Source organism: Acomys russatus, chromosome 27 (genome assembly GCF_903995435.1).
Source record: "Acomys russatus chromosome 27, mAcoRus1.1, whole genome shotgun sequence".
NCBI classification, from domain to species: domain Eukaryota; kingdom Metazoa; phylum Chordata; class Mammalia; order Rodentia; family Muridae; genus Acomys; species Acomys russatus.
In genome coordinates, this window is record NC_067163.1 from 5,576,702 (window position 1) to 5,718,123 (window position 141,422).

A 141,422-nucleotide genomic window follows, 5' to 3' on the forward strand; every position below is an offset into this window, starting at 1 on the left:
GCAGACACTGCATGAAGGGTTAGGAAAGAAGGTCCAGCACTCAGTCCCAGGTGGAACCCCAGGGACTTTCCCAGACTCCCCTTGGGCTGAGCTCTGGAGTGGGTCTCTGACTCTCTCCCACCAGTCTCTGTCTTCAATGGATGGGGCTCTTCCGCTCACAGACCCATGGCTCCTATGAGAACCAGCAGAAGAGGGAGGCGAACAGCTTTGAATAAGGTCCTTCCTGTCCCTGCCTGGGCACCTCTGTGGCCTCCACCCCGTATCTCATGCCCTCCCTTGTAAAACTTGTCCTCTCACGTAAGTCTCAGGAGACATTGAAGAGAGCCCCTCAACACTCTGTGAGGACATACACAATAAAGACTGACGTGGGGCGATGGAGGGAAAGTCAGAAACAAAGGCATGACCCTCCCTCTAGCCGTAGGGCAACGCAGGGCTTGAAAATGGGACAGCAGATAGGTCTTGACCCCTTCAACAATGTCACGTAAATGAGACTTGCATATGTTTTATTACTGATTATTTCATAAGCAGCATATGTCTTCAGAGTCCATCTCTGTTGGAGTGCTGTCTGTTTAAGGCTGGGTAACATTCCGTTGTATGTGAATACTACATTTTGTGTAGCTCCTGTACGCATTACACGGAGAAAATCATTGGGAGCATTTTACACCGAGGAGACCTTTAAAAGCCAAACCTAGTTGATTCTGTCATCGCAACTCAACGTTTGGTCCCTTGTCATCAACCTCACTGTCGAGCACTCTCGTTTTCATACTGAACATGTTTCTCCTCAAGCTGTCTGATGTCTTGCCACAGCCAGCGATCCCTCATTTACATAACATTCCTGAAAATGGCAGGTTTTGGAGAATGGGCCATGCTATTTGGAAAGTAGGACTGAGAATACATGTGCGCTTGTTTTCTACTGTGACCCTGATTATGTGTTCTTCCCACAGGGTCAGCCAGGAGCAGTGGGTACCCAGGGGTACAATGGGCCCCCTGGGTTGCAAGGATTCCCTGGACTACAGGGCCGTAAAGGAGACAAGGGTGAACGGGGAGCTCCTGGGCCGACTGGACCAAAAGGAGATGTGGTATGGTCCTGGCTGGGGTCCTGTTCTGTGGGTGGGCTCTGGGGGTCCTGGCTGGGGTCCTGTTCTGTGGGTGGGCACTGGGGGTCCTGGCTGGGGTCCTGTTCTGTGGGTAGGCACTGGGGGTCCTGGCTGGGGTCTTGTTCTGTGGGTGGGCACTGGGGGTCCTGGCTGGGGTCCTCTGCTGTAGATAGGCAGTGGGCCTTTCTGCTTTTGTTAATTGTTCTGCTTCTTCACAGGGAGCAAGAGGCGTCTCTGGATTCCCAGGAGCAGATGGAATTCCTGTAAGTGTTTGGGAAGATGAGAAGGTTAAACATCGCGTGTGTTCCAAGCAATGCATTTATAACTTAAAGAAACCTTTGAAACGAGACAGCGTCTCTGTTCACAGCATCAAACTGGGGCTGTGGGGGGTGGGGAGGGGGGTTGTTCTCCGCACTGGATTTTCTACTCCTGGATTCCTGACAAACAATGGATAAAGTGTTTGCTTCCTGAAGGCTTTTAGAGACCGGCCTTCAGAACTGAGTCTACTTTGCTAAAAACCGGACCTTGTTAGCAGTCAGGACGACAGCGTGATTTCACGGATGGTCTGTAAAGACTGGGTCCTGAGAGTTCGCTTGGCACGTGGGTCAATCTGAATATTAAGTGGGCCAGCAAGTACCAGGCTAGAAGGAGGCCGCAGTGGCTGCTGCAGCTGCCCGGCTTCTTTGTAATAAATACACAGGAACAAAGTCAAAAGCAGAGTTACAGGCGGGGTGTGCCTTGGAAGGATAAGGCAGGAGGATTGCCACGAGTTCGAGGCCAGCCTATGCTATAGAATAGGTCACCCCCCCCACCACACCCAGATAGAGAGGGAGGCAGGGGAAGCCTGGTTCATTCATGAGAAAAATCTCAAATTGCAATAAAACTGTTTTTATAAGCTAGTTTACTTCTTGTGACAAAACCCAAACAAAAACAGCCTGACTCGAAGAATTCACCCACCCAGCAGACTCCCAGGGCAGGCTCTTCTGGCCAGACCCCGAGCTCAGGGGTAAGTGTGTTTATCACATGGCCTGTCATGCCCCCTTCGTCTGCTGCTGTGGCTAGAAACATGGGCCTTGTGAACCTCACCTGCATTCACAGATGTCTACGCCCCAGCAGCATGTGTCTTCTCTCTTACTGTACACACGGGGAGCGACATGGTCCAGCCTCACTAGCCGGGCTGGTACCGGGAACAGGACCCAGGGAAGGAAAGGGAGGTCGGCTCTGTGCCTTCAGACCCACAGCCCCATGATCTTGAAGGAAGTGGAGCAGGAGCAAGGCAGCCATGTTTAGCAGAACACGAGCCTACATGGCCAGGTCCTCAGTGTCACCCATAGAGGGCGCCCCAGGAGACTTGGAGTTGCACCATACTGCAGCCAGGAAGAAGGAGGCAACTTAGGATCTTGGGAAATGAGCAGAGTGGAGAATCCACACATTTCCAGAGATAAACAAGTCATAAAAAATGTTTTCCCTCAAACAGCCTGACTCTAAAGTGCCCATTTTTAAACTACTTCTTGGAACTCTTTGGACTGCCCAGAAGTTCTGTCCTGATGGTCTGGTCTGGTAATCCAAGTTAATTACGATGGAGGGACATTATGGGGTGGACTGGAAACTGATGTGTCTCGTTTCTGTTCATTTATCATCAGCATGTTTACTTCTTAGCAGAAATCTTTCAGGGAAATGCCACAGGGCACAGCAGCCCTTGGGTGGGAGCTGTAGAAAGCTAATTCCTTGAGGCGTATCTGAAAGGCCAGGTCCAGAGGCCCCTCTTGTCCTTACTTAGGCCACCAGAGAGCTATGCGGAGAGGAGAAGAAGGGACACCCCAAAAGGGAGTCCTGACTCAAGCATAGGTCAAGGCCACCTAATGCAAAGAGACACACAAAGAAAGAAAATTTATTTTAGTGTTTTTCAATGTCATTGTATGTGTATGATTTTTTTCTCCCAGTTTTCTCAATTTCTCAAATTAAAAAAAAATAAATAAATAAAAAGTATCCAAACGGACTCAGAAACCACTTTGGAATATATGTTTGGTTCATTGCCAAGAAACGTCACTTAAAGAACTTGCACAATTAGAAAACATATACTTAAAAACCTACTGTTTGATATCAAAGCAGACTGTGTTCTATCACAGCACAAACCGTAGGTTACTGTCTCTGTCCCACGTCTGACAGCTCAGTGCAATCCCGGTCATTCCACAAGTGCTTGGCCATGTTGCCGTCCCGGTTCATATCTCTGAGTGCCCTAGGGTTTTAATATTCATGCCTAAATCTAAACATTTGCATTGCAAGGCATGGTGGGGCATACCTATAATCCCAGCATTTTGGAGACTGAGGTAGGAGGACCTCAAGTTGGCATCCAGCCTGGGCTGCATAGTGAGGCCTTGTCTCAGACAATAGAACAATTAAAATAGTCATACCACCAAAGAGAGCTGATCCCAGCCCTCGGGCGTCACCACCACCTTCACTTGAGACTTGTCCTCTCTGGCTAGCCGTCCACAGTTCAGCAAAGCTGGTAAAGCCATCTGACAGCTGCTTCTAATGGCTCGTACAGGCTTTCAGGATTTCTTTCCTCTTGCCACTGCCTGCTGAGAGGGCCCTGAGCAAAGCAAAGGAAGCCAAGTTCCTTCAAGCCCATGAGAAGTGGTACCGGCCTCTGCAGCCTTGCACCCGCTTAAGGCTCATCTACACGTTTGCTTTTTTAATCTCATTCCTTCCTTTGGCCATTTTTTCAAGTTATCCTTTCCTTGGCTTTGTGCTGGGGATGTGGCTTTTGAAGACACTCGCCACTGTTATACGCATCAATTACCTGAAAACTTGACTGTTCACCCACTGTTCTGCTTCCCAGGGGCACCCAGGGCAAGGCGGTCCCCGAGGAAGACCCGGCTACGATGGCTGCAATGGGACCAGGGGAGACGCAGGTCCACAGGGGCCTTCTGGCTCTGAAGGCTTTCCTGGCCTCCCTGTGAGTATAAGCACAGTGTGGTGTGGCCTTCGCTCCGCTTCCTTGTCATCAAAGTTGATGGAACATGCTTTTCCCACCCACTTTTTTTTTCCTGACTGTCCCAGGTTCAAGTGAGTTCATTGTCCCTATCCACGAGTAACTGTTAGATAGAAGATACGTGGTTCGGTGTAAATTCTTGCCCACTGTCTTCTAGGATCGCACCATCTCCACCCATATTCTAAGTAAAATAACAGGGACTTCTGTAATAATAGAACTGAAACCAGGAAGCCTGAATCTTGTCCAGACAGTCTGCTAAGCCCTGTGGACTTGGATTATAGGGTTCCTGGGGACCTGGAAGGTGCTCGGGCTCTTCGGCATCTACAAAGAGGCAGATGTGCAGTAGAAGTGCGTTTCCGATGCAGGAGCCTTCCTGTAACTGTCCATTTTGTGACCTCATTCTTGGGATCCTTACAGAGAACCCTAAAATGCTCCTTCAGAACCGTATCTGCAAACTTGGGTTATGCTGACGTTCCTTCGCTAAGCCCTTGTACTTTGAAAGCATTGGGGTGGGAAGGAGACGTGAGTAAGCGTCCCCAACTTCACCCAGCAGTGAGCGGGTGTCTCTGGCTGGTGGGGTCCACCTCCACCTTGCAGCCGCTGCTCCCTGTGTCTCTTCTTCATGTGGTTAAGTGCTTCAGTGATGTGAGTAACTTGTCTGTCTAGCTAGCTTGAGTCTTACCACCAAGAGACACATGTCATTGAAAAACACTGCTTACATGTAGATATCCAAAGGAAACACGCACTTAGAGTTGGCATAATTCGAGCCGCTTTCCTGTATTAAACGGTTATTAGACTCTAGCTGCTAACGGTATCGAGTGCTAGCACTCCAGTACCGTTATGAAGAAAAGATAACAGGCCTATGCCAGGGGAGGAGTGCGGAGGATTTGTCTGGGGTTCTTGAAATAGTTTAAATCCTTTAAAGTGTGTCCATCTTAGCTCTAAGGGTAGGAAATGAAATGCCTCATATGTACAGTTGGACCTTAAGGAAGTTGATATTGGAGGTGCCTACCTAACCCACGGGGGAGGGACACTGGGCATTGCAGACAAGAGCCAACAGTCACCAATGGCCATGCTGGAAGATAACAGGCTCTTCTGTGTTTTTCTTTCTCTGGTGCATCTGCTGACTTAGGGGCCCCAAGGACCCAAGGGGCAGAAAGGCGAACCTTACGCACTGTCTAAAGAAGACCGAGACAAGTACAGGGTATGTTTGCTGTGGGCGGGAGACAGGATGCAGGGGTCCCGTGAAAAGGCTTAGGAAAGCCAGTTAGAAATTAACTCTGCATGTGAGGAGGGATGCAGGGAAGGAATTCACAGTTCATGGGGTAACAAGGATATGGCTAACTTGGGGTCACATTCCTGTGAGGGATGTACTCAGTCTCCCCGTGTTCTCAACGCAGCAGACCAAATACCTCAGTGTCATGGCTTGTGCACTTTGTGCCTATTTCCAGCTCTGCCATAGAACCCAAAGATGCTGAGAATCAGCAGCTCAGAGCTGCTCAGTCGGGCAAAGGCTTGCCTCACAAGTGTAAGGCCTGAATTAAAGTCCCAAAGTCCATGTAAAAAGCAGGACATAGTGTCTTACACTCAATCCCAGCACTGAGGAGGTAGTGACAGGCAGACTCCTGGGTTCAGTTGCTGTCCAGGCTAGCTTACTTAGGGAGCTCCAAAACAATGAGAGAATGTGTCTCAAAAAACAGTTTGCATGTCTCCTGAGAAATGACATTTGATATTGACCTCTGGCCTCACATGCATGCACATGCACCTGCATGAACTCATGCACCCATATGCACACACACACACACACACACACACACTCACACACATTCACACACACAATCAATTCTTAATTAACCCCTTGTTTCCTCTCAACCAGGGTGAGCCTGGCGAGCCTGGACTCGTTGGATACCAGGTGAGTGACATTTTCGTTAGGGACTATTCCATGCAAAACTTTAGAAACATCTGGAGTAGACATACCAGCTGCCTGTCTTCAAATCATGCTTGCTTTGTCCTTCCACAGGGGCCTCCTGGCCGTCCAGGGCCAATAGGACAGATGGGTCCCGTGGGAGCTCCTGGAAGACCGGTAAGTCCCTGAGGCGGTGTCAGGTCACTTCTGAGTGACACTGGGCCTGGCTAAGGCTTTTCCCACCATGTATAAGCTTCTCCGGGTTTCATATTAACTATGTGGCAAGGGGCCCATCATCCTGAGGTGAACCATCATCCTGAGGTGAAGCCAACCAAATGTCCCACTCAGGTCTATAAGAAGAAAACAGATTTTTTTTTTCTGGGACAGGCCATGTGTGACAGGTACATCCACCTGGGTCATGGCAACTCTAGAAAGGCAGATGCTGGATGTCATTTATAGAACACCCCACTGAGTAGAGGCTGCCAGCTGTGCCTCCCTTCAATGCAAAGACACAGAATAGTGTGACAGGACTGAGGCAGGGTAATGGGAGACTTGCAAGAGAAGAGAAAGAGGAGGCTAATGCTTCCCCAGCCCTGCCTGCTCTTACCACCACACTGAGCCCGGAGTACACGTCGGCTGCCATGAGAAGGTTTCTGCCTCATTAGGAGCACTTTGTAGCAGCGAGACAAATAGGCCTTAGGTGACATACAAGAGAGTTTGGCTCCAGGTGAGTGACCTTCTCCCAGAAACTCATTCTCAGGGTTCAGGCCGCTCTTGCTTGGGTCTGCACAGCATGCTCACAGCCTGGGAGGGGGCACATGTAGTTTCCCCGCAGACCATAATAATCAGTTGTAGGTATGATTCTCATCTTTGCAAAACCCTTGGGTGATGTTATGCCGCAACGCTGTGGCAGAGTCACCTGAGACAGGGCGACAGAGGGACGGGGACACCCCCTGCTCTCCCTGCAAGTGGCTGGCTCACTTACATAGCAACCACTGTGTGGCTTAGCGGTCTTCTCTGATTAGAGTTCCCAGGGACTGGGCAGGTAGCTCAGTCAGTGACACGCTCGCTGTGTAAGCATAAAGACCTGAGTCCCATCCATAACCAGCCCTGTGTCAAGAGGCCGAGTATGGTGTCACTCTCCTGTAATCACAGAGCTGGGTGGGAGGATTCCTGGAGCTCACTGACTAACAATATAGCTGAGTTAGCAAGCGATAGGTTTAGTGTGAGACCCTGTCTCAAGCAATGAGGAGGTGGAGTATGATCCAGTGACTGAGGCAGGCCACTGGCCTTCACACCTGTACACACACACACACACACACACACACACACACACACACACACAAAGTACACTGAATAAATAAAATAATAAGTATAGTGCAGAGACTCTTAGGATGCACATATCCAGGTACTTAGTGTATGGAACTAGCCTACAAATCTGCTCCATCCGTGAGCATTTGGGAATCTCACGGGAGAGCAGAGAAGTCTGGCTACCATCACAGGGCCTGGGATCTTACAAAGGACTCGGGTAAAGTCACAAGCCCAGAGCACACAAGCAAACCAGAAACAGCTGTGGGTAGATAGCCTTACATTCCAAGGACAGCGTCCCTGCCTTCGTCCTCGCTTTTCATCCTGCTGAGACAGATGTGGGAAGCTCCGACTGTGCTATTCCAAGTGGACAGTCAGTGGTTTTCCCAGGGCCTCCACGCAGATGTCATCTGGGTCCTGGGAGGGGGGAAAACAGCTTATACATACATGTCTTTGTATTTCTGCAGGGACCACGAGGGCCCCCTGGACCCAAAGGACAACCAGTAAGTTGGTGCGGACGTGGGTGAGAGAGGGCTCTCTGATGCCTCTGTCTGTGCTTAGAGAACAGCTTGGCTGACAATTTCTCCTGGTGTACCTCATGCTGAGGACTGTTGTGCAGTTTAAGGCTAGGTGCTTAGGACTAGAGCCTGTGGCGTGTCTGAACACCTGGCCCAGGCCTCATGTGAGGGTGCCGGGTGGTGCCCGTTTGTATTGTCACAGCATCTCTGTGGCTGTGTGCAGATCACACCGGTGAGCCATGGTGAAAGGCATGCATTGGAGCAATCGCCTACATATCTACAGGTGCAGTTGTCCAGGGTAGCCAAGGGGACACTATGTTTGTTTAAGGGGAGTAGGTGGCTTTCATCCTACCTGGATATAGTGAGAGTCAGTCAGAGCCTAAGGTCAGCACCAGGGGCTTACCCAGTGCTGCTGAGTCAGACTGGAGCCCAGAGCCGTACCGCGTCCACGGCAGGGTACCTGTAATATTGGGGGGAGGCACAACCAAGTGTGTAGGATATTAGAACTGTGGAGAACAGAACCAGGCTCTGTCATAACCTGAGAAGGTTGGACAGATGTCCAGACTCAGTAATGCTGATGAGAAAAATATCTGATCAGAGACACTTGGGCTCCAGCAGGAAGCCTAGAAGGTCCATCCGCGGCTGCATATGTCTTCTTGTGTTCCCACGCCTGCTCCATGTGCAGTCCCATTTCTGTGACCCCTGGTAACCTTGGCTGCCACCCACCCCCATACCCCTCAGGCTCCCATCCCCTCCAACAGAGCCTCCAGCTGGAGCTGGAACTTGAGGAGGCTCCTGAGTATCCCGCCACACTCACCCCCTCAGACAGCCCTGAGCAGGGTGGGAAGGGCCTAGAGCCAAGGACAGCGGAAGCCAGCAGAGCTGCGAGGCCACGGAAGCAGTGGCCTGGCCCAGGCTCTGGCCTTAGATCTCCCCTGGCTGCTGCAAATACAAACAGCCCCCTCACTCTGGGCCAAGTCACTTCCTGGCAACTTTGACAAGCATCTATGAGTAGAGAGCACGGTAGGGACGCGCTTAGCCACCATGCTTTGATATCAGCTCCCAGCCAGGTGGTGAAGCAGGAAAAGCAGAATTTAATTAAAGGCTTTACTTTTTATTTTCAAAAGATATCTAAGCAATGGAGTAGGCAGACGGTAGACTGCAGAGAGAGGCTTGGAGGGGTCCTGTGTGACTCCTGCTCACTGTAGCAATAGAGAGACCCTGGGAAAGAGGCACAGCTGCTTGGGGGCAAAGGGAGAGAGCGCTGTGTGAAAGCGCGTGTGAATTTGTGGAGTGGCTTCTTGCATCGCTGGTCTCAGGCGAGGGGGGCAGGGGGCTGACTCCAGGCCAGCTGCTCCTCAGAGGGACTGTAAGATAAACACTGGCTGAGACACAAGCCTGCCTTTGCCTCAGAAAACAATCTGAACAGCCACGTGAATATGAAATGTGATCTGGGTTAAGTCCCCTAAAATCATTACAAAGGAAGAGATGTTTATATGAGGTCAGGGTGGTTTTTATCAAAAATGAGATGACTTGTGATCTCCAGATATGGAGTCTGGGCCATCATCTGGCCTGTGCCCAAAGTTAGAGGGCCCAGGACTTGAGGGAGCACCAGCCTTCTTCAGATGGGTCTGAGGGGAGCTGAGTGCTAACAGCTGACAGGAACGCTCTGGGCTCCACTACTCATTCCTCAGGCCTGCCTTAGGCAAAGGACCAGGCAGAGCATTTGGCTCCTAAAGTTCAGGGAGGGTCTAGCTTGGTCTCTTTTCTTCTAAAAACGACATACAAACTCACAGACGTCTCCTCTGTTTCCAGGGAAACCGAGGACTTGGTTTTTATGGAGAAACGGGTGAAAAGGTAAAGATGACACAGTCTATTGACTATTCACTACCAGGGTGACCTGGTGCTGTCCAGGTGCCGTGCAAACCCCCAGTGTGCATAAGATGGTGGTCAACTGCCAGGTCACCCGCACAGTTGTCAATCAAGGAGATATGAATGTGATCTGTCTAGGTGGACATAGATTCTGACACCCGCTGGGGAGTGGCCGTGTCCCCTAAGAATGCCTTCTAATGTGTGGGGTCCAGAGATGATTAAAGGGACTCAGCTTAAGACTAACCTGGAACAGATCACGTGACTGCCCTGGCTGAGTTCAGTCATGAAAGAAGGCTGTGTGACTTCTGGTACCTCCAACTGCTATCCTTCCATGACCCCAGAGGATGGAAGAGAACAGTGCCTACACCTGCAGCCGACCCCACCCTCACACACACACCTGCAGCCCACCCTACCCTCACACACACCTGCAGCCCACCCCACCCTCACACACACTGTGAGCTGTCTGCTCGCTGAGCAGCAGATCCATGCCTCAGGCTCTACTATGTGAGTGATGTAACCTTGTGGGCAGTCTGCTTCTGACTGAATACCCTAAGTGGAAATCAGAATTCCCAAAACATTAAGAGGAGAAATTAAAGATCAAAACACGTAAAAAGGTAGAGCCCCGACAGTGAACTATCCCACAGTAAGTAGGTAAAAATAAAAGGAGGGAGGGCCTGGTGAGGAAACACTGGTGGGAGGGGATGGTCACATGGAGGGCCATGGAGATGAAGGTACGCTTGGCAACCCACAAAAAGGCATTACTCGGACCCTAATGAACACAGTGAAGCCCTCATGGCTACTGTAGCCTCAAACAGTCTTTGAGAGTGTTGACGAGTGCCCAGAACACACACAGGCCTTCAGAAGCCAGCCCGGCTCTCGGTCTGCTACATGGTAGCTGAGCTCAAGCTGGCACTGTCATTTGAATGTAGAAATAGCAAAAGAAACATCCATCAGGCCCTTCGGCACTCATCAGTGTCTGAAGGAGAAAGGGCGTGAACAAGGCATGAGCTTGCTGGCCATTGCTGCCCACATAGGACAGTGTCTGCTGCTGCAGACACAAACACAGTGAAAGTCTCCTCAAGATATTTAGTCTAGCCTTTGCTCTTCAGCACACATAATACCTTTTGCTTGTGGTGACGCCAGCCACCTCTCACTTCAGGCCTAATGACTTCCTTGTGTGGGCATCTGCCAAAGGCTATAGCCCACAGAAGCAGGCGCAGTGTAGAATTACTAGTGATCTCTGTGACCTTCGACATATAAATGCTATAAACAATTGCTAACAGAAGTTTGGTTCACATGATTTTAGATTATGATTATTTTTGGTGGGGTTATTTTATTGTCACAACGCAAAGCAAAAACAAAATAGTGCATGTGGTAAGGGTGTGCTGTCACTCAAGTCCTGTGCCCTTCATCTGGTTCAAAACCGTAATCGCTTTTGTTGAACAATCTGCAGGGTGACGTAGGAGAGCCAGGACCCAATGGGATCCCATCCGAAATCACACTTGCTGGGCCTACGCCATCAACGTACAACCCGGATCTGTACAAGGTAAAGGAGTGGCCATTCCCAGTCCACCTAGGGAAGGGGAGAGTGAGAAGCATTTTATGCAAACAGGTGCAACCCAAACGGAGGGAAAACCACCTCCGCCCCACCCCTATCAGATTTGTACCAGCTGCTGGAGGGACTGTATGGTCCCAGTCAGCCTGCAGGAGGCAGTTGTGAGCTGCAGGAGCCTGAGTGTTGACAGCAAAGATGGGCCAAGGTCCTGCCAGTCCAAAAAAACAAAAAAATTGAGTGAAGAATTTCTGCTCTGTGTTTAAAGCTACTTTGGCTTGAGATGTTAGGTATTCCAGCTGCCTCTTCCCAAGCGGACCTTATGTGTCTGAGTGTGGCTGTGTGGGTCTTCTAGGGTGTGTTCTCACACTGTGGGACAGATATGTGGGAGCCCAGACATGCCTGCGCCCTGGTGCTGGTGCAGATAGCACTCAGTCGGAAGAGGGAAGGCCTCCTGGACACAACACCGGCTACATAAGAACTCATTTACCTCGTGAAGATTCCCTTTTCCACGGCTGGGTTTTGAAGCTGCCACATTTGGGAGTTAACCGATAGCCAGGAACCCATCAGGATTGCTTGAGATTTTATCCGATCCCTTTTAGCCTTGCGTCCTAAGCTGGGATGGGTGCTTGCACGCTGCCGATCTCAGAGGTGTGAACATGTCTTGTTCTGTGTGTTCTTCACAGGGCGAAAAGGGAAGCAAAGGAGAGCAAGGGGTCCCAGTAAGTCCAGCGACGACCTCCTCCCTCCTCTAGCTGCTCTGTCCTCGGGGCTCCTGTTGGAGTGGTGGGCTGTGCTCTTGGGTTCTCGTGCACGTCTCTGTGCGAGGAGGAATCATGGATGCATGATGTGTTTTCTTTAACAATATGGATATTCAGCATTGTCTATCCCTTCCTGGTTCTTCCTCACAGTCATGCATGCTGTGGTGGCGTATGGCATCCTGGGTAAAGAGGATCAGCACACAGCCCTGTGCTGTCTCTTCCCTCAAACTATCTGTTCTGGCATCTTATCACTGAGAGGCCTGGGAGGCTGCAGAGTGGCCCGCTGGTGGGGTCAGCTCCAGAAAGCCCTCACATCCTGGTTTCTCTCTCCTAGGGCATATCCATGAAAGGCGAGGAAGGCATCATGGGATTCCCAGGGATACGGGTGAGCCAGTCCTGTGTGTATTTGTGTGTGTGTGTGTGTGTGTGTGTGTGTGTGTGTGTGTGTGTGTGTGTGTGTGTGTGTGTGTGTGTGTGCATACGTGCCCCATGCTCTTTATAGCCACAGTTGTCTGCCCAGTTGGCTCTTTGCTTTTTAAACAGATTTTCTTTTTCATTAGATCAGTCTTTAGGTTCATAGAAACACTGAGCAAAAAGTAGAGATTTCCCATGGCCCTCTGGTCCCCACCCTGGACACAGCCAGCTGGCTGGGCACATGACAGCAGGGACATCCCTCAGGTGCATTTGCTACCATGTTCACCCCATGCTGAAGTTTTTAAAACACCGTAGCTGCCCTGGAGCTTCCTTCTGGTATGAGGCTTGACTAATCTTTGTAACAAACTGGAGAGAGTAATCTAAAATGTAGATTCATTTCTGGTCACCCAAAGAGTCCAATAAAGATGCCCCTCATTGGGGGGGCGTGGCGGGGCGGGAGGCCTGTCTCTAAGAGGAAGGTGTCACCTTCAGAGCCATGAGCCTCAACAGCCACCTTGGCACCTGGGGTTGAGTTTGGCCACCTGTACCTTCTTCCAAACCTTGACAGCAGAAGGCTGCACCATGGTCATTGGCACTGTCACTCAGCCCTCTGGGAAACTTTGTCACCTGTCCCAAACTGCTTATTGACTGTGTTTTCTGTTCACCACAGGGTTTTCCTGGCCTTGATGGAGAAAAAGGAGTCTTAGGACAGAAGGTAAGTATGACACACAGGATATGGACTGTGCAGGCATGAAACCTCATGTATATAACCAGTGGCATCTCAGAAAACCGTATTCGTCCCCAAAGCCCACTTGGGATGTCCCCTGAATTTACAGGCTCATAACTTACGTTTGCAACTCTCAGAGCCCCACAGGAGCATCGGCCCCTGTCTCAGCTTTGCACAGAACTCACCCGTCATTAGGTTACCTAGGACCTAATGATGTCACCTCCATCATTAGGTCCCCAGTCCCAAACTTCACATCCCTCTGTGTCATTGTCACTCATAGGTTGTCAGCAGTGTGACTGAGATCCCACCTCTATTTCCTAGGTACCCACATACACTTTAATACTTGTTTGTGTTTAATGATAGCCTGGTTGCTTTTCCCCTGTGCTCTGACACAGTTTTGACTGTTTAAAAGAAAAAGAAATTGTGTGTGAGAAATTTATTACAGGTCCAGATGAGATTTAGCACCAACTACACACATCAGGAGCAGAAAGTGCACACAGAAATGCCTTTATGTAATTAATGATTTATTTTTTTAAAGATTTATTTATTATGTATACAATGTTCTGCCTGCACGCACACCTGCCCACCAGAAGAGCGCATGAGATCTCATTATAGATGGTTGTGAGCCACCATGTGGTTGCTGGGAATTGAACTCAGGACCTCTGGAAGAGCAGACAGTGCTCTTAACCTCTGAGCCATCTCTCCAGCCCCATAATTAATGATTTATTTATTCACAACTTTCATTGTGTGCACAAATTCCAGCCCCACCTCATCTCCCACAGTGGGGTCTGATTTTAGATTTGTGCCAGCCTCCAGGGTCATGTGACCTGCCGTAACTTGACAACAAAGGAATTATAGGTGCATTTGTGCCATGCTGTTCCACGTTTCACCCAGCAGGCTACATGTAGGGTCATCCCAGCTCAGCACATATGTACCCAAACATGCTTGGAAGCTACAGAGTTAAAGGGCACATAACAACATGTTTGCTTGCCCCCGGTGTGAGCAACAGAGTGCACACACAGGGTACCCACCACTGGGGTCCCCCCATGCTGTCCTGACAGGCACACAGAGGGCAGCCTCCGAATGCCAGGTTCCCCTGAATCCTACTCACATTGCCACAGCAGGTAGCGCAGAGGCTGAACTAAGACAGGAGGGCTATATGCCTGTTCTGGTGTAGCAGGTAGTCTTGTCTCCTGGTGTCATGGCCAACTTCTATGGCTGCAGCTAGAGGCCAAGTTCTGGCACTGACCATGTGCCGTGGAGACTGGTATCACAGGTGTTCATTTCCTCTCCTTGCTGACCCTAAACTCAGGCTGGAGACCGCACACTCACTACAGCCAACTTTCTGTGACATGAGTTCTTGGCTAAGAGTGTTCCCAAAGGTAACACAGCAGAGGCAGTAGCTGTTCCCCTCTTCACAGTCAAGTCCAGAATGCCACTGCCTTAAGGATGGCAAAGAGCAGATACCGTAGAGGCAACTACAGCAGGCAATGCACCCGAAACCCAGCCAAGTCGGTCAGCACATTGCTCAGGTGGCCAGGTGACATGCCGCCAGCCACTCTTCCCCGAACACAAAGGAACTATCACATCCAAAACTACAGCTCAACACAGCTTCCCCTGGAACTAGAGGTCCATGAAGACTAGAATCCTAGACTAGGGCCCAGCAAGCCCCAGCCCCTGGCCGCCTGGCTGCTGCAGCCTAGGGATGCCCATCCAGCTTTCTCTCTGTAACTGGAGAAGAAACAGATATCTGTGCTTAAGTGGGTCAGAGGAAGAAATAGTTTACCCAACTGAAAAAATAGAGAAATAGGCAGACATACACAAATGACCCATCGTACTGAGTGTCAGTGCAAACCACACTGTCCAGCCGTCCAGCTGCAGCCTCCCCACGAGCTTTCCAGATGTGCCGAAGAGGTGGCCTTCGGAGCCAGAAACCCAGAGGCAGCTCCAAGGAGCCCGCTGTGCAGGGCGACCCATTAAGGCGGTGTGCCAAAGAGGGAGGAAGCTCAGAGAAGGCACCCTGGGGAAGCCCTGCCCCCGCCGCCACTTCCCTGCAGGAACAAAGAACCTACTTCACACATGTGTGTGCATGGACACAGAGACAGGGCAGGCGACACCCATGGACACACAGACATGGGTGCCTAGCAAAGTAACTGGGCCAGTCAAGGAATGGAGAGATGTCCTGTGCATTTGGTTTATATTACGTTTTTCTGAAAAATTAGCAACTGTTTCCCCTCATTTGGGGAAACCCATGTTCAGGCTCCAGAAACCACATCTACCAGGAATGCTTTTCCAGCTGTGCAGGAGATAAGAGCAGGCAGCAAGGCTGTGCCCACGGGCTAGGCATTCAATGGCGTCATGACACTGCGCCCTCCTGCCCACAGCCCTCTCAGGCGGATCCTGGGAGACGGCTTTCCTCCAAAGGCCCTGAGTTGTGTTGCACTAACCCCTGTTCTTTGTGCCCCTGGGCTGAGGAAAAACCTAGAAATACAGAAAGACATGGAAACACATCCAGACACATAAGACAGCATTCTTGTGATGGGCATTTGAGGAGGCATTCCCCGAGAGCCCCGCTGTAAAATCTTCCTGACAGTGCGCTCACTCTGCCAGCTACTGACCCCTGCTAGTGAGGCTTGGGGGCTTAGGGCTCTTTCTGGAGTGACATGAAGTGACTGGTCAGCTCCACCTAGTGTGAGAGGCTTAGAGTCAGCCACAGCCCTGCAGAAGAAAATAAACAAATTCAGACAATCTTAGCCTACCAAACGGCATGTGAGCTCCTGGGTTTGACTCTGCAAGGTGACTAGACAGGACCTGGGTTCTGTTCCCAGCACACACTTGGTCATTCATAACCCTCTGTAACTCTAGCCCAGAATCTGACCCCCTCCTATGACACCCAGAGGCACCAACTGCTCACATGGTACACGTACATACATGCAGGCAGAATACTCATCTGAATAAAGTAAAGTAAACCTGAAAAGAACTTAAAGCACAAAGGAAAAGCTGTCAGGAGCTAAACGTGGCCTGACAGACATTGCAGGCAAATGTCACATTTGGACTCTGGCTCCTGCTTCAGGCAAAGCGTCTTTAAACGCATTTGTGCATCTGAAATGAGGGAGTTTGGATGCACACTGGATAGGTGGCGTGGTTGAGGGGATTCTTGGTGTCTGCATTGGCTGTGCTGGTAGAAGTGGCATGGGGTTGGTTCTGGGGCTCCCCTGGAGCTGGAGATAACAGCTCGTACCTGTCTTTCAGGGAAGCAGAGGCCTGGATGGTTTCCAAGGCCCCAGCGGACCCCGAGGACCCAAGGTGACTCATCTCTTTCTGCTCCTCACCTAAACAGCATGGGCCGAGGAGATGGGCAGCAGTTTATGAATGTGTCCCCCCCCTAGAGTGGGGGTGCTGTGTGCTGCTCAGCCCCCTCAGCATGCAAGGGGCAGCAGGGGACTGGCTTTGTAGCAGCAAGATGGAGAGGTGCCTCCAGTTCCTGGTACAGAATGGAGCATGTGTGGTTAATCCTAAGGGTTGGGAGGGAAGAGACCAGGTGAGGTGTGATCCAGGGTAGCTACGAGGGGGACCCAGCCCTGTGGGTGGCCTTCCTGCTAGAGGACATGTCTGGAGAGGGCAGGGAAATGTGCTGGTGTATGTGGAGTCTACTGAGCAGATGGTGTCAGGCGTCCCTGCACCTCCGTGCTGCCTCCCCGCTCACCAGATGGCTCAGATGTCAGCGCCCTGAGGGTCTGAGACTCATTGCAGAGTCTCCCAGCCACTTCTGGTCCCTACCCGTGGCCAGGGCTTCATGAGGAGACTCTCCCATGTCTGTGTGGCAGCGGGCAGGGATGCAGGGACTCCCTGCAGTCACATGGCAGAGATGTTGCTATGAGGATATCCCTAGTTGGATAGTGAGAACAATCCTGCCCACCCCTGGGCACTGTGAAAATTACGAGAACTCCCAAGGCTAGGCTCACAATGTTTTCTTTCCCCCCAGGGAGAGCGTGGGGAACAAGGCCCCCCAGGACCCCCTGCCTACTCGCCCCATCCATCCCTAGCAAAAGGTTGGTACAAAAGCTTCAGTGATCCATGTGGCCTCACATGGACCCGCACTCCCCTTCTGTTGGGGACAAAGTCATAAACTGTCGAGACAGATTTCCCAAGTGAGCCAAAATGAAGGTGTTCAGACACAGCCCAGCTTCCCTGGTGGTTTCAAAGGGGTAACTAGAAACGCTCACATGGTTCCGGCTGACAACACTCGCCACCATACAGGGGTGACCCTATCTGTGTGAGTGAGGGACATTTCTTCGTTTCTAGGAGACACCAAAGGTTATAGTTTTTAACTCCCAGAATGCCACTCAAACCACTCTCCTCTCCGCTGAAACCTCTGTGTGTCCTTTTGGTATCTTCTGTGCCTCTGTAAGTGTCTTAGATTGATCAGAATCATACCCTGCTAGGCTGTGAATTAGGGCCCCTGTATTTTCAGCATCTGAACACTTCCTGCCTCTCTCTGTGTACAGTGTACTTTCTGTGATGTTGGATGCCTGCAGTGGCCTGTAAGTGGCCTCATTGCTGTGGTGGGGGCTTGTCCCTAGGCAGTGATTTGATTGTAACTGCAGGGACCTGTCTTGGCTACAGGTGCCAGGGGTGAGCCAGGATTCCCAGGTGCTCAAGGGGAGCCAGGAAGCCGAGGTGAGCCAGGAGACCCTGGACCCATAGGACCCCCAGGCCCGTCCATCGGAGATAAAGGTAACAGAGGCTCATACCATCAGAAGGTACCTGGTCTCAGGTGTGGGCACGGACCAGGTGGGTTCGCTGGCCCACGTGGCTTTCCTGTGGCTCCATCCCTCCTTCTCATGAAGTAGACTCAGCTCTGAGATGAAGGAGGCATGCTGCAGTAACCACCAGCTAGGTTAGAACGTGACACTGATGGTGACTAACATGGTGCCTGGATGGGAGAACTGGGGGGCGCTGTCCAGTGTTGTCAGCAAATGGCCACAATCCCAGGCCATTATGGAAGCTGACGGGTAGACAAGTTGTGAAGAAGCATAGCAAGGCTCTCAGCCAGCCCCTGACACCTGTTCCTGACGGCGGTCCCCTGTGACCCGAAAGCTGACACAACCTTTAACTATCAGAACACTCACCTGCTGTGAATGCTCTTGGGTTTCAGATACAAAGAGAGGCCTTCCAGGTGAGATGGGGCACAAAGGCTTCCCAGGAGAACCGGGCGTCCCTGCACTCTATCCTGGTCCACCAGGTGCTGATGGAAAACCAGGGTCCCGAGGAGTCACTGGGCCTGCAGGCCCACCTGGACCTGATGGTAAGTGGCTGGAGTTCACCTAGAACCTAACTAAGCTGGGTGTCATCCGGGACTTTGTGTTAAATGGTTCTGAATTGACCCAGCAAGCCGGTGAATGAGGGTATGGTGGCAGTTGGGGTCCACACAGGATCAGCTGCTGCCTCTCAGCCTGCGGAGGAGCCACAGTTGCACACAGGGAGCTGCGGCTGCAGGGACTTCAGCAGGGCATCCAGGATGCTGTGTGTGGAAGGAGATGAGAGCTGAAGTCGCTGTGCCCGGTCTCCGCAGGGATGCCCTTCCTTAACTTCACAGCTCCTCTCTTCTCCTTCAACAATTTGGTTCAGAAATGTGGGGTTGAGTTTCTCTGTCGATGCAAAGCCAAAGTCGTGGGAGAGAACAGGTGATGACAAGAAAAGCGATAGCTACAAAAAGCAGTGGTGGCCACTGGCCAAGGGATTCAGGAGACCCAGAGAGTCCGTGCATACAGTAGGATGAAGGTTCGGATATCTCCTTGGCCCGTGCTGTCCTTATGTCAAGGACACTATCCACTGAGGAGTGACACATGCACCCTAGCTCTGAGCTGGCATTCTTGTCAGCTTTAGCATTCCGTTACACTTTAGATGTTGGAAAGCTCCTTGTGAGAACATTTCGGCTCCTGGAGAGACTGGCTTATGGGGCCCTGGAAGGGAATATGAGGCCATTCTCTCTTTCTGGGTGACACTGACCAAATGTAGGCACTTCTTTCCAAAATGATTTTAACTCCCTGACATCTCCTCCAGCAATCTCTCCTCGAGTCATCCAGTGTTGGATTTTTAGTTAAACTTCAAGTTCAGAGGCTGTTTTAATTGCTTTGGGGAAGTCCTTCCCTTCATCACTAACTCTACAAGGAGAATTGTTGGCAGTATTTCCTTCATATAAATAAAGACTTCTATAAAATAGATACATAGAAAGCTAGTCACTTTTGATTCTATTCATATTCTACAGGAACATTTTAACTTAATATGAGTCTGTTTGCCAAGTTTTCTTTCATCTGGAAGATAGCACATTTGTTTGAAAAATTTTAGGTGTTGATATTTCCTTGGATGATGTGTTGGAGCAAAGCTATCGTTAATGTTTTCTACTATACTCAAATTAGAATTTATGATGTGAGTTATATTTGTTGATATTGACAGGAAAATAGTTATTGATGACATCTATGCCATGATGAATTTCTATGTGCCTGTCTTTTCTGTGTGTAGCATCTGTAGTTTTCCTTACATGTGTCAAAGACATAAAAGCATGCCACAAGTGAGGACATCATCCCTGTCACTCCATCCTGTCATGAGCATATTCTGTCTTCATGGGCGAATTTTGCTCACTGAGTTTCACTGACATAAGCTAACAGAAGCAAACATAGCTAGACAGCACTGAGGAGGAGTGTCAGCTGATAAGGGAATGTATACTGAAGATGAACTAGTGGGAGAAAGTTTATCAACTAAAACTTTGAGGGCATCCAACTTGAGCCCTTCTTTGACTTGTTTCCTCTGTGAGACACGCTGTTACCAAATCATCTGCTTTTATAGCAAACTCTTATGGGAAAAGTAGCCAGCCACAGTTTAGTAATCCACCTTGTAACTTAGTACAGAAACCAGGGGGTCCCACCGAGCTTCTCCTTTCTCAGAATTGGAACGTTGGAGGCTTTCCTCCGGAGCTCTGTGCCGCAGCTGCTGGAAGCCGACTGCTTAGTCATTCACGGTAGAGTAAGAGCACCCCGAGATGCCAGCTGTCTTTCAGGATGGAAGGCTCTGCTGGCGCCGTTTCTAATTCTGCCGACTGAGTCAGCTATTGGCTTCTTCGCAGAAGCCATGTTGAGATCTCCCACATCCCAAAGACCTTATTTAAAATTATGAATGAAAAAAAAAGAAAAAAGAAAAGAAAAAAATTATGAATGAACTAAATAGAGGAAAAGACTCTAGGGGAGAGACAGAGGTCACATCCGCGTGGCTCAGCTGTGGCTTGGTGAAGCTCTTACTGTCTCCCAGGAAGTACATCCCTCTTTGTCCTCGGTGACAGGTCTCTAGTTTTAAATGGCAATGTTCCTAAAGTTCCAGTGACAGATCCCTCCACTTATTCACAGAGGTACACGGGCAGTGCCTGTGCGGCTTCCCCCACCTCCATGATGCCTGTCCACTGTTCTTATCTTCCTGGCCACTTTGTAGGATGTCTCAGTAGCCCTTCATCTCCTCTCTCTCTCTCTCTCTCTCTCTCTCTCTCTCTCTCTCTCTCTCTCTCTCTCTCTCTCTCTCTCCCTCCCTCCCTTCCTCTCTCCCTCCGTCTCTCCTCTCTCTCTTCATAGATCCTTAAATTCCTCTGGTCCCTTCTGTCTCCATTGTGCCTACACAAATAGATAAGCTCTCCAATGGGAGCGCAGCCCCTGCAGACATAGCCGGTCCTCCTCTGTGCCTTGAGCTGCAAGCATGAAACGTCCCACTGGAAACAGCCAGCACCGAGTCTCAGGAATCCCTAGCCTCATAATGCCCAGCGTGGAGCTGCAGATCTCCACTCTCTCACTCTCCTCCCTGGACAACACATTTCCTGGTGTCCTTGCTCCTCCATAGCCCCCTAGGTTCTTGAGCCAGGACCCAGAAGTCTCTGGGCATCCCAGTCTCCACACTGGGCCCACAGTGCATGGCGCAGCCTCTCTCCTTAAACCCTTCCATGACTCCTTTTGCCCTTAGGAATAAAAGCCCAAGAGGGTCCCCTCCCCTCCTCCACGTCAACACCCTCCATGTACCCTTTGCACACCCCCTACTTATGGCTCTCTACTGTTAAGGGGCCATTTGGTCACTCTGTCCTATTTGTGGATGCTCCTCGGCTCCCTGCCTGCCCAGTTCCCTCTGAGACCTGCTGTTCACGTCACTTCTTCAGAAAGCCCTCGGTGGGCGTCACCAGTTCTGAAAACCTGCCACTCCCCGATGCCCTCTCACCGTGCTGGCTGTAGTCTGAAAATTCATGTTTGTTTTCTGAGTGGGTTGGTCTTGTCTCTGCATCTCTCCTGTCAGAGGCAGGCTTGCTTCCCAGTGCCTACACAGCTCCTGGCTTGCTGCCTGGTGTAGCTCAGGCACCGGCTCGGCTCGTGGTGAATGGATGGACAAGCGAGTGAGCCTGTGTTAGAGGTGCAGCCAGATCAGATTACACAGAACAGTGCTCAGCGGCCTCTTCTACAAACCTCTGCCTCCCTAGGAGCGCAAAAGCCTTTGCAGTTACTGCTCCCTTTATCTTTTCTCCTTCCTGCATAGCCACTAGCATCTAGCTAGTTTAGAGGCGTTTGCTGGGGCTCTGGGCACCACTGGATTTAGTGTGACGAGGCTTGTGGCTCACACCTGTGATCACAACACTTGGGCAGCTGAGACAGGAGGGTCACTGGGCTCCAGAGTGAGACAGTGAGGATCAGAGGCATCCATGGCTCCTAGCCATGCTCCCCGGGATAAGTAGCCTGATGTCCGCCACCAGATGGCGGTCTTCACAAAGGCCTCTCAAAATAGTGTGGCCTTCATGGAGTCTCATCTGGTCACCTGGTGTGTGTGTGTGTGTGTGTGTGTGTGTGTGTGTGTGTGTGTGTGTTTATTTGTGGACTGCAGTGAATACTACTCTTATTCTTGATGAGGAAAGAGACCTAGAAGAGAAAGGTTGGGGTCAAGGTCATTCACTGAGGTCAACCTTGCCTTGTACCAATTAATCTGGATGATTCCCATTAGTTACCATGACCACACACTTGCTTGTTTACATATGTGTTCATATGTGCAGAGATAAGTGAAAGGAGAAGTGAGAAGGTCTGAGTGCAGGTGTGCATCTGCCCCACAGCTGTGCATCCACTCCACAGGTGTGCATCCACCCACAGCTGTGCATCCACCCACAGCTGTGCATGCACTCCAAAAGGAGACAGTAGAGAGCTGAGTTATCCTAATTCTTCTGCCTGCCCCTTGGAGGGTGTGTGGTCATCTTGAAATTCCAGCTACGTAGATGAAAAGCCAAATTCTTCTTTTAGATTGAGTGTTTCTCAGAAGGAAAGACATTGGTCTCGATACACTGATGGAAAAGCTAAATTTGCAGGTTCTAGGGTCTGCTCCACCCTGAGGGCCATGGCCGCGTGGCTGTCTATGCCACTGTCTTTGGAGGTGCTCGTGCTGGAGATGCAAGGAGCTGGGATAGACTTGGCTGGGAGGCTGTACTGGACCTGAATCTGTCTTTCTCACAAGTTTTTTTGTCCCATGTGTTTTCTCTTAGGCTTCCTGTTTGGCCTGAAAGGATCAGAAGGAAGAGTGGGTTACCCCGGGCCTTCGGGTTTCCCAGGGAATCGAGGGCAGAAAGGATGGAAAGGTGAGGAATGCTGGGGTGGAAAGATCAGGATGGCGACCACAATCTAGCCCCACGTCACCTTACCTTTCAGGCTGACCCCACCCCCACCCTTCATTCACTTTTTGAAAGAAAAGGATAGGCATTCCGACCTGAAATCTGAAATGCTCCAAAATCTGAAAGTTTTTTGAGAACCAGTATGACATAGCAGGTGGGAGATTCCATGGATGACGTCATCTGCTGGGTCACAGTCAAAACAGCCACCCCAAAACTGGATAAAGTTAACTTCGGGCTGTGTACAGGTCACACAGAACACGCCTTACATTTGGAGGAGAGTCTCCCCAAAAGACACCTCAACACATATATGCACTTCTTAGTGCAAGACATTCTGAAGCCAGGCGTGCCAGTGCACGCCTCTAATCCCAACCTGAGTGGTCTTCTCCCTATGCCAAGCCCAGCCTAACCCTGCCCCGCTCTCCCATTCACACAGGTGAAGCTGGAGATTGCCAATGTGGCCAGTTCATCACGGGTCTCCCAGGGCTGCCAGGACCCAAGGGTTTTCCTGGCTTCAATGGGGAGCTGGGAAAGAAAGGGGACCAAGGAGACCCAGGAGTGCATGGGATCCCTGGATTCCCAGGATTCAAGGTAAGAGAACTGCGCCTCCTGCTGGCCAGTATTACCTCATAGCGGACGGGTGTCTGAGTCTGGCTAGACATTTACACACCGACATATGGGCTTTGTTTTTTTTTGTTGTTTTTTTATTTTAATTTTTTGGATTTATTTATTATTATTATACAGTGTTCTGCCTCCATGTACACCTGAAGGTCAGAAGAGGGCATCAGATCATATTATAGATGGTTGTGAGCCACCATGTGGTTGCTGGGAATTGAACTCAGGACCTTAGGAAGAGCAGGCGGCACTCCGAACCTCTAAGCCATCTCTCCACCCCCACCCACCTTTTTTTTTCCATGAGCTCTTTAAAACTTTCACCTGTTGGACTGAAATAGTCCAAGCCACTATGGAAGGCAGCCATTTATTCTCAAAGTTAGACATGATGTTGGCACAGGACCCTAGGTTCCACTTACAGGTTAGAGTAAGGAACTGCAGCCCTATGGCTTCTCAAGTGTCTACACAGATGTCCTCTGTCTGGTAGGCAGGAGAGGAAAATGTGCATGCCCACCCTAAGGACTGCCATGCCATGAGGGCGGAGCACTGGCCACACTACTGTGTGGGTACATACAGATATGGCAGCCTCACCACATCTCCCAGGCAGTGCTCCCATTTCAGCCTCCCTTAATCCGGGATGACTAACAGGTGTATCCGCCACACTGGCTGCCCGGATGACAGGTGTATCCACCACACTGGCTGCCCGGATGACAGGTGTATCCACCACACTGGCTGTCCAGATGACAGGTGTATCCACCACACTGGCTGTCCAGATGACAGGTGTATACCACCACACTGGCTGTCCAGATGACAGGTGTATCCACCACACTGGCTGTCCAGATGACAGGTGTATCCACCACACTGGCTGTCCAGATGACAGGTGTATCCACCACACTGGCTGTCCGGATGACAGGTGTATCCACCACACTGGCTGCCCGGATGACAGGTGTATCCACCACACTGGCTGTCCGGATGACAGGTGTATCCACCACACTGGCTGTCTAGATGACAGGTGTATCCACTACACTGGCTGTCCAGATGACAGGTGTATCCACCACACTGGCTGTCCAGATGACAGGTGTATCCACCACACTGGCTGTCCAGATGACAGGTGTATGCCACCACACTGGCTGCCCAGATGACAGGTGTATCCACCACACTGGCTGTCCGGATGACAGGTGTATCCACCACACTGGCTGTCCGGATGACAGGTGTATCCACCACACTGGCTGTCCGGATGACAGGTGTATCCACCACACTGGCTGCCCGGATGACAGGTGTATCCACCACACTGGCTGTCCAGATGACAGGTGTATCCACCACACTGGCTGTCTAGATGACAGGTGTATCCACCACACTGGCTGTCCAGATGACAGGTGTATCCACCACACTGGCTGTCCAGATGACAGGTGTATCCACCACACTGGCTGTCCGGATGACAGGTGTATCCACCACACTGGCTGCCCGGATGACAGGTGTATCCACCACACTGGCTGTCCGGATGACAGGTGTATCCACCACACTGGCTGCCCGGATGACAGGTGTATCCACCACACTGGCTGTCCAGATGACAGGTGTATCCACCACAGTGGCTGTCAGATGACAGGTGTATGCCACCACACTGACTGTCCCATCATTTATCTCTTCAGCAATAGAGAAAAAAAAATCCTGAGGCACCCAACTAAAGGCAATTTCAACAATTCAACCCTACATGAAAGAGAACTTAAGCCAAGCAAGATCCTGGCCTGATCACAAATCTGAGGCTAGCCGAGGCTACATAAGCAAGACCTTGACACACACACACCAAAAAGAGAAAAAAAAAATGGCTTAAGGACAGTTGACTCTCTAAGTCTGAGCATTGTTAACATGTTCAGAAAAGGTGATGAACTGAAAGCCACACACTCTGTCCTGGAGGATGACGTCAGCTGTTCAGCTTACTCACTCCTAGACACCAAGGGATCCCATTTGGTACCTCTGAAGCCTATAGAGTGTGCCTGCTTCCCGCCTGTGTACACACACCCGCGAGCTTTTCTCTAACAGCCTCTGGCTGTGGTTGTTGTCCTGAATTTAACTATATGTCTATGAGCACAGCAACCCTGCATAAAAGGCTCTGTGTGATTGTGACTGGGTGGCTGAGTGGATTGGACGTATAGCTATAAATGGATTGTTGATTGTTGATTGGCCAAATGGCTGGTAAAAGTGCATGGAATGGCATTCTGTGACCATGGCTGGTTATCTGATTAGTTAGTTGGATGGATGGATAGATGGATGGATGGACGGACAGACGGATGGATGGATAGATAGAAGGATGGGTGGGTGGGTGGATGGGTAGACAGACAGACGGATGGATGGTTGGAGGGATGGATGGATGGTGAATTAGCTGGTTAGTCGGCTGTTTGGCTGGTTAGTTTTTAGTGTTTGTGCTATATAGCCTGGCAGAGTGCTTGAAGCACAAGAACTGGGCAGTAAACACCCACTGGGTGCCACCTGTGTGTGAACAGCTGCTCTGAGCATCAGAAGGGTTTCCCTTCTCTGCCGAGAACAAACTCAGTAAATCAAGTTCCCCTGGAATTCTGTAGCCCAAGGATGTCCACGTGCAACATTCCGTTCAATTAAACCAACACTCAGGCATCCCCAGATACACCACAGGTAATGCCTTACACATGGAAGTCCAATCCCAGACCATTTCTACCCTGTGGAGCTGCAGTGATCTCACAGCCTACGGTCTGAGATCCCCTGACGTAAGGGCTCTCTGAGGCATGACTTCCCTCGATGTTGTCAGCCTCGCTTTGCAAAAGATGCTGCTGTTCTCAGTTGGTTACATCTAGACAGAAAGTGACCACGTCTGCTTTTATAGATTTATTTTTGTTTTGTTTTATGTGTATGAGTGTTTTGTCCATGTGCAGAAAGAGAGACAGAGACAGAGAGACAGAGAAGAAAGAGGATGAGCTTGCATTGTCGCAGAGGCCAGAAGGAAGCGTCAGCTCCCCTGGAACTGAAGTTACAGATGGTTGTGAGCTGCCATGTGGGTGCTGGGAGGTAACTGATCCTGAGTCCTCAGCAAGAACAGCAAGTGTTCTTAGCCATCTCCCCATCCCCATAAATGGCCATGCCTACCCCTTGCCCAAAAGGCTCATTTCCGGTTTGGACTCTAATGACTGTAGTTGAGAGTTAAGCCACCAGCTAGGTGTGGTATCGCCCAACTTTAATCCCAGCACTAGGGAGGCAGAGGCAGGAAGATCTCTGAGAGTTTGAGGCCAGCCTGGTCTACAAAGAGTTCCAGGACCGTCAGGACTATTACACAGAGAAACCCGGTCTCAAGAAACGTATTTTTTTAAAAATCCGTGTTGGTGCTTCTCAAAGTTGCTGAATTTAAGAACCCCTGGGTCCTTTTTGAGCTGCTGGTCACATTTCAGCTGTCCTGAGCATCATTCTCACAGCTGGACTAGCCATCTGATGGACACTGGTGCTAGTGTCCACCTTCCCAGAGCCCAGATGCAGTGTTCCCGGCACTGTGGAGAGTTCTTTCAGACAGCCAGTGGACCACAAACTGTATAACTTAAAATCCTTTCAAGAGTCTGAAGGAGTAAGAGACATCCATGTGTTTCTGTCCACAGGGAGCCCAGGGCCCCACTGGAGTTCCTGGACGAAAGGGAGCGAAGGGAGATTCTAGAACAGTCACCACCAAAGGTTAGTTCTCCGCGACTCAACATTTGCCTCAGTTAACAACCTGTGGGTCCCTGTATGCATAGGTTCACACGCAGATCTCTCCCAGGTGAGCGAGGACAGCCAGGTGTGCCAGGTGTACATGGGATGAAAGGTGATGACGGCATCCCAGGACGTGACGGGCTTGATGGATTCCCTGGCCTTCCTGGCCCTCCGGTAGGCAGCTGCCCATGCTGAGGGCAGCCCAGCCCCCTCATCAGTTCCTTCATGATCTTCCTTTAAACATTTGAGGGGTCATGGCCCTGACCTTGGCCCAGGACAGGTCCACTCTGTTTTAGTCAGCGGGTGTCTTTAAAGACTAGCAAGTGGAGTAAAGTGTCAAGGCTAGGGCGGGCACTTCAAAGAGTAGAGAAATATCCGTTAGGTTCTGCTATGGAATAAGACCCCTTGTTGCCAGGAGAGGGTCTTCGCTCACTGTCCCCACGCAGGTGTTGGAGTGGTGGTCTCCCTCAGTGTTCACAAACCTTGCTACAACCTAAGCCAAGAACAAAATGTCTACCTACAGAAAGCCTACCCACCATCCACCACCTAAATCTAGGCTGTCTGCTTTGTGATTTCTGGGGGCCTTGTGAAATGGGAAGTCTTGATCTGTTAACCGTACACACAGAGAGGCTAAACTGTAGGTGCACACATGCCCTTGAGGGTCCCACAGACAGAAAGAGAGCTTGGCCCAGTGGCATTCCCATAATGCTGTCTTGCCTTTGAACACAAAGGAGAAAAGTAATATCACGGGCAGGATGGCTTCTCACCAGCTCCCGCATGCCTGCCTTCAGAAGTCCAGCTTTCACCCACAACTGTAGGCGTGCTGGGACATGCGGCATCTCATTAGCTATAGACAGCGCTGATACCGGATACCCTGCAGGGTCCTGCCTTGTGAGAGCTATCTCTTCCCACTGCCCAGGGCACGCTACTCCCTGCTGTTGTCCGTCTATTGCCCACCCACGTGTCCCCACCTGGCTGGTATCATCACCACAGGCATGCCACTGGACAGGACCCCTAGCCTGTCCTCACTTCGATCCTGTGGGCACCCCTTATTCCAGGAGCACGCGCTCCTCCTCTTCTACCTCCCTCCCTTCCTTTCTTTTAACAATGTGAACAGCAGACACTTCTAGCGGTTGGGCTAGAGGTCCTGTGCCCGTGGTCCTGAATATAAACGTGTGTCTCCCAAGCTGACCCCCCACACACACACTCACACACACACACACACACACTCATACACACACACTCACACACACACACACACACACTCACACACACACACACACACACTCACTGTGCTGAGAGGAAGTGCTGTGAACCCTAACTTCACCATCACCGCCTGGGTAGACGTTTTCCTCCCAGCAGACCTGCTTTTGACCTACAGCACAGAATATTCCAGAGAAGTCGGGGAGGGGAGACTGGGAAGATGTCTGTATGCACGGGAAGGTAACTGGGATTCTCTTACAGGGTGACGGCATCAAAGGCCCTCCAGGGGACGCAGGTGTCCCTGGCGTACCTGGAACCAAGGGCTTTCCAGGAGAGGTGGGTCCTCCGGGACAGGGCTTGCCAGGCCCAAAAGGCGAGCGTGGTTTCCCTGGAGACGCTGGACTGCCAGGACCCCCAGGCTTCCCTGGTCCTCCAGGTCTCCCAGGAACCCCAGGACAGATAGGTATGAAGGAGTCCTGCCCTTGCCCTCCTGAGTCCTGGGGCAGCTGGCATGTGTGTGTCCCCTGTTCCTCTAGCCCCGTGCATGTGTGCCCAGGGAACCAGGCAGGGACATTATGCTCCACATCTGTTCACAGCACCTGGACAGATGTGCACCACACACTCCCTGGGACCATGGTCCTCTCTGTAGGCAGCTGGAATGTCGAGCTTCTTTGGTCCAAACGAGGGCACCCACACCCAGCCTGCCCAGCACCTCATGCACAAGTGCACACTCAAACTCTTGCATGCGCATGTGCACACAGGTACACACACATCGATGACTTTCACTGGTTCTAATCGTGCCTCCTTCTTTGTTTGTGCCCCTCCAGATTGTGACACGAGTGTGAAAAGGCCTATTGGAGGCGGCCAGCAAGTGGTTGTTCAGCCAGGTATGATGCTGAAGAGCTAGACTGTGTTGCCACCCTGGGGGGGCTGCAAAACATGGGTCTCGCTGGTGAGTGCCCCATGGGAGCCTGGCCTGTGTTCTTGTGGGTGGGCAAGAATGACCCCTGGAAAAGCAGTGCTTGCGAGACCTCTTTCTCTAGTGAAGGGCCCTCGGCAGAGAGGACGGCTGAGCACTGTCACCCTGGGCCCCAGGAGCGCCTGGTGCTCTGGTGGGCATCACTGCTCTCCTGCTGTGAAGAGACACCATGGCCTCAGCAACTCTTACAAAGGAAGCATTTAATTGCAGCTGGCTCACGGTTCAGAGGCTTCATCCATGTTCATCACAATGGGAAGCATGCCAGCCCACAGGCAGACACGGTGCTAGAGAAATAGCTGAGAGGTCTAAATTCGAAATCATAGGCAGCAGGAAAAGAGAGACACTGGGCCTGACTTAAGCTTTTTAAACCCCAAAGCCCACCCCTCATGACACACTTCTTCCAACAAGGCCACACCTCCCAGTCTCTCTCAAGGAGCACCACTCCCTAGTGACCACACATTTCATTATAAGAGCCTACAGGAGCCTATAGGGGACATCCCTATTCAGACCACAGCACCAGATTTAACTTTGCATCTGCTCAAAGCAGCTTATCACTACGGCTAACTCTGAACAATTCAAATTCACAAAGAAACCAAAGAATTTCTTTAGAAATCACAAAGTGTGTCCATCTGCTAACAGATATTTTCCAATGAAGAAACCTTCCCCTTGGACCTGTGGGAACCCACATTGATTTGACTGGGTCAAGGCTATTGTCCCCCATGAGGAAATAGTATTTGCTAACTCAGTACCAATTTTTATTAGACTGACTTCATTTGCACTTTATGTTAATATTCTGGCTTCTTTACAACTTTGATTGTCATCTGAGCCAGGAGTAATCAGATCATTAAGTTGATCTGGGCGTTAAGTAGTAGCCAGTCTGCTTCTGACCACAGTGGTGCCCAGGCAGTGAGCCTCAGCACGGATGTCATTTCAGCTCACCCATCTCTCTCTCTTGCCTCTAGGTTGTGCTGGAGGGCCCACAGGATCACCTGGCCAGCCAGGACCCCCAGGCCCCACAGGTAATATTCAGCCTTCATGCCATGGCTTGAGGTTTCCCACCTGGGTTCCCTTTCACTGGCTCTGCATGCCTGGTCACCGCTGGACACAGTGGGGTTCACTGCCGGACACGGTGGGGTTCTGCCATCCCAAAACTGCCACAACTGTGAGCACTTCCCAGGGAAGCCTCCTCTCACGCACAATGTAAAGAATGTATACACAGTGCTGTGCATGGTAGTGCATGCCTTTAGTGTCCACACTCTTAGGAGGCAGAGACAAGAAGATCTACAGGAGTTCGAGGCCAGCCTGGTCTACAGAGTGAGTTCCAGGACAGCCAGGGCTACACAGAGAAACCCTGTCTCAAAAAAAAAAAAAAAAAGGAAAAAAGTGTGTGTGCGCGCACGCGCGCGTGTGTGTGTGTGTGTGTGTGTGTGTGTGTGTGTGTGTATGTGTGACACAGAGAAACCCTGTCTCAAAAAAAAACTAGGAAAAAACGTGTGTATGTGTGCGTGTGTGTATGTGTGTGTGTGACACAGAGAAACCCTGTCTCAAAAAAAACAAGGAAAAACGTGTATGTGTGTGTGTGTGTGCGCGTGCGTGCGCGCGCGCATGCACACGCGTCTAGTAAGCACTGGGCCCCTGCTGGGAACATACAGTGAGAGCCATCTTGTGGCCTCCCCCAATTTCCTTACTTCCAAACTCCACGATAGACTTCATTGGTTCACGGGGAAGCTAGGTCACATCCTGTTGGTGCTCAGAGCATCTGATGAGCCTCTGGTTTCCTTGGGTGTTGTCTAGGTGTCAAAGGCATCAGAGGAATACCAGGATCCCCAGGAGCTTCTGGAGAACAAGGACTCAAGGGCTTTCCAGGAGATCCAGGTCGTGAAGGCTTCCCAGGACCCCCAGGTGAGTCAGCACACTCCCTTACCCTCAGGAAATGGCTCGTGTATGATCAGGTCCACCCCAGCTCAGTTATCTTCCAGGATGTAAAAGCTATTCCGGTCACACTAGCTGATAACTGTTGTCCATGCTGTTGTGAAGCCAAATGCTTGACTTTTGTCATTGATGTTGCACTGGATTGTGGCAGAGATCTTACAGAAACAGGAGACGCGACACAATGAGGTTTCCCTCAGTGGATAGTGAACATTCTAGCATTGTCCTCTCCTGAGAGCATTCTGAATGTATAGACAACCCTGACACCATTGGTTACCAGTCTGGAGCTAGGTTTGCATGACCTGCACACCAGAGAAGGCGACCCACAATGGGGAGGATTTATTTAAGCTCACGGTTCACAGGCATCCATTCATCATGGTGGGGTGAGCATAGCAGGGCTTTTCACACCAAGGTGGCCAGGAAGCAGAGAAAGGGGCAGTAGAGGTAGACCCAGGGAAAGATATAGCCCCACCCCTTCATGGCCGCCTTTATAACCTCCCCATAATGCCACTATGTTACTAATCCATAAAGGGATTAACATATTGATGAAGTCAGTGCCCTGGTGACCTCATTGTTTCAGGGTCACCACAGTGCACTCTACTAGTTGCCCCAGCTTTTTTTTTTTTTTTTTTTTTAATGTGTAAGAGTATTTTTCTGCATGTAGATGTGCACACCACATGCATGCCTGGTACCTGAAGACTAGACTAGAAGATGCCCTGGAACTGGAGTTAAGGACAGTTTGTGTGCCACTATGTGGATGCTGAGAATCAAACCTAGGTCCTCTGCAGGAGCTGCCTGTGCTCCTCGCCACCAAGCGATCTCCCCCAGAATGTCCTTAGTCCAGATGGGTAGAAGGTTAAGGATAAGCACACAGTGCCTGGCATGATGGTGACCACCTGTATTCCCAGCGCTCAGAAGGCAGAGGCAGGCAGACAAAGTCCCGAGCTAGCCAGGGCTACGCAACGACACTATCCCAAAACAGAAAGACTAAGCACACAGTCTGATGGTCACTCATCCGTGCCACACAGAACACGCCTGTGACTGCCGTTCACGTTTTCCTGCTCTGTCCCTGTTGACCACCATCTCTAGGGTTGGGGTCTACTTACGTCATTCTCTTGTGCTTTGACACAGCAGAGAGTCTGAAAGCTGGCAGTGAGAGAGGGCAGTGCGCAGCCTCTCAGGGGGCAGAGCACCCTCCTAACGACCACGCCACACCCAGCCTCTTTCTCCACTCTGGTCAACACTCTCTCAGAACGTGATGACGTTGACTCGTGACTAAGGGTACCACCCTTGTTTTGTTACAGGGTTCATGGGACCTCGAGGATCCAAAGGTGCCCCAGGCCTTCCTGGCCCAGATGGACCTCCAGGCCCCGTTGGACTTCCAGGGCCAGCTGGACCCCCTGGGGACAGAGGGATTCCAGGAGAAGTCCTAGGGGCCCAACCTGGGCCCCGGGGAGATGCTGGATTACCAGGACAGCCTGGGCTAAAGGGGCTCCCAGGAGAAATAGGACCACCAGGATTCAGAGGTGAGTCACCTGACAGGCAAAGGGGTGTGTCCCAGCTGCACTGCGGTCCCCCAGGGTTAGCCCAGTGTCCTTCTCAGGGGCGTTGGTAAGAAGCCCACCAGGTACATGTGAAAGGATGTGGTCTTGTTCTGATTTCTCTCAATCCCAGCATAGCTGTGGAATGTTGAAGTTGACAACATATTAACCCTCCATAGCCAAGAGACAGTAGCCTTGAGACCCTTCACAACTCCTGACCCACTGACATCTGCTCTGGTTCCCAGCCCTCACCATGTAGCCCCGAGTTCTCCTCAGACCTGTAGTGTGAAGACTGGGAAGGACACATCCCAGAAACTGCAGGATGGGCCTCCACTTGTGACCTAGTGTGCTTGTCAGGGAGGGAGCCTGGTGCTCTGTCATAACTCTCCAGCCCACCACATTGCCTGCCTGCTTTGGCATGGCCCTTCCTACCAACTTACCCCCCACCAGCTCTTCAATCTAATGATGCAAATTTGAAAAAAATAAGCAAAAAATAGGGGAGCCAGCATTACACCTATGCTCCTCAGGGAACCTAGCTTCAAACCCTTTTCTTTTCTTTCTTTTTTTTTTTTCTTTTCTTTTCTTTCCTTTTCATCTCCTTTAATTTTCTTGAAACACCCTCACCATGTAGCCCAGGCTAGCCCTAAACTCACAATCCTTCTGCATGAACCCTCAGAGTGCTAGGGTTGCATACCCGAGCCACCATGCCCAACCTCCACTCCAGACTTCTGCTAAACCCACCACCTGTTCATTCAACCTCTCGCTGTGACAAGGCTTGATAAACCCCAGTCACTAGCAGTCGGGATGCCTGACTACAGGTCCTGTGGGAACCAGGACAAAGCCAGTCCTTCTGCGTCCACCCTCTCTCTCCTCCCACTGCCCATCTGGAGACATGGCTGTGTGTTCAATGAGGGAATACACAGACCAGGCCTTGACAGCCTGGCCTTGTGCACTCCAAAAAGAAAACAGAAAGTGTCCAAATATAAGGGGGTCAGAGACCAACTGCTAAGGGAAACATTGGAAGAAAACAGATGCCTATAGTATCTAGCCACCGGGGAGGGCGGGGCATGGCAAACACAGGAAAAGAAACTGCATGTGCGCGCGCGCGCACACACACACACACACACATGTGAGCTCACATGCTGTGTACATATCACAGCATACCGAAATGTGTTCCGTTTCCAGAAGCATGTTAATTGTCTGCACAGTAAAAACAAAGTTATGCTTAAGTTCATATGCTTTTCATGAGTAGGATTAACATCTGTAAGAAAATGCCAAATTGTCCAAAGAATAAAGCTACTAAAGAGCAAAGACTAAGAGCAGCACACCCTATCGACAATCAAAAGCACGCACCTGCAGCTCACGCCACTCCCGACCCCATCTGCACGTTTCTTGCTTTTGCCTTAGTGTGGGCAGTGATGCTGGGGGCACACTGGCACTGATTGGTAAATCAGCACAGTGCACTAAGAATGGTTGGCCAGGGCTGGAGAGATGGCTCAGTGGTTAAGAGCTCTGCCTGTTCTTCCAGAGGTCCTGAGTTCAATTCCCAGTTAACCACATGGTGGCTCACAACCATCTATAATGTGATCTGATGCCCTCTTCTGCAGATAAAGCCCTCATATACAATAAACAAACAAATTTTTTAAAAAATGTGTCCCTACCTTAAGAAAAAAGAATGCTTGGCCTTTGTTTTAGCTTGCTTCATCAGTGTCCAGGACACAACCCTCACACTCTTCCTCACAGCACTGCCTTGAGAGCAGGTGGCTGGTGGAAGAGAACTGAACACACCCCAGTGTGTCTCTACAATTGGACACTATTCACCTAGCCATCTAAATGTTTGATATATATATATATATATATATATATATATATATATTTTTTTTTTTTTTTTTTTTAAAGATTTATTTTGTATTTTCTAATTATGTTTATGTGGGTTATGTCTGTGGGAGGGTACAAGTGAGTGCAAGTACACAAAGGGGCCAGGAGAGGGCGTCAGAGCCCCTGCAGCTGGAGTTACATGGATTCTGGGAAGTGAACTTGGGTCTTCCACTGGGCTACCTGCCCAGTCCTCAAGAATACTTTTAAATGTGGCTGCATGCTAATATTGGCAAGCTGAAATAGCTAGACTAAAAAAGGTTTTACAGTGCAACATCAGGCAAGTTTCTCTTTCCTGGAATATTCACAAAGTGCAAAGGCAGAAGGAAGTGCTCAAGACACTGGCCTCCCAGTGCTTTTGTGGCCTTCTCCTCTGCACCCCCTTGTGGTGTGCAGACTTTCTGCAGTCCTGACTGACTCCCAGGGTGTGCATACTTTCTGTAGTCCTGACTGACTTCCAGAGTGTGCAGACTTTCTGCAGTCCTGACTGACTCCCAGGGTGTACAGACTTTCTGCAGTCCTGACTGACTCCCAGGGTGTGCAGACTTTCTGCAGTCCTGACTGACTCCCAGGGTGTGCAGACTTTATGCAGTCCTGACTGACTCCCAGGGTGTACAGACTTTCTGCAGTCCTGACTGACTCCCAGGGTGTGCAGACTTTCTGCAGTCCTGACTGACTCCCAGGGTGTGCAGACTTTCTGCAGTCCTGACTGACTCCCAGGGTGTGCAGACTTTATGCAGTCCTGACTGACTCCCAGGGTGTGCAGACTTTCTGCAGTCCTGACTGACTCCCAGGGTGTGCAGACTTTATGCAGTCCTGACTGACTCCCAGGGTGTACAGACTTTCTGCAGTCCTGACTGACTCCCAGGGTGTGCAGACTTTCTGCAGTCCTGACTGACTCCCAGGGTGTGCAGACTTTCTGCAGTCCTGACTGACTCCCAGGGTGTGCAGACTTTCTGCAGTCCTGACTGACTACTCCCACTGATATTTTTATAGACTGAGTCTGACCAAGTAGGTGTTGTCTGTGTCGACAAGCAGAGATGTTCTCACAGCTCTTGTCTCTGATCCCTGCAGGAAGTCAGGGGATGCCCGGGATGCCGGGTCTTAAAGGACAGCCAGGCTTCCCAGGACCTTCGGGACAGCCAGGACTGCCTGGACCCCCAGGACAGCATGGATTCCCAGGAGCTCCTGGCCGAGAGGGACCCTTGGGGCTACCAGGCTCCATCGGCCTTGGAGGTAAGACCTCAGCATCCCAGGAATGTATGGGGCCCTCACTGGTGCTAACAACCATCCTGACAGTCTTTCCCAGGGGTTTCCTCAAACTGAGTTCCAAGGAACCCCCAAAGAACTGCAAGAGGTTCTGAAAGCATGTCCTGTATTTTATCAAAAAGAAGTTAAGCAATCAGAGGGGGCCGCTCAGCCTGGCCACATGTCATGTATGTTGAGGGCCTGGCTGTCATTGTATGAGAGAAAATAAAGAATTCCACTGCAGAGGTTCAGACCCTCTGCTCTGATATGGAGAGGTGACATTCAGAGTGACAGGACAGGAACTCGGGGTGGAGATGTCAGTCAGACACTGACAGACCATGGCGGGCTGCCAGACCCAGGAGCTGTTAGCTCTCCCAGCATACTCAGCACAAAGCTGACCCAAAGCTTCTGCATCTCGGGAGCCAACAAACACTTGCTGAGTTTTGTTATGATTTTGTGAGACACAATCTAACCATGTTGCCCAGACTGGTCTCAAACCTCTGGGCTGTAGCAATTCTCCTGCCTCAGCTACTGCAGTGATAAGCCACTGCTTCTAGCTTCCTAATCGTTTGTTCTGCTCATTACAAACATTTTTTTTAAGTAGGAAGGTTTTACCTGTGCCATGGGCGAGCTCTTCCCCCCACCCCCTTCGGTTTTTTGAGACAGGGTTTCTCTGTGTAGCTCTGGCTGTCCTGGACTTGCTTTGAAGACCAGCCTGGCCTTGAACTCACAGCAATCTGCCTACCTCTGCCTCCCTGATTGTTGGGATTAAAGGCATGCACCACCACAGCCAGTTCATGGGAAAGTTCTTAACAGAAATATATGTGTGTATATATATATATATATTTTTTTTTTTTTTTAAACTCCTCAACTTAAAAAAAAACTCTAATCCCTGGTTTGCCACAGTCAGGAAATAATTTTGCAGATGTCTTCGCTATCTCCTTAAGTAATCAACTATGCACACAGACCCCTGCCCCCTTGCAAACCAGGCCTTTTCTGGTGTCCTGGTCTCAAAGGTCCCTATAAACTACTGCCTGGACCCCAGAGAAGCCCGCTTTCCTGTGTCCCTTGCTGACGCCTGGGTTTACAAGGTGACAAGTGTGGAGAAGCCTCCTGCTAACATGTTGTAAGAGCTCACCAGAGGCCTCGTTCCCACACGTGGCCTATGAGGAGAAACACGAAGGCCCCGCTCTAAAGGAGCCACGCTTTGCTTAGTAGATGGTCTCACACAGAACACGCTTGCGTTCGGCCAGGCTCAGGCAGGCAGAGGCTGGAGCTGGGAGCTTCGTATCTCAGAGACCAAGGAGCCAGGCAGCTAGGAAGATCCTGGCACAGAGAAGGAGGCAGGGGGTACTAGAGTTGGAGAGAGGACCCATAAGAGAGGGGCAGGCAGAACAGAGGCACAGTGGCCCCGGGGTTGGGCTGAGGTCTTTTTGAAGGAGAGGAGCAGTGGTCTGGGTACAGAGGTAGGGAGGGGTAGAAAGTGATGAATACCAAGCTGGAGGCCAGTAGAGATTGGAAATAGACAAATGTAATTAGGGGGCATCTAAAACCCACTAGCTCCTTGCTATGGTGGCAAGGGATGGGGGCAGGGGGAAGGGGAGACAGTAGTAGTCTGCAGGATCAGGACTGACCAGAGAATCAGGGCTTACCAAGCGTCGGCCTCTTGCTGAGTCCTGAGCTCTTGGCTAACCCTGGGCCATTGCACCTATCAAAGCCAGCAGTCCCCTGTTGCGCTCCATGCCATCACCACAGATCCCTGTTTATGGAACAAGGACCCATCTGTGGAGAGAGCCACACTCATAGTCAGCCTCAGCTCTGCCACAGCAACCTCTCTAGGAAGTCTCTCCCCACAGGCCTCACAGACTCATCATCTCAGTCAGGACAGTCTTCTGGGTTTTTTTTTCCCAAGGAAACTTATCTTCTCAAAGGCAGCCTAAGGGGGTGGGCGGCCCTACTCCCCTTTTAATTTTGCTTCTCTAACAGGTTTGCCTGGAGACAGGGGTGAGCCTGGTGACCCTGGTGTCCCGGGCCCTGTGGGCATGAAAGGCCTGTCTGGAGACAGAGGTGACGCTGGTATGTCGGGCGAGCGTGGTCATCCTGGAAGTCCCGGATTTAAAGGGATGGCAGGGATGCCTGGCAACCCTGGGCAAAAAGGTAAGTGTGGGGCCAAGCAAGGATGGCCGGGGCCACAGGACCCCAGCTGGTGCTGCTTAATGTCCCTCAGCAAGCCAATTTGTTACCTTACCTAGAATGGTAGAAACAGGTTCAGATCCCAGGGCGATGGTGTTTTGTTTTTTGGTTTGGTTTGGTTTTTGGTTTTTTGAGACAGGGTTTCTCTGTGTTAGCCTTGGCTATGTAGACCAGGCTGGCCTTGAACTCACAGAGATCCTCCTGCCTCTGCCTCCCAAGTGTGCAACCACGCCCAGCCATGATGGTGTTTTTATTGAACACCTAGTCTCTGGAGTTGAATACCTCACACACAAATAATTGCGAGTGACCTTTAATAAGTGAAAGTTACTGGAAGTACCTTAATAGCTTCCCCACAGCTGTTGGCATCCACCCATGCTGTGAACACAACTAGGTTGCTTTCATCTGTGGGACCGATTTAAACTCCTCATGGGATCTTTCTCCTGTGCCACCCTCATACTGTCTTCCACCTGCCTTCTATGGGCTCTTATCTGCAGATATCTGGGCCCTGCATCCTCTGTCTCTTAGAGAGCAGTTTTCCCAGAAATCCTTGCTCAGGGTAAGGGTCTTAGCAGGAAACTGATGTGTCCCATACACTTGGTCCCTAACTTTCTTCTCCTCTTCCTCCAAAGGCGATCGAGGGTCACCTGGAATGGACGGCTTCCAGGGCATGCTGGGGCTCAAGGGACGACCAGGCTTCCCAGGAATCAAGGGAGAGGCTGGATTCTTTGGAGTTACTGGTGCGAAGGGCCTGCCTGGTGAGCCAGGTGTTAAAGGTATGGCCTAGCTTAAGATCCAGGGGTCTTTGTGTTTGGTAAATAAGTCAGACTCGGCAGGGCGAATATCCAAATCTCACATTTTCTCTCATATGTAGAATGAAAACACACACACACGTATATATGCATAGGTGTGTGTACCCATGCATGTGCTCACTGTGAAAATGCAAAGAAGGACAGAAAGAAAAAGGGGACCAGCAGGAGGGGGAAAGGGATAAGCAGCCATGATGAAAGTGTGTCATGTGTGTGGATGAAAATGTCCTGATGAATCCTATGGTTTTGTACAGTACATGCTAATTAACAAGCAAACGAGCCGGCTGTGATGGTGCCACCTTTAACCCTGTGTGCCTCGGAGGCACAGGCAAGAGGTTCAAAAGCTTGAGGCCGCACTAGGATACAGAGTGAGACCCAGCCCAGCCCAAGGAACTTAGTGGGACCCTGCCTCAAAAATAAAAATTTCTTTAAAAAACACATAAAACAAAACAGAGCATGAACAGGGAGTGCTGCTGAAGCTCAGTGGCAGAGCATGTGGCTGGCCAACCGTCCGTTCCCAGCAAGCAGGAGGCCGTGGGCCCACCCCAAAAGCATCAAATAAATAACAACAGAAGGGTCCTCCTCGGAGAACTGTGGTTTGCCTTCTTGGCAGCCCATGCTGCTGGGAGGGCTCTCTCAGGCCTCAGCACCCAGAACCCACAAGGCTGGATGCTGAAACAGCCAATCAGATGACCACATCTCAGACCTCCTTCTGCTTCCTCCACACATCGACAGCGGGTCACACTGCTCTACATAGTGAGTTCAAGGACAGACAGAGCCACCCCGCCTCAGAGAGAGAGAGAGACAGAGAGACAGAGAGAGACAGAGAGAGAGAGAAGGAGATGTGCCTTTGGCACAAGAGGGTCAGCACTCCAAAAGGAAAGACCGTTAAACATGGAGCTACCAACAGATTCTCCTTGGAAGAGATAATTGAAAACTTCTCTGGGCAGATTTTTCTTTTTACACAAGTATTCAGAGCTGCCTTATTCAGAATAACCAGAAAGGGAAGCAACCCAAACATCCTCCCACCCACAGATAAATAAAAATGTGGCATAGACATAGGGCAGAACATGCAAGAATGAACAAGAAAGCCTGGTTCTCACTCTCTAGTCCCATGTGTGTGGACTGTCCAGCGTGAGCAAGCTCGATGTGTGTGGACTGTCCAGGGTGAGCAAGCCCGATGTGTGTGGACTGTCCAGGGTGAGCAAGCCCGATGTGTGTGGACTGTCCAGGGTGAGCAAGCCCGATGTGTGTGGACTGTCCAGGGTGAGCAAGCCCGATGTGTGTGGACTGTCCAGGGTGAGCAAGCCCGCTGATAAAGTGGATAAGGGGTTCCCCAGGCCTGGGGGACACATCTGCTGATGACCACAGGGCTTAGTCCTCTCTGTCCTCGGCTTAGATTTGGTGACATCTACACAGCTGTGTACACAGACAACCATCAAACCTCCTCTCTTTGAAACAGCAAATTGTAGTCCAGTATAATGGCACAGGCCTTTAATCCCAGCACTTGGGAAGCAGAGGCAGTTGGGTCTCTGAGAGTTCAAGGCTAACCTGGTACATATACGTACTGAGTTCTAGGACAGCCAAAGCTACATATTGAGTGAAGGAGAGATAAACCTGTTTTTGTTCTGATCTCAGGTGTGGGATGGGGAACAGTCTTGTGAGAGAACAGCTAAGGTTAATCCACTAGAAGACAAACCACCTCGTGTGGGAACTTGATTGTTGCCACTGAAAAGATCCGTGAACAGACTCTGGGAGGAGATATAAAAATGAGCCCAAAGCTAGAGGTGGGGCCTTTGGAGACTTTGGATAGTTTTGGCTGTTCATCGCTCTACTTCGAGAAGCTCCTCGGGAGAGCCGCTCGAGGGAAGGCTTCGGGGCTCCGGCTCCTGCTGAGGTTCTGGGTTCTGGTTACTCCAGGTTCCAGCAGAAGAAATCCTGCTGACTATGCCAGGAGAATTGTTCCTCGGAACTGATATCCTTACAGTTTTGTTATTCTTTAATCCTCTTTTCCTATTGTTTCAATTAGTCGGGTTATAAGGGATGTACACTCAATAAGTTCATAATAAAATATATTGGTTAAGAAAATTGAGCCTACAGTTGAGTCCCTGTCTCAAGTGAACAAATGAAAAATAGTGAGTTGTATGGTATATAAATAAATCTTACATCAGCAAAGATGCTTAAAAAAGGAAGATGGAAAAGAGAAACAAAAACAAAAAAAAAACAAAAACAAAAACAAAAACAAAGGAAACCTAGAAACAAGGCTGTTTGTGAGTTGGAGGGCAGCCTGGTCTGCATAGTGAGTGGGGACCAGCCAGAGCCACATAGCAAGACCTCGCCTCAAAACAGTGACAGTAAAAGCAACCTCATGGGTTAGGGCTGGGGCTGTAGCTCAGTCATGTGCTTGCCTACTGTATGTGACAATCAGAGCTCAATCCCATGCAGAGAAAGAAAAGACAGACAGACAGACAGACAGAAAGAAAGAAAAAAAGAAAGGAAGGAAGGAAGGAAGAAACTTCCCAAAGAACCGGGTTTGTTTGTTCATTTTAGTTTTTCATTTTGTTTTCTTGAGGGACAGACTCTTGCTCTTTCCTAGATGGTCTTGAACTTCCGGGTCCCACCTCCCACCTCAGCGGCCCGCTGGCTGGAATAGCTGGCCCTAATCCCACTGCACCTAGCTAAAAGTTACAACTTTAACTAATTTCTAGCAAATGCTTCCTCCAAGATTCTGCCTCTGTTCTAAAATAATTTTCATGCTAATCTAGATATTTCAGAACAAAACAAATTAAAATTTAAGATGCAGTTGCCTGTCAGCTCCGCTGCCTCCCTGTCCTCACCGTGGCTCCCACTGCCTCCCAGGTGTGGCTCCCCTGACCATCCATCCCCACGCTCAGCAGCCATGAGGACAAGACCAGTTTAGATCTGGTTCCCGCATCATTCCCAGGGGAGCTTGGAAAATGACAGAATTCTGTTCCCTTCCAGGAAACCGAGGGGACCGGGGACCGCCAGGACCACCTCCTCTCATCCTGCCAGGGATGAAGGACATTAAAGGAGAAAAGGGAGAGGAAGGGCCAATGGGTCTGAAAGGCTACCTAGGCTTAAAAGGTGAGACGCCAGCCCCGCCCCCACCCTGTCTGGACTCCAGGGCAGCCCTGCACTCTGCCAAGCCAGCCTTGTGCTTTAAGTCTCTTCCCACGCCTCAGCATCAACACAGCTGGACTCAGGGCTGTTCTTGATACCAGAGGTGTGCCCCCTTTTCCATTTTGTGGCCTGTAGCTCTGGACACTGGGCAACGTGCCCAGAATGCAGTTGCAGGCGCAGGGAGAATGGTCCTACCCCTCCCCAGGCATTACTGACTGCTCTTCCGATAGGTATCCAAGGAATGCCTGGGGTCCCCGGGCTGACTGGAATCCCTGGGCTGCCTGGGAGGCCCGGACAAATCAAAGGAGTCAAGGGAGACATCGGAGTCCCTGGCACGCCAGGCTTGCCAGGATTTCCCGGGGTGGCTGGTCCTCCTGGAATTACCGGGTTCCCAGGATTCATAGGAAGCCGGGTGAGTGGGGTACCTCTGCTCAGCCTGTCCTGTGAGATCCACTCCCCTCCTCTGCTCTGGGATCAAGCCATGGAGTTGCAAGCAGCTTGCCACGAAGTCCCCTGTGCTTGCCCGTGGTGGCCTGAGAACTCACCAGCTACCCCTGCCCCTGTCCTGGTGTTTCAGTGCATGAAGACCCAACGTTGCTTCCTTGCTTTTCTTCTTATAGGGTGAAAAGGGTACTCCGGGAATAGCAGGGCTTTTTGGCGAGTCTGGCCCTACTGGAGACTTTGGTGAGTGTCACTGGGACAGTGGAAGCAGGGAGGCCAGAGTTTAGCCCCTGGCTATGTGAGGTGCCATCAGGCCCTGGGGGTGCTGCCGGGCATTTGGAGGCAGACTGCATAGCCGAAAGTCAACGCTAGTTACCTCCCAGCAGCAAGGCCTGGGCTCATCTTCCTCTCTACATGTTGCAGGTGATATTGGGGATACTGTGAACTTACCAGGAAGCCCAGGCCTGAAGGGGGAACGGGGAGTCACCGGAACACCAGGTACACATGAGTGTCGTTTCTTTAGTCACCAGCAGCCCAGAGCATTGTGTTGGGGCCCCGGCTTGCCGAGTGTATTAGTATTTGCAAAAGTCATGAGAGACTACAGTTGAGTGGCTGAGGCCTTCAGAGCCAATGTGCATGGATGAGTCTGCATTGTTTACTAAATTGGAGGACAGTCTCAGCAAATCTCTGTCTGTCACCTTCCGGCAGTGACTGTAGCCAGAAGCAGTGTCCCCCCCCCCCCCCCCCCCCCCCCCGTGTGTGGGAGGTGGTAGGTGCGGCACACACGTCAGCTTGTGTCACCCGTGGAAAGCACACTCACGCCACACAGCAAATCTCTGGTTCCAGGTCTCAAGGGATTCTTTGGAGAGAAAGGAGCTGAGGGTGACATTGGACTTCCTGGGATAACAGGCATGGCTGGAGCCCAGGGTTCTCCTGGACTTAAAGGACAGACAGGTAAGATCGTATCGGCCTGCCCAGGGGCATATTCGGCCACCTACATCCAGGAGCAAGTGCTCAGCCACCTTTGCTATTTCCTCCTCTGCTGCCATCAGCAAGCTCCAGGAGAGTGGCCTGTACATGTTTCCCACTTGTCTGGCTCTGTGCAGGGGCCAGCAGTACATGGTGATGCCACGTGAGCTCTGGCAACCCTTAGGAATAGGGAATACACATGACCTGCTCCACCTGCAAGGTCCCTGACCTGCATATTTCTCCAACAGGCTTTCCAGGTCTCACAGGGCTGCAAGGGCCACAGGGAGAGCCTGGGCGGATCGGAGTGCCCGGTGATAAGGGCGATTATGGCTGGCCAGGGGTACCAGGCTTACCAGGTAAGAGATTTGCTCTCCGGGAAGAGAGACAAGGGAGCCCAGTACTCGGGGCCAAGTCGCCAGATGGCAATCGTAGGAGCCTTGCTGTCGGCTGCTATCTCTGAGCCCCAGGGGTATGGCAGGGGCAGGTGTGGCAGGGGCTGACTGGCTGCAGGGCACTCGGAGTGCAGGTTCACAGCGGTGCAGTCCACTAACCACTCTTCAGCGGAGAGGGACTCAGCTTACAGAAAAGTGGCCTGAAGCTCCCAGGGAGCTCTCTGGCCTCTCTCTGGCCACTCTACACAGTACATAAGCAGGTCAGAAGGACAGACACAAGTGTCCTCATGTTCTGTCACTGGCTGCTGTGTGCCCATGTGAAAGGTTACAAGACCCTGACACAAACCCCTGGGTTCCCATGACCACACCCAACCCCAGTGATCACCTGTGTTCTGTGTCCTTTAGAAATGCCTAACCTCACAAATCAAGAGAATGGAAGTCACACCAGGCTCTCTGCTACAAGCAAAGCTTTATTAATTTTTAATTTCATTTATTACCGTGTGTGTGCATGCTATGCCATGGCACATGTAGGGGAGATCAAAAGACACCTTGTGCCATGTAGAGACTGAACTCAGGTTGTCAGGCATAGAAGTAAACATCTCTACCCGGGAGTCTTCTCACTGGCCTAAGTACAGTTTTATGAATCAGTTAGAGCCACGACAGTCATCACCCTGACAGTGCGTCTTTGTCCCCTTCCACATCTAAGAGTCCTAAGCTGTCTGAAAAGTGTTCATGCACAGACTTGTGGGCCACATAAGAGGGACAGGGTGCCTGTCAGATGAAGGTCACTGCTGTTCACGGGCACAGAGAAAAGCGCGTTAGGATTGTCCTGGGACCACTCCCAGGCAGAGCCGTCTGCCATCCTACATGGCATGACTAATGAGAAGCCAATTTCCCACAGGTTTTCCAGGAATCCGAGGCATCGGCGGATTACACGGCCTGCCAGGCACCAAAGGCTCCCCCGGATCCCCAGGTACCCAGCGTCGCCCCAGGCCCCATCACAGTATTGGAGATGAGGGCTCTGGCCTGGGGTTGCCAGACCATCTATTGTCTTCTTTACAGTTCATAAAAATCATTCATGTTCAGGGGGGAAACTTGTAAAAATATATTTAAACAAGAAGGGGGAGACATCATCCTATAGTTGCTGCCTGACCATACTTTGTGGAGTTTTTACATTAATAGATATTCAGCTACCTGTGGGGAAATTCATGCACTCATGTTCACATTAACATCTGGGTTTCCAGTTTCAATGGGCAGATGACTGCAATCCTGGGGAACTGTAGCAGCCACCGTGAGGCTGTGGCAATCACTGTTGAGAGATATTGCTGTTTACTTTGCTTTGAACACCTGACATGTGAACAGGGAATATTTTGAATAAGGTCAAATTTCCAAAACCCAATAAAGACAGAGCAGAGCCAGAGAGCTGAACGAATCAGAACCAGGAGACTGAGATGGGTTCCTCCAGCACAGCCGGCTGCTGCCATGATCTCTCACTCACTTGAGGCATAGTTTTTCTGTCCATCGAGAGAAGGTTCTACAGTGCTCTGAGTCTCAGATTCCATGATGCTGAGGCCAGGGCTAGCAGACACGGTGGCGACTGCCCGCACGTGTCCCCTTCACACTCTGAGGACTGTCATACCACACAAGACAGGCCGCCTCCCCTGCGTGGATGGAGTTGGTGTCAACCTCGGCTGTTGTAACTTTTCCACAGGTGCTGATGTCTATGGAGACCCAGGGTTCCCAGGCCCCACTGGAGACAGGGGGGATCGTGGAGAGGCTAACACACTTCCAGGCCCCATGGGAGATCCGGGGCAGAAAGGGGAGCGGGGAACCCCCGGTAAGTAGAACCCACAGCGTGTGAATGAAGCCGCATGTCTGAGGTCACTGAGGAGAATCCGTGGGCGTGAACTCTTCGCTCATCTCTATTACTATACTCTGTGGCTCAGCTTGTTTTACCCTAGTGTTGGCTCCCTTTCCTGCCCCACTCAGTTGGTGAAGGAAAAGCTCTCCCTTCCTGCTGGCCTTTGGTACTTAGTCCCTGAGCGGGAGCGGGGTGGGGGTGGGGTTAGCTGTGCTCGTGGACTTCAGGATCCCATCTTTGTGAGTTCTGTTCTCTCATGGCAGTGTCTGAAGACTGTGCCCTACAGTGGGCTCTAGGTGCAGCTGGTGGCCTTGCAGGAGCTAGTGGGGCAGGGGGAGTTCAGCTTCCAGCCTCCTGAGCACAGTCATGTGCCTCTTTCTCCCCTGACATGATCCTTGTCCTGAGGACACCTATCTCGCCTTCCATGACACCATTCCTCTAGAAGGAACAGCACATGAGGAAAATGGAATCCATGAACGTGGGCACATAGTCCTAAATTAGCCTCTGTTTTCCTCCTCAGGGTCACGTGGTCCAGCTGGCAGCCCAGGACTTCAGGGTTTTCCGGGCATCTCTCCTCCGTCCAACATCTCTGGGTCACCTGGTGATGTAGGGGCACCAGGAATATTTGGCTTGGATGGTAAGCAGGGACTGTGATGGCATGCACAAGGGAACAATGTCACTTCACACACTGTGCAGACAAGCAAAGGGACACCACCGGTCGTCACCACCGGTCATGTATAGAACGTGGTCTTCACGACATCACAAGACGGGCTAAGCCCTGACCTGCCTGGGTGGCCTCAGAAATGTTCAAAGTTTTCCCCTTTTCCCCACCTTCTAGTGTCTGTACCTTTAGTAGCCAGCCACACTCACCGTGAACCAGCTAGGTATTAAAAAGAGACAGAGTTAGATGTGGTGGCCCATGCCTCCGAGTCCCAGCGCCTTGGGGAGGCAAGAACATTTAGAACACAAGGCAGCTCAGGCCAGCATGAGACACACAGTGAGACCCAAATAGGAAAAGCAAAAATAGGGAGGAGAAGACATGGAATAAAGACGAAGCCATTAGCAGTTACTGGAATGTCAGTATTGCCCATAGACGCTGTTTAAAACAGTCAACAGACAGCGGCAGCCTAAGTGACCGTTGGCAGAAGGTCAGCAAAATGCACTTTACACATGGTGGTGCAACCGTCATCCTATAAAAGGATAGCATTTGTGACATGCACACTATGACAGGGATGAGGTCACAGTGCTCAGTAGTGAAGTTTCCCCAGTCCCAAAGGAGAAATACACGTGGTCCCTGGAGCAGTGACACCCACAGAGGCAGAGAAGAGAATGCTTTTCTGGGTCAAGGAGGGTGAGGAGGATTGGGTTTCATAGGGACGAAGCCCGTTGAGGATGGTAAACCTCCCCCACGCTGTGGCTTACACCCTCAGGCTACCGAGGCCCTCCAGGACCACCTGGGCCAAATGCGTTTCCTGGAATCAAAGGCGATGAGGGGAGCTCCGGAACTGCAGGACTCCCTGGACAGAAAGGATGGGTTGGGGATCCAGGGCCGCAGGGCCAGCCTGGCGTGGTTGGTCTTCCAGGAGAGAAAGGTAACGGTGTCCATATAAAGGGACTAGTGCTGGGGACAGGGGATGGGGGACGGCAAAGCCTGTGCCGTGCAATGGTCCTGACTCTCTTGCCTTCATTTCAGGGCCCCATGGTGAGCAAGGATTCATGGGCAACATTGGGCCCTCTGGGACTGTGGGTGACCGAGGCCCCAAAGGACCCAAAGGAGACCAAGGATTCCCAGGTGAGTGGTGCCTGCACAGCCTGTGAGGTGACAGATAGCTCAAACCTGGCACAAGCCCCGTTCTCCAAAGAGTGGAGAAAGAAGCTGGGCAGGCAGCCGACGCTCAGAGACTTGGTGGACCTCCGTGTGGGGACCTTTCAGATGTGTCTCTGTGTGCCTTCAGGGAGAACAAGCAGGTGGGGTCAACAGGGGAAAGCGAGGTAGTTCCCGACACTCACGGCCTCTCTTTGCCTTGCAGGTGCCCCTGGATCCATGGGGTCACCAGGCATCCCAGGCGTTCCCCAGAGGATTACCATCCAGCCTGGAATCATGGGTCCCCAAGGCAGGAGAGGCCTTCCTGGTGCACAGGGAGATATAGGGCCTCAGGGCCCTCCTGGAGAGCCAGGTAGGGCTCTGGGCTTGGCCCCTGTAGCCCTCCCGGGAAAAGACCCCCTGTCCTCCTCACCTGGACACCACGTCATTAAGCACAGTAACACGTTCTTATTTGATGCTTACAGGTTTCCGTGGGGCTCCAGGCAAGGTTGGACCCCAGGGCAGAGGTGGTGTCTCTGCTATTCCAGGGTTCCGGGGAGACCAAGGGCCTATGGGACACCAGGGCCCAGTTGGCCAGGAAGGTACGTGACAGGTGGCTGGTGTGACAGAGTTCTGCTGAGGGTGGGGACACCATGGCCAGGCTGCAGGTGAGGAATGAACAGGTATCCAGCAGAGCTGGGAACAAAAGCTCCCAAGCCCAGCTGCAGCTTCAACCAGGCATGTCCTGGGTGCTGTAAAGGCCTGAGGTATTTCTTAAAATGATTTGTACATATGCAAGAGGCAATGTGCCAGAAGTAGCAGCAGTCTGCACACACAGACACATAGACAAACACACACACACACAGACAGAGAGACACAGACACACACAGACAAATACACACACACACACACACACACACACACACACAGACACACACAGACACAGACACACACATACAGAGAGAGACAGAGACACAGACACACACACACACACTCACACATACCCCAAAATGTTTGTTTTAATCAGCCCAAGCTTGGCTTGAGCAGCAGTGACAGCTAGGATAAAACAAGACACAAAGGATGTCACCAGTATCAAAGGACAGTGACCCACCAAGGAGAGGATGTGCTCAGTGACAGTGGTGGGTGACAGGGCCAGGTGGCTGCTGACTGCCAGACTAGATGCTCCCTCGGCCTCCTGGGTAGATCCAGAGGCCTCAGCAGCAGTTACCATGGCCAGCTTTCAGTCTTATGGAAGTATACTCTAACCCTGAACAACCCAGCTTGCCCTGAGCTGCTGGTCGGAGAAGTGGCCATCCTGGGAGGAAGAGGCCTCGTTGCCGGCGGGGGGTGGGGGGTGGGGGGGGTGGGGGTGGCAGCAGCACAGGCTGTTCCCTGATACCTCTTAACTCCAAGATGCCCCAGTTCTGCTATGCACGGAGCTTTCCTGTGAGCACTGTGCTTTTCTTTCTGCTCCTGATTAGTGCCATCACTATTGTCCTGTTGCCTTCCCAGACTGATTTATATCTATCTTTAATGAGGCTTTTGGTCTAGAGAGCCTGGGCCCCAAGCTTTGGGAAGAAGGAAGAGGGGGTATCCTGAATTAATTGGGGTGCTGTCCTCTGTCCAGGCGCCCTGAGGGCCCATGGCAGCTGAACAGTGGCCACTTTCTCTCGGGTCCTAGGGGAGCCAGGCCGTCCAGGGAGCCCAGGTCTACCAGGGATGCCAGGCCGCAGTGTCAGCATCGGCTACCTCCTGGTGAAACACAGCCAGACGGACCAGGAACCCATGTGTCCCGTGGGCATGAACAAGCTCTGGAGTGGGTACAGCCTGCTGTATTTTGAGGGCCAGGAAAAAGCCCACAACCAGGACCTCGGTAGGTATTGCTGTCAAGTCCCCACTTCGTTCCCAGGTTTGATGGTGGTCACTGTGAGACTGTGAGCCCTAAAGACGAACTTCTCCCAGCCACACAGCCCACCACCTCCAGGCCTAGGAGAGGCTGAGATGACCATGGAGATAGAAGTCTTTTACCATATCCACAGTCTCAGCACCCACATAGGGCCTTTTAATTTGACATAGCATCCATGTCTCACAAGTAACTTTCACCAAGCACTGCCCTCCCCATTGGAGATACCAGTCACCCCACAATTTTCTTGCTTTCGACCCAAAACTAGAACACAAAATGGAAGCAGACGGACGTGGGGGGATGGACTTAAAGTCAATTCTCCACACAGATGCTCAGAAAAAGAAGAAAAAAAATCAGGCATGTGCATATGTGTGCCTTTAAAGGGCATGAACATGACTTAAGAGAATTTTTTTTTTTTAAATATAACAAAACAAAGCACAAAACATGCAAGGTGAAAGTGGGTGGGTGACTCTGCCTGCCATCCCCCAAGAGGGCCAAAGTGCATGTGGAAGGCTGGAATGTTCTGTAAGTCAGTGTTGGCGACGCCAGAGCCATCAGCTCTTGGAAGTGTACCAACTGGACTCTAGTGATGTGGCCGTTCCTGTCTGTGGCCTCTTTCCCACAGTACATTTTACAGTGCAGTGGGGAAAAAAGGCATGCAAGGGTGGGACCCAAAAATAGCCCAGGAGCAGAGGATGAGGGCAGGCCTCAGACCCTGCTGGTTTGCCGAGGGTGGATGCTATCTGACTGGAAGCTTCGCAGCATGGAAGGCAGCTCCTGCCGAGCCGTAGAGAGCCTCTGCGTCCAGTCAGGGTCCAGCTTGGTGCCTCGTGGCAGTACAGCAGAGGCAGAGGCAGGGCCATGTTCTCCTACGCCCCTCACACAGGGCTGGCGGGCTCCTGCCTGACGCGCTTCAGCACCATGCCGTTTCTGTACTGCAACCCGGGTGACGTCTGCTACTATGCCAGCCGCAACGACAAGTCCTACTGGCTCTCCACCACGGCCCCGCTGCCCATGATGCCCGTGGCTGAGGATGAGATCAAGCCTTACATCAGCCGCTGCTCTGTATGCGAGGCCCCGGCTGTGGCCATCGCTGTCCACAGCCAAGATGTCTCTATACCCCACTGCCCAGCTGGGTGGCGGAGCCTGTGGATTGGGTATTCCTTCCTCATGGTACGTAGTACTTTTCCGAGCATGGGGCCAGGTGGAGCTCTCCCATCTATACATTAGCTGGGAACACAGGAAGGACACATGAATTTGGAAGGATCGATCAGGGCTGCAGATTGGAGCTCAGTGGGTAAAGTTTGGGCCCCCAGCACCCATATAAATGCCAGGGAGATGGGCATGCATGTAATCCCAGTGCTGGGAGACAGTAGGTCCCAGGCTCGCTCTTGCCAGCCAGACTAGCCAAAAAGTACCAGATTCAAGGAAAGATACCCTTCTCAAAAAATAAAGTGGAAACCAAATGAAAAGCACCCAGTTTCAACCTGTGGCCTCCATGGAAACACACACACACACACACACACACACACACACACAATAACCATACGAAGCAATTGCTTAAGTTGTGTGCCATACAAGGGCACCTGGGACAGAAGTGGTGGGCTATATTGTAATTCATCTTGGTCTGGGCTAACTGAGCCATGTGCCAGGCAAGGGGCTTCATTCACCCAGTAAAGCCACCACACATTTGCACAGAATGCAAAGTTTCTGTCTTAGCACCTAAGTCCACACTTTCTGCTTTGCTGCAGTTTGAGTTAACAGAAGAATGCTATCCAAAGTGCTGAGACCATTGTACTGAATCCTTCTGGAATTTAGCACACCTATACACAGCGTATGCTGGCTGGTTGGTCTCAAATGTGTCTGCCAGTGGGAACCCTCGCATATGGACTTGCTGCACTCAGAGTCCCACCTTGGCCAGTCCTGCTGTATTCACCCCATAGGTTAATTTTCTTTGTTTTGTTTTAGTTTTGGCTCTTTTGAAAGAGTCAAAAATAAAAATAAAAAATCAATTAATTAAATTAGATTTTTTTAAAAAAAGAAAGAGCCCCACTCTTCAACCCAACCTATCCTTGAATTTTTGGCAATCCTCCTCCCTCAGCTTACAAACGTGAGCTACTGCTGGGCAATGGTGGAACACACCTTTAATCCTAGCACTCAGGAGGCAGAAGCAGGTAGATCCCTGAGTTCAAGGCCAGCCTAGGCTACAGAACAAGTTCCAGGACAGTGAGGGCTACACAGAGAAACCCTGTCTCCAGAGAGAGAGAGAGAGAGAGAGAGAGAGAGAGAGAGAGAGAGAGAGAGAGAGAGCTACCAAGCCCAGCTTATTTCAGTTTTTTGGTTTTTTTTTTTTTTTTTTTTTTTTTATCTACTAGGCATTTTGAATGGATAATTGATAGCCTTTTACATCTTGTTTACCAAAATGTAGTCAGCCATATCTACAGATTGTACCTATTTCCTGGCTGCAGCTTTCACTGAACAAGCAGTGATGGGAGCTATGGTCCACACCATGCTACGCCTGCAACACCCTCCTTCAGCATCAGGACCACGCAGTGCGTGCAGCTGAGCACCTCCCCAGGGCCTGTGTTGACAGACATCCCCACTGTTGACCTAGTGAACAAACAGGGACCCTGGATGTGGCTCAGTCTGTCATACATGATGCCCTGGATTTAGGAGCCCGCATCTGTAACCCTAGCACCCAGGAAGTGGAGGCAGGAGGACCAGAGTTCGGGATCATCCTCCAAGATATAGAAAGTGTAAGGCCAGTCCGGGCAATGTGAGAGCCTGTAAAAAGTAGGATGGTGGCCCATGCTCTTCATCCAAGCCGCTTGGGACCCTAAGAGAAGCGATCATTTGAGTCCAGGACTTCAACACCAGCTAGGGCAACATAGTGAATTTCTGCCTTAAAAGCATGTGGTGGCGCACGCCTTTAATCCCAGCGCTGGGGAGGCAGAGGCAGGTGGATTGCTGTGAGTTTGAGGCCAGCCTGGTCTACAAAGCAGGTCCAGGACAGCCAAGGCTACACAGAGAAACCCTGTCTCAAAAAACAAAAAAACAAAAAGTACATAAATAACACACTTGGCAGAGGTGCCCGGGTGTTCCAGGCATGCAGTCCCTAACACGCGCCATCTTCTGCTCTCTGCACAGCACACTGCCGCCGGGGACGAGGGCGGCGGCCAGTCACTGGTGTCGCCCGGCAGCTGTCTGGAGGACTTCCGCGCAACGCCGTTCATCGAGTGCAATGGGGGCCGCGGGACCTGCCACTATTTCTCTAACAAGTACAGCTTCTGGCTGACCACCATCCCCGAGCAGAACTTCCAGAGCACACCGTCGGCCGACACGCTCAAAGCTGGCCTGATTCGCACGCACATCAGCCGCTGCCAAGTGTGCATGAAGAATCTGTGAGCCCCCCGCCATGCCCGCCAGCAGCCGGGTGGGAAGGCCACTTTGGTGCTTATTCTTTTGTATTTTGTATTTTGTATTTCCTTTGTTGTTTGAGACGATGGTGTCTCACTTTTCATCCCTGTCTAGCCTGGAACTACGTAACCCAGGCTGGCCTCCAACTTGTGGCAAACCTCCTGCCTCAGCTCCCCAAGTGTTGGGATTTACAGGCGTGTGTCACCACACCCAGCTTGGTGCTTTCTCATAACTTATTACCTCAGATGCTGCCCCCCCCCCCAAGCTGATCTTAGTATTTTCTTTAAAAACAAAACCACCAAAGCAATTGCGCACCAGCACTCACACCAGTCGTCTGTCAGCAAGTGGGCACTGGTTCCTCTGGGCTCTACCCCCCACGGCTCACAGCCCTGCCAACACCCACCTCCTCCAGCCAACATTTTGGAGCCACCCGTGAACCCCTCACCATGCAGGGCAGAGATATCGTGCCATTGGGTGTAGCCAACAATAACTGTGTCCCTATGTTTCCCCTGGCTGCAGGTGGCTCACCTTCTTTCCTCTTTTCCTGGAATAAGGCAGGCTCCTCAGGGCTGCAGAGGAGTGTGGCCAATGATTGCCGGGGCCCACTGCTGCCTGTGTCCACCCAAGGATGCTTGCAGGGTACTCTATCTAGTCCTGTTTTCTTGGCAGAGGGGATGGTAGTAATGTTTTCTACCAAATCCATAGCTGCCGCCTCCCAAGTCCCCACATGATGGCACTTGCCTTTTTAAGACCCTGACAGTGGCACATGGCTCTGGCTCTAGCCAAACCCACAGGAAAGACGAGGTCTCTCCAGCCCTCACCAGCATCTGCTGGAAGGTTCACTTAGCAAGTCACTCACAGTGATGTCCACAACCTGTGTCATCGTAAACACCTCCCTCCCCAACTGTGTTCCCTGTAACAAGCTGTTCTACAACCTCCCTGTGCAACACAACCAATAAAAGATATTCTAAGTATTTGGCTGACTCTCTTATCCCCCTATCCCATGTGTGTGTGTATGTGTGCGTGTGTGTATGTGTGTATGGGGGGACATACAGGTGTGAGTAAAGGCTAAAATACACACTAGGTACCCCTCCTCAGGTGCCACCCAGTATTTTTTTTTTTTTTTTTTTTTTTTTTACACAGGATCTCTCACAGGGCTGAAATTATGCCACGTAGGCCAGCAAGCCCCAGAGATCCACCTATCTTAGCATGTGTGTGGCACAGTGGGAACAAACTGGTGTTTTCTATGTTCCAGCAGATTTGGTCCCTATCTGTAGTGTGTCACACGTAGAGTGAGGAGGCTGGGCCCCTCTAAGTACATTTCCAAGATCACTCATTAGTCCCTAAATGGCTTCCAACACCACTCTCAGCATTTGAAAGGCACAGTCCCCAGAGCACAGCTCAGCCTCTGATGTCTCTGGAGCCTACCCAGGTTGTGTGGCCTTTGTTGGAGAAGGTGTGTCACTGGGGGCAAGCTTTGAGGTTTCAAGGACTCATGGGATTCTTGGTGCTTTCTCTCTGCAGTTGCAGATCAATATGTGAGCTCTCGGCTGTCCCTTCACACCACCATCATGGACTCTGGCCCTCTGAAACAATAAACCAAACTTCACACCACCATCATGGACTCTGGCCCTCTGAAACAATAAGCCAAACTACATGCTTTCTTTTCTAAGTTGCCTTAATAGTGGCGTTTTATCATAGCAATAGAGAAGTAGATAACACAGTGTCATTTTGAGGGGATGGAATGCAAAGCCTGGAGGCCCCACTGTGAAGCCACACAGGGACATGGAAAGAGTACGTGTCCTCCCTGGCTCCAGATGTACCTCGACAGTCCCTTGCTCCAACACCTCCTGCAGATAAACTTCTGCCAAATGCAGGAGTGACAAGAAATGTTCTGTCCCTTGCATGGCCAAAGCCCAAGAACAAGAGGTAGATGGGATGGATGGAGCAGCTTAGTGGATTAATGCCATGGTGGCATTAGCCAGCCCTCGCATTGCTGTGACTCCTACAGAGCCATCTGCTGCTCCGAGGGACAGACCCAGCCTCTCTGCATGGTGGGGCACGGTTGGTTGTCCTCTTGCCCTGTGATGGCTCAGTCCTCATTTGACACTTGGGAAGCCCCTCCCCCCCCCCCCCCCCCCCCCCCCCTTTGCCCCCCCCCCCCCCCCCCCCCCCGCCCTCCCGCATCCCCAGAGCTGTCATACCTCACTGCTTCCGGGAGGAGCTCTACCAGGGTTGAAAGGTCAGCAAATTCACTTGCCCATGTAGATTTCCAGGCCTCTATGACTCCCCACAGGGAGGAACTGATGGAGAGATGAGGTGGGAAATGAGCGTTGCTGAACTGTCCAGGGCCAGGGGAGGGGCCCTCAGGAGCCAGGAGAACCATGTGAGTCATGAGACAGAAACAGCTACGGCCACCAGAGTGCAGCATTCGACCTGCAGATGGATTGCATCCCTCCCAGCTGCACCACCTCCCCTTCAGTCCTAGGGAGAGCAGAGTGCTCAGCCCAGGGACCACACCAGGCTCATTCTAGCAACCAACACACAGTGGCCTCAAAGGCTCTTTGCAAGCTGTGGGCCTCCGGTCCTCACCCTGGAACAAACATGGTTCCAGCCAGGACTCCCTCTGAGCAGTGGGTCACACAGAGCTACTTGCAGACATGTGGGTGGCCCGAAGAGGTGCCTGTGCCCACAAACTTCCAAGACCAGCATCAAGGGTCTGTTGTGTGCTGGTGTGCCCTGCACACTCTGCCTGGAGCTGATTGTGAGGCCCAGATGAACCAGTGCAGTGAGGTGGGTGTGTGCTATGGAGCCTTGGCAGGAAGCAGATAGGAAGAGCCATCCAGACCATCCCACCTCTGGATGGAGCCCATGTAGCAAGAGGCACAAGTACTTGGAGAGGGGAACCATACACCCAGCTAAGGTCTCTGGGTCCCTGGGTCTCCAGGGCCTGTCTTCTCAGAGATCTGTGGTCATCCATCCAGTGGTGGCTCTGCACAGTTGGGGGCCACCAGGAATAAGGAACTGAAGATATGTTCCATGCTGATTTTCCTGCACCATGAAGGAGAAGCCATCTCTTGTCCTTCTGTCTCTAGAGCTCCCTCAAAAGCACCTACTTTAAGATTACATGGTGGATGTGGACATGTTTTTGTTTTGATCCCAAGTGTGGGATGGGGAACAGACTTGTGAGAGAACAGGTGATATTTATCCACTAGAAGATGAACCACCTCGTGTGAGGACTTGGTTTTTGCCAGCTGAATCACATCTTAGTACAGACTCTGAGAGGAGATACATATGAGCCCAAAGCAGGAGCCGGGGGTTTTTTAGGTCTTGGTTTTGTTTGGCTGTTCACTGCTCCACTTCAAGATGCTCCTAGAGAGAACAGCTTCGGGGCTCCGGGTTCCGGCCGCTATTCCAGGTTCTAGCAGCAAGGTTGGTTGAATTGCTGGTTTGCTGAAATCCTGCCGACTACACCAGGGGAATTGCTCCTAGGAACTGAGTCCAAAAAGGTCTACTTCTCCTGTTCCCATAAACCTCCTTTCTCTCCTATCTAGGGTCGGTGGGTTGGAAGGGAGGCGTAAGCACTAAAGACCCTCAAATAAAGTAGGTTTGGGAAAGGTTGAAGCCTACAGGTGGGCAGAGTGGGAACGCAGCCCTGTCAGTCAGCAGCTCTTCCTACACTAGGGGGAGACAGAGTTGGGAATGACAGTTTTGCTTTTTAAGAATCTGGTCCCAGGACCTGGGGAAATAGGGCCTTGAGACAGGCAACAGCCAGGATTTGACATAGCTAACCTCAGATTTCCCTGCTACCATGGCCAAGTTTGATTCCTCGAGAGCAGTGGGATGTGTCTGGACCTGTCCCTCTGCTTGGGGACACCGTGAAAAGGGACAAGTCCAACAACAGGGTTTCAAAGGTCCCTGACAGCAACCCTGGCCCCTGCGGCTACCACATTCAGACAAGGAAGAGAAGGGGTGTTTGGGGGCATCTTCTCAGAGAAACTCAAGCCCTCTGGCCCCATAAGTAGGACCCAGGGACCTGGTTCCCTACAGAGGGACCAAGGCTGATGTACTAAGTTCCCAAGAAACACTTATCAGAAAAGAGTGCCAGGTTCGGCTCAGGACATCATGTCGTTTCATTTTTCCTGAAAGGACATCTCGCCAGGGGGATAAGAGTATACAGATGGCTAAGCAGGCTTTTGGTGAATTGACTGTCCCTCACCAGGGCCACACAGGGCCAGCAAAGTTCTAGAGCAAGATGGGACTACAGTGAAGGGAGCCCACAGCTACTTTTACTCCTAGAGTAACAAATGCAGGCAGCACACCAAAGTGGAACTGGCATTCTGTCCCTGAACACCAGCCCCTGGGCATGCGGCCAGTCAAGAAACCAGCACCTTGGAAACTCAGTGCAGATACAACCCGAGTCAGGGAGTACTGTGAAGAAGGGACCCTGAGAATTCACCCGCCCATCCAGGACCTTCAACGCGAACTGAAAAAGTCATGTCATGTGACAACAGTTTCATTCTGAAGTGTCAAAGAATGACCCCGGGGTCTCTGAGTCACACACTTCCCAGACTTGCTATTGGCCAAGATACATCTCATGAACAGGAAGTATAGCCTTTGCCCCCCATTGAGATGCTTCAGATGTGTAGTCCAGCAAAGCAAGCTCACTTTCGGTTTTAACAAGCTATTGTGAAACTCAAGGTGGGGGCTCTGGTCATCACTTCAGCAGGAGGAAACGTTCACCGTGATGCTCCATCCCACGCTCCGTGGCAGATGCAGCATTGTGTCTCGTCTGCAGACTTAAGGGAAGGCCACTCAGGCCTGCAGCCACCTGGCCAACCAAGACACAGGCCTACACCAGCATCAACAAAACCCACCTACAGTTCTGACAGCAGGCTGGCCTCTCCGCCTCATGGAGGCCCAGTTCCTGCCTGCTTGCTCTCAATGAAATTTCTAAGAACACAGGCGCTATTGTCCCCCATATTTGCCTGTCAGCTTCTTGCAGGGCGGCCATCTCACGGCCCACAGGAAAACCACAAAGGGGTTTTGACTTGGAATGTGGAGGGGGAGGGGCTTCAGAGCAGAGCAGGTCAAGGCTGTGCATATAACCACAGCTACAATTCAGGCCGTCCAGGCAGCCTGGCAAAGGCTCATCCAGACACCTGGAATTTCTAAGGACTGAACCAAACTTAGAGAGACTCGAGCCAGGCGTGGTGGCGCATACCTGTAATCCCAGCACTCAGGAGGCAGAGGCAGGTGGATCACTGTGAGTTCAGGGCCAGCCTGATCTATAGAGTGAGTCCAGGACAGCCAAGGCTACACAGAGAAACCCTGTATCTTAAAACCAGGGGAGAGAGGGGGGGGAGAGAGAGAGAGAGAGAGAGAGAGAGAGAGAGAGAGAGAGAGAGAGAGAGGAGTCATTCAGACAGACCGACAGACAGACAAAGACAGAGACAGACTCACTGTCATAATTTAATAATGGCAGGTTCACGGTCCTCACCGCCTCACCCCACCCTGCCCCCAGAGCCAAGGACCCTCCTGTGGTTCAAATAAAGCCATACACTCCTGATCACAGGCTTTTCCAAAATAATTTTTAATAACGTGTAGCCCACCTGGCTTCTCCCAGTATAAAAACAGCAGTTCCTGATGTTTATATAAATTAGACATGAAGAATCGCCGTGAAAATGCATCAAGGTCTCTAACGGGAGGACTGTATTTGAATCAGCGGAGACAGGCCTCTGAGAACAGACATAGGACAGGGAGTAGGGACCGAGGGAGTCAAGACCAGTCCAAGGCAGGTCCTCAGACTGTAGGATCCACGATGGTGGTAGATATGCACAGGGCAATGGGCAAGGTGGCACCAGGCTGCCTCTACAGAGGGTCTGAGTCCCGCCTCCTGACGCCCAGAAGTTTCTGGGTACTCTGACCTGCATTAGCAGCTGGAGGTCATTTCTTCCACCTACTGCCCTCTTAAACAGTGTTCTGGGAAACTTCTGAGCCCAGTGGCTCCCACACACGCCGGATGATGTGAGGGAGACCTCCTGCCGTCAGACACAGCACCCAGATCTGGTCTGGTTGGGTGTTTTTTTGCAGCTGGCTATATCCACAATCTGCGATGGCTCCTCAGCTCTCTGCCGTGCGATCATAGGCACCACCAGGTCAAACAGGGTCTCAAATAGAAGGTCCACATTGTACCCAGTCTTGGCACTGGTCTCAAAGCACATCTGCTCAGCGGCTGGCATCTCCCCCTCATCCAGCATCTTGTACTTGAGGATCTTCTTGTAAAGGGCCATTGCATCCTCTGGCTGCACCTGCTTGGGTACCTTGGAGGAGACAGAGCTGCTCGCCTTCCCAGAGGCCTGTCCCTCCTTCTCCCCACCCTCTGTGGCCCGCTCTGCCATCAGGTCCACTTTGTTTCCCACGATGGCAAACAGGCAGTCATTGTTGGCTGTCTCTGTGAGGCCCAGGAATCTGTCCTCCAGCTCCAGCAAGCTCTGCGGGTGGTTCACATCATAGGTGAGGATGACAGCGGCCGCCCCCCGACAGTACATGGAGCCCAGGCCGTGGAATTGCTCCCGCCCTGGCAGGAAGAGAACAGAGAGAGATGATTAGTCGTCACCTCAGGGTACATCCACCACCACCACACTGTGGTCAGGGCCCCACCCTGCCCCCAAATGATTTAGGACACCGGGCAGGGAACTGAGAGACTAATGGCTGACCCAGGTGACCAACCAGGACCCCATGGCCTGCTATAGCTGAGCAGCCAGGTCACTGAGCAGGGCCCCGTGTCCAGTTTAAGTTGGCCTCCCCATGCCAGGCACCAGACCAGGCACCAGCCTGGTCTACAAAACGAGTTCAGGACAGCCAGGGCTACAGAGAAACCCTGTTTCAAAACAAAAACAAACAAACAACAAGAAAAACCAGGATGTTTACAGGACGTGAGTGCAAATCGCCACACCCATATAAAAAGCTATATGTGGGTGGAGGCGGTACACCCCTTTCATCCCAGCACTCAGGAGGCAGACGCGACAACTGCAACCACCTCAAGAGCCTCACCAGCCATTCCACCTACTGTTACATCTCGTTTCTGTATGGTTTGTGTTGTCAACTCGACCACATCTAAAATGACCTAGGAGACAGGCCACTGAACGTGCCTCATGCAGAAATATATTAACTGAGATGGGAAGGCCCACCCACTGTCATGGGGCCACCCCTGGCTGGGGTCCTGGGCTGTATAAATGGAGGGACAGGGTGAGTGGCAGCATACCTTCATCATTCCCTGCCCCCGAATGTGAGTGTGACATGGCCAACTACGTCAAGCCCCTGCTGCCTTGATGTCCCACCAAGGTGGACTGTGCCCTCGAGCTGTGAGCTGAAATAAGCCCCTCCCCCCTGAAGCTGCTCTTGTCAAGAGTGTTTTATCACAAGGGGAAAAAGGTAAGACATTTACCATGTTGATACATGGTAATTACATGCCAGTAAAAACATACACCAATTGTACCAATTTGTTGTTGTTGCAATCCCTGGGCTGGCCTGGAATTTGCTACGTAGACCAGACTGCCTTTGAACTCACAGAAACCCAGCTGTCTCTGCCTCCCAACAGGACTTCACCAAAGTCAACAGCAATTGTTTGTCTGTTTTTGTTTGTTTTTCAAGACGGTTTCTCTGTATATCCCTGGCTGTCCTGGACTCACTTTGTAGACCAAACTGGCCTCAAACTCACAAAAATCCACCTGCCTCTGCCTCCTGAGTGCTGGGATTAAAGGCGTGAGCCACCACGCCCAGCTTCAACAGTCATCTTTAAACATCCCCAGACGACTGTATTTCAGAGCAGCTGGCTGCCTTTATAGCTAATGCACTTTACACTATTATCACACTGAGGAAGGGGTGGGCTCATCCCACTGAGGAGCTGGGCAGCTCTGAGCCTTGTTTGGGTCCAGGAGTCCATGGAATACGAGATGATGGCGTCCCAGGCCAGCTCTCTACCGCTGCTATTTCCAGCCAGCTTGTGACAAACCCCACATCATCTTCAATTGTTCTGAAAGGCTGTACTCTGACAGAGCACGTATGCCCAGACAATGTGTGGCTGCTACTCTAGCTCTTGTTCCAGCTAAAACTGCCTGGCTTGATGCTTGGAGTGGCAGCATATTGTCCCACTACAGAGTCTGCAACACTGCAAAGACGGACCTTTGCCTATAAAAGGGAAATGTTCCCCCCAACACACACGAACATACATATACATACATGCACATGCCCACATGTAAATGTTCACACACCAACACACAATCACACATGCATGTATACATACAATACACCCAGACACATACACACACACACACACATACACACACACCATCTCTCAGCACAACTTCCTAGAATCATGAGGTTGCCAACAGCGAGAACGTTATTCATTTAACCACCAGGTTTCACAAGAGCATGGCCACAAGGGCACGGAGTGGGGACATTCCATCAGCCCTGAAGGAATTTTTTCGAGTCTCCGTAACATAGTTCACACAGAACAAAGAAAGGATTGCATTAACACCCACACCCCAAACAGCTTCTGTCCCTGATAAAACTGCCTGGTTTCATGCTTGGAGGGGCAGCAAATGCCTGCAACCCCAGCACTTGGAAAACTGGAATAAGCTGTTGGCAAGCTGCAGGCTAACCAGGGCTACACAGCAAGGCCCTGTCCTGAAAATAAAGTAGGATTTGCCTGTTGAAAAGTAAATAGTTAGCCAGGTGTGGTGGCGCACGCCTTTAATCCCAGCACTCGGGAGGCAGAGACAGGTGGATCACTGTGAGTCTGAGGCCAGCCTGGTCTACAAAATGCATCCAGGACAGCCAAGGCTACACAGAGAAACCCTGTCTCGAACCCCCCCCCCCAAAGTAAATAGTAATTATACAAAAATAAAGATTGCAAGCACTGAAGGGAGTAGAAGCTGTAAACAAAGAACCCCAAAAGCAGCAGAGCAGGGAACCAATGAGCAGGCTTGTCATATTATGACCAGCCACAGATGACGTCAGCACGTCAGATGGCTACACCAGCTGAAGAACTTCTGGGCTAGCCTTCGTGCTCAGATCTGTAGCTCCTCGCGTTGCTAACGGGACTCGCAGGTTCCAAGAATGTGGACAGCGTCCATAACAAGGTGACCCCAGCTGAAGGTAGCGGGGACCACGGAGGAGGTCCCAGGCACTGAGACAAGCCAGAGGCCATGATGCCAAGACGCCAGCCCTGCTGTATTGGCTTTCCCAAACTCGCTTTGTCTTTGTAACATTGCTCATTTGTGTCCCAGAACTTGTGCACAAGTCAGGCAGGCTTGAGCGGGCCCCGAGGCCCTCCACCTGGTAACACACGTGCATCCCATCTGCACACACCCTCCCACTGGCTTCCTTCGCCAAGGTACTTGTCTTTCTTGAGAACTAGGCTAACACTACGGGCAGTGTGTTTTGGCCTCCTCCCCGAACACTGGCATTGGCAACCAACATCTGACTTCCTGGGAATTCCAAAATTTATACAGAAAGTCCCTGTGGGCCTGGCAAGCCTCTCAGCCCTGAGCGAAAGTTTCCCCATTGCTGAAATGCGGTAGCACCTGTCAAGGAGTGCTTGGGAACACAGAATTAATTCATCCTTGCAAACAGCTTAGCACTGTGCCTAGCATGTGATCAGTAAGTCATGACATTGACCCGTCCCACTCACCCCTCATCGAGGGCCACACTCACAGTCCTGCTGTAGCTGTCTCTGCAGCTTGCTGGTCACATGGGCAGCTGACCTATGTGCATCTCCGTATGTCTTGAGAATGACCTTCTCCCTAATCCTGGTGCTCACCCATTGGCTGCTACACTGGGGTTTAAAAAGGCCCAGAGGCAAACCTGGGGAAAACAGAAGTCAATGGCCTGCAGTAACCCAGGTCAGCTACTACGGCTCTGAAAACAGCTAGTCACTTTCCACTATAGTCTCCAGTCTTCCCCACAGCCAAACAGCCTTTGAGTCCAAACGTCTGTGCTTTTTTTCCCCCTGTGTTCCATATCACTGAATAGGTTGGTAAGTCCAACAGAAATCAGGTACAACCTTGCCGGCCTAGTCTCAGCGAGTCGGAGGTAAAATGAGTATTGTAAAAAAAAAAAAAAAAAAAAAAAAAAAAAAAATACTGACACTCCAATCCTAGATCCACACAGATGGGGAGAGAGATGCAACATTCAGCCAGGACCAAAATCACTAGTCTGGGTCCCATTACCCAGAGTCATAGGAAATAAACACATTTTTAAAAAGTACTTCTGAAATATGAGACTCAGATGACTGCTATGAACTACTCTGTGCAAACCCAGAGAAAGAGGGAATTTTGTCCAGCGAGCTCCACCACAGGCAGCCCCACAGCCGATTGGCTGGGAGCTGGTAGACTCCCGGGTGATGGTGTGAGCAAGAAGAGCTGGGGACAAGGACTGAGGTCAGACAGAGGCAAGAGCTCAGCCTTAGAGAGCTGCATGGCTCAGCCTGGGGCAGGCTGCTATGCGCCTCTCTGTACCCACTTATTTCTTTTCACAAGATTAAGACTCCCTCGATGGTTTCAAGTTCAACCCACAAATGCTACTCGAAAGGTCATTTTAGCACCAGTTCATAAAGGCCAGCGGACTTTAAGCAACATTTACAGCCAGCTATAAACGTTCTTCAACACACAAGATCAATGAGTGACATTTCCCCTGCATCTGCTTTTAAAGTAGCTGCCAGTGGGATGGTCTGTGGAAGGCACAGCGCTCCGGGAGAGTGTGAAAACAACAACAACAACAACAACAAAAAAACAACAAATAATGATTATCTTCAGGCAACAAGGAACAGAGGGCCACATGTCTCCCTAGGTCAGTGGTCCTCAATCTGAGGGTCTCAACCCCTTTGAGGCCGAGCATCCCTTTCACAGGTGTCACCTGAGCAGCAAGCCGCAGACCCTTAGTGCCACTGACAAGCTTTATCTGAGACTCTTCCACGGCTTCTCTAAGGGAACGACATCGCCTGATGTGGTGACACACCTTCGATCCCAGCACCGAGGAGGCAAAGGTAGGTGGATCTCTGTGAGTTCAAGGCCGGCCTGGACTACATAGTGAGCTCAGGACAGCCAGGGCTGTGTAGACAGACCCTGCCTTCAAAAACAAACAACTAGTGCCATTGATGGCATCCTTTGCAACAGGTCGTGGCATGAGCCACCTCAGACAGGCCACAGGCCAGGGTTTGGTCCAACTGTGTCTGCCTGTCCTCCGACAGTGTCTCAGATGAGGCTAACCCACTGCGACCTTCTGTAACTTAGGATTCTAGCTCAGGAAGCCTTTAGGATGTTCCCAGAGCCTCAGCCAGGCAGAAATCCAGACGTCCTCCTTGGATCTCAACCTTCTGAGCTATTCCCTGAGGGAAGGGCCTAATACTACTGGAGCAATGTTTTGGCTTCTTAGCGTCTGTACCTCAGGGGAAAAAAAGGTGCATTTAACTGCCAAGGTCCCCCCCAAAAGTCTAGCGTGATCTCAGCAGCCAGGCTTTCTGGTGTGCCATCTCTAGACAACTCATCAAGGTCTGGTCCCAACACCCACACAGAGGCACAGCCTCAGAGAGCTGCCACTTCATGGCTGACTAGACCTGCACACACCTGGTCTAATGCCCCACAATGACTGTGCACCCAGAAAGAGGCCCGATGTGGGAATTTTCAGACACTAGAAGTAGCACTCTGCCCCTGGGGTAGTTTAAATAAGAATAGGCCCAAAGGTTTGTGTATCTGAATGCTTAGTCACCAGGGAGTGGAAATGTTTGAAACAATTAGAAGGATTTGAACTTGTGGCCTAGTTAGAGGAAGCCTGTCACTGGGAGGTGAGCTTCGAGGTTTAAAAAGCCCACACCAGGTCCATTTTGTAAGCAAGGCCCCAGTTGACTTCTCTCTTTATGAGAGCTGACTTGGTCATGGTGTCTCTTCACAGCAATCGGACAGTGACTAATATAGACACCACTGACCACTCCCCATTGGCAGTCCCTTCCTGACCTGCCAGTCTAGCTGGTGATGTCTGCTGACAGTCCACTGCTGGAAATCCCCTGCAGCACGCCGACCCTCTCAGCCTTCAGAGTATGAGAAGCCACAGAGACTGGCAGCTGCCCAACACTGGGTCTGCCTGCAGAGTTCAACACAGGGCCCCAGAGAGGAAAGGCAGGGCTCCCAGAATCGGCAGCCAGCCTCCAGTCTGGCACCATTTTACACAACTGAAGGGGTTTGGGTAATGGAGACTACAGCAGGGAATCTAAAGCCTGAGATTTTGCTGGTTTTTAGGTGACCTCCTCCTCCTCTTCCTCCTCCTCTTCCTCCTCTTCTTCCTCTTCCTCCTCCTCTTCCTCCTCCTCCTCTTCTTCCTCCTCCTCCTCTTCCTCCTCCTCCTCTTCTTCCTCCTCCTCTTCCTCCTCCTCCTCTTCCTCCTCCTCTTCTTCCTCCTCTTCCTCCTCCTCCTCCTCCTCTTCCTCCTCCTCCTCTTCCTCCTCCTCCTCTTCCTTCTCTTCCTCTTCCTCCTCCTTTTCCTGTCATTTAAGCATATGCCCCACGAGGAAGGAGATTTCCTACACAGTGACCCCAAAGGCACATCCCCACCCCCATCCCAGAACCCATGGAGACAACCTTACTGGGAAATAAGTTGGGGTCTAAAGGGGTTCCCAAATTATCCCAAGGGCCCTAAGTCCTTTACAAGTGTCCACAGAGGGGCTGGAGAGATGGCTCAGAGGTTAAGAACACTGCCTGCTCTTCCAAAGGTCCTGAGTTCAATTCCCAGCAACCACCTGGTGGCTCTTAACTATCTATAATGAGATCTGGTGCCCTCTTCTGTCATGCAGTGCATATGCAGGAAAAACACTGTACACATAATAAATAAGTACATCTTTAAAAACAAAACAGAACAAGTGTTCACAGAAGAGATACAGAGAGAAGGTCCTGTGACCCTAGAGGCAGAGACTGGAGTGACTCGGCCTCTCCACGGGCTGTCCTTAACCTGTGGGTCATGATTCCTTAGATAGTCAAATGACCCTTTCACAAGGGTTGTCCAAGACCATGGGGGAAACGCAGATATTTACATTATGGCTCATAACAGTAGTAAAATTATAGTTATGAAGTAGCAACGAAAATGGTTTTATGGTTGGGGGGCGGGGACACACCACAACATGAAGAACTGTATTAAAGGGTCGCAGCACTAGGAGGGCTGGGAACCGCTGCTCTAGACCTTGTTCAGACTACCAGCCTCCGTAGCTTAGAGGAAAGAAAGCCTTCAGCCTGAATCCACTTATCTGTGGTCATCTGTCACAGTCATCTCCGGAGCCAACACCTTCCAAGCCACCGGCAGCAGGAATCCCAGCTTTGTCTGTCCTGCTGTCTGTCGTTTGGCAGGCGGCTCTCAGCTGGAGCTGGAGGTTAGGAGACTGAAGTGTCAGGCAGACACAGGTGGATCCTTGGTCCCTTGTCTGAGCATATATAAATCTGAATTTCTGACAAGGCTGGTCATAAAGCCCGTAGGTCATATAAGTGGCCCTATCTGAGTACCGCTTGCCAAGCAGGCACCAGAAAACCATCAAAACCAGCCCTCTGGGCCGTCTGCACGAGAACCAGATGGACAAGTTCAGAGGCTGGGAGGCAGCACTGGCTCCCCGCCTCATCCCAACACTGTCAGCCCACAGGGCCCTCCCAGGGGGCCAGACACATTCTTAGTACCTGCCCACCTTGGAGTCTGAAAGCCCAGACCAGGATGGCCATGTGGTAATCCACTTGTCAGTCACCTAGCACTGACCTCTTGCCATTCTGGTGAGCACATAGTCCAAGATCAATGCAGCGTCTCTGGCCTGGTGTCCAAGGTCCCCCATTACCGCTTTCCAGCTGAGCCCCTACTGTCCCCCACTGACCCTTTGCAGCCTAACCCTCCACTTCCCCAGCAGCGCCTGCCCAGCCATATGTCCGTGAAAGCATGCCCATCCCCAAATGTTCTCAGTCATCCCTTGGTCCCCTCCATCTCTAGGCTCCTCTGGTCACTTAAGCCAGAATAACCAGTGCTCAGTTGCTCCTCCCTGCACACCATGGGTGACTGCGGGAAGCACCATGGTACAAATGGGTTTTAAGGGGCTGGAGAGATGGCTCAGCAGTTAATAGCACTGTCTGTTCCTCCAGAGGACCTGGGTTCACTTCCCAACACCCACATGGCAGCTCACCACTGTAACTCTAGATCCTATGGCTCTGACACCCTCATGGCAAGGCACATAAAATAAAATAATAAAATAAAACAAGTGGTTTTTAAATGGTTCCTCTTTTTTATGGATATGTATATGATATGCATACATATTATTATGTATACAGTGCTCTGCATGCATGTACACCTGCAGGCCAGAAGAGGGCATCTGATCACATTATAGGTGGTTGTCAGCCACCATGTGGTTGCTGGGAACTGAACTCAGGACCTCTGGAGGAGCAGTCAGTGCCCTTAACCTCTGAGCCATCTCTCCAGCCCCGGTTCCTCTTATTTTTAATCACTGGATGACCAGTACTATCCAACAACAAAAAGGGAACACCCCCACACACACACAGACACAGACACACAGACACACACACACACACACACACACACACACACACACACACAGCAATAGTTTCCGATAGCTACATTCAAGTTTAGAAGTATAGTCCTGGGGATGGCTCAGCCAGAAAATGCTTACTGGACAAATATGAGACCTGTGTATGGTCCCCAGAACTCAGATGTAAGAGCCAGGATGTGCTAGGAAGACAGGAAGATCCTGGAGCTTGCCGGCGGCCTAGCCAACTGACAAATTCCAGGTCAGTGAGAGTCCCTGTCTCAAAAAACAAGGAGACCCACATCCTGAGGAACAGCACCTAGGTTGACCTATGGCTTCCATATACAAGCACACATGCACATACATGCACACACATACACACAAGTGCACACAAATATGCATGTATATACACACACTAGAAAAAGTAAAGGTAATGTTTATCTTAATATTGTATTTTATTTAGCCAACACAGCTGCTTCTCCACTTTAATATACAGTCCACAGAAAGCTATTGAGGCACCATCCTTTGTCTGGACAACCAGTTCAAAGTCATGAGTATATCTTACACTGCATGACACCTCCACTGTTCAATTCATACATGACCAAGGCTATGTGTCATATAGATGGACTCAGATTCTATGCTGAGGCAGAGGCCACATACACCTGTTCCCCCTCAGTGTGGTACCCAGTTCCAAGGACCAGAGGATGCTCCATCATCACAGGAAGGAGGAAAACAGAACCAACATCCTCAGTGTGGTACCCAGCTCCCAGGACCAGAGGATGCTCCATCATCACAGGAAGGAGGAAAACAGAACCAACATCCTCAGTGTGGTACCCAGTTCCCAGTTCCCAGGACCAGAGGATGCTCCATCATCACAGGAAGGAGGAAAACAACCAACATCCTCAGTGTGGTACCCAGCTCCCAGGACCAGAGGATGCTCCATCATCACAGGAAGGAGGAAAACAGAACCAACATCCTCAGTGTGGTACCCAGCTCCCAGGACCAGAGGATACTCCATCATCACAGGCAGGAGGAAAACAGAACCAACATCTTCAGTCTTCTTGATCTGATCCTCATAGTCAGATGCCAATCAAGCCCATACCTTTTCCCTCTTCTTGATCCCAAAGCAAGCCACAGATGTCAGCGATCCCAATCTCCTGGAATCTAATTGTCCTGCCTGCCCCAGCACTTCACAGCCCAGCCCTTCCACTCAGCAGAGGCAACTAGCAAGGCTTCATGGGTAACCAGGAAGGCCCACACCATGTCCTGGGCACCATGCCCAGAGGAAGTCAAATGGGTGTCTGACCATACACTGTTCTCAGCCTAAGATGGGAAGTGGCACCTAGGACACTATGGCCTGACACAGAGTCCTGACTTTCACTTCCTTCTTGAAGGGTGAGGACAAGGCCAGAGGACACCACTCACGTTCACGTTCAAACATAGGTAAGTTTACTCCACGGTCACAAATGAGGGTTCAGCTCTGCCCCTAAAAGGCAACCCAAGCCCTCATTTCCACCATGTTGTCTGTGACCTTATCTTGGGGAGATGACTAACTAAGGTCACTGGAGGACACCCCGTGTTCAGCAGGCTGTGAGCCAGGGCCTTGAGAGAAGAGGCGACACAGGGACAGACAGCAGAAGTGCAGCAAGGTCTTGGGGACAGGATGGTGGGACTTCCCCAGAGGAGGGAGATGTTTGGTTCCTGACCTGTCATGAGGTGAGCCATGGGTACTTGGACTTCAGACATCCAACCTCCGGAACTGCAAGAGAGTAAGTTTCTGTTGTGGTAAGCCACAGAGTGTGTGAGACTCGCCAAAGCAGCCCTGGGCTACTCGGGCCCAGACTGGAGGCCGCCACCCCTTACCCTCACCAGGAAATCAGAAACCATGAACTAATAAAAAAAAATCACAGTTCCTTTTCCTCTGTGTCCCCACAATGTACAAGGGTCAGTCTGGCAAGGGGCGTGCTCCTTCCTTCAAGCCTAGCCAGCCCTCATCCCGCCTTCAGAGTCAAGGCAAGCCAATCATGAACTTCAACGGACAAGGGGAAGTTGGTAAGAGTGGATCAGATGGACTGGACTTGCGTCACAAAACTCACATATCACCTCTGCACAGAGTCAGCAAAGCCACTCACTTCCTGAGCACGAGACCCACCTGCGTACAGATTCCCAGAGATACCGGCATCTGGCTTTGTTTCTCAACCTTAAACCCAATCCAAGGCCACTAGCATAGGAACGACCTTTGCCCTTCCTCCTGACTGCATGAGCAATGAACAGCCAAGTCTACAGGCACAAGGATGGAAAGGCATAACCGCAAACAGATGTCCAGGGGAGACTCAGGACCTGTCACCCGGAGCAAGCCTCCCTGGCTGCACGGTGGGGATGGAAGCTGCCTGAGGTCTGTAAGAGGGGCAGATGACCTGCACTGAATGGTAACCCTCGGGGTGGCCACCACAGAACTTAGGACATAAGAGCATGTGAAACAGTGCCAGGCCATGGTCACAGGAGCCACTGTCCCAAGGGCCACACCACATAGAAAGCAGGGCAGGTGACAGTCAAGAGTTCAGGTCCCTGCTCCTCATACCATGTACACTGTCAACCTCAGGGTCTACTCTAGGAAATGTTGGGAAAACAGATGTCAGGGGACATTGGTGGCCTAGGGAGGGGCCCTGTCAGTAAAGTGTTTGATGAGCAGGAAGTCTGAGTTCAATGCCCTAGAACCCAGCTAAGAAGCAAGGTGCAGCTGGCTGTGCGCTCTATGACTCCAGCACTGAGAAGAGAGACAGGCAGATCTCTGGAGCTCGCTGTCCAGTCCTCCTAGCTCAACTGGCGAGACCCAGATTCAGTGAGACACTACTTCAAAACTAAGGTAGGTAACAGCTGAAGACACACGTGTACACACATGACACAATGAAAGGATGTTGGTACGTCATAGTCTAAAGGAACAATGGATCAGGCAACCCAAAAAGTCAGAGAAGCCTAAAAAATGAAGTGTGGCTAGCCGGGCGTGGTGGCACACGCCTTTAATCCCAACACTCGGGAGGCAGAGGCAGGAGGATCACTGTGAGTTTGAGGACAACCTGGTCTATAAAGTGAGTCTAGGACAGCCAAAGCTACACAGAGAGACCCTGTCTCAAAAAACAAACAAACCAAAGAGAGAGAGGAGAGAGAGAGAGGCCCCTCCCCCAGACACATGGACAGAAGTGCAGAAGAACTGTTCTCAGAGGCAAGCATAATAATGCCGTGTGTGTATGTGTGTGTGTGTGTGTGTGTGTGTGTGGTGTATGTATGTGTGTGTGTGTGGTGTATGTATGTGTGTGTGTGTGTGTGGTGTGTGTGTATGTGTGTGGTGTGTGTGTGGTGTGGTGTGTGTGTGTGTGTGTGTGTGTGTGTGTGTGTGTGTGTGTAAACAGCTAAGTTGAATCAGTCAGAAATGCCCAATTCCAGGAGCAGGGTGAGGGAGAGCAGAGAGCTCGGGGAGGCAGGTTCACAGTCAGACACACCCAGCTCATCAGTGTCGACTGAACCACCTGTCCGGTCACTTGAAGGATAAACAGCAAGAAAGCACCTGGCCCACAAGGATGACCAGCTGCACTGGTCCCATAGCTGGGGCTTGATGGGCAGGGGGGGGGGGTGTGGCTGGCCAAACACTAAGGTGGTCTGACAGTGACCAGAGCTAAACTCACAAACCTTTTCAAGCAATAATATACTGAATCTCATTAATACCAAGTAATGCAAAGCGAAGAGCCTTCTCTTAACACCCAGGAAAAATACACTTACATAACAGACTTAGCTGTGAAGACAAAAGCCCTCACAGAGCCCCACAGAGCCACCCTCCAGATCTCCTTTTCCTTCAACGGACATTGTGTGGCCTGCTGCTGACTGATTCTCAAAGGAGATTAACAAATGAAAACGCAATCTCTTGCAAAGTCTGCTTATTAAAGCAGGAAGCTAATATCAGCTTCAAACAAGTTTTAACTTGTTTCAAAGCCAAGACTGGCCCACAAGAACCACATTAAGAAGAGTCTAAAAGGGGTTTTCTTGAAGTGCGTTATTCAGAATTGCCTCTCATGGGGGCATGCACTCTGCAGACATCCCAGAACGCTAGGTCTTTGCCAAATGGAAGAACACCTTCCTTCTGCAGTTTACAAAGGCCACTGAGAAACAAACCCATCAGGGCAACGCATTCAAGCCTTTCCTGGGAAACAGGACTTAACAGAGGTTCAAGCGTTTGGTCACCTGTCCTGCAAGCGGCAGGAGCGGTGTGCTCTAACAAGACTCCTGCAAAGCACATTCACCACCGACAGCCCGGGCGACAGCAGAAGGCTGGGCATCTGACCCCAGTGCTCAGACTGGGAGGATTCGGAGTTCAAAGCCAGCCTGGGCCACAGAGCAAGAGAAAGAGAAAGGACACAAGGGGAAGTCCTTCTGTGGGTGTTAGAAAACCTAGAAAAAAGCAATCATTTTAACATACAAGAATCAAGGTTTTCTTCAGGGGAAAAAAAAAGCAACATTCTTAGATTGTTCATAATTGAGTAGTTTATAAAAAACTGACCATCATTTAAAATATAACAACATTAGGATATACAGAAGTAAATTTTTTAAAATATAAAATAAGTAACAATACATGCAGTAAACATTGAGCCCCTATTCTGATCTAGACAACGGACAGCACATTCTCCACAGCTGTGTAGAGAGTGGGGATTGACTCTGACATGAGCTCTGGTGCCCCATATTTGACCACTTCCTCTTGGCGAGGAGGCCTGGTGGCACTCAGAGGAAGAATAAACAGGCTACCAAGATGAGACCGGATAGGCTGTGACCATATGGCGGGGGAGGAGGTCCCCTCCTGTCACAGACCTAGAGGAGGGGAATAAGGTGAAAGAGGGAGGGAGGGAGGAACAGAGGAGACAAGTGAAGGGATAACAATTTAGATGTAATCTGAATAAATTAATTAAATATAAATAAATAAAACTGTCAGATTTGTTGTGATAGAGGGTAGAATGTTGCATGCCAGGGGCTGAGGTGCCAGCAAGGAGAAGGACATTTTCAGAAGACTGAAAATTTCTAGAGGTGAGGAGTGTGAGGGCTCGAGCTTGCCAGACAGTGCCTCCCCTGCTGAGCAGGCTCGAGGTCCCAGATTTATCCTCCAGCCTCAGGAGGAAAGTCTGGAGCTGGTGATGACCTGCACCAACAGCACAAACGTGTTCACGTGCACCTAACTGACTAAATCAGTAAATTTGGGCATATGAGTTCACCACAATCTTACAACTCTGTAACACATAAAACCAACGGCTGCCAACGCCATGGAGCTTGGATGCTGTGCTCGCTCTCCTCTCTGCTCTGGTGATAACTTAGTTTGCGGTCTACGGTTGTGATGAACACCAAGTCCAAAAGGCAGCAAAGTGGGGGGGGGGGTATTTCACCTCACTGCACTTAGTGCATTCTGAATGTAGGGCAGGGCAGGAACTAAAGCCAAACAGGATCCTGAAGACAGGAAGGATCCCGGAGACAGGAAGGATCCCGGAGACAGGCAGGATCCCGGAGACAGGCAGGATCCTGAAGACAGGAAGGATCCCGGAGACAGGAAGGATCCCGGAGACAGGCAGGATCCCGGAGACAGGCAGGATCCTGAAGACAGGAAGGATCCCGGAGACAGGAAGGATCCCGGAGACAGGAAGCAAAGCAAAGACCAGGAGGATTGCTGCTTACTGGCCTACCCATCATGCCTCGCTCAGCCTGCTTTTTTATGCAACTCAAGACCACCTTCATAAGGAGTCCACCCCAGGGGTCCAGTCCCAACCACATGAATCATCAATCAAGAAACGGCCCCATGGATTTGCCTACAGGCCAGTCGGATGGCATCTTCTCAACCAAGATTCCCTTCCCAGGTGATTCCAGCTTGTGTCAAGTTGACAAAAACTAGCCAGCACACTCGCTTGGCAGAGACTACTTCAGAAACACATGTCCCACTAACAAGTCAGAACTCAGCACTTCTCGTGGGCTAGTTTGAGAAGAGTGAGCCTAAAGGCTGACGACTCCACTTCTTTCCCTGTATCCTCTGTCTGTGCCTAGCGATGGGCTTTGTTCTGTGTTTATTGAACAGCACAGGAAACATTGCATTATAATATTTTACATTTACCTAAAAGTATATACATGTAAGTGAATGTGTAAAGTCATATTACATATGTATACATACATACAGATAGATAGGTGGATGGATGGATGGATAGATAGATAGATAGATGGATAGGTAGATAGATAGATAGATAAAAGGAAGTTAATCCATTTCGGCTGAGAATGCTCTCCACAGGAATCCCAAGCTAAAAAAAAAATTAAAAGGACCAGGTATGAGAAACCTCCTTTCAAATGATTGATCAGGGTAGTCCAAGTGACTCCCCAGACAATATAGACTATTAGCATACTCTTAGTTACCCCTCAGGGGTGGTGCGTGGGCCCTATTGCTGGAGACACCACACACTAAGAACACAGGACGTACATGATTCCAGCTGCATCTGTCCTGAAAGCCTCTTCCTGCTGTCCAGCTTCCATGGCCCCAGAAAATCCTACTCAGGCTGCCAACAGAGGGGAGGAATTAAACAGTCATATCCCGCTGCGACCTCTGGAAACCATGGCAACTGCCATCAGGGTCAGATACGCTTAAAGGTGTAAGAGGTTGGTTGTAACCAACGGCTGTCTAATTGGACTTAAGGCCCTCTCAACAAGAAGGGAGTCATGCCTAGTACTGGAAACTGAGGCAACTTCCCGGGGTCAGTGAGGTCATGGGCCTTAGAAAGGAACCTGCTTCCGCCACTCTGCTAGGCCAGTGTAGTTCCTTGCTGTGCTCTAAAGTTTATCCTTACACTCACAGGCAAGGGTGTAGCTACAAAACAAAATGTCTCTTTACAGCAAAGTAACAGCATCACAGCAAACCACAGCTGGGCGCAATGCAGGGATCAGTGAACCCTGGGGAGCCACTCCTGCGATTGCATCTACATCACAGTCCTGTGTCCATGGCTGAAGGAACCTCACAGAACACCAGGAAGTCTGCCTTGAAACTGTCTCCCTGAGAAATAAACAAGACCAGGACAATAGTAATATCACTGGACATGTTAACATGGAAGGGGACACTCTCAGGGTCACACCCCTACATAAAGATCTGATGGGAGAAAGAGAATTAGCCTCTCCCAGGGGTGAGCCCCTTATTGGGTGTCCGGTGCAGAGTGGTCAACGTTGAAACCACACACATACAAACAACAAAAACAGACTAGGTGGCGTGTACATGTGTGTACTTGTGCACACACATACATCACATATATGTATGTAACAAACATAATAAGAGATGCTATGCACTAGAGAGAGGGGTTAGGGAAGGGTCTGAGGAGGACATGGGGAGGGCATGGGGAGAGGAAGGGGAAACGACGGGGTTCTATTTCAGCTAAAGACATTTGTGGTTTTGGTTGGTTTGGTTTGGTTTGGTTTGGTTTGGTTTCGTTTCATTTCATTTCGTTTTTGGAGACAGGGTTTCTCTATGCAGCCTTGACTGTCCTTGACTGGCTTTGTAAACCAGGCTGGCCTCGAACTCACAGAGACCCACCTGTCTCCACCACACCCAGCTTAAAAACATGTTTTGTTTTGTTTAAAGGGAGCGTGGTATGGGAAAAGAGCGAGGGACACACTTTATAGAAATTTTTATCAGCGTTTTACAAGGGATTAAGTTATGGACTCCAACTGTCACAAATAAGAAACGGCAGAAACACTGTTATCAAATTGATCCACGTTGTCTTCAACATTTATGTCAGATACTTGTTTTGTGAAGTTGACTTAAACCCTGCTGGTTGTTTTCAGCACATGGTCACCATGGCATAGAGGCACATGCACACCTCGCTCTGGGTCAGGAGCGCACATAACTTAAGAGCTATGCTTTAGTTTAGGCCATAAACATTACAATTACATATGAGACATCCAAGACAGGTAAGGTTGGTCATTAGATTGTTCTCTTAAAGGCAGATTCAGTTCATAGGCTAGGTGGGGCGTGATGGTGCACACCGTTAGTCCTAGTATTCAGGAGGCAGAGGCAGGTGGGTCTCTGGGAGTTCCAGGCCAGCCTGGTCTACACAGCTTAGTCCCAGAACAGCCAGAGCTAGCGAGACCCTGTCTTTTATTTCTTTGTTTATTTATTTTGGTTTTTCGAGACAGGATTTCTCTGCGCTAGCCTTGGCTATCCTGGACTCACTTTGTAGACTAGGCTGGCCTCGAACTCATGGCGATCCGCCTGCCTCTGCCTCCCTGAGTGCTGGGATTAAAGGCATCTGACACCATGCCCGGCCAAGACCCTGTCTTTAAAAAAAAAAAAAAGTGTACAGGCTGACCACACAGGAGAATATCAGGTCAAGTCTTCAGTGACCTCAAAGCATATTGTTAACCTGGCTGTGAGGGCCAACAAAAATTCCATCTGAATGTAAGAGGTACTTTCATAAAAATGGTATCACTACAGCTAACCCGGGTTAATCAGATTTAAAATTAATTAGGTTTGGAATGTATTTTGTAATCTCTGTAGAAGACATGGCTTGCTAAGTAAGCCACAGGTCACCAGCTCTGATAGACAGGAATATGCCTTCAAACAGTCTGGAATTACAGGCGGTGCAGACACAGCACACGTGCAGCCTCGGCCTCCCTGCTCGGTGAGGCGCACCATACGCAAGGAACTCGTCATGTCACTTTTCTATTTATTTATTTTATTTGTGTGTGGAGTGTCAGGCATGGTTAGTGCATCCTTGCATGTGGGGCCGTTGGAGAAGGATCTCAGACATCTTCCTCCATTGAACTACCTTACTCCTTTGAAACAGGGTCTCAAAAAAAAGGAAAGGAGGGAGGGAGAGAGGAAGGAAGAAAGGAGGGAGGGATGGAGGAAGGGAGGGAGGGAAAAAGGGAGGGAGGGAAAAAGGGAGGGAGGGAGGGAGGGAGGGAGGAAGGAAATAGGGTTACCTATAAGCCCCGCCCCATCCCGACTTCTACCCCCAGCACTGGGGTTACAGGTGAGCTCACAGGCAAGCCAGGCTTTTCATGTGGGTACTGGGATCCAAATTCACTTCTTCATACTTCTCCTTACCCACAAGCCATCTCTGTAGTCCCTGCCTGATTTTGCCTGAGGGCCAGACACACACACACACACACACACACAAAAGTTACCAGAACAGCATGGACATAGCTTTCCTTTCCGCCTTCTCTCAGACCACGGCCCCACGGCTGTGGGTTTTGTGGAAGGTGTGGGACGTGTCCAGTGTCCTACTCCCCCACAGGGACATCGGGCTCCTCAACATCACTGAAATAGAGACTGCCCCTCCCCATTGTATCCTGGCCCTTTGTTAAAAATCAGCTGGTCACACAAGCGTGAGTTTATTCTGGGCTCCCAGCCATGTTCCATTAAGGCGCCCGGCTTTAGGCTGCTTTGTTCCTTTTTGAGGTAAGTTTTGAAGTGAAGTAACGTGACATTCCCAACATCCTCCTTCTTGGTCTGATAGCTTCGGCTACTCTGGACCTTTGGAGTTCCACAGAAATTGGGGGTAGGGGGATTGCTCTACCTTTGTGAAAGAAAATAGCATTGGAGTTGAACCTGGAGACCCCTTTTAGCATAGCCGCACAGCGCATGGACCCGTGAGCTCCTTTGTGTGTTTGTGTTTTCTTCAGTTTATGTCATAATACTTTAGTTTTACGCCACAGCTCTTTCACCTCCTTGATTAAATCTGCTTCCAGTATTTGTTTTATTTTTGATGCCATTCTAAAACGACTGCTCTCTTAACATCTTTTGCAGACAGTTGTTGCTGGCATACAGAAATATCAGCTTCTGTTTTTAAGTGTCAGGTCCAAGAAAAACTGTGGGCGAAGGGCTAACTGTGCATCCCCTCAGAGCCTCTCGCCCTGCCCCTTACTTACCCTCTCCAGCCCATGGACTCCACTACCCCTCCCCCAGGGTCTCACTCCCATGGAACCCTGCCACTTTGTCCATGGGTCTCTTTGCTCTCTTGGTTCTTGTGTTCAGTTCCCATCATGCATGTGTTGGCTCACAGTGGTCTGTAACGCCAATCCCAGAGGATTCAGTGTCCTCTTCTGACCTCTGTGGGCACTGCTTGTACATGCTGCGCAGACCACAAGCAGGCAAACTATCCACGCACATAATATAGTTTTAACTAAAGAAGAAGCCGATCCACAAAGTACAGATATGGAACCTTAGCCAGGCAAGTGCAGCAGCAGATTGTGCTCCTTGTGACGCAATAGCACTGTATCTCACCTCTCTGAGAATTAAATTATATAACACACCCGAGGAACTGCATGTCATGTTTGATAATTTAGTTCCACTTAGGCCAGTAGGTTTTCAAGAAAACGCCCCATGTGGAAGGATTCTAGGCTCAGGAGTTTCAGTAAAGTTCTAATGATCTGGGGCTGGCAAGATGGCTCAGTGGGGATGCAAGGCTGATGATCTGTGTGGGATCCTCAGAGGCCACGCTGGAAGGAGAGGAACAGCTCCACAGAATTGTCCTCTGATCTGCATATGCATGTTATGGCATGTATGTACCTGGCTACACACACACACACACACACACACACACACACACACACACACCCCACCCCACACACGCACACACATAACACACACACACAGGGAAAAAAACATTTTGTAAAAATTCTAAGTCTTTGATATGTGTGTAGTAAATGCACCTTTTCAAAACTAAAGGAAAAAAGCAAACACATCACACTGCTCCTAGTTGCCTGCAGCCTGTGGCTCCCATCTTTACTGGAGAAGAGAGAAAGCCTGTGAACAATGACTAGCCACAAAGCCCTCCTCTGAGTCTGTAAATCAGGATGCCCTGCCCAGCAGTTATGGGACTTTTAAGTTACAAAAGCTTCAAAACAGTCTTTACTGAGGCACAAAAGGAGCCTGCGCTGCTTGATGCCTGGGAGAGTTCTAAGTAGCTACGATAGCATTTGCCAAAAGTCACACTGTACCAAAGGGGAAAATACAACCAGAAGCCTGCCGCCGCCACCCATGCTGAAGCGCAAGGCGTGAGGTACCTCCTATCCCTGACTGCAGCCCCCCTAAAAAGTTTTACAAGGAGTGGTCCTTGAGGACAGGACCCTCAATCACAGGGTTCCAGGCAGAGAGACTCCACCAGCCACGGCTGGTTTCCTCAGCAGGGAGCCATGGCAGGTTCCAGAAGCTGAGGCAGCCAGGAGATGGGATTCCCACAATGAAGAGCACAACCCTGCTGTCATCGGAACCATAGCCCAGCTGAGACCACTTAGGACTCCTAGACACGCGTTGTTTTAAGTTGCTACTTGCTAGAGCGGCAAACCAAATAAACACCAAACCCAGAGACGCCAGGGACAGGATGGGATGCCGCTGTGACAGATGCTCCGAGGGGCCACTGTGAGAGGCCAGGAGCTGGTGAGTGTTGAAGGAGACAGCCTGGGCTGCCTAGACTGGCTGTGGAAGTGGGCAGAGCTGGGCTCACTGGGGGGGGGGGGGGAGCCAGCCGGAATCACATCAGGAAATCCGAAGATGTGTGAGCAGGGATCAGTGGAAAGCCGATGCCTCGGGCTTGGCTGGTCGAAGCCTTACAGAATGGAGAGTGTTAGAGGAAGACATGGTCTCCGGGGACCCCTGATTTGTGCCTGTTTAGCTGTGTGGGAGGCAAACTCTTCAGGTGACAGAGCTAAGGACCTTCCACGCAAATGCAGGAGGTGTGACCTGGCTCTTCCTGCTGCCTGTACTGAAGTGTAGAATAGAGAGGCAGAGGGAGGTACTATCATCAGAGAGGAAAAGTGTTGGTGTGGAGCTTTCTCGGTTGCCTACAGGGAGGCCCATTGTGCCTGGATGTGTAGGACAGGACCAAATGGCCAGAGCATCCAGTAGTAGAGAGCTCCTTTCTGCAGACCTCACCCTTTCACTCCCTCACATCTGCATCCCACTAATCCATCATCCTGCAAGTAAAAGCCATTTGCTCTATCCCAGGAGGAGCAGTACCAAGGCCGACACCATGATAGGGCACTGATACTTGGCTGAGTGTGGATGGAGGAACAGGAGCAGAGTCTGAGCTGGGGCCCTGAGTTGCAGGGGTCATGCACTGAGGGATGAGGCAGGGCGGGGGGTGGAGTGTAACTTTAAGGCTGTAGTCATAAAGGGTTAGAACACACAAGGAAACGCAGGGGCCTGTGCCGGCACATTGGTCACTTTCTCATCCTGGCAGTATTGCCTCAAAACAGATCTGAGACTGGTGGGAAACTTGTGTCTCGTGTCTTGCAACTCCCCTCTTCCGGGACCACAAAGGCCAGCAACTGAGTTGCCTGTTGTTGCTAAAATTCTTTCATCCCCCTAAGGTCCCAAGGACAGACCAAGGCAGAGTTCACTCTGGGAGAACCACCGAGGATAGTGGGCTTCCTTACAGAGCTTAAGTGAGTGTTACCTACAGGGGTGTGGGTGCTCAACCCAAAAAAAAGTTGCACCAAAAAGTCTTTACCCAGCAGAGATGGGGACTTCCCCATAGCACCAACGGAGTTGCCTCACCTACTTACTCTACCCCACTGGGAGGAGGCCATGTACAAGTAAAGCAGTTTCATACAATAGGTGGCGGGTACCTGCTGAATACTCAAATAAGGGTCCTGTGCCCTCCCACCCCTGTGTGAGGGCATGTGAACCAGCTGGGATAACCGTTTGCAAGCAGGTACAGCTGAAAGGCCCCAAACGGCAGGTGTGTAGCCTGTTCCGCCCCCTCGCTGCTGTGCATAGGTCTGGGCAGGAAGCAGAACTCAGCAAACGAATGAATGATGCTTGCTGATTGCGTTCTATCTGCTAACAGCAGGTAACCTCGTCCCAGTTTTGTGTCCCCGTCACCACAAAGGGTGAGCGCCTCTTTCTCTACCAGAGCGTTTTAGAAAGGAGTGTGAGTGACCAGATCATAATGTGGGCTGGGAGGCGCCTGGACCCAGACAGACACGGTCTGTACCCTGCTTGCCGGCCACTGGGCCACTGCTGAGGAATCTTCATCAAGAGATAAAGATGCCTCACGAGCCAACACGCCCTCCTTCCACCAAAGCCACACTCCACGCACCTGCCTTGCAAGCTCCAGGTGCTGAGCGTTTAGCTTTGGCCTTCGGCCCTTGTCAAGAATCAAACACAAACCGGCCAGGTGTTATGGTTCTGACTACTGCATGCCCCAAAGCCTTCACAGGTATGTACCTGCCACCACCCCGCCTGCCTGTCACCAAAAACAGCACCGAGCTGTCTGTCGGTCATAGCAAGCTAGTCTTGCTCTGCCTCAGTTATGGGAACTATGCAAAAAGTCAACTGGGGAAGGCACAGGGATTTTTAAACCAGGCACGAGGAAGATAGGGGTAACCCTTTAAACTAGGTATTCCACCGGATGGTGGTGGCGCATGCCTTTAGTCCCAGCACTCAGGAGGCAGAGGCAGTCGGAACTCTGTGAGTTTGAGTCCAGGACAGACATGGCTACACACAGAGAAACCCTGTCTTAAACAAAACAAAACAAAAATAATAATAAACTAGATGTTCCACACAGAATCCTCCCCTCTCTCTGCTCCTTCCAGGTGACTGGCAGCCCAGAGGTCATCGGCAAAGCAGGCACCAAGTTGGTGACAGGAGCCACTGTTGACTCTGTACCTTGGTCCCTTGAGTGTGTGTACACAGACATCAGGAATGTGCTGAAAGTGCCCGGCCACCCTGAACTGCTCCAGTCATCTGACCTCACACTTAGGGTTCCAGGAACACAAAGGCAGCCAAGGAAGCCGGGAAATGAGTGGAGTCGCTACCACCCCCACCCAGGGAACCAGCAGGCTCTCAGGATATCACATCAGCAGTGTTACAAAATCCTCTGGCAACCAAGGTTCCGGATGCATCACGTCCTTGGCCTTGATGAAGAAACTGGCTCCACCCATCAAAGTGAAACTGCTACTTCATGCCTTAGAAAGGGGGGGGGTGTACAGGAACCGTGTGCGGTGGTCACACATCTGTCTATCCCAGAAACATTGAGAGATGTGTGGAGAGCCAACCAATTCTGCTCCCTCTTCCCCCATATAAACCAAGGACAGCAGACAAGCCTGTGAAACCAAGCAAAGAGGAGGAGCTCTTCCAAGGCTGGGAATGGAGTCCAGAGTCTGACTGGCCTTGATTTTCCGTGACTGCATTCGTGGGTGCTCAATGGGAGGCAGGCAAACAGCCTGAGAAAACTTAGAAACCTTCCCTGCAACCTGGAGTGAGGGCTAGAGTCAGAGGAAAGATGGGAAAAGAATCAGTGCATCCCCCACAATGGCTAAGTAAGGAACAAGAGAGAGAGAGAGAGAAGGTGCCTAACTCAGTAGGTGTTACTGTACCCAACGGATTGACACGCCCAAAACAAGGACTCAGGGACTAGGAGCAAGACTTTTGACTACATTACTCTTCCAACAACATAAAAAGCTAGAACGTGTGTAATAATATAATGTATATGTAAAAAAATAAGTAAATGTTTTAAAAAGTTAGAACTTGGAGTTCAGACATTGGAGACCCCACTCCGTGAAACTATACTCTACTATTTCTGGGTTTTTTTGTTTTGTTTTGTTTTTGTTTGTTTGTTTGCTTCATTTAGAGGATCTTATTCTTTACCATCGAAAAGGAAGAAAACACACACCAGTGCTAATCTTCAAGGTCCAAGATGAAACTGTACTACTGAGAAATCACGAACAGCGCACACACTAAAAATAATTCACTACCTATCTTAAAACTGCCAGTACAGGAAGCTATTCCACCCACATGACTTGCGCACGAGCCAAAACCCAGCAGTGGGTAAATAACCGTGAGTCAGTCACAGAGGCCAGGCGATCCCAACTCTACTTTCCAGTCAGCCTGCCTCCAGCGGGGCTCAGTTTCCTCCTTTGTAAAGGGGACAGTGATAGCATCTCTGCCCAACTCCCAAGGTTGCCCACCAAAGGAAGGTGCCCTGAGCACATAAGAAGCGGAGTCGCACGGACCAGAGAGCTCTCTCCCAGGGTAACATGGATCTTTGCGAAGACAAGACGCACGAGTGGGCTGAACTAGAGATTTTTCTCAATCAGCAAGGCAAGGCAAGTGCGGACAGAGGGGCAACGAATGCCACAGCCTCAGGTGGGGACCCTGCGGCTACCGAGAGGCGACTCCTCAGCCCCGCGAAGACCGAAGACAACCCGCCCCTGCGGCGCCGCCCTCACCTGCGGTGTCCCATATGGAGATGTTGAAGGAACGCCACTGCTTCAGGTAGAAGGCGCCGCCCACGGTGCTGACCGTGTCCGGGAAGCGACGCTCCATGTAACGCTGCAGCAGCGACGTCTTGCCCACGTTGATGTCCCCCAACAGCACAATCTTCCCGTCTGGCTTTCGCATAGTGGCGGAGGAGGTGGCCCCTGCGCTTCAGGGTCACCCGCCTAGGACGCCAGGGAACGCGGACCCCGGGATCCCAGGGACCACGGACTCTGGTGACCCTAGCCTGGGGTCGAGACGCGCTGAAGTACCAAAGAGGAAGCGGGACAGGGCTCTGTACCCAAGTGTGAATTCAGCCCTGAGCCCACATGGGGTGCCCGGCCACCACGCCCACGCCCACGCCCCCCGGACCGCCCCGGCCCCGCCCCCAACCTTCTCCCAAGCCCCTTCCCCAGAGCCTCATCATCTCTGCCACGCCCCTCTCCCTCCCTATCTCCCCTCCCCTAAATTCCCCTTGCCCCGGGGCTAAACCTTAGCCTCACACCCACCTCTCCCCATTCCTCCTCCCTCAAGGTCCCACCCGCGTCCCTGCAATCCCAAACCCCGTTCCTCCTTCATTTTCCTCCCGGTCCCAGAGCCCTGGCCACTTTCTCCCCACCCCAAACTCCTTCCTCCAAGGCTCTCTCTAGCCCACCTACCCCTTTCCTGGAACCCCTCTCCTTGGCCCAGCCCACACCACGCCCCCTTCGTGCTTGGTTCCCCTCTCCGACTCTAGCAGTACTGCTTAGCCCCCACCCTTAGAAGGCCTGTGTGCTGCCAAGCTTGGAGCCTAGGACCTGGGACCAAAGGTGAAAGTTCCTTGGGACACCCGCGTTCCTCGTCAGCCGGGGCAGGCGCAGAGCCAGTGAACGTGGCGCAGCAGGCGATGTGTGTCTGGTCCCAGGCACCCTCCTCTCTGTTTCGCTTCTCCGGCTCCTGCCCAGCGCTCCTCGGTGCATCTTGGTTGCACGGCACAGATGGCCCTGGAGAGAGTTCTGGGGGCTGGGAAAGTCCCTTGGAAGACTACTGGGATGGAGGGAGGACGAAGAGGGGCTGGGGATACCAGGAGATGTCTGCTAGGTGAGTTCGCTTTTTTTACTTCTGCAAGAAACTTTCTGTGCGGCAAAGCGGAGCAGTTGCTGTTCAGAACAGGGAAAACTTGACTTTGCGTTTGCAGTGACTGCTAGCGAAGACTTCCCTCCCTCCTATCACAGAGAACCCTTGAAACACGTTAAAAAATCTTCCTCGTGTTGCTCTGTCCTACAGGGAGGCAGAGGAGTTACCCTGGGCGAGGTAGAGCCCAGCCTGTCCAGTTTCCTGAAAGGAGAGATGGCACTCCCAGGAGCCTCTCCCTCTGGGGATTTCACTGAGGCAAGAACTCAACTCCTCAAGCACGTTGCCTGCAGCGCTGTGGACCAGCGAGCGAGCGCTCTTGGGAATGCAGTGGAAGGGTACGTTCTAGGGCGTGGCCGGCTCACCAGCACGTGAGCCTGGCTCCGTCTGAGCCACAGGCTTCTGCTAGTCGCCCCGCCTCTCCCCTGCCCTCCTAGTGGAATTTACTTCCAACTTATTAAGGGCTTGTTGCATGAAAGCTAGAAGGCCAGACTGCGGCAGTAACCAAACGAACTGTCCCTGAAGCTGAGGGATAGATATGGACAGGTTCTGTGGAAATGCCTCACCCAAGGCTGGGAAGTGACAAGAAGGTTTCAAGTGTCCCCACTCCCACCTGCTGTCCCACCCCTTTGACAGGTGGGCAGCCTGAGGACCTTCTGGTGCCCAGGGTTTTCTAACTTTACCAGTGAGATGTTCTGAATTTATGATATATTAGTTGGGGGGGGGGACGGTTACTTCCTAATGAAGATGTTGTTTGTAGTTAAACAGAAAACAACAACAAAAAACTAAAACATTTAAAAATAAAATACAAAAGCTCACTCTTATAATCTCTTCACTTGAGAGGCAGAAGCAGGTGGATCTCTGTGAGTTCGAGGCCAGCCTGGTTTACAGAGTGAACTCCAGGGCTCTGTTACACAGAGAAACCCTGTCTCAGGAGGTGAGGGAAGCTGCGTTAAACCTTACTAAGATTTATATAATTTTCCCCCCACCAAGTTCCTGTGTTGGACACTCAGTCCCTAGGTGGCAGATCCGAGTGGCAGGGGATAGTAGGCAGGAAGGAAGGACCCCCTGAAGCCACTGCCTTCCCAGGCACGCATCACCTTCCCCTGAGGCAAATGGCAAGATGGGGTCTTAGCAGTGCCCTGGTTCTCAAAGGATGCAGATTTCAAGCACTACCTATGGCTAAGTCAACAAGCCTCTCTGGCCTTTCAGTGGGAGATAAAGAGCCACAGGGTTAAAGTTCAGCTGATGAGGAGGGCTCTAAGCTGTGACAAAACTAAAGGGTAGAGGCACCTAGAAACTATAATTAACCCTAGCCCTCCCGCACCCAAATCTAACAGAGCTGCCTGGTAAACCCACAACAACAGGCGATTGTTACTCCCTTTATCTCAGCCTATCTTGGGGTGTAGGCCACACACTGCTCTGTGCTTAAACCAGACAGTGCTAAGGTTAAACTTGCCACTTGGTTGTCTTGAAAGGGCAGAGTGCTGCCTTCAAACCCAAGACCCTTTGCTGTCTCATCTAATAAATCTCTATCCAAAATGTGCCTTTCTCTCTCCTTCCTTCCGTCTCCTCCCTCTGACACCTTGGGGCTAACCTCAGAACAATCCCTCTTTCCCTCTGACTCCAACGACTGTCCCCACTCTCCCCTCTGTCTGTCCTCACTCTCCCCTCTGTCTGTCCCCACTCTCTCCCCTCTGTCTGTCCCCACTCTCCCCTCTGTCTGTCCCCACTCTCCCCTCTGTCTGTCCTCACTCTCCCCTCTGTCTGTCCTCACTCTCCCCTCTGTCTGTCCCCACTCTCTCCCCTTGTCTGTCCCCACTCCCTCCCTCTGTGTGTCCCCACTCTCCCCTCTGTGTCCCCACTCTCCCCTCTGTCTGTCCCCACTCTCTCCCCTCTGTGTCTGCTTTTAAAATTCTTTTATCACTGAATCCAAGAATGCAGAGAAGGAACTCTGCCCTATAACACATCATTGGGAAGTAACCGGATCTTGGATAAACTGGGAACTGAAGTTTCAAGAAAGAAAGGAAGGAAGGAAAAAAAAAGAAAGGAAAAAAGAAAGAGAGGGAGGGAGAGAGAGAAAGAAAGAAAGAAAGAAAGAAAGAAAGAAAGAAAGAAAGAAAGAAAGAAAGACACTCTGGTCACAGATTCCCCAAGGACAAATACTGAGCCTCTCCCTCAGGGAGAGTTAAAATGTTGCAGAGCGGAGAAGATTATCTCAGACTTCTGTCCCTATGAAAGCCACTCCTGTGTCTGAGCTAACAGCCTTGTGACTTTCAAAACTTTTAAAATGTATCCTCAGGATGCTGCCAATCCCCAAGCTTCCCCATCTTCCACCAATCCCCAAGCCAAGAGCATCATCAGATAGCGACCCCGCCCCCCTGTGCTCCCCACCAATGTGTCTTCCTGGATGTCTAACTTCCTTTGCAACTAGTAAAATCTCTTAGAACTATTTCCATAGTGAAAATATGTCTTTCCAGGGACCCTGTGTCTGGGTTCCGGAGCCACCATCACTCACATTTGGCACAAGAGTGAATTGTCTTGTTCCCTCTGTGGTGAGAGCTCTGCTTTTGCTTCTGAGGCTCTAAACTAATCACAGTGTGTGCTGGGGATTGGGGGTGGGGGGAGGGAATGGATCCCCTGATGGACCCACTACAGTGGCACCATTGGGAGGCAGGGCCTAGCTGTAGGAAGCAGATCTCTAGGTAACTAAAAAGATACACTTGGTCTGGTCCCTTTCCCCTCCCAGGAGGTTAGTACCTCTGTCCTGCTGTGCTCTCTCACCCCGGTAGTCCACCCTGCACAGACCACAGCCAAAGACCAAGAGACATGGACCAGCCCCTCTGAGGCTGAGCCAAGCTATGGGTCATGTGTTCGCTAATTTCTCATCCCTGTGACAGAATACCTGCACAAATAACTAAAAAGGAAATCTGTTTTGGCTTCTGGTCTCAGTCCACTGGCACAGGGCTCAGTTGCTTTTACCCCATGGCAAGGCAGAAACATCATGGAGGAAAGGCTTTGGGGGAGACAGCAGCTTACCTCATGATGCAGCTAGGAGTAACAGAAGGGTGCCATGGCTGAAATACACCCTTCAAACCCACCCCAGTGGCCTGAAGGTCCCACCACCCAAAGTCCCATCACTTCCCTTTAGTCTGCTTGAATTTTGATGTTTTGTTTTGTTTTGTTTTGTTTTCGAGACAGGGTTTCTCTGTGTAGCCTTGGCTGTCCTGGACTCCCTTTGTAGGCCAGGCTGGCCTCGAACTCACAGCCATCCACCTACTTCTGCCTCTCAAGCACTGTGATTAAAGGCGTGCACCACAATGCCTAGCCTGTTTGAATTTTGAATCCATTGGTAGCTGGAACCTTTGACGAGGTCAGACCCCAGTGATCTAACTGGTGGAATCACCCTCCCAGCTTCACAGGCTAGAGGTGTGCTTTCCCAGTCACCTGACCACCAAGAGGAACTGTCAGAGTGCATCACAGACCCACACAGAGACTTCTATGGCTCTCACACTCCACATGCTGTGCATTCAACCTGCTTTCCTCAGACTCCATCGTTCTGATTTACCCAGAATGCTGTGCTGGAGAAATCAGTGCACACAGAGACTGCACACTGGTTTCCTTCACTTACAAGAGAACTTTCACATCTTTTATTTTTGCTAATGCTGTACAACAGTCATCCAGTAAAACTTTTTCTTAACTCCATGTGGTATCTATGTATTTGGATGTGCACTGAAAACTGTGGCCTGTGAATAGAGAGCGGCCCAGTAGCAGTCATCCCAGGGGAAATGAACACTGGTGTTTGGATTTGGTGTGCGTGTGCGTGTGTGTGTGTGTGTGTGTGTGTGTGTGTGTGTGTGTGTGTGTGTGTGTGTAAGCACATGTGTGTGTGTTTAATGAGCAAGGCTGTTTTGACTGCATGTATGTCAGTGAATTATGTTCATGCCTGGTGCCAGAAGGAGTCAGATCCCAGGAACTGGAGTTGCAGATGGCTGTGAGCCACAGTGTGGGTGCTGGGATTTGAACCTGGGTCTTCTGCAAGAACAGCTGGAGCACTTAACACTGAGCCATCTCTCCCAGCCTCATGCTGTTTGGATTTGTTACGGTCAGCTACATTTAGTTTTAGGACATAAAACTAAGAACAAAATACACACTGTGGGTCTTTACTGATCCCCGCCCTGTAGTCAGAGCAGGACCAGGCAGGCACCCGAGCTGAACCGTCATCCGTGGTGTAAAGCCAGCGGAGGGCTGCGGGCTCCCTACAAGGAATGACATTTCTCTGCCCAGGGAAGAGCTGTGGTCAGAATTTCCAAAGGAAATGGGGCAGAGTTTTGCATCTCATCTTGTGATTTAGCTTTCACTCCCAAGGCTTAGAGACACAGACACTTTAGGTTATATAGAGGAACAAGCGCATTTTTATGTCCCAAATTTAGACTGTGACCTGAGCAGCCAGGGGCCAGGAAGAGCCTAGGGCACCTCTCTGTCCACTGTAACCCAGACTCCACCTCTGAAGAAAGCCACCATGACACTGAAACTCCGGTTGAGGCTTCCTCCTTGGTGTTGGAAATTCCTCTGTGGGGTAGCTCTGAAGCATTTCTGTGCACCGGAACACGGATGTACTCGCCAGGCCTCGGGTCCTCAAGCATGCTCAGCGTGCTCTGCCTCGGAGCTGCACCCCAGCCTGACCACCATTTTGTGCATTAGTGGACAGAGCCAGGAAGCCTCTGTCAAGGCTCTAGCACAGCTGTGACATCCAGGGAGAGTGTGCAGTCTGCTTCCAGCCTTGAGTGAGTCAGTTATGGACCCTACTGCTATCTAGACCCTGGAAAGAACAATCTATACTTCTAACTGCTGAGGTAAATATCAGCATGAGCCTCATATGATTTAGGAGCCATAAATAACCAGCTTGCTTCTCAGAAATCACTGACTGCTGCACCAAGTCCTGAGTTTAACGATTGGATGGCCAGTGTAGTCAAGTTATGGCTAACGCTGTGTGTGTGTGTGTATTGTGTAAGTGTGCATGTGCATGTGTGTATAGGGTGTGTTCATACGTGTCTGAGTGTGTATGCGTGTGCATGTATGTGTGTTTTGTGCATATGTGCATGAGTGTGTGTATATGTGTGTGCATATGCGTATGTATGTGCACGTGTGTGAGTGTGTGTATGAGTGTGTCTCTTGTGTAAGTGTATGTCAGTGGGTGTATGTGTGTTCATGTGTGTCCGAGTGTGTGTATGTGTGTGCACGTATGCCTAAAGTGTGTGTGAGAGTATGTGTGTATGCATGTATGAGTGTGTGTGCACATGTGTGTATTTTATAAGTGTGCATGTGTGTTCATGTGTGTCTGAGTGTGTGTATGTGTGTGAGTGTGTATATGAGTGTGTATGTGTCTGAGTGTGTGTCTGAATGTATGTGTTTGTGAGTGTGTGTATGAGTGTGTGGTGTGTGTGTGAGTGTGTATGTGTGTGAGTGTGTGTGTGTATATGTGTGTGTGTATGTGTGTGTGTGTATGAGTGCCATAGCAAACAAATGGAAGTCAGAGGACAACTTGTGGGAGTCGTCACTCTCCTCCTGAGGACATGGTGGCCAATGCCGTCACCCGCTGAGCCTCTCACCAACACCTACTTTTTATTTTGACAGCTCTACTGCTGTGTAGTTAAGAGGCATAACGTACACTTAATAGTGTACAGCTAGATACATTTGACACACACTCGCAGTGGCAGCACAGCTTGAATGAGCACATCAGTTGTCCCAAGTGGCTGTTTAAACCCCAGTCACGTCTTGTACTGCCCCCAGCCTCAACCAACCATGAAACTCCATCATTACAGACTAACGTGAATTTCCGGATTTTTATGGGTGTGGGATGGTACAACGTTCTTATGCCTTAGTCTGGCTCCTCCAGTGGGGCAGGAGTTCCCCGTTAACGTAAGTTGAATTGCTATGGCTTTTTCTCTTCACTTCAGTGTGGACCCCACTGTCTTGATCCACTTCCTGTTGGACACTCCGCTGTGGTCCTCTGACTCTGGCCATGCTTGTCCCCCAGCAGCAGCTCCTGAGAGTGCTAAATTCTCATCCTGCCACAATTTGGGGTGCTTATTCTAGTCACCCAGGTGATGTGTCAGGGTTTCTTCCTCAGGTTTTGGTTTTCATTGTCACAGTGAAGCTCCTAAGCACCTTTTTACGTGTGTTTGCTCTTTGTGTATCTCTGATGAGGTGATGCTCCAAGTCTTTCCATAGATAGTGGTATTTGTAAAACACCCCATGCCCCAGATGCATATGTTATTAATGTGTAGCCATGTGTGAAAGCCACCACACATTAGCCCAAATAAGTGTAGTCAGAAATACAGTAGCTTCCATGCTGGGCTCTTGCGCCCCCTACTGGTGATAGTGCCTCCTGCAGCAAGGATGTGAGTGTGGAGGTGACATGGCCTCCTGTGCCCAGCCTTCATGGGAGCCCTCCTACAGTATGGTGACTGGTTTGTTCTCCCCCCTGGGACCCAGTGGAGACCCCAAAGGTCAGCCAGGCAACTCTGATGCCCCGGGGCATTGATCCACCTAAGCAACCCCTCCTGGAGATGGCTTTGGAGCTATGTGCAGGACCCTTTGGCTGAGTTACAGCCTCCTAGGCAGGAATTCACAATGATGGTCCCACTGTGTGCATCTGGCCAGGTATGACGTTGGCACATGGAAACTAGACCTGTGGGTGGAGGAAAGGAAAGACATAAGTAATGGCTTCGCACCCCCCTGCATCCCCTGCGTCCCCTGCGTCCCCTGCATCCCCTGAGGTGAGAAGCTAGATCTGCAGCTTGGCTGCCAACTGGGGACTGATTTGTGTCCCGCCAAAAGTCATTCAAATCCTACCTCAGAACCTCTCTGATTGTCACTTTGTGTGTAAATAGGGTCATTTCACACATGGTCCGGTAAGACCCTGCAGAAGTAGACCACACGACATGGCCCCAAGATCCGAGTGGTGTACAAGAGGAACATGAACCCTGGGTCAGTGTAAAGAGAAATGCAGGGACTTCAGGGACTGAGACTGGAGAAACCGTGAGAACACCTCGCCACCAGGGGCTGCAGGAAGGATGATGCCCTCTGTGGAATTCTGAGGCAGACACCTTAACTCTGGAGCGCAGTTTCTAGTCATGTGGCTGTCCAGCCTGAGGAGAGCAGGCCAGGTTCAGGTTTGTGGACTTCGCTCTGGTCCCTGGTGACTGGCCTGCTTCCCAGGAATCTATGCTTTGCCCCCCCCCCCCCCGAGTGACATGCCAGCCTGTAGGGTTTTGTTGTGGTGGTTGTTGTTTTAAGTCTTTAAAAACACACAATAAATGCAGTTTCTTCCTTTCCTGGTATACTAGTGGCTTTTCTATTGTCGTGGCAAAGCACATGACCAAGGTAGCTTATAAGAGGCAGCAGTTACTCTGGGGCTTGTTATAGCAAGGCTGCTCTCACCCGAAACAGACCAGGATAAGCTCTTTATGAATTTGAAGTTTTTACTGAGCCACAGAGATCTGGCTGGGGGGTACACACTCCTGTGACTGCAAGTCTAAAGAGGTGGCCTCAAATGGAGTGAACGTGGGGTTTACAAAGATAAAAAACTCAAGTTTGGTACACCCCCTTGTTGTAGCTGCAATGACTGTTAGCCAGCAGCATAGCAGGACATGAGCCAGGCGTGGTGGCGCACACCTTTAATCCCAGCACTTAGGAGGCAGAGGCAGGCGGATCGCTGTGAGTTCAAGGCCAGCCTGGTCTACAAAGCAAGTCCAGGACAGCCAAGATAACAAGAGAAACCCTTTCTCTGAAAACAAAAGCAAACAAACAAAACCCCAAAAAGAACAGGGCATGGTTGTGTCACCATGGTGCTTCTGTTTGACCGGAAAGGCGAGCACAAAGCTTTGCCATTACAGAAGTGGAACAACAGGTGAGTTAGGGTTCCCAGGAAGTATGCGGCATGCTGCGGGGTCAGGATGACCTTAGTTTTACCTGGGGTTGGGTCAGGGTTTGGTAAATGTGTTTTTCTCACTTCAGTTCAGAAGGTTCCAGAAGGTTGAAGTCCACGGTCATCAGGGTGGAAAGCACGCAGCAGACATGGCGCTGGAGCAGTAGCTGGGCGCACACACCCTGATGCAGGAACAGGAAGCAGAGAGAGCTAACTGGCAGTGAGTCTCCTGAAACGCTTCCTCTGACAAGGCCTTGCCTCCTAATTCTTCCCAGCTAAGTATTCAAATATGAACCTTTGGGGGGCATTCTCTTTCAAACTACCTATGAATGACTCATCAAACAAAGGTACCAACTAGGGACCAAGTGATTATGTGCCTGAGACTAGGGAGGATTTCAAACCGCCACACCTGGTAAAAAGGTATTTATCAAAAATAAGCCTCGTATTTCCTGTTTAATTTTAAACCTTTATTTTGTCCTGTAGTCTTGAGATAGGGTCTCATGTAGCCCAGGCTAGCCTTGTACTGACTCAGGCAGTCTTGAGATAGAGTCTCATGTAGCCCAGGCTAGCCTTGTACTGACTCCTGTAGTCTTGAGATAGGGTCTCATGTAACCCAGGCTAGCCTTGTACTGACTCCTATAGTCTTGAGATAGGGTCTCATGTAGGCCAGGCTAGCCTTGTACTGACTCCTATAGTCTTGAGATAGGGTCTCATGTAGCCCAGGCTAGCCTTGTACTAACTCTCTGATCTTCCTATTTCTGCTTCCTGAGCACTAGATTTTCATTTTAAAACCATTTTCATTAATGTCAGAAAATAAGACAAAGTTACTAAGAATCCTGAGTACTTAGTCTGTCCCACAGAACAGGGTGGCCTGGCCAGTAGAGTGAGAAAGGAGAGGCAAGAATCCTAACAGCTGGGTTCGTCATAATCACAGGACAAGATTATGTACCTCCAAGGGACCACAAAACTACCGTGACAATTGCAGTTCAGTCAGATGGAACAGTGTTTGGACAGCTTGCCAGCTGTGCTGGGGAAGCAATTTTGTCCTCCTCCTCCTGGGTGGAAAACAACAGAATTGATGGTAAATGACAGAAATGTCCTGTCTGAGCTCCAGTGCGGGAATGACCTGTGAAGAGCCAGCAGCCAGAGAGATGCACAGCCACTTAGCACCTGTGACTTAAAGCCTGCCCTCCATCCCAGGCTTTCTTAAGAGGTATGAGTTCCACGCCCTCTGCTTGGCCGAGTGTCAGTTCTCCTCAGCTCTCTCCAGGATGATCTGTGTGGCCAGAGGCTGTTCAGGTCTATTTCTCAATTGCTTTCTCATGGCTTGTCTAAACAGGATATAGGGACTTCACAGACAGACATTTGGTAAGTGACACCGTGACTGTGAACTCACCCTTATAGAGACTATTTACTTTTGCAAAGAAAGCCAACGTGTTCTATACACAGTGGCTGCCGCATCTCAGAAACACTTGAATGATCACAGAGGTCTTAAAACACTTCACACTGTACCTGCAAGCCGAATTCAAAGGCCTCAATGATGAGCTCACTGAATTACATGGAAGGTGCCAGGTGTGTGCGTGTGCGTGTGTGGGTGTGTGTATGCGCCTGTACACTTTTTTGTCATAACACGAGGGTGCTGTGAGAGTGTGAGGAAGGCCCTCAGGCTTTTTCTCCACCCAGTTTCCAGTTTGCCTTAGGTCATGGCTTTTGAGCCACTGCAGTGGGATGTCACTCCTTCATGACGGGAGATTCAAGTTAGAGTTTATAACTCTAGGGGAAAAAAAGGATGAGGGGAAAAAAAAGAAATTTCTCAGCAAATGCATTAATGATTTTTTAAAGATCTCATTTATAAATGAACACAATTTACTGGCCCTGAGAACCCTAGAGGACAAAGGACCTTGAGGAAGGAAGTCCTGGATAAAGGTACTGAAATGTATCTTTACTTTAATTTTTTTTTTTTTTTCGAGACAGGGTTTCTCTGTGTAGCCTTGCCCATCCTGGACTCACTTTGTAGACCAGGCTGGCCTCAAACTCACAGCGATCCACCTGCCTCTGCCTCCCGAGTGCTGGGATTAAAGGCGTGCACCACCACGCCCGGCTCTTTACTTTAAATGCTACTTTACAGGGAAAACTGTTAGCACAGTCAGCACCCCATCTCTCCCCACCCCCCATGTGAGACGTGTTGAGTCCAGTGACAGACAGAAACTAACCCACTGCCTCCAAAGCCAAGTCTTGTTCTTATCCTTGTGGGCTGCACCCACCCCACCCCACCCCACCCTATCCCACCCCACCCCCTTACCACCCACCCCTACCCCCTCCATCCTTATCACCCACCCCACCCCACCCCGCTCCCACTTTCTTTGCTAGTATTGTCTTAGACAGGGTTTCCACTGCTGTGATAAACACCATGACCAAAAGTAAGTTGGGAAGGAAGAGGTTACAGCTTATAAGTCCATCATCTGAGGCAGCTCAAGCTAGCAACCTTGAGGCAGGAGCTGAGGCAGAGGCCATGCACGGGTGCTGCTTCCTGGCTTGCTCCAAAAACAAACAAACAACAGCAACAACAACAAACAAAAACAAAACAGGACACAGTCACAATCTGAATAAAGCAAAACCAAACTCCAGTAATGTAAATAACTCAGTGTCCAGTGTCAGGGGCTCAATCACAATATTCTAGGCTCCAAAAGGGCTTAGAGAGTCACACTCTGCTATTAATGCTGGTTCAGACTAGCTCCACTCAATACCAGGCTGGCCTTGAACTCACAGTCTGCCTGCCTCTGCCTCCCAAGTATTGGGATTAAAGGTGAGTGGTTCTTATTCAAAATACCAATGGCCCCAACAGTCTTTAAGGAGCTCTCAAAACTTCCCTCTGAGGCTCACCAGCCAGCTCTCCATTGTCTGCATGGCTCTCAGCCTCATCTCCAAAGTTCTCACAAGAGCTCACGGAGCTAGGAGCACTCAGTCGCTTTCCCGAACCGGGTTCAGACACTCCCACAATCCTCTACAAAACACATGGCCAGTTCTGTCACAGCATACCCTACAACCCAGTACCAATTTCTCTCTTGGTTAGGTTTTCCAGTGCTGTGACACAACACCATTACCAAAAGAAACCTGGGGAGGAAAGAGTTTATTTCAGCTCCCAGTTCCTCATCACAGTCCGTCATTGAAGGAAGTCAGGGCAGGAGTCTAAGGAGGACAGGAAACTGGGGGAGGAGCTCATGTAGAAGCTGGGGAGGAGCACTGCTCACTGATCTTGCTTCCCATGAATTGCTCAGCCTGCTCCCACATAGTTGACTAATCAGGAAAACACACCCACAGATTGGATTACAGGGCAATCCAATGGAGGCAATTTCTCAATTGATTGATTTCTCTCTTTCCAGAAATGTCCAGGTTTGTGTATAGTTGACAAAATCCAACCAGCACAGGTATCAATTCATTGATTTAAGTTGTGTGTGAAACAACTTGCAGGAGGGTGGGGTGGAAAAATGGTTCAGTGGATCCCCCCAAACCTTTGTAAGAACAGATGAGTGTAGGGGCCTGCTTGTGATCACAGTGAGGCAGGAGGAGACAGGGAGCCACAGGAGAACAGTCTAGCCAGACTAGCTGTAGCTGTGAACTCCAAGTTCAGGGAGACACTCTGCCTCAAAATATAATGTGAAGAAGAGAGACCTAAGGGGACACCTAACTTCAACCTCAGGCCTCTGCATACATGCCCACACATGTGTGTATGTGCATACACACACACACACACACACACACAGGTGCCCCAGTACATGCAGATACAAACACATACATTACACACAAAAGTAAAAGAAGAAACAGCTTAGACTTGACTGTTATTAGGCAAATTTCTGTCCTTTTCCTGGAAAAGATCCCCCTTGCTGACCAGGCCTGTTTATATCTCCAAGCCTCCATACCTTCCTGCCCACAATAGGTGGGTAAATTTCAGGACCCAGAAATCATAAGGCCCCTGAGCAGCTATCCCCATAATCCATCACAATGCCACTGTCACAACACTTCAAATAATAGCATTTTTGTGTCTTAGTTCAGGCAGCCATCTGCCTGTCTGCCCACTCGTCCACTCCACCATCCATCTGCCCATCCATCCATGCACTCATTCACACACACACACACACCTATCCATGTCATCCAGCTAGTTATGTAAATTTATCCTTGCATTTATACACATATGCATCTACTCCCAACCCTTTGCCATCTATGTCTATATGTATGTATCCTTGCATGTATGCATCCATGCATCCACCCACCCACCATCCATGCATCCATCCACCCATCCATCCATCCATCCACCCATCCATCCATCCATCCACCCATCCATCCATCCATCCATCCATCCACCCATCCATCCATCCATCCACCCACCCATCCATCCATCCATCCACCCACCCATCCATCCACCCATCCATCCATCCATCCACCCATCCATCCATCCATCCACCCACCCACCCATCCACCCATCCATCCATCCACCCACCCACCCATCCATCCATCCATCCATCCACCCATCCATCCACCCATCCATCCATCCATCCACCCATCCATCCTTCCATCCATGCATCCATCGTTCCATCCATCCATCCACCCACCCACACATCCATCCACCCACCATCCATGCATCCATCCACCCATCCACCCACCATCCATGCATCCATCCACCCATCCACCCACCATCCATGCATCCATCCACCCATCCACCCACCATCCATGCATCCATCCACCCATCCACCCACCACCCATGCATCCATCCATGCATCCATCCACCATCTGCATATGTACCTTTCCATGTATGCGTCAATATAGTCATGCATCCATCTGCCTGAGCATTCACCCACCACCCATCTATCCGTAGTTCTGTCTGTTCATTTCTCCACCCCGTCTGTGGCATTTATTATGTCATTATTTTTCCTTGTGTTAAATACTGGGAGTGCAAAATGTGGAGTAGAAAAGTCTTTGAGGTTCAATAGGAGTTTACAAGAATCGGGTTGGTGGGGAGCTCAATGACCAGGGTATGAACCAGGCAGAGTCAAAGCTACTCTCTTCTCTCTCTCTCTCTCTCTCTCTCTCTCTCTCTCTCTCTCTCTCTCTCTCTCTCTCTCTCTCTCTCTCTCTCTCTCTCTCTCTCTCTCTCTCTCTCAATATGTATTAATTCATTATGTATAGTGTTCTGCCTGCATGACACATGGAGGCCACAAGAGGGCACAAGATCTCATTATGGATGGTTGTGAGCCACCATGTGGTTGCGGGAATTTAACTCAGGACCTTTGGAGGAAACAGCCAGTGCTCTTAACCTCTGAGCCACCTCTCCAGCCCACTCTCTTCTCTTTAGGTTTAAGCTTAAGCCCTTCCATCTGTTAGTGCATGGCAAGGGGTAAGTGTCTGGGGAGTAACAGCCGAATTAACACACTCCGTCGTGGAGGAATGAGGAGGAAAGTGTATAATATGAGCTATATTAGGGCGAGGCTGACCTCTCGTGCTTTGAGGAGAAACTCTGGAGCATGGTGAATATGCGACCTTTTGCAGGTACCCCAGAGGATGGAAGAATCATGCTCTCTACATCACATGTGCACATGAATGTCTACATCCGCTTTATGGATCCAAACTGAAAGTAACCCACATGCCCTTCAGTGAGTGCTTAAGCCAATTCTGGTATGTCCATAGCAGAATGCCTCCCGTCTACAAAGAGTCAAGCTGTGGATGCAAGTGACAATGGAACACACCAACCCCCAAAAGGTAGACTCTGTAGACAGAGTCTAATGGTGTGACGTTAACATGGGGTGATAGACTCTGGATGGCGATAAGATACTGAGGACGGTGGCTAATCATTGCTAGGGGCTTAGCTTGAGGTGAGGGTGTGTGTGTGATCCTGGTGGGGTGGAAACGCTCTATAAGTTAACAGTGACACTTCAGTGTAGATATTTGGGGAGCTGGGTGAGTTTATGGGATTTCTCTGTAATATTTCTTTTATAAAAATATTTATTTTTTATTTTGTATGCAGTGTTCTGCCTGCATGCCAGAGGGGGGCATCATAGATGGTTGTGAGCCACCGTGTGGTTGCTGGGAATTGAACTCAGGACCCTTAGAAGAGTAGTCAGTGCCCTTAACCTCTGAGCCATCTCTCTAGCCCTCTGTAACATTTCTTACCATTAATCAGCCAGAAGGCCAAAAGGAGATTGTTTTTTATGACCCTATGTGATTTTACAATTCATCTCAAATTTTTTAACAAAAAATATATTGTCAACAGGCAAGAAAACAATATATGTAAAATCCTAAGTAGTGGTAGGGGCTTTAGTCTTATAACCAGAAAGTTCTGAGTAAGCCATGACAGCTGGTCACCCCACAGGGCAGATCAGCAAACTCAGGATGACAGAGACGTGTGTCACCCCATCTTCCTTCTCTTCTCTCCTAGGTCCTGGGCTCGTGTTTAACTTAGAGAACCTTGGGTCACATCGTTATCTGCCTTCCTCAAGCCATGTACAAACTGGCGCCTATCTTTGGAATAATGTCTAGGAGGGCAGAGACTGGTTTCCTGATTCTGATGACAAGAATGAGCCTCCAACAGGCACAGCGAAGGAAGCTGTATCTCCAGGGTGCCCAGCCATGCCTGCTCCTCCTCCCCAGGGATCCCACAGCCTGGTATCTTCAGCTCTGGGAACCTGCTGTCTTCTGTAGGCGTGCGAGGTCTTAGTCATCAAGACCAGGGGCTGTGTTGGCCTTGGGTCTTCGTGAGTGTCTTACAGGTGCTCCGTGCATGTTATTAATGGCCACTCTGTGTCCACCTCACCCCATCAGGACAGCCAGGCCTGTGGCATACCAGCGAGGTGGGGTGGTGAGTGCTTGGGCAAAGAACACACACCCAGGAACAGCTTCAGAAATCTGGTTCATTTCTTGGCGGGTTGGGGGGGGTGTTTATGTCCCTGAGGAGGTGGCCAGGGTCTCTGGGGTGTATAATTGGCCAGGACAGCGATGTTGGAAGATAGGCCATCTGCACACTCAGAGGCTGAGGGTTTGGGTGGGACCTTACAAGGTCTACTTCTCTTCTGCCCAGCTATAGGCTGTCTAGCCTTTTTATTAACCAATTAACATTAAAGTTGGGAGCAAGGTTTATACATCACATGGTGTACATGAGAATGTACTCGTCTAGGCAGCAGCCCGGTCTTGGGGGCCAGTACTTAGCATTTGAATACACAGCACCAGATCAACCCCCAACACTTGTCAATGATCAAATTAAGGTGAGGTCATCACCATGAGTCTTAAGGTAGAGTGAGCCATACCACCATGAGACTGTGCCGTGCTGGTAAACGGAAAGGAATGAAAGCGTTGTGACTTCAAGGCAAGAGATGCCAGAGCTGAACAGGTACCTGAAATGTAAGGGAAGGACGGGACCTCCCTGAAGCTGTATTTTATTTCTAATGTAGGGGGCTGCATGCCTCAGGGCCTCCCAAGTGCAAGGTTCTCTACCATGACCTTGGCGACAATTTAGTGTCCCAATGCCAAATGCTGGACATTGCTTAATGTGAGGCCCAAAGGAAACGCCAGTTCCCTCAAACTCCAAAAGGCAGGCCAAATATCCAGAAGCAGGCTCAACCTGAACTATAGGAGGATTTCCCGGGGTTAGACAAAGGCCAGTGTTCCTCAGGAACTTGGGAAGCCAGCTCCCCTCTACCAAAAGCAGTCATTTCCCAGACCTCTGGCAGAAGGGACATAGGGCTGGTGACCTGTGGCACCTATCAGCGTGTCAAAGTACATGCTGGCCTCCAGGCGCCTCTGTGTTACAAGAAGCTGTTACACCGTTCAAAGTTCATGCTAAGCCTTCTTCTCTCCTCCCCTCCCCTAAACTCTCCCAGCTCACAGGTTCCCGCCCCACAGCCTCATTCTCTCTCTCTCTCTCTCTCTCTCTCTCAAGATTTGTTTATTTATTATAATGTATACAGTGCTCTGCTGCGTGTACACCTGCATGTCAGAAGAGGGCATCAGATCGCATTATATAGATGGTTGTGAGCCACCATGTGGTTGCTGGGAATTGAACTCAGGACCTTTAGAAGAGCAGCCAGTGCTCTTCACTTTTGAGCCATCTCTCCAGCCCCTCATTCTCTTTTAAACCCTGCTGTTACTTACCGTCCTGTCTTTCTTTTCTCCATCCTCTATCACCTGCTAGTCTTCCCTCTCTCACAGATAGCTCTGGCCATGTCCAGGCTGTTGGCCACGTTTAGTCTCCTGCTTTTCTTTCTCTGCTCTGGACTCTTCCAGACGCCTCTGGCTATTCTCTCTCACATCTACAATAAAACCCTTCTGCTTAGCCATACCACAGGGAGCTCAGCTTATACACTCAAGCCATCAGTTCGTGTCACTTTGCAGAAAACAACCCTGGCGGCTATTGTCATCACCCGGGCCTCATACAGGGTAGCAGTCCACTTATGAAAGGTGGGCAGCCGTGCCAGGCGTGGTGGCGCACGCCTTTCATCCCAGCACTCGGGAGGTTCGAGGCCAGCCTGGACTACAAAGAGAGTCCAGGAAAGCCAAGGCTACACAGAGAAACCCTGTCTCGAAAAGCAAAACAAACAAACGAAACAACAACAAAACCAAAAAAAGAAAAAAGAAAGAAAGGAAGGAAGGCAGGCACAGAGGCATATATATCAAAGAGCCAAGTCAGGATGCTTTCCGGTTTGGGGGCTTGAGCTGTTGTAATCACAGGATTACCTATCTTCTACTGAGATGCCAAAGACCGCGAGGAGCTGGACCAGAAGTTGGTTTGAGAGATGCAAAACTAGGGCCTGTAGCTAAAGAACATCGCCTGTTTGGCCAGCACAGGTGTTCGACCTGCCAAGTTAGCTGACCTCTTAATGAATCCTGTCCCATCACGCCCACGGACAAAACACTACAGAGTGAAAAAGAAACAGGACCCTACACCTTCGCCAAGGCTTTTTTTCAATGAGCAGCTACTACTCTCTATTTAACCTGGGGCCAGGACAGATTGGGTGTCTTGATTGTCAATCGTCCGAGCAAGTGTGATTGGTGGAGGTTGACCCCGGAGGTGGGACTGGTCCTAGGACCACGCTTCCGGGCGGCGCGAGGGGGCCGCCAGGAGCCCAGAAGAAGGACCAATGGCGGTGGCCCGGCGGCCGCGCGGGGGCAGCTGGGAAGCCGGAAGTCTCCCGGATCGTCATGGGTGTACGCTTTGTAGCGTTCCGCGCCTGCGGGCGAGGTAAGATCGATACCGGCGTCCCGCGGATGGCCGTTCGCGCGTGTGGGGCTGCGGCAGCCGTGGTGGCGCTGCTCTCCGCTGCTATCGCGCTCCACTGGCCGCCGCTGCACGCAGGTACCGGCTGGGGCCGCCTCTGCGGGACGGGTGCACCCGAGTCAGGAGCGCAGCGAGCTGGCGGACTCAACCTGGGCGCATGCACACCCAGCGCTGGGGAGCCGGTGGGGCGGGCCTGGCTCCCGTGAATTGTTAAGAGCCTGGGCTAGACGTGCGTGAGACGCGAGCCGTTCCGTGAGCAAGGTTGTGTACATAACACTTGCTTGACTTGCCAGTACTTGTGTGCCCGAGACAGGCTGCCCCTAGGCTCCCAGTCGGCAAGTTCTTGGACGAGGTGGGTGGAGTCAAGATGTGGCTGGCCCCCTTTCCTATTCCTTAACGCTTGAGGATTGTGTTCTGGGGCTTGAGACATGAACTAAGTCAAGTGACCTCCCGTATTCACAGCCCCAGTTAGACACTTTTTAAAAGTATCTTTATGTAATCCTGGCTAGCCCGGAACTCACTTTGTAGAGCAGCCAGACATATCTAAGACCTTGTCCCAACAGTTGGAGTAGGAGGTAGGTGCCTTTTCAGATAGGACAGACTATGGAGGAAGAACTCAGGGATTGAGAAAATGGGTCGTTTGGTTCTCATGTCTCTTATGATTTTGTTCCTTTCTGTGCATAGTTATTTTTCTAACATCTCCAGCACAACCTTGCACTTTCTCACAAGGCAGAGAAAGCTGTTGTCTGCCTTTATGTAGACACATAGCCTCTGAAGACGTGACTTAGCATTCCCCAGGGGTGAGCAACGGACATGCTGCAGCGGACTGTGTGCTGTAGGATTTATTAGGAAGGTTTGACCATGGGCCACAAACGTGTTGCCTGTAGCCCAGGAGTAAAATGTGCAGACATTTGGGCTTTTTTATTTTCAATATAAGTAGTTCTGAATGCCCTGGGAAGGTGGTGCCTTCAAGTCTGCAATGCCCACCACACCCGTGAGAAGGCTTCTAATCAACCCTTTATTTAGAGACGTCTTCGTGGTTACTGCCTAACATTTTCAGGCACTGATTAGTAATGTGGTTTTCCTGGTGCTTATCTGAGCTTTCGTTACTAGATTGATTTGGTAAGCTTCTACCAAAGAACAGGTGGAGTTCTGGGCTTTAGATCTTTAAAGCAGCTGTGGTCTGGTTGACTCTCACTCAGTGTAAAGATGGCTGTCATGTGTTCCTGCTTAGAATGCACATTAACTCAAAGCACTTGGGGCACAAAAGGCATGCTAGTCTTTCTCAGCCACAGTCCTCTCCAAAGCCACCAAGATGCAAACAGGCTTGACCTGTTTTTCCAGACTCTGGATTGCCTTGGCGTCAAAGTCATTCATGTAAATAGCATTACATTTTAAGTGGCCTCTTAATACTTCCGTGGATAAGTCCACTAGGAGTGGCAGTAAGCCAACTAAAACTTAACCCAGTGTGAAGTGTTAGGAAATCTAATTGACCTTCCTCGGGCCTTTTACTGACAGATCTGTCTTGATGTAAAGTGCCCGACTTTTAAGTGTATTCACATCATCCTAATGGCGTCCTGTTGTAACAGATTTATAGCCACGGAACAAAAGACAGCAGCCAATTCTTGAGTGACAGCAAAGCAGGAAAATGCGTGTTGGTCTCAGGCGTCATCTTGTATTCTTAGTAGACTTCTAGTTTGTTGCCTGTGTCTGTGGTAAACAACATAGGCAAAAGCGACTTGTGGGATATAGGTTTATTTCATCTTATATTTCCAGGTCACAGTCATCTTTAAGGGGAATAAAGACGGGAACAGAAGCAGGGACCGTGGAGGGACTCTGTTCGCTGGCTCAGCCTGCTTTCCCTGCTGCCCAGTCCCACCTGCCCGGGGGTGGCAGTGCTTACAAGCAAATCCTACATCAACCAAAATTCAAGACGGTTTACCCACAGACAGGGCCACGGGCTAATCTGATCCTTTAGTTGAGACTCTGCCTAGATGGCTCTTGGCTGTGTAAAAACTAACCATAGCTAGAGGCCTGTGTGATAGCTTTGTGACACCTTGTGGGAAGTTTGCTTAATACAAGAATGTTAGGCCACAGACAGAAGTTAAACTAAGAAAATAGTAAAGTCCCTAAAATAGCCTGGACTTATTTGGCTCTTGTCTTACAGGGTTCCATCTCTCCACAGTTGAGGTGTTGTAGTCAGCTCACTCGCAGTGTAGGAGCATTATGTGGCAGATACAGCTGCTTCAGGGGACAGGGGCAGAGTCAGACCAGGGCAGTGCTGATTGGCGGCTTGGATTTTATTTGGCATTCATACAGTTCTAGTTAAAAATGGAACATGCTGTACTTTGTGACAATTTTTTTTTCTTCCCAAATGATTTTAAAGAACATTTGAGAAAGATTTGACTCTGTTGGTTAAACAGATGAAATCATGGTTAAAAAAACAAGTTATCTTGGCTTCAGGTGGCAGCATTTTGGTAAAATGGTGCAATGGAACACAGTGAGTCCCCGTCTTGGTGAGCACAGAGTCAGAAAGCACAGCTGGGAGATAAAAGGTTGGAGAAAGGCATGTTACTTCCGGCAGAAGGACACAGCTGGGGTTATTCCGAGCAGTGACGTCTGTAGATACAGTGGAAAGATGGGGGTGGGGGGCATTCCTGTCCCTGTAGAAAGTGCTGTGGGTTCTGGCACATCCTAGGTTAAGGTGTGCTTTTCTGAGCTTGCTCAGTTTTAGGTTATTTAAGAAGGAAAGATGCTAGACATGTTTCTGGGCTGCTTAGCTCAAGGTGAGAGTCCTGTTGAGAGGATGTGGTGGCAGACGCACACCCTTCTTGCTGTGCTCAGTTTGGGGTCATAACCATGGTGGACATAAGATTTTTATGCATTATTTACTTTAGTTGTCTAAAAGAATGGTCTTAATGACTCGGTGACCCCCAGCTGCCTCTGGAAGTTTCTCCCAGTATTAGCTGAAACAGACGGAACAACTCTAAAGATACAACATGGAGGAGTTTGCCTCAAAGGTGGCAGCTTCCCTTAGCATCTGGAGCCTGCTTCCTCATCAGTAAGTGGAGGATAATTAGCTGCTAACGAGCCCTGTGACCCTAAGGATTCAGCCTGGCACAGCTCTTTCTCAACCACAGAGATTGGGACAAGGTGCTTTTTCCCTGAGTGATATGAGGGGCTTGCAGGAGAGAGGGGTCTCGTCCCAGGTGTGGTCAGGTTTAGATGGTTCAGATGGGTGTTCAGAGGCTTAGGGGGAGGGCAGGTGTTGGCTCAGATGCCACTGCTCCTGGGGCAGGCACAAGCTAGCGTCCCAGCTCTCCCACTGCAGGCACACTGGGTCCTATGCAAGTGATGTAATTATGCTGTGTTTTCATTAAGTGTGTCCCAGGGAGCCAGGAGAGGCTTGTGCTGTCGGACCTCTGTGGTGAAGACAAGGCAGGCCAGCTGAGTGGGTGTTATGTAGGGTGCTGAGGAGAGGCAAGAATGAGCAGCTGGGTCTGGGTGGGAGGGGACACCAGGGACAGAAGGTGGCTGGCGATGGCAGGCTCCCGGGATAGCGACCAGAGCGAGCCTCCCTCTACCAGAGGCTGCCTGTGGTCCAGGTCTCGTTTTCACCTGGGTGGAAGGGGCTGGGTTGGTGGTAATCGGTGCTGTCCTCACACGGGGCTGTATGTGCACTTGTGAGGTCAGTGAGGTCACACCCTTGTGCTTGCACAGAGCACAGAGGCCTGGATCGGATCTCCAGCCGCCGTGGAGCATCAGGCGTGTGGCATGTGCCTGTGACCCCAGTGCTGGGCCTTATTGGCCGGTTGAGCAGAGTCAGCAAGGCCCAGTGAGAATCTGACTCAGAAAGTCAGGTGAGCTGGGTGAACGCTCAGCCAGTGAAGTCACTGCTGTTTAGGCAAGAGGACAGTAGTGTTGGGAGGCACACACAGGAGGAGCCTGGGACTTCCTATGCATCTAGGTAGCCAACGTGCAGCTCTGGGCTCAGTGAAAAACCCTGGCTCAACACATAAAGTAGGGAGTGACCAAGGAAAACAGTGAGCATTGACATTGACCTCTGGCCTCCATAAACATACAAGTTCACATGTGCACACTCATTACCCCCTTTACACACACACGCACACGCACACACGCACACACGGTGGACAGCTCCTGAGAACAGTTCCAGGGTTGTCCTTTGGCCTTCATGTGCATGCACACACCCTGCTCCACCCTATCCACACCCCCAAGGAAAATAATAGAACATTTTATAGAGTAAAAGTAAGGAAATCAGGCTGGAACAGAGTGCTCCATTAGGAAAATCCTTAATTATGATCCTAGGAAGTGGGTGCATTGGCTTCTGTGGAGTTACAGCTGAGCTGTTGTAAATAATCAGACAAAGCACATGTCTGCCGGAAGCTGCTGCTGCTGCTTTTTTTTTTTTCCAGGAAGCGTCTTAAAAGCCAATTAAGATGGAGTTAATTAGACACAATTCAACATGGTGCAGTGAGCCACAGTGCCACCTTGAGCCTGATTTAAGATGTGCTGTGTTTCGAGCGGCCCTGGGTTATTTAATTACTATTTAACTGCTAACCCTGTTGGCGATAATAGGATGGATCCACCAGCCTTTTGACCGACAGTGAAGGCTGCGGGCGGTGTGCGGTGTGCAGCGAGCCCTCACAGGCTTAAAACGCTGGAGTTGAAATGAAAGAACAAGAGTGTGTTAAGTGATGATCTGTAATTTTAGGTTGATAAAACTCTGGAAGGTGTGTGTGTGTGTGTGTGTGTGTGTGTGTGTGTGTGTGTGTGTGTGTGTGTTTTAGGTTGATAAAACTCTGGAAGGTGTGTGTGTGTGTGTGTGTGTGTGTGTGTGTGTGTGTGTGTGTGTGTGTGTCTGTGTCTGTGTGTCTCCCCCCCAGGGTCTGATACATTACAGAATTACAGAAAGGGTGGTGTACAGAGTGCTGCTGTTTACACTGTCCTTTCTGACCCTCGCTCACCCTAAGAAGTAAGTGAACCCTCTGATGAAATGGAGAGTTCCCACGGTCAGTTTTGGGAAGCCTTTTGAATGGCGGGTGCTGAGTCTCTAGTGACGCCCTTTTCCTGTTTTGCAGCTCTACAAAGAGCGTTCTCCCTGCACGCGGCACACTCGACGAAGGACATGGAGAACCTTCTTCAGTTGGTGAGAAACATTGTGCCTGCTCTGACGTCGGAGAAACACAAAGGGCAGGATGGGAGAATAGGCGTGGTCGGGGGCTGCCAAGAGTGAGTGTCCCTCCTGCCTGCCTGGCTACATCTGCCATCCTTCTGTGCGCCTGCTTCTCCCATCAGTCTGTCCGTCCATCTGTCTGTCCGTCCATCCATCCATCCATCCGTCTGTCATGTGCAGTGATCATTTCCAAATACAGACTGGATGCAAAATCCTTGTCACAGGTCAGACCCAGCTCCCTGGCTTGCTGGTGAGTGCTGGTGTTGACATCACGCTCTGGGTCCTCTCACCTTCCAGTGTCCATATGCTGTGCGGAGGGATGGCCTGCACCCAGCTAGCTCACTCTTGTACTTGGGACAGAGCCCTGTCACACAAGCCAGTGTTGGGAAACAGTCACAGGTGTCATGTGAAGGGTTTCTGGTTCTGAGTGTCTCTGTGCGTGCTGAGCTTATGGTTTGGGCCTCCATATCACCTGTTGATAATTCACATCTATTCACATACTGTTCTTACCTAATCTAGAGATGGCAAATGTGTGTTTGCTTCCCTGAGGTTTTGATACCAGTGTTTCCATTTTAGGTACACCGGAGCACCATATTTTGCAGGAATCTCAGCTCTGAAAGTGGTAAGTTTACCTCGGAGTCTTCCATTAGGGTTTTTCTGATTTAAATTTGGGTTATTTAGGGACCTGAGGAGTTGGTTCTGCATGTAAGAGCAGACCTGAGGGCCTGAGGTCACATCCCAGCACACACAAAAACAGCACAGCCACACATGCCTATAGCTCAGCGTTGCTGAGAGCAGAGACAGAGAGATCCCCAGAGTTTACTGGCCCCCAGCCTAGCTCCAGGTTCCGCGAGGGACCCTGACATAGCAGGACACCTGATGCTTCCTCTGGCCTCAGGGTATAGACACCCAAACGTGTGCATATACTGCACATGTGCATAACACAGTCACGCACACGCAGGAGTTGAGTTGTTTATATATAATGTGACTAAATATATAATATATAAAATATAATATATAATATGACTAAAGCAAACGTCTTATGATAGAAAGTGACATCATAGGGAAATGGTGTGACAAGACCCACCAAAATTGCCTTCACTTGAGATAATGCCTACAGTCCTTCCACAAGCTTTTATAGCTACTCTGGCCCTGTCTGAAGTGCTAGGCAACCTGTATTACAGTGGGGTTATTTTTGATGTTAGAGGTTTGATTTGTTTGTTTATTTGTTTTGGTATTTTGAGACAGTGTCTCTATGTAGGCCTAGCTGGTCACAAACTCACAGAAATCCTGCCTCTACCTGCCAGTGCTGAGATTCAGGCATTTGCCACCGTGCCTGGCGATTGTGTTTGTTAATCTCCTCTGCATTTGCCTTTTAAAGCAGAATATGACTGCTTTGGGCACTAGATGTGCACTCAGCTGAGGTTCGGCTTGTCCCTTACCTCACAGCAGCACCTGTGTGCTGTGTTGTACACAGCTGAGCAGTTAGTATAAAGTGGCTTATGCTGGGCAGGCTGAACCTGACCAGGCTGAGCTGGTGCCGTGGCTCTGTCCCTGAGCCTGGCAGGGGATAGCAGTCGGGTTGTGACTCCAAGTATTCCCTTCCCCAAAGCCACTAGCTATCACTTCCATCCGTGTTTGGGCTTGGGGGCACAAACACTAACAGTGGTGTGAGAGCTGCAGAGCTGCCTGTGGTCCTGTTGAGCGTGGCCTCCTCTAAGTGCGCCTCTCCCTTCCCAGGGTGCAGATCTGACCCACGTGTTCTGTGCCAGGGAGGCCGCGGCAGTGATCAAGTCCTACAGCCCTGAGCTGATCGTCCACCCAGTCCTGTGAGTCCGCGTGGGGGGCTTTCCCTGCTGATCGTCCACCCAGTCCTGTGAGTCTGCGTGGGGCCTTTCCCCGAGCTGATCATCCACCCAGGCCTGTGAGTCTGCGTGCGGCCTTCCCCGCAGCAGCGCTTTCGCTCTCGTGTGTCTGCTGTGCTCTGAGTGCTACACGGAGTCAGAAGACTAAAGTGAAACCAGGCCTTGTCACACACCTGTCACCCAGCTACTTAGGACTCAGGCCAGACACTTTCCAGTTGGAGGCCAGTTTGGACAACTAGCAACCCTAGCTCAAAAGAAACTTATAAAAAGTTTAGTCTGGCCAGGCGGTGGTGGTACGTGCCTGTAGTCCCAGCACTCAGGAGGCAGAGGCAGGCAAATCTCTGTGAGTTCAAGGACAGCCTGGGCTACACAGAGAAACACTGTCTTTGAAAACAAAGGTTTAGAATGTAGCTTGTGAAGCGGAGGTTTGCTCCCCCGCACCGCAAGACACAAAGGAAATCGCAGTGACTCCATTGTTCTGCATGAACAGGGCAGTGAGGGGACCTGGGCAGGGGGAGGGCAGTGGGGAGACCTGGGTACTGGGAGGGCAGCGGGGAGACCTGGATGGGGGAGGGCAGCGAGGGGACCTGGGCAGGGGGAGGGCAGCGGGGAGACCTGGGCAGGGGGCCACAGATGCTAGCTCTCTGGAGGACTCAGTCCTTGTGTCATGTGGGGCCTGTGTGGCAGGTTGTCTGAAGCGCATACTCACAAACACTTGGGCTCTGTGGGACTCGTGGGCAGCTCTGAGCTGAGCACTGCCTGTTCTGAGGCTTGAGTGGTGTCAGGGCTCAGTGTCACCCTGGGCACTGAAGCCCACCTGAGGGAGCTCAGGATCCTGGTCTTTTTTGTCTCACTTTTAATAAAGTGGGGTTGAAGAAGGGGCTCAGCAGTTCAGAGCACTGGCTGCTCTTGCAGAGGACCTGGGTTCTGTTCCCAGCACCCTCATGGCCGCTCACAGCCACCTCTAACTCCAGCCTCTGGGGTTTTGATGCCCTTCTCTGACCTCTGCAGGTACAAGGTGCGCATGTAGTGCACAGACATACACGCAGGAAAAAAGTATAATAAAGTAAAGCTAAAACAAGGGCTGGAGAGATGGCTCAGAGGCTAAGAGCACTGACTGTTCTTCCAAAGGTCCTGAGTTCAATTCCCAGCAACTACATGGTGGCTCACAACCATCTGTCATGAGGCCTAATGCCCTCTTCAGGTGTGTGGATGTAAATGCAGGCAGAGCACTGTATAAGTAAATAAACACATCTTTTTAAAAAACCTAAAACAAAAATCAGTCCACAGAGAAGTCTGAGGAGATGTAGGTGAGGTGCAGGTGGGGCCCAGATGGCATCATGGGACAGGGAAGGATGGGGTTGTGGGTCAGCTGCTCAGAGCTGACAGTTTGCACTTGACTGTCAGGGTGCTGAGCCGGCCCTAACTTGTGTGTTCTGGGATGCGAGTGTGCAGGATGCTCACATGAGCGGGGGCTAGGGAGGGGGTCCATGGGAACTCCTGTACTAGTGTACAAGTTCACTACAAACCTAAATGACTTTCAAAGTAAAGTGGGTTAGAGCTGAGATGTGGACTGGTGTGGGCACTTTCTAGCGTGTTCAGGGTCGTGGCTCCCGTGTCCAGCACCACACATAAAGTGGATTAAACTTAACAAATGGAAGCGTAAGAAAGCCATTGTGCCTATTTTCTTTTTCAGTGACAGTTCCAACGCTATTGAGGAGGTGGACAAATGGCTCCCTAGGCTGCATGTCCTTGTCGTGGGACCTGGCCTAGGCAGAGATGCCTTTCTTCTCAGCAATGTCAGGGTAAGTGGGCCGTTGGTCACGCTCTCCCTCTGAGAAACTACATGGGGCCTAAGTGTGTCTTCAGTTCTTGAGGCTCAGCTGCCTGCTGTTGTTGCTCCTTGGAAGTGGATGAGTAGGTTGTGGGGCAGAGAGGAAGTGAGGCCACCAGGAGTGGTGAGGGGCTTCCAGGCAGAGCAGAGGGTGCGTGAGGCCTCCTGCCTGCTTCCAGGGAGCAGCACCCTGAGGTGTGGCCGGACTTGGCAGCAGGTCTGCGTCCCTTCTGGTGTGACCCTGCTTACCAGGGTCCTGGTGGCGGTTTCCTCCTGTGCACCTGTGAGTTCTGGAAGTTTCATGAGAGGAATTGAATTGCCTGCTGTAGTGTGACTAGGCAGCATGTTACCGGCCCTATAGTTCATAGTGCAGGAGCAGCCGTTCCCTCCTTCCTGAGTTGCACGGCATCCAGTGGAAGTCAGTGCCCTAAATGACGGTGTGTCTGCGCCTGTCTCTGTGTGCTATATGTTCCCCAGTCATAGAGCCCAGCTCTTGATTTTCAGAAGAGGCTGGGCTTCGGGGGGTGCCCTGTAGATCAGAGGTCCTCAGCTTCCTTATGCTGCAGCCCTTTAATACAGTGAGTCCCTCAGGACCGCCATATTTATAATAAGCCGCTCGTTCACAAGCTGGCTTTGAACCCAAGTTCTCTGGAATGCTGTTGGCTGTCGACACCATGTTTCTTCGGCTACTTGTTCTGGTCCTAGCGATGCTTTCCCTGGCTGGGTGTGTCTTTCTCTCACTTTTAAACTATCTCTAATAGCTATATCAGAACTGCGCACACTGTTAGGCTGTGTCTGTCTGGGGGATGTCGTGTGTTGACACGCACACCTTCACAGGGCTCTGCTCCTGGGGCAGTGACTCCTCTTTACAAGACAGCCACGGCTCACCCTGTGGCAAACCTTCCCAGTGTTCAACGTTAGCTGTGGGCTGCTACTCTGCTTTATTAGGGAAAACTAGAAGAGACCCCGGTGTCACATTGCCAAATACCATGAAATTAGAAATGGACCTAAGATCTGAAGGGTTAACAGTAAAGGCAGAGCCACAGCAGGCAGGCAGAGCGTTGATGGGGAAAGAAGTGGGCTTCTCTGAGGTCCGGTACCTGACCCTGCGGAGAGGCTTTTGCAGCCACACTCGGAACGCTTGGCCAGTATACACAAAATGTATGTTTCCTACCCTGGCGCATTCCTTGGTGTGCTGACACAGTTTATGTCAACTTGACAGAAGCTCTAGAGTCATCAGAGAGGAAGGAGCCTGAATTGCGAAGACGGGCTGTGGGCGGGCCTGTGGAGCATTTTCCTAATTAGTGATTGATGTGGGAGGCCCCGCCCATTGTGGGTGCGGCCATCCCTGGGCAGGGGGCTTGGGCTGAGCAAGGCATCATGAGCAAGCCAGTAAGTAGCTCCCTCCATGGCCTCTGCATCAGCTCCTGCCGCCAGGTTCCTGCCCTGCCTGAGCTCCTGCCCTGACTTCCTTCAGTGATGGCCTGTGACGTGGAAGTGTGAGCCAGATGAACCCTCTCCTCCCCAAGTTGTTTTGGTCACAGTGTTTCCTCGTAGCAACGGTCACTCTGACTAGGACATTGGGAAACAGGCTAAGAGCATCAGGCTCCAGTGGTTCACTTTGTCTCCTCATGATTTGTACTTGCTTGTCCATCGCTTTTTTCTTTTAAAAATGTATTTGTGTACATATGCTGCATGTGTGGATGTGCATGTCACAGCTTGTGGGTGGAGGTCAGAGGTCAGCGTCCACCCTTTGGGTTAGGTTAGGCCTCAGGCACCTTTGCTTTGAGGCATTTTAGTAGCACATCTGATTACCACATGTAATTTTGTCATGACGAGTTGGTTAATAAATAATTAACAACTGTGTGTTGACAACGTATGTATCAGTACATTTTAAATGGGAAAGCTTTGAAGCTTTCAGTGTAGGGTCAAGGTATAGGTCTGTCAGGGGAAACGGTCCACTGTTACTATGATCTCGCTATTTAAAAGCATGTAAATCAAATGGTAAGAAAAACAGGTAATGTGAGCTAGATGTTGGCACGGTGGACGGTCCGCGTGGCTAGTCTAGGAGCCAAACGCTGTCTTGTAACACTCCATACGGTGTAGTTTGCCTTCTGGTGACCTGTGACCTGTGGAAGCAGTGCCTGCCCCTCTGCCGCCTCTAACGGGGTGCATTGTTCTGTGGGAGGATCCGCTGCAGGCTTTAGAGCAGGCAGGGAAAATGTTCCGTGTGAGGGAAGAATGAAACTCGGCTCCACTGATTTTATAGTAACTGGTGCTGGCCAAGACTTATTAGAGTCTGGCCCGGATCATCACTGCAGCCATTTGTGAGCACAGTGCAGTTCTGAAACAGTCAATTAACTCAGTCCCACGTGCACCATGGCTTAAGGCATGCTTACATCGAGAGCCTTACAGAGTACACCTGCTTCTTTCACCCCTGTGGGCCTTGTGGACTCAGAGGTGTAGTGCCCAAGAGTCTAGGGAGAGTGGCTGAGTGCACATAATATATGCAGGATTGGCCTGGCCCTAAGCTAACATTAGAAGTCACATAAGTGACATCACTCATAAGGATGGGGTTTTAAAGCAGATTTAGGGGAGAAAGACTCCCCTACCAGTAAAGCATAAATTCTGGGAGATAGGAGCAGAGCCCGGCTCTGGATCGCCAGGCTGTAAGCCCCATCATTCCTGGCATCTCATGAGGAACAGCTACGCACCTCAGTCACTGGAGGGGCAGGTAGGCGTGTGTTTGCTTTCCCGGCTTCTCCGCTTACCTGGGCACACATGGCCTTTTGCCCTCTAGTTCAGCTTGTCTGCTTTTCTTTCAGGGCATTTTGGAAGCCACCAGGGCCAGGGACATCCCTGTCGTCATCGATGCGGTGAGTGTGGCCTCTCGTCTTCCCACTCGGTCAGCGCAGGGTCCCTGAGGCCCATCGGTGAAGGTGCACCCTTATTCTGCACAGGACGGCCTATGGCTGATTGCTCAGCAGCCGGCCATCATCCGAGGGTACCGGAAGGCCGTTCTCACCCCCAACCATGTGGAGTTCGGCAGACTCTGGGAAGCCGTGGTGAGTTCATGGGCCTCGGGGAGGAAAGGGCATCGGCCTCTTGCCCCGACCTGGGGTGAAACGGGCTCCAGGGTGTGCCCAGCTCAAGCATGGCCTGTCTCTGCAGGGTGACTGACTTGTGAATCCCAGATGTTTGCTCTGGGATCCACCATGCCTTAGTTCCTGTGTGAATTTTAGTGGATGAATGGTGGTAAGCTTGAGCTATGAGGGCCTGCTGTGCTCACCAGCCAAGTCACTGTGTCATGCAGTGCTAGTCTGCTCCAGGGGTGCAAGAATAAAATCACTGTTAATTAAAACGGAGCCATGAGTCCTGACAGCAAGTGTCCTTTAAGCCTGCGCTCTCTGTGAGGGAGGGGCGTGCACATCATCCTCATCCAGATCTGTGTTGCTCCCACAAACCTGGGTTAGCCACCAGGTCAAGAGGAGGACGAGCTCTAGAGCAAGTGCTGGTGTCAGTGTCCCTCAAGAGGGCACGGTACCAGTGATGTCCAGCCCACTCTCTGACCCCTCAGCCTCTAACCAGTGTCCCTGATCTCTATGGATGTGGGCATCTGAGACTCTTGATGAACAGGATGGGCAATCCCCTTGCCACCTGTGAGCCCTGTGTGTCCCAGAGGACTTGATCTTCTGTGCTTGTTGTCCTGTGTTGTAGCTCAGTGGTCCTATGGATACTAAAAACCACAGTGGATCCGTACTGAAGCTCAGCCAGGCCCTGGGGAACATCACAGTGGTCCAGAAAGGAGAACATGATGTGATCTCCGATGGTCAGCAGGGTGAGTGGGGGCTTTGCATGTCCTCAGGCCAAGCTGGCGTGAACCTGGAAGCCTCTCGTCCATTCACATAGGTTGATTCACATTGAACTTGCCAGCCACAGCTTTAAAGTCCTGCGTTCACTCCTAAAGGTTTGCATGGGGCTGTGGTGACATGAAGTGTTTTAGGCTTACCAAGTGCCGTAGGCCTTGCCCTTTTGCTGACTTGAGACCATTTCCAGACACACACACACCTTGAGTCACAGTCCTCAGGAAGCAGAGGCCGGCGGGCCTCGTGTGTGAGGTGAGCCTGTTCTACATGAGTTCCAGGACAGCCAGAGGCACATAGTGGGATCCTGTCTCAGAAAGCCAAAGACAGAGACCAGGTTTAAAGCAGAGATCACACGTAGTCCTAGGTTACAATCCTAGCCTGCCACCTCTCACCAAGACACCCACACGTAATAACAGAGTCACTGAGTCTTTTGTTGCACTTTCACTCATTACAGCTGGAAAGTGAAGGAAACCTCAGCGCTGACATTAGTTGGAAATGTCAGATGCCTCCCCCAGGAGCAAAGCGCTGCTCAGCCAGAGCAGAGTGGAGGGGCAGTGTGTGGGTGTGCTAGTAAGGCTGCCAGTCTGCACTGAGTGGCCAGGCCACCATACTGTTCAAAACAAGTAGCTAAGCTGCTAGTGAGACGTGGAGTTGACAGGGACCTGAGTTTAGAGTCATTAGAACCCTAAGGATTGTGCGTGTGAACCCACACACATTCACCCACAGCCTGGACAGGAAGTGCACAGCGTGGTCTGGGCCCAGACCCTGGCCATGAGGCTCTGCTGATCCCAGCATGCTCAGACGCAGCACCAGGTTCTCAAGTCACTTCCCAAAGAAACACCTTTCCATGTGCTCGGGTGGATAGTGGGCAGCGGGAGGGAGTGTCCACGTGGGGTGCTGTGTAGTGCTGCGGAGGGACATGGGAGGCGGTGTGGTGATGGTCTTCAGGCTGGGCTCAGGACCTCAGGCTGAGGACATGCCCTGCGCTGACTGCTCTTCCCAGGTGCTCACCCTCCATGGGCTGGGTGTGCGGTGAGGTCCTCCTTGGAACAAGCAGGGAGGGGTAGCTCACGGTGTGGATACTGATGCCTGTTCCTGCCTGTTCTGTGCAGTGCTCGTGTGCAGCCAGGAAGGCAGCAGCCGCAGGTGTGGTGGGCAAGGGGATCTCCTGTCAGGCTCCCTGGGTGTCATGGTGCACTGGGCCCTCCTTGCTGGACCAGAGAAAACAAACAGGTATGGCACAGCTTCGCTTGTCCACTTTGCTATTGTTAGTTTTGACAGCTCTCCCAGCAGCTCATGCGTCGCCCCCTTTAACATCCCAGGTGAGCTGTCTGTGTTCCTTGGGAGACATCTGGAGCCAGAGTTCCTGCCCACAGGTGTTTGTAGACACACATGCTGGCCCCAAACCTCCCAGTTGAGGGGGGGCCCTGGCATTGAGGGAATCCAAGCAGCCATGGTTGGCTAAGGACACCCTTGTGGGGAGTTCAGCAGGGCCTTCTGTAACCTGAGGGCAGAGAGCACACAGGCTGGAGGACTGGACATCATCCTCACAGCTGTATGTCTCCCTGAGGCAGCAGGACACAAAGCTCACAGGCAGCCCCTACATCTCTGACCTGTCCATTATGGCCGCATGCTGGGTATGGGGTGCCCAGCTTCTGGAGCCCCACAGGACACCACTGCTGCAAACGGTGTTTCAGGTGGCCTTGAACTTGGCTGGGTTCTGCAGGGTAGTTGTGCAAAGGCAGAGCGTCTGATTTGTCCCATGGCCCAAGATGGGGTGTGCAACAGAGTAGCAGGTGTGCAGCCCTCAGGCATTCTGCCACACTCTAAGAAAACCACTGAGCACTGTTAAAGCCTACCGGCCAGGAGAAACTGTTGTCCTCTGCTATGTTCCAACCAGTCTTTGGGGAAGGGACCCAGGGCCTCCTGTGCTTCTCGGGCCCACACTCAGCCATGGCACATGCCCCAGTCTTAGAGGAGGGTGCTGGGGACCTGACAGCGCTCAGCGGCAGTGAAGCCGGCCCTCTCAGAAGCCAGCTGGTTTGAATTTGCCATTTAGGAATTGCAGGTGAAAATGGGGTGAAAAGTCGGAGCCCAGAGCCCTTCCCAGTAGTCCACGGTGAGAAGGCCTTTGATTGTGCTCTTGTCTTGCAGCTCCAGCCCGCTCCTGGTGGCCGCCTGGGGTGCTTGCGCACTCACCAGGGAGTGTAACCGGCAGGCCTTCCAGAAGTATGGGCGCTCCACCACCACCACCGACATGATCGCCGAGGTGGGAACTGCCTTCAGCAAGCTCTTCACCTGAGTCAGTGCACACTGAGGGGGCCCAAAAACTGTCCTCCATTTGCTGAGCCGTGGGCCCAGCCTTTAGGCTAAACTAGCTGACAGAATTTAGGACTGAAATAGACCCAGGCCGTCACAGCACTAATCTGGCCTTCTGCGGTTGTCTTGGCTTCTCAGCAGCAGCTGAGGAGAAAATGAGAATAAAGTTCCTCCCAGCAGCCCTGCTGCATCTGGCTGCTCCAACGCAGGGCGCTTGGAGCTTCTCATGCCCTCCGTTCCTAGACACCCCTCACAGGGCTCCAGTCTTCTGGTGGCTGGTAGGTGCACGGTTTGGTCTTTACCTGGGGCTCACAGATGCTGTGGACACACTTGGGCCTTATCTATAGTAGTCTGCCCAGAGCACCCAGTAACCATGCACAGGTGTTTTGGAGGCCTGTGTGAAGGGCAGGAAACTTGGGTGCCACTGCATTTGGGTGTGGCAGTGTGGCAAAATGCCACTCAGTCATCCAAGGCCACTCCCTAGACTAGCCTCCCCGCTGCAGGCCAGGTTAGGAGCTGCAGGCCAGGTTAGGAGCGGGGTGCTCTTTGGCTTCCCTTGTGTCATCTAGGCCTTGGGCAAAAGGGCCAGCTAACAGTGCCCAGGAATGTGTCCTGAACAGCTGATGTGAACTTACTAAAGGGAATGAACTCTGCTGGCAATTCTGAACACACTGATGGGCAGCACAGGCTCATGTTATTGTTGGCTAAACAGCCACAGTTGGCAACTTTAATATAAAGTTTTCATCACAGAAAAGCAGATGCCATGGCATAGTGGCATGTGGGACTGCACCTGCCCCGGCCTCAGCTTCCAGGTTTCTGGTGTTTGGTCCTTGGATCCAGCAGTTCCCATGTGGAGGTCGTATTGCCTCTGTCCTGAAGGAGAAGGCTCTGAATAGGCATCACACCTTCACAAGAAGCAGAGAGCTGCCACCCTGCCTGGCAGGGCCAGCTCCTTGCCCACAAGGCTGAGCTTAGTTCTTCTAGCTTGCATGCCTCCTCGCCCCTCCACATCTGCATGTTGAGTGGGTCTCTCTTGGCCAGTCTTCCCCTTTACTGTCTCTTGTGTCACTGGTGTCCCCTGTATTTACAATGCTGCTCACCTTAACATTGATGCCATGGGTGGCGAGGTCCTGGCGCAGTGTGTCACATGCCTCCAGCAAGGGCTGCCTCTCCTGGAGTTGCTGTCTCCGGGCCTCCCCGGTTGCCCCTGGTGTGGCCAGTGCATACTGGCGGACCTTCAGCCTGAAGCGCACTAGTTCATCTACCACGTAGTGCAGAGCTGCTGAGTTGCTGTCTCCTAAAATAGACTGAGCCAGAGACAGTGACATGAGTGCCCAGCAAAGCGGGGAACCACCCATACCCTGGGAGACCACTCAGCTGGGTTCTGTTTGGCTACGTCTATGGGTTTAAAGATTTACTTAGAGGGCATCAGATCACATTGTAGATGGCTATGAGCTGCCATGTGGTTGCTGGGAATTGAACTCAGGACCTTTGGAGGAACAACCCAGTGCTGTTGACCTCAGCCATCGCTCCAGCCCCTTTCTGAGGAATCTTAAGTGGGTTGGGGCATGCAGAAGGCTAGTCACAGGGTCAGCTCCGAGCAGGAGTTCATTCCCTAACTGTCTCATGCTAGTAACACCTGCTTTGACCCCTTCTAGGCATTAGAAGTGATTGTCAGGTGTTGGAAGTGTCAACAGAATCCTGTTGTCACAGGAGAGGCTCGCAGCCTAAGCCTTAAGCATGGATGAAGACAAACCTTTTTGCCGCAGCCAAGTATGTAAGCCAATAGGTGTCAAATGGCCCACCCTTTTGCATGTGTGCACATGCTGAGACTTCATGGAGTGGTCTGTCCAGCTGTACTGGGTGTGTAAGGGGCACAAAGGGTGTCCCCTGTTAAAAGCAGAACACAGCTTTGTCTGAAGCCAGCATGGGACCCCCAGGAGGGGCTACAGAAGCCTTGGCAGGGCTGACGGGCAGCCAGGAGGATGGCTCTGAGCCGTCGCCTTGTTCTTCGACGGCCCTAAAGCTGCACGCGCAGCTGAGTGAGGAGCAAGGGGAGCCTAAAGGGGGCTTTAAGCCCACTGTGGTGTCCATGCATGGGGCAGAGAATGCCAGCAGAACGCAGCTGTGTGCACAGAGGAGGGGCCACCTAGAGAAGAGCTGCCAGGCTGAGCGGATAGTGGCCCTGGGCTTTAGTGTCCATAGATAAGTACAGTCACTAATCTAGATAGAGTCCTGTGTTCACCCAGCACCTCCAGTCTGTGAATACTTGGTGAAAGAAGAGGCCAGTGTGCAACATGTAGGCAGCTTTAGTGCAAAGCATTGAAAGATGGGTGTACCTGTTGATTTGCCAGAGAAATCCCAACAGTCTCGAAAAACTGCTCAACGTAGGAGATGATGGCGCCAAACACAGTGGGACTTCTTGGACCACTAGCTTCCTGCAAAAGGATTGGCTTCTGTGGGACCTCATACAGCCAGGCTCACTGGCAGACCCTACAGTCCTGGTGTGCTGGTAACATGCCTCAGCTTACCCACCTTTCACACCCAAGTCCTGTGAGTTAAGCATGGCCATGGGGTACAGTGCATGGGGCATGGTAAGAGCTGTAGGCCTCAGATCTGGAGTAGAGAATGGAGAATCCTGGGGAGTGGTGTGTATCAGTCACTGATTCAGACCCATATGAGCCCAGCCACATGGCTGCAATGGCAGGTGCCAACCTGCTCTGCAGTCAGCTTCTGCTTGCCCTCCCCCAACGTCAGAGGGGCTAGGTGTCATGGGACTCACAAGAAGTGATGCTTGGACAGCAAGGCAAGGCTGCCATTCAAGAACTCTAGAACCACCCAAAGCCAGTTTCCCTGAGCAATGGCTGGGTTGACTTCAGTGTGTATACTGTCAACCTAAACAAGCTTGGTGACCATGTAAGTGACTCAGAAGAAAGGTACTGTGGTCTGTCTGGTGCCCCTTGACAGGACACACTGCCCACCCATGGTACTCACTGTCACTTCTCGGAATCTATTCAAGAATCCAAAACTGCATGGCCACCCGGAGCCATCCACCACCAGGTTGCACAAAGCCAGCAAGGGCCCAGCACTAGCGTCTCATGTCACCACGGGAGAAGGAGGGCCTGGATGAGCTGCATGACCACCTAAGTCTCCCATCACAGGGTGGAGATCCTGCCTTGTGACCAGAGGGCCCAGGTTGAGCCCAGGGTGGTGACTTCCTGACACTGAGGTCCTGTGTTCCTGTGGAGCACACTGCAGTCCAGATCTGGATCCCCTGGAGCTGCTTCAGCGGTGGCCTGACACCCCGAGACAGACGCAATTGGGTGGAATCTGAGTCTAGGTCCCAATGGATAGCTGTTCATTTGGGGTGTTTTCTTTTTGGAGGGGGACAGTGGGTCCTGGAGGTTGAAGCTCAGGGCCAAGCATGTGCTAGGCAGACACTTCACCATTGAGCTGCCTGTCCAACCTAACTTCCTGTTTCAATAAAGCCAGCCCTCCACGTGCTGCCATGCGACACTACCGTCTGTGCCAGGAGCACAGAGCTGATTCACCTGCTGCCCATGCTCATGGGTTTACCACTGAACGAAGGGACCCAAATGAGTCCCACGGAATGGGAGGGTTACTGGGAGCTGCCCCGTGCTGCCCGCTTTAGGAGGGGTCTGCATGGCTGGGTCAGTGTCCATTCCTCACTTAGGACAGGGCCCCGCCCTGACCGCCACACCATCCTTCAAGTTACCTTGGAGACTGCCCTGAGCTGCCTGTTTGCGTGGTGCACGAGGTCCAGGATGGCGTTCACTGCCCTCGGTGTGTCGAAGTCATTGGCTAGCGCAGCCTTCACAGCCTCCTTGGTGCTGGCCAGCCTGCAGTGTGATATGGGGTCACCTAGGATGATGAGGCAGCTAAGGCACTCCAGCTGACCCCGGTGCCCACGTCTGGCCTGGCACCAACCCTGGATATACAAACATCCTTTCCTAAGAAATAAAACTATTTTAGCTTGGGGGCCCTTCATAGGTGATGTCTACTGTTTCATAACAAAGTCTCTTAATTCCCACCTTAGCCAAATAAACATTGTGAAGAGTTGCCTGCTGGCTGAGTGCACAGTGTTCACTCAGGTGATTTTGTAATAGTCAATTACAGAAGTGACAGTCCCCTCCCCTAGAGACTGTGGCCACTGAGAGCCACTGGAACAAGATAGAAACACGCCTTGCTGTAGATGCGCACAGCCTGTGCAGGGCTCAGGACCACAGGGAAGTGGGGCTGACACCTGGCAGGAGGGGAGGCTGCACAGCCGACCTGCCTCACTCAGGTACTCCTGGTGTCCTCTGCATCCTAGCTACCTGTTCCCCAAGTGACACCGAGTGGGTATGGCCTGCTTACCTCCCCCACAGCACATCTTCCCCCACAGGGCCACAGGTCAGCTGTCCCTTTACATAGGCTCGAGCATCCTCCACAGAAGAGGCCAGCCCCAGCAGGAGGTGCTTGGCTTCCAGCAGGGTACTGTCGCTGTATTCGATGGCTGCAGAGGAAGGGATGGTCGCTGGGGAAATGCCTAGTGTACCCTGACGCACTGCCCAGTAACCTGAGGAACCAGTGGCAGGCGGAGCTGTGGCCAAAGGGCTGCCTGGACATTTGGGCCCTGCTCCTGAACAGGCTCCAATGGAAGCTGTCCTGGAACTTGCCGGGCAACTGAGCTAATTTCAGTGACATGTGCATGGATGGGCAGACAGCCTCGCCTTGGCCACTTGGCCTGGACACGCTTCACAGTGACAATTTCCTCCAGTCTCACTTCCCAACCCTGGGGCAGGAAGGCTTACCCCAGCCTGGCGTTCTGCCTCCACAGGCACCCGGGAGCCAGCTCACCTGACCTGTAGCTGGAACGCAGACAGAAAAGCCGGAAGACGTCAGGGGAGAAGGAATGCAGGAAGTCCTAGAAATGGAAGGCAGGCCGCTGTCACTCAGGATGGTAGCACTGGCTGTAGTGATGCAGCATCAAGCGGAAGGTGTCTACCCGAGCTGTGCCATGCCCAACCCTCACTGTCCCTGGATCCCCAGCACCTCCTCCCCATTCTTCACATCCCCAAGGCCACTGTCAGACCCGTAGGAAAGGCTGAGGGAGGACCCAGACCAGGCTCTGAGAAAGCAGTTCTATCATCAGGGCCTTGGACCTGACATGGCCATGAGGCGGGGACTGGCTGCTACCAGGAGGCCTGGCAACTGATGGGGCAGTGTGACTGACAGTGGGGAGAGAGGATGGCACATTTGCCCTGTCCTCACTGGAGGGGAGGAGAGTTCAACAGTTCAGTCAAGGTCAGAACAAGCTGACATCCAGGCTCAGGGTCAGACTGAGATCAGGACCGAGAGCTCTGCCCGTCCATTGTGATGGTGCTGCTCCCAGAACACTGCGGATGCTCTAAGTTTGTGACCCTCAGGCACCGCACGGCAGATGACTTACAAAATGCTTTATCTGACCTGAAAGCCTTCCTGAAGACCCGCTTTCATGGTGCCAGAAAGTGCTATGCGAGCTTCCAAGGAAGGAAGCACCGAGCGATGCCAGCCAGCTATGACACCCACGAGCCACAATAACCCTAAGGGTGCAGTAATGACACCCAGCCCTTGGTGGTAACTGGCTAGGCCCGCTGGGTACTGGGAACCTAGCCAACTACCCAGGGTTGGTGAAGTCACGGGTCCTGGAGAGCCTACAACCAGCACTTGACTAAAGCAGCACAGCCCTCACTACAGCCCTCAGTTACCCTACGCGCACAGACAAGTGTAGTTCTCGCCCTTCACCCAGGAACCTTCTCTTTGCAACAGATGGAGAGCGGAACAGAAGGAGCTCAGTTTCAACTGATACATGTGTAACACAGCTCCTGCCCCGAGGCCCAGGGTCACTGTGGAAGAGTGGGCAGGGCAGCTGTAAGAGCCAGGGGAGCAGGGATTTTGCACTGAGATTGAAACTCAGAGAAGCTACAACTATGAAGTCTTACCAACATGACTGTAAAAATGAGATCTGAACAAGGACAACAGACCGGCTGACGGACAGGTGAGCGCTCAGGGCCTCAGCCACAAACAGCTTCAGATAACTAAGGAATGCTGCAAGCAGTCTTTCCCCAGGGAAAGACTGACTGGCTCTTTAATACCAAATGGTCATCCCTGAAAACACACATATGAGTAACATTATACAGACCAAGCAAGTTATAGATTTGAACACATGCGTGCATGTGCACACACACAAGACATGGAGGGAGGAGAGGGAAGGGGAAATGGTATAATTATAATCTTGAAAAATAGGGGGCTGGAGAGATGGCTCAGCGGTTAAGAGCACTGTCTGCACTTCCAGAGGTACTGAGTTCAATTCTTGGCAATTGATCTGATACCCACTCCTGGCATATAGGTGTACATGCAGATAGAGCACTCTTAAATATATATTAGACACACACACAACCAGCTGGATGGTGGTGCATGACTTTAATTCCAGCACTCAGGAGGCAGAGGCAGGCTGGTCGATAAAGTGAGTTCCAGGACAAACAGGGTTACACAGAGAAACCTTGTCTCAAAAACAAAAAACAAAAACAAAACAAAGACCCCAACCAACCAAAAACAAAAATAAGAGGTGAATGCTCCCACCTTGGGAGCAAGAACGTGAGAAAGGTGCAGAGATCAGAGGCTCCGATCAATCACACAACATTGGGCAAGCCTTCCCTACATGGTACCCTGAGTCCTGGGTACCTGTTATAGAGCAGGGAGGACGACAGGGCTGACCCTAGGAAGGAAGCAGGCACATCACCTCATCCCTGCCAGGCTTGCTGTCAAAGACGGGGCCCTGGGCCAGTGCCCAGGGACTTCTCTTGACCCCTCCAGCCCATCTGCCTCGCAAGCCGCAGAGGCCTCTGTGGGAGTCAGGCAGCCTTCCAGCAGGTCCCAGATCATCTTACTCCCTCATCACTGTCACCGTGGCAACGATGTGTGCACAGTGGCCACTGGTCACTGGGGCTTGACACGCCCTTCCTCAGCAGGGACATGTCCCAGCACTGCCTGGCTACCATGGACAAGTCAGGCTACCAGGAGGAGCCATCAGGCCACAGCATGGCTGGGCGGAGACTGGCTCAGTCCACTTGATAACATGAAATGTTCAAGCCCAGGACCACTCAGCAGTAACCCTGAGCACGGCTGAAATGCATCATGGTACAAGGTTGCTGGCATCAATCACCTCCCAGAGCTGCATGGGGCCTCCCAGGCTGTCGCCCCCACAGGAGTGGGTCACAGCCTTCACCTGCACAAGGACCATGTGTCTGTGGGCTGCTGGGTGGGGGAAAGGAAACACTGATGCACCTCCTCAGGTTCACTCCTCTCCACCACGGGAGAGGAGGTTCTGGTCTGTCCTCTCCAGATGAGAACTCTGCACCCCTCTTCTACGGCAGCGGCATTATTAGGAGGCCGCCTGCCCAGTCCCGGGTTCCATGACCTCCCTGGGCCACAGTAAGGATTAGGCAAAGACAGGGGATAAGTGGCCTGAGTTTAGAAGGAGTCACTCCGAGTCCCACTCACTGCTCAGTGATCCAGGGCACAGACCCACCCGTGCCTGCCACGTGCGGGAGGGTGGCCACAGTCAGGTCATCCTGCTGCGGACTGCCAGCAAAGCAGTGTGCCAAGGCAGCCAATGTCCACGCTTTCCATCGAAGTGTCACAGTGTCATCTAGGACCCTATGTGCTCACTCCTGTGTTTACATCACAATGACAAAAAGGTTCTAGACCTCACCAGGCTGCTGTGCATGTGTGTGTGTGTGTGTGTGTGTCCTCTAAGTATACAAGAGTGTGCAAGTGTCTATGTGAGTGCATTTATACCTGTTTCTATGTGTATATGTGTACATGTATCTGTGAGTGCACACGAGTGCCAACGTGAGTTTAAGTATGCAAGTTTATGTGCCCACAAGTGCACATGAGTGTATACATGTACATGTGCACATGTGGGTTCATGTACACATGTGGGTTCATGTACACATGTGAATGTAGGTGCACATGTGTCTGATTATGCATAAGGGTAAGTGCATGTGTACATGCACATGAGAGTGGACCTGTGGCTTTGCTATCCAGGGTGGCCCTGGTGAATGACAGCTGTATAATTTCAAGTTCCATCTCCTGTGTGCACCTTCCCCAATTAAGAGAATGGGTTTCTCTGCTGCCTGAATAGCCCAGACTGCCTTGTCTACCATGCCGCACATATGCCAGGCATGCCTCAGGTTGTGTCACTGTGGACACACAACCACAAGAAGCAGCATCCCGAGTGGACATGTGAGTGGGTGAGCAGGAGTCACACACAGCATGCTAGGGTAACACATCACAACTGTGGGGACCCAGAAGGGATGCTTACAGACCTAGAAACCAGCACCCTCCTTCCTCAGAGGCTGCATGGGGCTCTGCTCTGAGCCCCCCAACTGCCACACCACCAGGTGAGCTGGGTCTCTTTCGCTGTTGTTTTCAAAACCCTTTTCAGTTGTTAGCCAAGCACAGCACAGAGCTTTCTACACAGAGCTGCAGCCGTGGGCTTCATATCAGGAGCCTGCAGCTGCAGTCAGCTCACCTGGGAGCTCCTGACTGCAGCCTGCCCAGCAGGAAGGGCCATGCCGGCCTGGACCCACTCTGCCTGCACCCCACACCTTCTCTGCGTTCCTGCCTGTCCTCATGGAGTCAGCAGACAATCTACACTATAACGTTGCACACATCTTGTCTATGAAGTTCTCCCATTTTCTAAAAGCCACCATCTTCCTTTCAGACCTGGGGTAACCAGGAAATCGAGGTCTCTTCCTTGCTCCAGAAAGGAAGTTGGGTGACTTTGTTTGGATCATATCTGAGATGACAGATCTTTGAAACCCCAACCTTAACGCTATTTTCCTTTTGGCCTCTAGGGGCACTGCTGTGGCGTCAGGGCAGCAATGCAAATAGAAGTCCAGGGGTCAGTGTCCCTGCAGCCTTTGATCCTGCGGACAGTTCAAAGGGTGTCCCTGCTCTGAACTATGGATGTCACCAGTGTCCATACGTCCCTGGTTCCACCACACAACCTGGCCAGGGCTACCTGAGAGTGAAACCGGATGCCGTGTTTAAGTCAGTACTGGGGAACCTCAGAGTAAACAGCTGACCCACCAGGTCAGGCAGCATCATACAAACAGCCAATCTTGAGAGGAGACACTGCAGGCTCTAACGGTGCCACCATGGCGAGCCTGTAAAGAGAAGGAGCTGGCACCCGTCACCCCATGCTGGGGAGACTCCCAGGCCATCAGGCCCTCCCTGTCTCACCACACTTCACATAATTTCATCTCACAGGCACCTCACAACTACTGTGCTATCACCTCATTTTAAAGAAGACACAGCTATGGCTTGGAGAGGCGGGGTAGCCAGGAGGGTGATCCCCAGGCACACAGGCACGGGCTCCGCCTCCACCGAGTCACCAGAAACTTTCCTGCCCACTAGGACCCAGATTAAGCTCCCTGTGGTCGTGGTCCCATGAGGGACCAGAATCTGATGATGATTCTTGACATGTGAGGCAAGAGCACATCACGGCCACAGGTGAGGAACCACAGGCCGAGGGCAGATGCAGACTGGCCAGAAGTAAACTGATAAAGTGAGAGTTGGGGGAGAGGGGAGAGAGAAAGCACACAGCAGCTAAGAGAGAAATGCATGACTAAAATCACCTGCTGCTCTGCGAGAAATCAACAAGGATGTCGATCTGACTGCAGTGTCTGTTGGACACTGGAGAAGCTGTCAAAGCTGGGGCCACTCACTGCATAGGATGGAAGTTCTGCCCGTTGCTCACTGCCAGCATGATATCCCAGGAACACCATGTGTGCACGACCTCGGTGCCATCTTCCTGAAGGTCACCAGACCCCACCCTGTGCACACCCACGGGCCCCATGCTCAACCATTCACAGGCTGAAGACACTGCAGTGCACCTGGGCTGAGCACGTGCAGACCTCTTGCTCTTTCCCTATTCCCCCAAACAACAGTGTCTAACAATAATTTGCACAGCATTTGTACGTGTCAGGTACCAGAACTCTTCAGGAGAGCTCCTGGCATGTGTGAAGAGATAAGTGTACAACATGTGCATACATTATATTCAAGGGGGCACATGCGTGCTACAGTGTGTGTGGAGGCTGGAGTGGGGGGCACATGCATGCTACAGTGTGTGTGGAGGCTGGAGTGGGGGGCACATGCGTGCTACAGTGTGTGTGGAGGCTGGAGTGGGGGGGCACATGCATGCTACAGTGTGTGTGGAGGCTGGAGTGGGGGGGCACATGCGTGCTACAGTGTGTGTGGAGGCTGGAGTGGGGGGGCACGTGCGTGCTACAGTGTGTGTGGAGGCTGGAGTGGGGAGCACATGCATGCTACAGTGTGTGTGGAGGCTGGAGTGGGGGGCACATGCGTGCTACAGTGTGTGTGGAGGCTGGAGTGGGGGGGCACATGCATGCTACAGTGTGTGTGGAGGCTGGAGTGGGGGGGCACATGCGTGCTACAGTGTGTGTGGAGGCTGGAGTGGGGGGCACATGCATGCTACAGTGTGTGTGGAGGCTGGAGTGGGGGGCACATGCGTGCTACAGTGTGTGTGGAGGCTGGAGTGGGGGGGCACATGCATGCTACAGTGTGTGTGGAGGCTGGAGTGGGGGGGCACATGCGTGCTACAGTGTGTGTGGAGGCTGGAGTGGGGGGCACATGCATGCTACAGTGTGTGTGGAGGCTGGAGTGGGGGGCACATGCGTGCTACAGTGTATGTGGAGGCTGGAGTGGGGGGGCACATGCATGCTACAGTGTGTGTGGAGGCTGGAGTGGGGGGGCACATGCGTGCTACAGTGTGTGTGGAGGCTGCAGTGGGGGGGGCACATGCGTGCTACAGTGTGTGTGGAGGCTGGAGGGAGGGCACATGCGTGCTACAGTGTGTGTGGAGGCTGGAGGGAGGGCACATGCGTGCTACAGTGTGTGTGGAGGCTGCAGTGGGGGGGGGCACATGCGTGCTACAGTGTGTGTGGAGGCTGGAGGGGGGGCACATGCGTGCTACAGTGTGTGTGGAGGCTGGAGGGAGGGCACATGCGTGCTACAGTGTGTGTGGAGGCAGGAGTGGGGGAGCACATGCGTGCTACAGTGTGTGTGGAGGCTGGAGTGGGGGGGCACGTGCGTGCTACAGTGTGTGTGGAGGCTGGAGTGGGGGGGGCACGTGCGTGCTACAGTGTGTGTGGAGGCTGGAGTGGGGGGGCATGCGTGCTACAGTGTGTGTGGAGGCTGGAGTGGGGGGCACATGCGTGCTACAGTGTGTGTGGAGGCTGGAGTGGGGGGCACATGCATGCTACAGTGTGTGTGAAGGCTGGAGTGGGGGGGCACATGCGTGCTACAGTGTGTGTGGAGGCTGGAGTGGGGGGGCACGTGCGTGCTACAGTGTGTGTGGAGGCTGGAGTGGGGGGGCACATGCGTGCTACAGTGTGTGTGGAGGCTGGAGTGGGGGGGGCACATGCATGCTACAGTGTGTGTGGAGGCTGGAGTGGGGGGGGCACATGCGTGCTACAGTGTGTGTGGAGGCTGGAGGGGGGGGGCACATGCGTGCTACAGTGTGTGTGGAGGCTGGAGGGGGGGGGGCACATGCATGCTACAGTGTGTGTGGAGGCTGGAGTGGGGGGGCACGTGCGTGCTACAGTGTGTGTGGAGGCTGGAGTGGGGGGCACATGCATGCTACAGTGTGTGTGGAGGCTGGAGTGGGGGGGCACGTGCGTGCTACAGTGTGTGTGGAGGCTGGAGTGGGGGGGCACATGCATGCTACAGTGTATGTGGAGGCTGGAGTGGGGGGGCACGTGCGTGCTACAGTGTGTGTGGAGGCTGGAGTGGGGGGGGCACATGCATGCTACAGTGTGTGGAGGCTGGAGTGGGGGGCACATGCGTGCTACAGTGTGTGTGGAGGCTGGAAGACATCTAGCTGGAGTTGGCACTCTCCTCCCACCGTGTCAGAATGTAATGTATGAGCTGCTGACGTGGCTCAGCGGTACAGCGCCCACCTAGCCGGTGAGACCCTGGTGCAGTCCCTAGTGCTAGCCATCAAATGGATGAGAGAGACGTAACTCTTAAACTTTACTCCTTTGTCTTACTGTTCATCATCATCTTAGAGCAATTTTTTTTAAGATTTTATTTATTGAGGGCTGGAAAGATGGCTCAGTGGTTAAGAGTACTGACTGCTCTCCCAGAGGTCCTGAGTTCAATTACCAGCAACCGCATGGTGGCTCACGACCATCTATAATGAGATCTGGTGTCCTCTTCTGGCATGCAGGCACACATGCAAATAGAACACTCATATACATAAAGTAAATTAAAAAAATCTTAAAAAAAAAAAAAGATTTTATTTATTGCATATGAGTGCTTAATCTGCAGAAGAGGGCATCAGATTACATTATAGATGGTTGTGAGCCACCATGTGGTTGCTGGGAATTGAACTCAGGACCTCTGGAAGAGCAGGCGGCACTCTTAACCACTGAGCCATATCTCCAGCCCCTTATAGCAATTTTTTATACTTATTTTGTGTATAATAGAAAGCAAGAAGTCCATACACAGTTATAGAAAAAGAATTTAGTAAAAGGGGGAAAGGCTAAAACTTAAAAACTTGTGATATTAAATTTGACTTAGACATATCAAATATATGCAAATGAAATAACATGACTTCCTCCTTAGTCAGAAATCATATCTCCGCAGTGATGGTCAGCATGGGGTACGTCCAGACCCGCCTGAAGGCAGTGAAACGCCCCAGTAAGGCAAACAGAAACTAGATTATGTAAGGTCACTCAAAGGCAAAGTGGCCCACCCTGGCCGAGTCTGAGGTGACCCCAACTCCCAGAAGAATAGGAACGAATTCACAATGCACCAAGCACACCCTTAACTCACAGGGCTCTAAAGCAACAGTGAAAGAGACATCAGTAAAGCCCCAGGGGGAAGGCACGCTGGCTCAGATCCCTAAAGTTCACAGGCAGGAAGTAAGCCTTCCACCATGGAAGGATCTGGTGGCATCTGGAACACAGTGGCCAAACACCAGGGAGCACAAACTGGGAGGAAATCGAGGTGACGAAGCAGCACCTGCGAAGTGTCCCCTCCACCGTGGCCCACCCGAACAGAGTCACGCCTCGAGCATCACTTCAGTAAACACAGGAGACAGAATGATACCACAAAGAAGCAGACAAACCCCAAACATGGAGTGTTCAAAAGACGAACAGCTCAGACACTGCCAAGAGTCCATGTTACGAGGAAAAGGAAAGCTGAGGGCCTAGGCTGCAAAGATGGCTCACGGGTTAAGAGCACACACTGCTCTTGTGGAGGCCCTGAGTTCAATTCCCAGCACCTGTCAGGCAGCTCACAACTACTTGTAACTCCAGCTCCAGGGTCTCTGCCACCCTCTTCCAAGGGTACTCCCCCTCTCGTGAATGTAAGCCACCCCCTCCCCCCTACTCCCCCACTCCCATCCCTCTTCTTCACCCCTCCACCCCAGCACACACACAATTCTAAAACAGGAGCTGAAGGTGTACTGTGGACCAGGAACGTAACACGCATCAAGGAGCACCCTCCAGCCATTCACAAATGTGAATCTTTTTCTTTTGTTTGTTTTTTGGTTTTTCGAGACAGGGTTTCTCTGTGTAGCCTTGGCTGTCCTGGACTCACTTTGTAGACCAGGCTTGCCTCAAACTCACAGCGATCCACTTGCCTCTGCCTCCCGAGTGCTGGGATTAAAGGCGTGTGCCACCACGCCTGGCAACACAAATGTGAGTCTTGAAAGGAAATTTACAAGAGGAAAGAGGAGCACCCACATGAAGGCTCATAACCAAAAACCATCCACAACTCCAGTTCCAGTGGAGTTTGACTCCAGTGGCCTCTCTGGATGCATCACAGACATTCAGGCAAAACAGTCATGCACACAAAATAAAAATAAATAAATCTTTTAAAAATTTACAAAAAGGGGGCTGGAGAGATGGCTCAATGGTTAAGAGCGCCACCTGCTCTTCCAAAGGTCCTGAGTTCAATTCCCACAACCACATGGTGGTTCACAACCATCTGTAATGAGTGATCTGATGCCCTCTTCTGGCCTACAGGTGTAAATGCAGGCAGAGCACTGTATATATAATAAATAAATAAATCTTTCTTAAAAATTTACAAAAAGAAAAGAGAAGAGAGGAAGGAAGAAAAATGGAAGAGATGCAATTCTGGGAAGGCAAGATGAAAGGCGGGTCCATGAAGACAGCAGCAGAGGGAGGGGCAGACCTGAGGGTGGTGCCCTGAACCCTGAGACCAGAAGAGCAGGTCCCTGGAGGGGACCATGCAGGGCTGGCACAGGCTGCTGCTTGTGGCTTCTTCCAGCAGAGGCCCCGAAGCCACTTCAGCAGTCACCAGCCACTCCCGTGCACCCCACACACTGCCTATCACCTTACCTTAATGGTGATGTAGTTTTTTAGGGATTTGGACATCTTTTCTTCTTTGCCTTTCACGTGTAAATGGCCTGAAACAAAAAGAAAGGTGTCCCCTCTGAGGTGGGTGAAGAGATGCCTACAGGGGTTCTAAGCAGCCCTGCGCCTACCACAGCTGGGTCCACGAAGCTTGTGTCACCCCAGGACACAGGGCAGTAACCCACACCTGCAGGGACCTCAGTGAATGTGTAGCCTCCAGGACAATATTGCACCGTGGAGTGCAGTAAGAAGCCCACACAGCCCTCGCAGCAGACACTTCTCACCCATGCATTCCTGTCCTCTCTGGGAACACTGGTGTACCTGGCTCGTCACCTATCCCGCCCTGTGCGGCTGTCAGGTTTTCTGCCACAGCTGTCTTTCCAGGCCCCTCCATAGCTGGATGTCATTTTCCCATAGGTGCATACACGAGACACACAAGAAAACCAAACCTGAGACAGGGTCTCTCTGTGTAGCCTTGGCTGTCCTGGACTCACTTTGTAGACCAGGCTGGCCTCAAACTCACAGCGATCCGCCTGCCTCTGCCTCCCAAGTGCTGGGATGAAAAGCGTGCGCCACCACGCCTGGCTCACGCAGGGAACTTCTAACCTGGGGTGTGTCTCAACAAGGCTCATCTCCATGGGAGACTTCCCTCCTTTCCAAGCACACCTTCACACTGAGGGTGCTGCCAGATCGATTTGCCTGAGAAGTGGTTAAAACGTGCCTTCTCCAAAGAAATGTAACTGTGAGCCCCTAATCCATATAATGTCAATCTTGGTGTTGACAGTATCTAGGAAATAAAACGCACCAGAGGTCAAGAACACAGGAGGTAGGCGGGTACCAGGCCAGCAGCCCCTCTGTCTGTCTGTCTGTCTCTCTCTCTCTCTGTCTGTCTCTGTCTGTCTGTCTGTCTGTCTGTCTCTCTCTCTCTAAATTTATTTATTATCTATAGTGTTCTGTCTGCATGCCAGAAGAGGGCACCAGGATCTCATTATAGATGGTTGTAAGCCACCATGTGGTTGCTGGGAATTGAACTGAGAACTTTGGAAGGGCAGCCAGTGCTGTTAACCTCTGAACCATCTCTCCAGCATCCCCAGCACCCTCTCTTGTGGCCCTCCCTGCTGTAGCTGCACCACCAGAGCAACCCTGCATTTATGTCACCTACAGGGCACCCCAGCTTCCAAATTCTAGGACTTAATAAAATTGCATTTGCACTTGTCCCACATTGCAGACACTTGTGTTCAGTGCCCCTTAACCCCGTGGCTGTTAAACATCCTGTGTCTCCTACCTGAGCTGCCATTTGAAAGGGTAGTGCTGACCCTGTGACCTTCAGCAAACATGTGCATTTTCCTGCTTAGCACTGAAGTTCTGACACCACCAAGCTCAGAGTCCGGCTCATTCCCACTTGTGACGTGCTTCTGGGGACCACGGCCACTGTCAAGCCACTGGGTTCTCTGCTGTTGGAGGGTGTCGGCTTTTTGAGACAAGGTCTCTCTTTTCCTGGCTGCTCTAGAACTCACAGTGTAGACCAAGATGGTCTCAAACTCACAGAAATCCACCTGTCTCTGCTCCTCCCCAAGTGCTAGCCCTGAGGACTTCCCACAGCTAGCTACTTTCACAGTACTTGACAGCACTATGCTGACTTCTGAGGAAAAGAGTCCTTAATGGTGTCACCCAGCAGTGAACTCCGCATGCTATGTTACTGGCCTGACAAGCAAGGTGTGCCCACTGCTACAGCAGTGGCACAAAGCCTATGGTGACCTGTGGCAACATGGGACTATCTCTTTAGTCAAAGACACTGGAACTTTTACTGGACCTCATGCCAAGTTAATAATATACCATGAGGTCATGTAAGACAGCCTGGTCTCCCACTGTCTACTCGGCCTGTTTGTTTAACCTGCCTTAAAGAGGACAATGTAAAAAGCAAACTAACTTGCTCTGGGTTTCTCACGTAATCAACTTTACACCCTAAGCTAATGCATAGCTGTACTCCTGTGTTGTGTACGCTAACATGCCCTCGACGCAGAGAGCAGTGCATGTGTGGATGGATGTGGGTTATAACAATCACATGTTAAAAAGAGCAAGCAGATCAAAAGGGATCTTAGTCTACAAACAACCGCCATAGCTGTGGAAAGAAGTGCGTGGATGTAACTCCAGGACGGTGTGTTTGCTGCACTGCATGCTTTGGGGTCAGCTGAGGTTGGTGGGAGTCAAAACTTACTCCCTTGTTTAAAAAACAACTCTGTTAAGGATTTCTGTAACATAGCCCTCACTCCTTTCCATGTGAGTCCTTAAATTCAGAGCAAAGCTCTTTGGTAGACAACCAAGACACAGATTCACAGTGAGACTTCGGGTAGGCACAGACAGACACACGTCATAGACTATAGATGAGCCAGAAACCACAAACTAGGGACAGACAAGTGGAAGTCACAGGGAGAAGTGGGGAGGTGAAACATGGGAGTTTTCTCAGTCAGATCAATCCAGGGGGAGTGCTGAATTTTCCTTCCTTTCTGCAGCATCACTGCCTTTTGGTGCCTGAGACTCTCTTTACTGCATTTAACCGATGCAGTAACTGACCACTTTCTGGGGGTTTTTTTGTTTTGTTTTGTTTTGTTTCTTTTTTTTTTTTTTTGGTTTTTCAAGACTGGGTTTCTCTGTGTTAGCCCTGGCTGTCCCGGACTCACTTTGTAGACCAGGCTGGCCTTGAACTCACAGTGATCTGACTGCCTCTGCCTCCTGAGTGCTGGGACTAAAGGCGTGGTCACACTTCCTGATTGAGGGAATCCTATCTAGTGCTTTAACCTGGTCAAAAGCCCATGGCACAGGAGGCCACAGGCCCTAGCGGGAGGCCTGCTACTGTCATTTTGTTAACAACTCGGCACCAAACTGTTCTCTAAACATTTGTGTTTAGACTCCTGGGTCAGTGCTGCCCTCAGCATTGGCCAGGGAAACCTCTTTCTGCAGTGGGCAGCAGTCAGCGCAGACTCACAAATGGCCAAGTGCTGAGGCTAAGTGACTGCTGTGAGCCCAGCCCTAAATTTAGTCCCTGAAGACTCAAGGAACATCTCAGAAAAAAAGGCTAAGAAGGATCTAAGAGGCAGAAGACGGGAGGGGTGCTGTGAAATGTCTTCTGGATAGGACCTGGCTGTTGCACTCAGAGCCTGCTGCAGCTGTGGTTACCAGCGCAAGATTGACACAAGATTAAGCCAACACCACTGGACTGTGGGTGTCACCAGTATGGTCAAGATACATTGCATACATACAAGACTGGCAAAGGAAGGAAGGAAAGAAAAGGTACTCTATGGAAACCCAAACAATGATTTCAGTCTAACTTACTGCCCTGCCAGCAGGTCTATGTATTTCCAATAGACAGAGTTGACACAACCAGAAAAGGTGTTTGCCTCAGGTCAGGCTTACCAGAATGTAGGAAGTAATTTCCCCACTGCTGACACTGGTGGAAGACTTCACTCTGTGCGATTTCGTTTTCATGATGTGGGAAAGCCAAGTCTGCGCCGCCCGTGTGGATGTCCAGTTGGCTTCCAAACACCTCGCTGCAGGGCAGAGTGTAAGCAAGCATGTGTGAGCTGCCTCCATAGCCGGCCCACACCTCACACTCACTCCCAGAAGCACCTCACGCCATAAAAATGTAGTTCTGCTCAGCTACCCAATGAATCTACCAGGCTGGCAGGGAGGGCGGGAGAGCCGACTGTTGGAGCTGTGAGCACCCCGGGGAAGCACAGGGGTGCCTGAGGGCAGGGAGGGTAGTATGGAGGCTACTCCCAAGGCTGAGGTAGATTCTGGTCTCAGGAGGAGCGGGCTGGCCAGAACATGGGCACATACGTGGCTTTTCAGAGGTGCCATGCCTAGCTAGGGTGCACTAACATGCTCTCAGGCTTAAGCTACCACCAGGGACCATGAGGGACCTGCTGTTGTATGACAGGCACCTCTTCTGCTAGCAGGAGGCCATGCTGAACAGGGAGGCTGGGCACACCCTGGGCAAGGCTGGGCACTGCTCCTCATGGCCCCAGTGGCTACCCTCTAGCCTGGTGACTGTTCTGTCCCTCAGTGAGGCCATCCTGTCACACCTGGCTTGAACATATGCGGCCTGGGAACTGCTGGGGCCTTACCTCGCCATGGTGGAGCACTCGATATGCCAACCGGGCCGTCCGTCTCCCCACGGCGAGGCCCAGAACACCTCCTGAGGTTTGGCTGCCTTCCACAAGGCGAAGTCACTGGTGTGCCGCTTGTCAGAGTCAACTGCTGGTGACAGGTTATTGAATGAGAAACCACAGTGCAGCACTCGCCACCAATGTCCCCGCAGCGATGATGGCGTGTCCCCACTGTGCATCTTCCTTCCCCAGCAGGACTGATGCTTCCATGTCAACAGGCAGAGCAGACGGTAGTAGTACCCAGGAAGTTGGCCACAGAGCCTGAACACCGGGGCCCAGTGCCTGGCCAGTTCTGTTCAGGCAAGTGTGAGGGGCCAAGTTCCCAAGTGACTTTCTTCACAGTGACAGCAATCTTCCAGAGGGCAAAGGTCGTTATCAAAGAGAGACATGAGGATAGAGGGCAATGAAAGTCAGGAGAAGAAAAAGCGGGCAGGGATGTGTCAGTCCCCGCAAGGACTGCGCAAAGCTGTTGGGTTCAACAGACAAGTCCCCAGACTAACTCTGCCCTCCATTAAATGCCACCCAGACATAGTCAGCTCACTGTTTCCTCGTTGTCGCTGGGTTTACTGTCCCTACTGACACACATCGACAGGAATGAGGTCACCGGGCTAATGTGGACCTCCGCCCCATAATGCCATGGATATGCTGAGCACAATGGGAGCCATTGGGAATCTCAGACTAGCAAATGGGGCTGGGCTGACACGAGAGGCCCAGAGCAAAACAGAGGGTTTGCAGCACATTGATGTGGGGCAGAATCGGCAGGAACAGATAGGAGCTGGACAGGGCAGCAGGGGCAGAGGGCCATTCCAAGTAAGAGGTCTGTCTGAGCGGGGGCAACATGCCTGGTGTTCTAGCAAGCTGGCCACCCCAAGATGGTTTACCTATAGGCCCTAAAATCTCAGGTTTGACCCGGGGCTGGCTCCACTCATGCAGCTTTGCCAAATACCCTGCCTGCCCCACGAGCCTCCTGACTGCCCCCGAACCCCCTAACTGCGCCATAAATACCCTGACTTCCCTGTGAATACCCTGCCTATCCCATGAACACCCTGCCTACCCCTCGAATACCCTGACTGCCCCCCCCCGAGCCCCCTAACTGTCCCTGAAACCCCTGACTGCCCCCATAAACACCCTGCCTACCCCTTGAACACCCTGACTGACCCTGAACACCCTGACTGCCCCATGAACACCCTGACTACCTGTGAGGCTGGTTCAGGCTTGGGTGCAAGCCCTGGGAATTTCCGGATGAGATTTCTCAGTACACACTGGTTCATTTGGAAGTCAGATGTGGTGCCTCGTGTGTCTAGATCTTGTTAAATGACTACATTTCAAAGAAAAAGGAAAAGTGGCTGGCACCAGGCAGGCAGGGTGACTCACTCACACAGCACAAGAGAATGGACGCTGTCAGGCTTCTCTGACTAACACTGTTAGGAAAAAATGGTCCACAGGCTCCAGGACACACTGTGGACAAAGATTATGGTAGGACACTGTTAATGCAGGGCCCCTGAAAGCACAAGGAATGTCCCCAAGCAGAAACTGCTGGAAACAAATCCAAGTCAGGCAACAGGCTGGGTAAAACCCAAGGCTGCCCGTGTCATCACACACACAGGGAACCAAGAGACGGGACGGTGCATACAAAGGAGGCTTCTAACTATGCAGGTTGCGGGGCCAACAGAGGACAGTGGCCACCTGTCAAGCTCAGTGCCCGAAGTGAACGGCACCTGAGCAGACAGGGCCCACCAGACCTTGAGTGACAGCTTTGATGACCAGGGCCTTGGCGATACCCCACTTCCTACACACACACACACACACACACACACACACGCACACACGTTCTCAGCCAGCTGAGCCATGTGGAGAAGAGAGACTATGAAGGGCTCAGTGCACACTCTCTTCAAATCACAGAGCTTCCAGAACACAAACAGAGCCCACCCTACAATGAGCAAAGGGCCCAGTCACATCAGATGGAGAGTGGCAAACTGTTTAAAAGACACAGAGCCTGGTGATGGCCCCATGACAGAAGGGCAACTCAAGGGTTAGCAAGCGCACGGCTACGGTAGGGAGCTGCGAGCCTGGACCATTAGTGAGCTCCTAATAGTTCAGAAGACGGAGGATGACTGAATGGAACCAACTCTTTATATTTTGTGTGTATGGGTGTTTTGCCTGCATGGACTGAGGGACTAGGAGTTAGTCCTCTTATCAGTAGTCAGACAGGGCGAGGAATTAAAGATGGCATTTTGCACCTCTCAGACCTGAGACAAAAGCAAGCGTGGCAGCTTAAAATAGAGGTCTTCTAGGCTTTTGTCTCCCGCCAGCAGGCACTGGCTGACTGGCTGATGGACTGGCTCAACAGGTCTGGGGCTGCACCAGGGCATGCAGCACAGCTGTTGTCAGCTACCCAGCCATCTCATCTTTCTTCAAACCAACAAAGCTAGGAAAGGAAGACGCGACTGCTGCCGCCAGTAAGGAGAAGCTGGCCACCAGCTCTGTCACGCAGAGGCCTTTTCCTCCGTGAAGCTGCTGTGTGGGCTTCCTTACCCCTAACCAGAGCCTCCCTTTACCTGCTCACTCTGCGTCTGACAATGTCCCAACTGCTGCCTGACACTGAAAATGAACCCGATCCAAGCCCCTAGGCATGCAGTGTCATCAGAGGCCAGAAGATACCCTAGGAATGGAATTACAGATAGTTGTGAGTGCCATGTGGGCGCTGGAAATCAAACTGGAGTCCCCTGGTAGAGCGGCCAGTAGTTTTAACCACTGAGCCATCTCTCTAGCCCTTCCCTCACGCTCCACTGTTGCCATAGAAACTGTGCTAAGAAGTACCCAAGTAACAGCCTGTTTTTGTAAAGTACTCCAGCAAGCAAACAAGAAAATTACAGAGGGACAATACCATTGTCACAGAACCCCTTTGCGATCAAGACTATATGCTGCTGGCGAGAGGAACATTAAAAAGCGACACCGAGGCCTTCTGGGTCTTTTGGTGATGAGTGCATTTTACCCACATCTGCAGATACCTGGAGCTGTCCTGGGCCCGTACACTAAATCACCAATCTATAGGAAGTGTGTGGCGGGAGGGAAAGCCGTGCAACACTGCAGCAAACGCCACTGAATAGACGGGGACAGGGACAGAAGAATGGCAGGGGACATGTCCAGTGGGGGGTGGGGGCGGGGGACGGGAGAAACAATAGAGAAGACCCGAGAATACAAAGCTCCTGGAGACAAGCCCAGAGTCAGGGTCGAGCAGATGCTTAGGATGGAGCGGAGGGAAGGCAAGCGCTCATACAAGGGAGGGGTACAGGGGTGATGCAAACACGTAACACAAGCACCTCACAGAGGTGACCACAGGGCCTCAACCTAGGAGAAGTCACAAGCAGGGTCCACTTCCTGTAGAGTCACTGCTACAATCCCAAACTTGAAGAAAGTGACACTCCTCGCTCTGAACTGATACACCAGGCAGTGCGATAGAGCCTGCCATGGTGCCAGAGGGCTTAGTGCCTTTGCTTTGCTAAACACCAATCCCCAATTTCGAACCTTTACTCACAGTGTCCAACAAAGCTGCAGTGAGAGGCGGGGAGGGGAGGGGGTAAGCACTATCCCTTATTGCTGGAGATGTGGGGTGGTGCTGCCACAAAACCAAACAGGTCTTCCATGTGACACAGCCATCGTGCTCCTCGGTGTTTACCCAAGATGCTGAAAACATTCACACACAATCCTGCACATGGACGCCTAATCCCTAACTGCCTAAACATGAACGCAGTCAAGACGGGCTTCATATGTGGATGGACTGAGTAACTCCAGCACACAGACGACCGAGCATCCATTATTCAGTATCTGTGAGAGCCAAGTAGCCAAGCAAGCCAAGGCCTGGAAAGCTTGAAAGCATATCACCAGCCCGGCATGGCCATGGTGCCTCTAACCCCAGCCCTCAGGAGGCAAGGAAAGAAGACTTCTTCAAGACCAAGGCCACGCTGGGCTACATAGTATCAAACAAGACCGTCTCCAAAAGCAAAGCACAAAAGCCTATTAAAATCAGAAAGAAGTCGACCTAAAAGGCTTATGCTCAATGTGTACAATTTTGCAACACTCTGAAGAAACAAAGTTACTGATAGTGAAACGGTCACTAGGGTGAGGAAGCAGAGACCCGAGAAGCACTGAGCATAGATGGTCTCAGGGCTGGGAAACCACTGCATGCCATTGTGTGGCGTGGGAACGCGGCATGAAGCAGTTATCAAAATGCACAGGACATCCACACCAAGGGGCACACTAACCAACAATATATGAGAGTGACACAGCTCACTCCTGTGGTGTTTGGACTGCTCTTAGGGATGATGGGCTGAGTCCTCCAGAAGAGGTCAAGCACGCATTCTGAACCTTCTCCTCTGGTGGGCTGCAAACCCCAAGTGGCACTGAAAACAAATCCAAAGCCTGAAAACATAAAATCCAAAGCTGCGCCCTGTGGCAAACATCTGCATCTCTAGCCCATGGGGGACAGAGGATCTGAGGTTGTCTCTGCTGTACAGCAGGTTTCAGGCTGAGACTCTTCCCCCACAACCAAATACAAATCAACAAAACTGGCTTGCTTCTGCCAGAACTTTGCCATTCTCCCAAAGTTGCCTTCCTGAAAGGCTCAACCCAAGCCTGCCTTAAACCATAGTCCATAGGGATTGGGCATCCCAGAATGCTCTTCTGGGGGTGTGAGGCACAAAAGGAAGCTATTGATTGCCTAAAAGTAACAACATATCATTTCTGAGGGCCAAGTAAACAAGGCCATTAAAAATTAGGTTTAGCTAGGCAGAGCAGTGCATGCTTTTACTCCCAGATATTGGCCTCACTCTGAGTCTGAGGACAGCCTGGTCTGCAGAGCAAGTTCCAGGACAGCAGGAGCTACACAGTGAAAGCCAGTCTCAAAAATAAACTTAAGAAATTAAAAACTGGGGAGGGTATCAAGCAAGGGAGTAACAATCAGGATGTAATGTGAATAAATTATAAAAAACAAAAAACTTACAAAGATTAAAATCTACCCCGGGATGAGTGTATTATCCACATTCTCGACCCACAGATGCTGGAAGTTGGGCTAAGCCTGTAAGGTAATTACCAATTAAGAAGCACGGACATAGGGAGAAAGCCATGGCAACCCAGCCAGCAAATCCCGCTGAGCAAAGGAACCGGAAATGGTTCTTCAGCAGGAGGAGACACTCGGGGAGGAATACAGGAGAAACAAAACGCTCTAGAAGATTTGGGGATACAAAGCACCTGCAGGTCATGACTTACAGCAGTAATTAAAGGCACGTGCTGTCAAACCCGCCATCCTTAGGAGTTTAAATTCAGCTCTACATGTTTATTATTTTTTTTTATTATTATATTTTATTCACATTACATCCCGATTGTAATGCCCTCCCTCCTATCTTCCTGTTCCCACCCTCCCTCCCTCTTCTGCCCTCTGACAGGTGGGGTCTTCCTCCCCATAGCCTATCAGGTCTCATCTGCATAGCCTGCATCCCTTTCCTCGGTATTCCCACAGGGACCCTCCGCCAAGGGGCAGTGTTCAAATCACTGTCACCAAAGTTCCTGTCCAAGGCAGTCCCCCAATCTCTACCCTCCCTCCCCACATGGAGAATGAGCTGTCCATCAGCTTTGTCTGAACAGGGGTCTCAGTTCTCTGCTTGCAATGTCCTTAGTTGGTACATCAGTTTGTGCGGGCCCCCCGGGTCCAGAGCCACTAGCTTGACAGTCTCTCAGTGCATCTCCTGACAACACCCAGAACCCCATCTTTCCACCCCCCAACTCTTCGCCCAGAGTTCAGCTGCAAGTCCCAGTATCTGTCCTGATCCCCCACTGGGTGGGGTCTCTCAGAGGACATCTATGTTGGGCTAATATCCACTTATAAGTGAGTATATACCATGCGTGTCTTTGTGGGTCTGGGTTACCTCACTCAGAATGATCATTTCTAGTTCCATCCATTTGCCTGACATCAATATTTCCTTGTTTTTGGTCACTAAATAGAATGTTTATTATTTATTCTCCAGAAAAATGACTTCAATCTAACCAATTATTGAAGCACAAACAGCACAGGAATGGACTGCCTTACACTGGGAACCGAGTGTGCACCAGCAAGCACTGGAGAGGCCACATGTGTGCATGTTGTCCCATGCAAAGAAATTCCAGAAGGAAGGAGAGGGAGCAAACAGCACAGCTGAGGACAGAGCGGGACTGAGGCACAGGGTGCAGAACTTGCATTCAAACTTTCCTCTGCAAGTCTCACCTGTTCATGAAAATGGATTAACCCCACAGCAGGGTTAAGGACCCCGAGTCAGCCCCAGTCTCTCCAGTTCGATCTTACTCTCAGAACCCCACACTCAGACTGAGGCTCACAGGGACACACACCGTCACCCACCTGGCTCGGCAGCTGCACCGGGAACCACGTTGACCAGCTTGCCATACTTGTCCCCTCGTGCGTGCAGATCGAAGTAGACGCTGCCTGTTTGACAGAGACAGTTGTGTGTTTAGCATTTCCCCACCCAAGGCCACCACACTGGTAATGTCTAAAGTCTAACAGCAGTTACAGTTCAGCACAGAAGAGGGTACTCAGCCACTGTCAGGCCAGAAATAAAAAGAGCAACACTGCTTCATTAACATTGCCTGGCACAAGAACAGCAGGTGCAAAGGTGAAAACACAAGTTAAGAATTCTTTGCACACCTGTAATCCCAGCACTCAGGGAGGCAGAGGCAGGTGGATCCCTG

General features: G+C 51.3%; 4 protein-coding genes across 6 annotated transcripts in view; 2 read left to right on the top strand and 2 right to left on the bottom strand.

Annotated features, from left to right (window-relative positions):
• Positions 1–5,230: 5,230 nt before the first annotated feature.
• On the top strand, positions 5,231–53,278 carry Col4a2 (collagen type IV alpha 2 chain). Its single transcript, XM_051169445.1, has 42 exons — positions 5,231–5,296; positions 5,969–6,004; positions 6,113–6,175; positions 7,774–7,809; positions 9,640–9,681; positions 11,150–11,242; positions 11,935–11,970; positions 12,344–12,394; positions 13,094–13,138; positions 16,403–16,456; positions 17,136–17,202; positions 17,777–17,887; positions 18,309–18,458; positions 22,704–22,796; positions 23,263–23,417; positions 27,056–27,128; positions 27,214–27,320; positions 28,611–28,812; positions 29,177–29,236; positions 30,291–30,347; positions 31,123–31,230; positions 32,562–32,783; positions 35,748–35,909; positions 37,908–38,078; positions 38,744–38,887; positions 41,903–42,025; positions 42,292–42,473; positions 42,682–42,745; positions 42,926–43,000; positions 43,349–43,456; positions 43,720–43,827; positions 44,765–44,894; positions 45,108–45,154; positions 45,575–45,700; positions 46,245–46,361; positions 47,155–47,316; positions 47,418–47,516; positions 47,755–47,901; positions 48,014–48,130; positions 49,210–49,401; positions 50,318–50,604; positions 52,579–53,278. The coding sequence occupies exons 3-42, from the start codon at positions 6,146–6,148 to the stop codon at positions 52,834–52,836; spliced, it is 4,611 nt and encodes a 1,536-aa protein (XP_051025402.1). The 5' UTR covers positions 5,231–5,296; positions 5,969–6,004; positions 6,113–6,145; the 3' UTR covers positions 52,837–53,278.
• Positions 53,279–58,663: 5,385 nt separating this feature from the next.
• Rab20 (RAB20, member RAS oncogene family) lies at positions 58,664–83,031 on the bottom strand. Its single transcript, XM_051169775.1, has 2 exons — positions 82,652–83,031; positions 58,664–59,428 (listed from the first exon to the last, which is right to left on the bottom strand). Exons 1-2 carry the CDS (start codon positions 82,821–82,823, stop codon positions 58,896–58,898), a joined length of 705 nt encoding a protein of 234 aa, XP_051025732.1. The 5' UTR covers positions 82,824–83,031; the 3' UTR covers positions 58,664–58,895.
• A 17,880-nt stretch (positions 83,032–100,911) lies between these two features.
• On the top strand, positions 100,912–116,126 carry Naxd (NAD(P)HX dehydratase). 2 transcript variants are annotated; one of them, XM_051169669.1, is made up of 10 exons: positions 100,912–101,065; positions 106,087–106,237; positions 106,758–106,803; positions 107,922–108,010; positions 109,743–109,851; positions 112,706–112,756; positions 112,841–112,945; positions 113,598–113,718; positions 114,859–114,979; positions 115,901–116,126. In XM_051169669.1, the coding sequence occupies exons 1-10, from the start codon at positions 100,912–100,914 to the stop codon at positions 116,046–116,048; spliced, it is 1,095 nt and encodes a 364-aa protein (XP_051025626.1). In that variant the 3' UTR covers positions 116,049–116,126. The 2 variants fall into 2 exon arrangements, with proteins under 2 accessions (XP_051025626.1, XP_051025627.1); XM_051169670.1 differs by lacking the exon at positions 114,859–114,979 and having other exon boundaries at positions 115,901–116,007.
• Positions 116,127–116,760: 634 nt separating this feature from the next.
• Cars2 (cysteinyl-tRNA synthetase 2, mitochondrial) overlaps positions 116,761–141,422 on the bottom strand; it is a 40,115-nt gene continuing 15,453 nt past the window's right edge. The window contains exons 6-15 of one of the 2 annotated variants that reach the window (XM_051169730.1): positions 141,076–141,159; positions 134,643–134,772; positions 133,933–134,066; positions 130,504–130,571; positions 120,926–120,992; positions 120,443–120,581; positions 119,802–119,925; positions 118,405–118,503; positions 117,166–117,372; positions 116,761–116,938 (exon numbers count right to left, since the gene is read on the bottom strand). In XM_051169730.1, the coding sequence (XP_051025687.1) occupies positions 116,867–116,938; positions 117,166–117,372; positions 118,405–118,503; positions 119,802–119,925; positions 120,443–120,581; positions 120,926–120,992; positions 130,504–130,571; positions 133,933–134,066; positions 134,643–134,772; positions 141,076–141,159 (1,124 nt within the window). In that variant the 3' untranslated portion in view covers positions 116,761–116,866. Of the gene's footprint in view, positions 116,939–117,165; positions 117,373–118,404; positions 118,504–119,801; positions 119,926–120,442; positions 120,582–120,925; positions 120,993–130,503; positions 130,572–133,932; positions 134,067–134,642; positions 134,776–141,075; positions 141,160–141,422 lie in introns of both variants that reach the window. The other variant, XM_051169729.1, reaches the window with a different exon arrangement.

Excerpts from the sequence above, each read along its gene's own strand:
- Col4a2 (XM_051169445.1), top strand. The coding sequence starts at position 6,146 with ATGGGTCCCGTGGGAGCTCCTGGAAGACCG. Across the intron at positions 38,079-38,743 it reads TGGCAACCCTGGGCAAAAAG|GCGATCGAGGGTCACCTGGA; the intron begins GTAAGTGTGGGG and ends CTTCCTCCAAAG. Across the intron at positions 42,746-42,925 it reads TGGCCCTACTGGAGACTTTG|GTGATATTGGGGATACTGTG; the intron begins GTGAGTGTCACT and ends TACATGTTGCAG.
- Rab20 (XM_051169775.1), bottom strand. The coding sequence starts at position 82,823 with ATGCGAAAGCCAGACGGGAAGATTGTGCTGTTGGGGGACATCAACGTG. Across the intron at positions 59,429-82,651 it reads CTCCATATGGGACACCGCAG|GGCGGGAGCAATTCCACGGC; the intron begins GTGAGGGCGGCG and ends TCTTCCTGCCAG.
- Naxd (XM_051169669.1), top strand. The coding sequence starts at position 100,912 with ATGGGTGTACGCTTTGTAGCGTTCCGCGCCTGCGGGCGAGGTAAGATC. Across the intron at positions 109,852-112,705 it reads TTCTTCTCAGCAATGTCAGG|GGCATTTTGGAAGCCACCAG; the intron begins GTAAGTGGGCCG and ends CTTTTCTTTCAG. Across the intron at positions 114,980-115,900 it reads GGACCAGAGAAAACAAACAG|CTCCAGCCCGCTCCTGGTGG; the intron begins GTATGGCACAGC and ends CTTGTCTTGCAG.